This window comes from Gavia stellata, chromosome 7 (genome assembly GCF_030936135.1).
Source record: "Gavia stellata isolate bGavSte3 chromosome 7, bGavSte3.hap2, whole genome shotgun sequence".
Classification (NCBI taxonomy): domain Eukaryota; kingdom Metazoa; phylum Chordata; class Aves; order Gaviiformes; family Gaviidae; genus Gavia; species Gavia stellata.
The window spans coordinates 42,686,764-42,798,586 of NC_082600.1; the positions used below are offsets into that span (position 1 = coordinate 42,686,764).

The window sequence follows — 111,823 nt, forward strand, 5'->3', positions numbered from 1 at the left end:
TTCTGGTTACTCATAAGAATGCCATTCCCACATTCAGATGTTTGTATTTTGATCCTTAATGTATATGGAATACGACACTGACAAAAAATGATGGATTCCTGTATCAAATGTCTAGTTGGTGGGAACCAGAGACAAGAGTGAATCACCATCACTAGGAGTTCGCTGCTTGAGAATAATCCTATTTCTTTCCAGGGAATTAACTCAAATTCACAAGTTTTAAGTGAACTGGATATTCAATAAGACACATTTATTTTGTTAGGACTGGGGTACTCTATGAGGAAACACTCCTCTGTGCAAACCAGCTGCCACACGCACATGGGAAATGACCTCAAAGCTCAAGAGGCAAGCAATTTATACTCCATGATAAATGTTCTTGACACCTAGGAAACATGAGACATCTACTTCCACCCTTTAAACCTGGCACTTTAAAACTTCACGTAAAAGTTAAATTGGAGGAAAAAAACCCCAAAACTACTCAGCACAGGTTTTGAGATCTGTGAAGTTACAAGATCTGGTTTTCAGTTTTGCTTTGAGAAGGAAACACTCCCCCACAAACACACCTACAATCACCCACCCATCCAGGACTACTTAATAGAGTCTAAAACACAAAATGCATTAGCTGTTCAAAGTCAGCTTCATATTTTCTATTTTAAGAATGCTGCCCTGCTTTTTGAGTAGAGCACATCTTAAGTCCCAGCAACACAAAAAGCTATCCCCAAAAGAAGCTTTTTCACGTTCATCTATAAAAACACAATCGAAATATAGAGCTCTATTAACAATCAGATACATGGAGTGGGGAAAAAGAAATCACATCCTAAGTTGTATGTGATTTTCCACCAGCTTACCCTCTATATACACACAGCATGTTTATATGTATATTGAACATGCAACCATAAAGTGAGTTCACATTAATGCTGTGCAATATACATCAAAATTGTATCAGCTCATGAGGAAATATACTATTGAAATGATTCCAAGTCTGGTTTAAGATACGCAGAAAGCCTGTAACTTTAAATTTACTTGAGGTAGAACTTACACACCCCAGAAATAAAATTCAAAAAAGCTCAACCACCATGCATTCTGCAAAAATTCTACGCATACAAAGAGCGACTGAGTCACAGTTTCTGTTTTCCAACATTTAAAGTTCTTACATGGCACTGTTGTAGTTGCTTCTACCATAAGCAGGGGTCACAGTATCAAGTCAAAGATGTGCGTGGTTACAATGTGATTACGTACAATTACAGTAGCCAAAAGCTACATTATTTCAGCACTAACCGGTCTATTACAAGAACAATTTCACACATTTCATTATACTTGGCCATACAAAGGAGTCTATTTTATTGTAACATGGAGTTTCTAATCCAGTATTTCAAGGAAAATGTGCATATTTGTGGAAGTTGAAGTTCTAGTCAGCTTCAGATACTTCTCTACCCATATACAGACCTTATGTTTGAGAAGCAACACGTAACTGGACAGCAGCTGCCAAAAATACTCGAAGCTGACAGAGATGTGCTAAAAGCAGGAAGGCAATCGGATGCAAAAAAACCCGTTTCCCAGAAAACCCAACTCCAAACCCAGAACACCCCAACCTGCACACAAGACCCCGACGTACGCACGCCACGCTCACAGGCAGAGAGCTCTGCACGGCTGTCTCGTGCCGAAGGGCGAGCACCGTTCGGCACAGCGAGCCCGTGACGACATCTCGCTGTCCGCCTGAGAAAAGCCATCACGCAGCGGAGGGGCGCTGCGCGGCGCGAGACCCGCGGCACAGCGCGCGCCAACCGCCGCCGCGTTGCCGACGGGAGCCCGGCGCTGGGTCCAATGGCAGCGAGCGCCGAACGCGCGGCGCTGCCGTTCAACACCGCGGCGGCGGTGCCGCCCGCGCACCCGCGGGGCGGCCCCGGCCCGGCCCGGCCCGGCAGGCTACGCCCGAAGCGGCGGGAGGCGAGCGCCCCGCCCGGGGCAGGTGGCGTCACGGCCACAGGCCGAGCGGCGCGCTCGTCGCTTTCAATGCCGCCCCCCCCCTCCCCCGCCGGAAGCCTCGGGATGGGGGCAGGCAGCCGCCGCCGTCGGGAGCCGCCCGGGCCTTTCCGGGAGCGGCGGGGGCCGGAACGGCCGCCTGCGGTGGCCGGAGCAGGCGGAGCGCAGCGGGACCGGCGCACGTGGGAAAGCCGCGCCGCTCTTCGCCGAGACCCGGCCCGGCCCTGCCCGGCAACAGGGGCGCGGCGCGGCGCCGCCGGCGCTCCCGAGGCGGCTCCAGAGCGGCGCCTCGCGTCGCCGCCGGGGAGCGGCCCGCGGGCCCGGGCCCCGTCGCCTCGTGGCTGCGCCTGGTGTTAATTTTCGCAGCTGGGGCGGCAGGCGGGAGGCGCGGGGGGAGGCGCGCGGAGCTTGCGCGCGGCGCGGCCGGCGCCCCCGGCGCGCCCCCGCTCCCTGGTAGTTACCGTGCGGCGAGGCGAGGGGCCTCCCACTTCCTTTCTCCTCACGCGGACCGTGTGTCCGCCAGCTGGGGACAACGTGCGTGCGCACCGCGGTGACGTCACGGCGCCGCAGCGCGCGCAGGCGCGCCGCCAGCTCGCGCCCCCCTCCCTCCCGCCTGCCCGTCACGTGCCCGCGCCGAGCGCAGGGCCCGGCGCCCGGCCCGGCCCCGCGCCGCGCAGCGCCGCGCCGCGCGCGGGGAAGCTTCTCGAAGGGGCGCGGACGCGGCGCGCCGCCGCCGCCTTCGAAGCCCCGCGGGGCTCCGAGCGGCGGCGGCCCCGCCCCCGGCCGCTGCCGCCCGACGAGCGCGGGCGAGGCGCCCGGCCGCACCGCTCCCCCCGCCCCCGGCGGAGAGGCCCGGCCCCGCCTCAGGTCACGGGTCTGGCCCGGGGCCCGCCGGCGGCGGGGACGCCTCCCGCGCTGGCACGCGACGGCCGGGGGGCGGCGCTGGCGGGATGCGCGCCCGGCGGCCTCCCGGGCTGGGCAGAGCCGGCGAGCGCCCGCGCCCCGGGGCCGCTAAGGGAGCCCCCCGCGCGGGCAGGCCGGAGCGGGACCGCGCCGCCAGCCCCAGGGCAGCGGCTGCCTCCTCCCTCGCCGCCTTCGCGGGCAAGTGCCGCCCTTCTCCTCCGCAAAGGCCACGCGCGCCGCGCCCCCGAGTCACGGGGGAGAGCTGGCGCCGGGGCCCCCACGCGGGTACCCCCACCGGGGGAAAAGGCCGGCGGCGGAGGCAGCGCTAAAGCCGGGATGGGCGTCAGCCTCCTCCCTCTGCGCCAGCACTCACTGACCTGCCAAAGCTCGCGTCAGCACCTGACCCCACAACAGCAAAGCTGCAGAAGCGCCCCGTGACTTCCCGACGGCCAACGTCACGTTGCCAAACCGTGCCCCAGGTTACCCGAGTACCCAGGCCTGGCTCCTGGGTGATGCCAGGCACCCTAGTTAAAACCTGGCCTAGCACAGTCCAGCAAGAGTCTTCCCGCCCTCAGCACCTAACCAAGCAGCCTGCCGCACCACCCCTAGACTGGCAGTCCTTCACACACGGCAAGCAAATTGCATTTTGTAAACCAGGCACTTCCGAGAATAACCCCGCTAAAAAAGAACTCTGAACGTTAGGGGAATTCACAGCAAAATGCAGCATGGCTGCAGGTAGACAGCTCCGTGAGCCCCCCCCCCGTTTTCTGTTAAGGATATTTATTTTACAATACTGCATCCATTACGAAAGGACAGCAGTGCCAAAAAGTCAAGGCATCAGTCAGCAGGCTGACAGCAAGATCCAGAGTCGCCAAGAGACCAGAATGTTGTACTGACTGCTGCCTACTACAGGCTGTGACTTCACGAGGGCTGTGCCTCAGTGTGACTAACACAGTCGTGCCTTCGCTGTTAGGGTGGGGAAACAGGCAAAAGAAGAGCAACATTACACAGGCCAGCAACCTTCTTGAAGGTTTCTCGGCAATACAAGTTTATGCTGTTGGAGATCGTCTCAGAAGCACATAACTAAAGAAAATGCATTTTTAAGACACTTGAAAAACGCACATCCAAACAGTGACATAGGCAGGTCTGTAGGAGAAGACCATGGAGTATTTTTTCCCCTTTAACTAGAAGAATGAACTTAGGCTGAAAAAAATGAGGATTAAATACATTTGATGTACAGAGAAACTGCTTAAACACAAAATTCTGTAAATATGAAAGAACATAAGATTGTGATTTTGATACTTCCAGCATTTTCTAAAGGAGAGGTATGGACAGGCAAAAGGGAAGCTTCAAGCCCTGTTGTGCTCATTTTGGCTGGGGTAGAGTTAATTTTCTTCGTAGTAGCTGGTATGGGGCTGTGTTTTGGATTTGTGCTGGAAACAGTGTTGATAACACAGGGATGTTCTCGTTACTGCTGAGCAGTGCTTACACAGAGTCAAGGCCTTTTCTGCTTCTCACCCCACCCCACCAGCGAGCAGGCTGGGGGTGCACAAGAAGCTGGGAGGGGACACAGCCGGGACAGCTGACCCCAACTGACCAAAGGGATATCCCGTACCATACGATGTCATGCTCAGCATATAAAGCTGGGGGAAGAAGGAAAGGGGGTGATATTCAGAGTGATGGTGTTTGTCTTCCCAAGTACCCGTTAGGTGTGATGGAGCCCTGCTTTCCTGGAGATGGCTGCACACCTGCCTGCCGATGGGAAGTAGTGTATGAATTCCTTGCTTCGCTTGCGTGCGCAGCTTTTGCTTTACCTATTAAACTGTCTTTATCGCAACCCATGAGTTTTCTCACTTTTACCCTTCCGATTCTCTCCCCCATCCCACCGGGGGGGAGCAAGCAAGTGGCTGTGTGGGGCTTAGTTGCCAGCTGGGGTTAAACCATGACATCCATATACTAGGTAAGGTCACCACGGTGGAAGGGAAACACCCCAAATGGTGACAACAGCAGATTTGGAGAGAAAAAAAGGTTCAGAGGAATTAGAAGGAAAGATATACAAAAGCATCACAAAGAGATGGTATTGTTTTTGTTAAGTGTCACGTTCAGCCATTCTCTAAAACAGCTTCACATTACAGTTCTCTCTCCGAAGTTTCTAAAATATCTTTGCACAAGAAAAAGCTGAGAGTTTCACATGCTTTCACGTCTCATATAGCAAATGGGAAGTAAAGGTAAGAAAGGAATCAAGAAAGCATTCCAGTTTAGCTATAAACACCGGGAGGGGAGTGGGGTGGGGGGTGGTGCGTGTGCACGTGCAGCTTGACAAAGGACCCAGGGGACCAGGAGAGTGCCACCAGCTCTGTGCTTGTATCTGTGTCTCTTTAAAGGGCAAGGTCATACAGGGCAGAGGGTTATTGGACATCAGGGGTCCGGGGTAGTCCCAGCCAGCCGGGAGAGAGACAGCGTGTACCAGCACCTGGAGCAGGGTTGTGGCCTCGGGGGCTTAAGTCTCCAGAAGCCAGGAACTGGGGAGACTGGGATCCAGGAACCAGCTGCTGGGCAGACTTGAGTGTCTAAGCCCAGCTGCTGGAGCGAATCTACCTTGTACATAGATATACACGTATGTATGCGTATGTATAAAAATATATACACACACAGGCTCACTAGCAGACCTCCATCCTGCTCAGATAGGGAGGGGAGCCGGATAAGGCTGTCACTGCTGTCTGTGTTCCTGTGAGTAGCTCTGTGTCTGCCTGATCTCTGTGGCCAGACATGTATACATGTCTATGTCATGTATACGTGTGGTCTGTGCGCTTGTGCCTACTGGGAACACATTTTCAGCCTTACTACTGGTTATACCTGGGGGCACGGAGCTGCAGCAGCCTCAAGCTGTCAGATCCAGCACAGTATTCTTCCCTTAACAAATTAAATCAGAAATAATTACACCAATTAAAAAACTAAGTTGTTCAAGACTGATCAGGAACAGTCATTTTATACATTATATTAGGTACAGCGGTCATCAAGTTTTAGGGTCACAGGATACATTAACACTCTATTTTGTATTAAGCATTATGTTTCTGAGCAGTGACAATACAGAAGCCAGTCTTTTTTCCAGCAAGAGGGCCGTTTGTACGACGAAGAGCAGCCACACAGAACTGAATAGCAGACAGTGCCACATGCTCCAGTGACGATAAGAGAAGCAACACCAGAGACTGTTGACATTGCCAGGCATTTTGCTACCGTTTTACCTAGCGCAGGTAGAAATTTTTGCCTGCAGCAAAAGCAGAACCTCTAGTTTATCAAGAGAACAGATTCACCAGTAGAAGTCACAACAGTACCACAGATTCCCACCAGCTTAAGTAACCCGGTTCTGAGCAGCTTATAGCTGACAAGAAAAGGCGTACTGCAATAAAGAATTACATCCCATTTAGATCAGTACAAACACCAGTTTTAAGGCCTTGTTTGCGCTAAACACCAGCTGGCAGCATAAAAATGAACTGGTTTGCACCAACTGAATACTGCCCTCCATCATCAGAGGGAGTTACCTTGTACTAATCAGTAATGTGATGGTCGCATTTGAAATGCTGAAGTTCACTACCAAGAAGTACCCTCTTCCCCAAAATGCTTCTTTCAGACATATTCCCTGCTTTGCAGCACCTTGAAAGTATGAACTACAGTCCTTTCACATTGTACTTCAGTATCCAGTAAATCACAATCATTCTTTCAGTAACGCCTACAAGCATAAAGCCCCAGTTCAAGCTTACACACCACAAGTAACACAGAACCTGTAACCTTCACCACCCAGCAGTCCACAGAGATTGCTACTTGGAGCTGTAGCAAAAACCTGTGTTCTTCAGCTGTGTTTACTTATAACCTGTCTCCAAAAAACCGATTCAGTAAAGATCCACTAACAGATCACAAGCTGGAGGGTCACAAGGCCCAGGCTTTGCTAAAGATCTGTACTTGAGAGAGTAACATCTGTTGCAGACATAGTTAAGCAGAACATAACAGTTGCCAACCTGCGGAAAACATAAAAGAGGTGCCCATTACATTTTTTTGTTAGCAATCGCCTTTTCAGTTCAAATACAAAGATCTCTACTACAGAAGCAGATACATGACAGGACATTTCTGTCATACAGTATACTTTGATAAGCACTACTACTGGAGCATAAAGGAGGCTTTCAGCTCTCAAATTCACCAGCTAAAAACAAGCACTAGCTGAAACTAGACTCACTAGCTGAAAACAACAGTGCCAATGTAATACACCCACAGCAGCAGTCAGTCAGCAGAGCCTAGTCCGCTAGTTTATTACTAACTACGACCAGGCAGCCCTGACAATCAAAGAAAGTCCCAAGTTTTGGCCATTAAAAAAAAAATAAGAAAAAAAAAAGATTTCAAAGACCTGAAAAATCCAGTGATGTTACAGTTAGAAGTGTTGTGCGATGTGCGCACTAGAAGGGTTAAAACACAAAACCATACTTTCTTTAGCCAATGCTTTGCCACTTTGGAGAATGATTAACACAGTAGCAACCCGCAAGAAAGTCTGTTAATTCTGAAACTCTGGGTTGGATAAAACTGCCTATAGAAAGGTATCAAGTGCCATTTTCTATACCATAACTGGTCCCACTGCCCTCCAACTGCTTCTCCAGAAGGGTACTGGCCTCCCAGAGTTGAATGTTTGCTCTACACAGATGTCTCTAATAACTTGCAGCATCTATGACAGCTCCAGACCCCTGTCTTTAGACAACAGAATCCCAGCCCAAATCTACTTTAAAAAAAAAGTTTACATCAATTTATGTATGATAGAAGTAGCTTAAGTTCTTTCTTTAGCTATAGTGAGGAAGTATAATCCAGTGTCAAGATTAAAGGTGTAGGTGGTGGCAGAATCTAGCTAAAAGTGTGAAATTAAAAAAACCTATTGCAAGAAATGGACTGTTGCAGGGAAAAAAAAAAGGCAAGAAATCTGCTTTTCCAGATTTAGGTGTTCTTGCGGATGCAAACATGCTAAAACACATGCTCCAGCCGCACACAGAATGCACTATCACCACAGCAAGTATGACACAGCTTGGGTGCCATCAGATTTCAGCCCAGAGCATTACTTCATACTAAACCCAAATTCCCTGAATTACTTTATACTGAAAACAAATTCACTTAACACTCAGAGCCCTGACTATTGCAGGATGAATAGGTGGTAGTTCAGGAAGTGCTTCATCAACTGTCAGCTACACCCCCGCAAAAGCAGCAGCGTCTGTTGGAGGAACAGGGCCAACACTTGGGGGGCGAGGAGGAGGAGGGAAATACCTGCTTTACCTCTCCAATACGAATACTTTACCACAAGAGTCCAAACTTTCAGTCCCCCATAAAGTCGGTGCTTTGTTTAACAGCGTTAATCCTGCTAGATACAGTGCACAATATTCTCCAGCTCCCGAGAGTTACCTGAACTTTTGGGAAATACAGAAATCTTCCTAAACACTGAAGATGGCAAAATCGAAACACACAATCCATTTATAAAAGTATGAACCACCGGTGAGAGAGCAGGGAGAAAAGCCAGTGCTCACTACAAATAATTGCTGTTTTTTATCTGTATACAATGTTATTATTTCAACATTTAAAATAATACATTTTACATTACTTCTCACATTTTATCAGAGAGTTGTTGATATGCCCATTACTCATACAGTCAATGATTGCTGTCTGTTTTTAATATACTATTATTTCAACGACTGAAAATTACAAAATAAAAGAACAAAGCAATGTTTCATGCTTTTTGCCATGCAACACTGGCAAAAGCAAGCCATTATCAGCAGGAATAACACCATTTTGATGAATTTCAGTCTCTTTATGGCCATCATGAGGATTATTTATCACATACACAAATCTTCACCTGGGGATCTTGTCCATGTGTTGTCCACATCATAGGAAAAAACTGAGAGCTAATAATAAGAAAATTCAGCAAAACAAGTCAGGCAAGTAAAAAAAGCCCTCATGTGAGCTCAGGACTATCCTACTCATTCAGCTGTTGTCTTAGAGCAATACTGATTGCTACAGAGTCACCAATGGCTCATCAAGTTAGAACTGCCAGGGAACCTCTATGCCCCTTTTAAGTTATGGTAAAAAGGAGGGTAACACCAACTAAAGTACCAGACTGTTGGTGATGGGTTCCACATTTATATCCATCTTCATTATTGACTTACTGACTTCGCCTGTGGTCAGGCAGACCACACCATATTAGCAGAAAGCACTGTACTGCAAGAGTTAGCAGAACAGCACAATTCCATCATCACAAGTATTTAACAGTAATTAGGCCACGATCTTGTCATTTTCCAAATTGGCTTTTCCTGATGATAGTGACTGTAGCAATGAATGCAAACATTTTTATTGTAAATAAAAATCATTCATCTTCTGTCTTTTATGCTGTTCACAGCCCTTACTGCCTTTCTGTTTGGAGCTTGATTTAATGAAAAAAAAAACAACGACAAAAAATTTTCTTCTAGTTGCTTTCTTCTCATGACAAGCCTCCATCATTCTTCTCACCCATATCGTTCTTGCTGCATTCTTCCTTATCCAGTTCAGAAAGAGAGATATCAAGGATTTATCATAGGTACTAAAACCAGCCAGAATCCAACAGTGAAAGCACATTACAACTTTCTGTGGAGAGAGAAGAGCAACTCCCTCACCATCATTCGATTTTTTGTTCTAAAGTCACCCGGTATTAAAAAAACCCAACACACACGCGGCCGCCACTCCCCCCCCCCCCCCCCCCAAAAAAAAAAACCCCAAACGCAAAACACACACCACACCACATCCTTACTTATGGAAGAACAAGACATCAAGTAAGCTTTGCTGGTGTCGCAGCTAATGGCACTGTTTCCTCTGTGCATACCATGGCTGAATTTTTTAGTAGATCCTCTGCTGTCTATGAAACAGCATATGGACAACAGCCTTTTCTTAAAAGAGAGCTCCTTCTCACTTCTCTAGGCAGAGATCTATTTCACTGTGTTTGTAAAAAGAATGTCTTGGACTTCCCATTTCTTAGGAAATTAGGCTTTAAAAAGCCAAGATACACAACCACATACTTTAGAAGTGATCTAGTTGATTTGAGTGTAAATGAAGAAGTGGCATAAGCTCAAAGAGAAAGAATTTCAATTATTTTTTTTTCTGGTGGGTGACCAAACAAGTTCGTTCGCAAGTGGGACTAACATTGGTTTCCTCCAGTTGCACGTTTCCCTCCCATGGCAGGCAGAACAGCATCCGCCCCAACACTGAGCAAACAGCAGGTGAGGTTAATAGTCAGCTGCTGCCAGATGGAATACGTAAGTGAGTGGATGCTGCCCATCTCTGCCAGACCTAGGAACTATGCTTTTTTCCCCCCACATAAACACACGCACGCACAAAAACGTTCACCCACAGCAACATTTTTCAGGCAGAATCAATTCCCCATTCCGGTTCTCAATACAGACTCTCAAGGAGCTGTGCCTGAGGGCACTGAAAGGGTGCCTCAGCCGCAGAGCCCGCGGCTGCATCGGGCGAAACACCTTAAAGTGGCAAGACCAATTCATCAGCCTGCCCGCTCCCTGACACGACCTTCGGTTTTCAAAAGTCTGTAGCAACTTCAAGTCTTCAGCGCTTTAGCCCACTCCATCAAGTGCGATTAAAGGTGACCCGTGAGTTCGGACACTACACGTTAGGAGTAAGGCAGTGTGACTGTGTAAGCTTTGACTCTTAAGGAGCTAGGCAAGGAACTCAAACCACATTATTGGAAACCAGTCATCTAACCAGGCTGATGAAATAACTGCCCACCCTCATGCCTACTAACTACAAACTGAGCTCACCTTACCACTTTTTAACAGCCTTTTAAACTGCCTACCAACTAGCGTGGTACCTAAGGCCACCAACAACCACTGAACCCAACACCGGCACTGCACCGCTCTTCCAGGAAAGCGCCGCTGTTTATTTATTCGGCTCCCCTCGGCGGGACCGGCAACGACAACCCCGGCCGGCTGAGCGCGCAATGCCGCCACACGAAGCCGCCTCCTGCGCCACGCTGGCGCGTCCTCGGCTCGGCGCCGCTCGGCCTCAGCCGGGGGAAAGCGGGAAGATACCAGAACGACGGCGGGCGCGCTGCGCCGGGCGGCCGAGCCGCCGGTAAAGGAGCGCTGGCAGGGCCGGGCCGGGCCGGGCCGGGCGGCGGGAGCGGGGGGTGAGGGCGGGCGCTGCCCCCGCCCGGCACCAACGGCCGCCTCACGCGACGTGCCGAGGCGCACGCGCGCCTCCGCGGGCCAGCGGCTGCCCTCGGGCCGCTCCGCCGAGCCGTTACGCTCCGCCTCCGGCGCGCCCGGCTGAGGGCCCCCGCAGCCACCCCCCCCCCAACCCACTCCAGCCCCTAAGCCACCCCTCCGTGGCACCGAGCGGGCAGAGGGGCGGGCGCGTCCCCCGGCACCGGGGCAGGTCCCCGGGAGCGGCTCTCCCGCCGGGGCGGGGCGAGGCGAGGGCAGCCCAGCCTCGTCTCACGGGTGGCGCCGGCCACGCCCCTGCCGGGGGACGGTCCCCGGGAGCGCGATGGCTCTGGGAGGCGGCAGCTGCTCGGGGCCGGGCCTCACCCGACCCTTCCCGGCCGCAGAGCCCGGATGCGGAGCCGCTCGGTCCCTTTAAACCACCCCCCACCCCCCGCGTCAGGTGACCGCCAGCCGCTGCCCAGCCCCCCCCCATCCGCCCGCGACCCCGGAGGAAGCGGCGCGGGGGCGGGCGAGGAGCGAGGGCAGCCCGCCCGGCCGCCGCTCCCCGCCACGGCCGCCCCGCGGGCCCGCGGCCCCCTCGCCTCAAACGCGGTCCTCCCGGCCGAAGGGGAGGGAGCGCGCACGTGTGATTGGGCCGCCGCGCTCACGTGACGCGCACACCTCACGCCACCTCCTCGAATAAAACTTCAAAAGCGGGGTGGGGGGGGAGGACGGGGGAGGGGGACGGCGGGCAGCGCCCCGGGGGCGGCCGGCTCCTACCTGCCTCCCGCCGCCGGCTCCACGCGGCGTGGGGCGCCGAGCAACGCCCCGGCCCACGCGCCCCGCTCGCGGCTCCTGCGGCCTTCGCCTGCCACGCGCAACCTCCTGCCGTCTTCATTGGCTGCAGCAGCCCATCACGTGGGCCGCTCCCGTTTTTCCTGCCCCCCCCCTCCTCTCGCTTCCCCCCGCGGCGGGGCCGCCCCCGCAAGGCGGGTACCGGCGCGGCCGTCCGGGAGGCGGGTGGCGCTCGGGGGGGCGCAGCCGGCGGCGGCCGCGGTAAAGCTGCCTCGCGACGCCCGCCAGCGGCGCGCTGCCGATTGGCCGGGGCCGCCCGCCGACGTAGTTCCGCTCCCCTCCGCCGGGCCACGCCCTTCCTGCCCCTCCCCCGCCCTTGCGCGAGGGAAACACGCCGCTCGCGCGTGGGCCGCACGGGCGCGCGTTCGCCGCCGTCGGCGGGCGGGCGGCCGCCCTCCCCGGGCCGGCGGCGAGGGGCAACCGCCCACCCGGGCCGGCCCCGCTGCCGCGGGGGGCCCGGCCGCGCGCGGGTGGCGGCGGCGGCGCGGTCCCCGCCGGCGCCTCCCGTGGGCGCTCTCCTCCCGCGGCTGCGGCGCCGCCGGCGGCCCCGTCGCGGCGCAGGGGGGCCGCTGCCCGCCCCTCGGCCTGCCGCCGGCTTCCCGGGGCCTCCCGCGCGGGGGGCGGGCGGCGCCGGGCGCACCCCCTTCCGCCGCCCGCGGCGCCTTCAGGCGAGCCGCGGGTGGGGCCCGGCGCCCCGGCGGTGCCGGTGCCGCTGCCGCAGCCGAGGAGTGCCCGGGGGCGGGTGCCGGTGCCTCCGCGGCCTCGTCCGCCCTCCTTCTTCCGCCCAGCCGCGTCTGCAGGCGGCGGAAAAGGGGGTTCATCTGCACCGGGGCGCCGCGTTGGGGGGGTAATTGGAGCTGCCGTCAAACGCCCGCGGTGCAGTACCGCCAGACGCGGTTCATAAACGCTCCCGGACCTGTCCAACGTTGCTCGCACGAAACCTCCAGCGGGGCTCCCGGGGGCGGGCGTGTTCGCCGGGCACCCGCGGAACTGCAGGCGTACCCGTTACTCGGTTGGCGGGGGCTGCCTGTGGTTATCTGTAAGCTGAAAGAGTTTAACAAGTAAAGGCTGCGCGGCCCTTCAGCGTGGGGACGTGTTCAGTCCTGTATCTAAATACAACACCCCTGCCTGGCTCAGACAAAAGGTGATTCTGGAAATTACCGTCCAGAAAGTCTCTGCTGGGTCCAGAGTAAAATATCGGAACAAATGCTGGAGGAAAAAAACCCCATGTAAACAAACACCCCTGAGCCATAGGCAGCGCGGGCAGGTACGGATCGGTGAGGCGGGGTGAACGCGGTGACGACTGTAACCCAACGGCATATGGTAACTGCGCCAGCGAAAACGGCGAGGCGTCTCGCGTGGTCTTGGAAAATAATTTCAGGTTGCCTTGGGTATAGGCAGATCGCATGTAGTGGCACCTAATTAAAAATGTTAACAAAAGGTGGTGGTAAACAGCACTGTAAAGCAGCCCTGGGCTAAAACTTCTGTGACGGAGGTCTTGGCCTCGAAAGGAGCTCGGTCACGGCAGCGCTCGGTGCTCCTCAGGCACAGTAACGTTGCTGAGAATTTGTGACAACACGGTTAGGAGTCCGCGAGGGATGTGAAAAGGGAGGTGTTTAATTAGGCGTAGATTTATACTTTTATTAAATTTAACTTGCTTTTGAATAGACACTGAATTCCAGTGGAATGGAGTGGTTGGCTCCCAGATCACGTGAGAAGCTCAAAAATGTCTTCTCTCACCTATTGGATAAATATTTTTGAGGAATCCATACACAAAGGTTCCAAACATACTAACCGGTGCAGAAGCTAAACCTCCGGAGGGCTTTTGCAATCTTGCAGCCAACGTTCAGAAGCGATTGGGTGTCAGCGGAGTACGCGCTGGTGGGTTTAGGTCCCCTCTTTTTGGAGTTCACGAGCGGATTGAGGGATGGCCAAGTTTCCACCGCTTCTTTGAAATTCCTGCTGCTCTGAGGGACGTGGTGCCCAATTCCCAGCTGCGAGATGTGTTTTAGTTACCAGGCCAAGCGGAGGAAACATCACGCAAATGAAATTTACCATTTGACGTTAAACGTCATGATGTTGCAAACCCAGGAAAGACGTACAGAAGCAATGCAAAGGCAATCAAAGATGCTGGGGCTCTGGACAAATGAAAGATAACACGTGCAGGGGAAGTAGGTCATTTCTCGGGGGGAAAAAAGGCGTTTTGACTGGAGCAGTTCTGAAGGAAACCTGATGGTGTTTGTGAATATCAGAGAAATGAGCCAACAGTGTGATAGGGCTAAAAAAAAAGAAGTGTTGTTTTGGTCTCTTCAGTGCAAAAACCATCCTTTATCAGAGAGAGGCAGATCTCAGGACGGCTCTGCTGGCGAAGTTCCTATGCAAGTCAGATTTGGAAATCTTAATTTTGGAAATGTGCATGTCATTTGAAGCCAAGATGCCCAAATAAGGTGGTGACGTTTTGCAGGAAAATTCTTTGCTGCTCATTCCCTCTGCTTTTTTTTTTTCACCTACAAATAACCTTGTTTGTTGGCTAATGAGGTTTTCTTTGAAAGCTGAGTATTGGGAAGCTAGAGTTCACTGGAGGTTCAAGGAGCTTAAATAAGCGAGAAAAAGAATATTCCTCCTCGCCCACTCCTTTCCTTTCTGAATAAAACCCTTAAAAGGGGAAACTGGAGGAAGAGCAGTACCTGTTCTTCCAGCAGCATGTTTGCTCAGGGACCGTGCTGCTCTTCCACATCATCAGCTCGCCCAGAGGCGCCCGCTCACTATCCCACTTCTCTCTGCTCTCCTGTTCGCAGGTCATTCACCGTGGGCCTCCTCCCCTTCACTCTAAATCAAACCCCAACTTCTTCAGCTCTTCCATTCCCACCCATCCCAGTAAGAGCGATAAAGTGGGCTTGTAAATCCATTAGGAGAGTTCCCCCTGAGGAACGTGTTTAGGAAATAAAGGCATACGCTTTAGAAAACTGAGGAGAAACAGGCACATCCTTTTATAGGGAGAAATTACACAGGTTTTGAGTGGGCTGAGCTCGCGGGAGGAAGGAAGTGTGATACAAAGAGAAAGGGCGGTGCTAAATCTGGTCTGTGCCTAAGGCTGGCATTTTATTGCCAAACTCATTACCTGGTGTGTTTATTCCTGATGACTGCAGAATTCAAACCCCGATAAACAAATTTTGTTCTTCCATTAATAATATCCATTTATAATTAGTCATAATGGAAAAATAATTACATTTAAACAACAATAATTACATTTAACAACAACCACCACCCTTATGTTTGCAATACGTCATGTAAACGCTTTAATCAATCATTCAAAGTCTGCAAAATGTCAGAACTAAGGGTGCAACTTCCCAGGCACTGAATGAGTCAGGATCATATGAAGAAAATAATGTGTGAATTTTTCATGAAATCAGCATTACGCACGTGGGAGCCAGATAAAGATTGCTGAGATAATTGTGAAGCTGGCATTTAATAGCTTTCTAGTGTCGATTTTGCATCCCAAATAAGGACTTTCTTATCTGAATACATGGAAAGGGTTCATTGATGGTGGTGGCTTTCTAAGAGTTCCCTAATGTTGTTCTTATTGGGCAAAGTTTTAAAAAGGACAAGTTGTCTTGGTTACACTTGGAGCCACTGCTGTTGTGCATCATCGTCATGATTTAAGCCTGAACCTTCCCTTTATACCCATCCCCAGAGCTGCAAAGGTAATGGTGTAATTGCACAGCAAGAAAGGCTCATTTTTCCAAAGCCTGAGGCCAGGGATCGGCCGCTGGGACCGGAGGGGTAAGGGTAGGAGGAAGGCCTGTCCGGATTTTCTTAAATAATTCTGCAAGGGACAACGGCAGGCAACGTAGAAGGCCTGCCCCTAGCTTTATTGTTCTTTTTCTTTCACAGATGTAATAAAACCCACCAAGAGCTCACTTGAGGTCTCCAGACTGCTTCCCCTAGTAGCCTGCCTTTTTAACGTCTTCCTGACCGGTCGCTGGTGAGGAAGACGCCTCTCTGCCTCTGGACACAGGCGAGAGCCTGCGCCGCTGAGTCTGGGCTGCTGCTTTCTCTTTTACAGAAGACTGCAGTATGGCCAAGTCCTCTTCTCCACAGGGGTCTGCCCATCCCAGCTTTCCTCCACAGGGACCAGGGACAGTTGTGGCCTCTGAATTCCCAAACTGTTGCCCTCCCCAGCCCAGAGAAGGCAGGGCAGAAACAGGACTGTGCTCCAGCCCCTCACCCTCTGTCTTTCTGCAGAGAGGAGACGTGCCGCAGCACCCAAACGAGGCGAGCTGCTGGCTGCGGCGCGTCTCTCTGCAGTTCGCTCCTGGCACGGTGTTTATTTAAGGCAGAAACCTCGTGGGAGCGCATCTGTGGTGAGACGCTTGGACTTGGCTTCTTGCTGTGGGCCGGTTCCTAACGGGCACAAGCTACCCTTGGGATCTGGCTCAAGATCATCGCTCCCTGAGGGAAGAGCAAACAACCTTCCCAGCGCTGCTCTTCCAGCCTTACCCTTTCTCCCGGCTGCTGTATTCACGCACCGGAGGTTTGGCTCTTCTGCTGTGACAAGCCTCGCAGAGCCCTGTTTTTGCTGCAGCAGCTCCCTGAGGGCAGATCGTTATCGCAACAGCATAAATCTGAGACCTTTTATTAAATGGGGGGGACGACACAAACCTTTCCTGAAATATACTGTGGAGGACGTTGCGCCGCCGGAGAGGAGCTCGAGGCTGGCTCCCCAGCCCCGGTTTCGTGAGGGCCCCACGGGAAGGCGGCAGGCGTTGTGCGCCGCTGCTGTGGCTCCAGCGTGTCCTGGGGTTTCTCCGTGCTCCGTACACACCGAGCCCCTTGCGAGGGGACACCACGGGGACCCGAACGCTGATTGCTCTTGATCCAAATGAGTAGGGAGCTGCCCTGGAGACCCAGCAGGAAGCACCAGCTGCAAAACACCTTACACACATCTGTAAGCACCAGTAGAAAAGCAGCTGTGGTGCTGAGGCACCTGATTTCAGTGCTCCTGGCTGACCTTCCTGTAAGTGCCAAAGCCGCTGGCCGGCTCCTAGAGTTATTTCAGGTTGGAAGTGCTGATGATTTCTCAGGTATGTGAAGCCAGTAGTTCTCATGCTGCAATATCCTCATTTAAAGCAGCTTTGAGAGCCCCAAACGATATTAAAGACCTAAATAGCACCAAAGACAGACTATAGCCTTGCCCTGCCTCCCCATCCTGCCTTACACCGCTGCAAGGAGAGGTGAAGCAGGCGCAGCTCGTCCCTCCTGCAAGGGCCGGAGCTCTGCCCTTGCAGCCTGGGCTACCACCTGCCCTCACGCTGGGGCCAAGGCTTTGCCCTTCTCCAAAGCGGGAGACCTCCCCCGGCGTAACGGCGGAAGGAAAAGGGGGAGAGCGGAGAAGGGGAAAGGGAAGGGGCAGGCGCCAGGGCTGGGGCACCGCTCAGAGGGGAAGCAGTGGGGGCACCAAGTTTGCTGGATGGGTTGGAAACCATCTTCAGACCATTGCAGGCTATCTAGAGGCTGCTGCACATTTGCAAAATTTTTGCCCTCCCCAAGAGTGTGCGAGTGGCCAACAGCAGGCGGGGGGACCCCAAGGCATCATCCGTCCCACTTGTGCCTGGGGCACCCTCTCCCCTCCCCTGTCTCCCAGCCTCAGCAGCGCTGCCCTGGCAGAGCTAAGCAGCGGGACGGGCCATTTTGCCACCCAAAGCAACACCTGCCTGCTTGGCTGCCACCCGTGTTCCACCTCAGAGGCTGATGCAAAGGAAAAATAAAACTCCTGAGGTAGGCACGTAACCCAGAGACCAGCTCAGACACCCGGCAGCAGAGTACCAGCCCTCACTCTCTTGCTTGACGAGCAAGGAAACTTGCTCAAAAGTTTCCATCAGTGACTAGTGCAGCCAGAGTGTATTCACGGGCCAAAACAGTTGGTGCTAGCAACCCGCCGTTGGTGCCGTACCCATTTGGGGCAGTAATGGTTGCTTCAGTCCAGCTCCTCTCTGAGCCTGGGAACCAGTGGCCCTTCGGCAGCCTGTGAGCGGTCGGCGCACTCCCGCAGCCCAACTCCCAGTGGGGGTTCCACCAATAATCCCCGACGCGTGGTGAGGAGGGACCGTCAGGACACTCGCTATGAAAGCAGCATCTTTATCCAAAGCCTAGGTGTCCACTTAAAGCCAGAGTTCACACGTTACGTATTTCACTGAAATGCATCCAGAGAAATTACAAAATGGCACAGACCAGGCGACCATCAAATACACAAAACACTTTCTCCATAGATGCTACCGATAAACAACATAACCACGTCACAAAACCACATAGGCATTCTAGGGAGCAAACGTGCAACAAACCCTGCATGGACTGAGAGCTGGCACTCGTCAAAGGCGTTGCTGCATCTCTCCCAAGCCTGTTTCACTGTTGGCTTCACAGGGGAACCCACCAACTGGACATCCAGGAATCTCATCAGATTTTACACACCAAATGTCAATGCAAAGCAAAGTTACTGGTTTGGGGCCGAATTCTCATTTCAGTTGCTGCCCATAGTTTTGCAGGAGTCAATAGGTGTAACTGGCAGAAGTAAAAGTCTGCCCAAGAAAATATCCCAACTCTCAGACTGCGTGGAGCCAGAGACCAGAATTTTCTCTCACTCAGCAATCTGCTACTCCCTCTCCACAGCTGAATCATGTTAAATTATATATTTAGAGACATAAGCAGGATTACTCTTCACCATTCACCAGCAAGACTGCCAAGCAGAGTAGAGCGCCAAGGCTGGCTGGGGGAGCGTGTCTGCTGCCCCGGACCCTCCGGAGAGTTCAGTGGCATGGTGGCGAAGGTCTTCAATCGGTCAGCAAGAAGGATCCAGCCGGGCATGCACGGCATCCTCGCGGGTGGAAACACTGCTGGGGCTCAGGGTCTGCCATCAGTGCTGGGGCTGCCCCAAGCTGGGCAGGATGGTGGCTCTCCACCCGGCTTGGGGCAGGGACATAAAGGATAATGCGGCCGAGGGGAGGTATTTAAATTGTTTGCATCTGTGGAATGCAAAATCGGATTTCATGGCTGGGCAGGCAGGAGGGCAGGCTGGAAGGAGAGCGGTGGGGGAAACAGGACCTCCTGTGGAATGGAGAAGGGTTTCCCCTGTAGAGCTGCAGGTCGTTAAATGAATGTCTTCAGCTTTCCAAAGGGCCTGCGTTCAACCACCTTTATGGGTGCATTTCTGAGGAATGTAAACAATGAAATGTGAGGGATTTTAAAAAACAGGGCAAAGTCTGCTGTCGGCGGAGTCCCTAGAGCCACTCCGGTGCCTGCTGTAGGAGCGGAGGCCAGCGTTTCTGAGAGACACAAACATCGTGCTGCGGAGGACAAAATGTCCCCGACAGGCACGTTATCCCACCGCTGCCCTCTCTGAGCTTTCCCGGCTCTCCAGTGAAGCAGCTGATGCCAGCTCCCGGGCCGGCCCTCTGCAGCTGGCGCTGGGGGGCCAAAACCGAACTGGATCCCCAACATCCTCAGGGTAAAACCCTGCCCACTTCAGGCTGCCCCGGGGCTTTTCTGTGCACCTCGGGAGGGATCCCACCACCAGCGCCTGCACGGCCAGCACAGCTCCTGTTTCCAGCCCCCTCCCCGCAAGCAAAAGCTCAAGTGGGAAGAAACCGGACAGTTGGCGTTGTCTGCACGTTCGTCTGCACCGAGAGAAAGGTGTGTTGTGCCCTTCCAGCATAACTGGTGAAAACAAGGCAGCGCCTTTCTTCCACCTGCAATAGCAGGTCCGGGGAAAGACAGCTGTGGGGGAGACAGAGATACACCTCACCCCGCTAATGCATGGGAAGACCACGGAAAACCTTGTCTTCTTTAAGATTTTAACCCCATTCGCACTAATGTTGAGCTAAGAACATCTTTTTCTTTATTTGTCAAGCTCACTGTCAGTGATGCTCTGTGGCCCAGACCATTTGTAAGAAGTTTACTGAGAAACTAAATCCATTATTTTTTTCTCATGAGAGTTTAGAGGCTTCCTGGAACGAAGGCAAGTGCAAATTTTCTACATTCACGGATTTCTGATGCCTATAGAAATTAGTCTAGAAACAGGCAAGCTGTAAAGCACGATGTTGAACTCTTGCCAGCCTTGTGACGGCATCATCCCATGGACTTCCGTGCACTGCTGCGCATTGCCCCCGCTGTGCGATCAGCATCAGGGCTCAGCGACGCTAAGTAACGCTTCAGCGGCTGAATGGGCACGAGGAGGAAAACCGACATCATCCCAGCAAATCAGCTTCACCCAGGAGAGGTCAGGGCATGGTATAAAGGCGGGCTGGGCGCACTTCCAGATTACAGACTACGTCCTTCTCTCAGTTGTGTTATTTTCATGCCAGGGAACCAACGTCCGATGATCTCGGTGCCTTTCCCACTGATTTACACCAGTATCAGCAACGGGCGATTCAGGCCCGCGGTGCAGGAGGCCTCTGGGGTAAGGTCTGCTCCACTGAGACAATGATGGTCGAATGCGAGAGCGTAAATCCCCAAATAAAGTCTCCGTGGGGCAACTGTTGTCTTCCATTACAGCACTGCAGCCCTCTACCTACAGCTTGACAGAGCTCAGCAGGCTGGCAATATTTCCTGGAGTATATTAAGAGAGAGAAAGGCGAAATATCGAGCTATGTTATTTTCTGCTATAAATAGGTTCAGCTCTTCTCATTTGGATCCTTGCCTGATGATGCCTGCAGAAGAAGTTGGCCCGCTGGCAGGGCAGCAGCCCTGAGCAATTTCAGGGGTGACCCAGAGAGATTTCATCAATAGGTGGAAAAGATGGGAAATTCTTCACGTAGCGAGCCCAGTCGTTGCCTCAGGTACAGCCCAGCGTATCAGCTTCAATGAAAGCGCATTGGCCTAATTGGGAGTGTTGGCAGACGAGCTGGAGTGATTCAGGCTCGGGGGGAGGGAGTGTGAGAAGTCACCGGCTGTTTGCTCTGCCGGAGATTTCCACCCCCACAGCAGTGCTGGAAGAAACATGTGCCCGTGCTTCATCCTTTTCCGTGCATCGTCTGCTGTCTTCGCTACCTTCACCAGCACCGGCACTGTCGGCCCCGGCTGCCGGGACCTCCAATTCCAGCAGAGTGGAAGCAAACAAATGCTGGGGAGATGGATCTTAAGTGGCCCCAGCTGTCTGCTGAGTAAATGCCAAGCCTTGAAGTTGGGATTTGAGACAGGTTTTTTTAGTACCAGGGGTTCTGGTAACAGCTAAGTGCCTGCTTCATTCCGGAGCGCAGTCTGGGTCCGCTGCGTAACCCTCAAGTCTGCATCTTCCTTTGCCCTTACGCCCTGCAGCTGGGGTACAAGGTTCATGGGCACCAAAAGGCTGTTAAAGCTCAGTCCCTCCTCGTACGCCCAGCCACAAGCCTGCAAAATATTTCTGCTCCTGTTTCTCTTTGTGTATCTTTGTGCGAGAGGAGGAATAATGTAGGCAAATAATACTGGGAAACGTATTAATTAGGCCTGAACCTTACCTGATGCTAGTGGAGGCACACCGCTTTACATCCTCTAGCAATACGAACCTTGTTTTTTTTAGCTTCTTTTAAGGTAATTTCATAAGAAGAAACAAGGAGAGGCAGCAGCAAGTGACCAAAGGGCTCTCTGCCCCAGCTAACACCTGCGTCGCACAAGCAATGCCGGCTGTTGCAGAGGCATTCATTGGTGGAGCAGAAGTAAAGAGGCAGCAGCAGTCTCCCACGCAGCTTGGGTAATGACAGGGTAGCAGCCAGGATCGTTGTCTTATATATCAACTAAGAAAGCAGCGACCTTCTGAATTTGCTGCACTAATTGCCGTGTGGCAGTGTACAGAGCGTGCTTCGCTCCAATGCCCCACTGTTTCTCCCAGCTCCCCCTTTGCGTCACCTTTCCTGGCAATATGTTTATCAGCGTGTAGTACAATATCTTATATTCCCAATTAGATCATTTATGCATGCAAAGCCTCTTTCCTCTTCATGAATTTCCTCTTCATGAATACCTCCCCTGGAGGTATTCAAGGAGCGTGTGGATGTGGCATTGTGGGATGTGGCTTGATGGGCATGGTGCTGTGTGGTGTTGGGTGGGTTGGTTTTTGGTTTTGTTTTTGTTTTTTTTTAGATTGGACTTGATGATCTTACAGGTCTTTTCCAACCTTAGTGATTCTGTGAATTCCTGCTCCCTCACACCGCAGGCTGGCAAGAGCCAGCTTTTATAAAGACCCTTCTAGAAACCAGTCCAGTCCCGTTAAATCCCTACTGAACTCAACAAAGCTTAAATCAACAAGTGCCATCCATTTCCTGAGGTCAAACGTTTCTTTCAGTTCTATTTTAAGCCAGTGAAAAGAAACGGGAGGAAACAAAAGCTGTTTAGATGCTTTCCAAGCTGCGGCTGGTGGCTCATCGGAGCTCCCGCCTGAAAACTGGGCTCGGTGGGAGCCAGCAACCATGCCGCTGAAATAGCCGGCTCCTAATTTCGGTGCTATTGTCAGCATGACCAAAAGATGTTCCATTTCCGCAGCCAACCCACATTTAGGAATGAATCGGCTTGGCGTGCCTCGAGCTGGAGGATCCACGGAGTAATTAGTACGTGAGGAGTTGATCATCTTTGTTTTGTCACTAGACCTCAGTGCAGTGACTGAGGTCTGATTCATACTGACGCCGAGTTCCTTTTATATGACAGCAAATGCAATCAAAAACCATGTCCGTCACTCTTTTCTGTTCTGGGACTAAGTAATTGATTTTTAGCTCGGTTTCCCATGGTAACAGGCTTTCTGATCACCAGCTGCACGTGTTGGCCCTAAGAGCTTTTGAATCCACTGCTTCATTTCAGCCAAATGTGATGGCAAGACTGAGGTCTGAAGGATAATTAAGTTCCTACAAGTTTTCTGAAAACATGCTGTGTGTGGCAGACCCTATTAGTGCCACATCAGTACCTTCACCGCAGATGGAAATTCAGTGACTTCGTGTTGGAGAACGGAGAGTCCACCAAAGGAAAAGCTCTTCTAAGTACCCAACTAGGGACAAGTTTCATCCAGGGCTTGCAATCACCCGTGGGAGGCAAATCCACAGGAGACCAGGCTTCCTTCACTCCGAGTGTTCGTAGAACAACTTGCTATTTTAAGGCAGCATAATGGGTGTTAAATAACAAATCAGTATAAAATTAGGACTGTGTATGAGGGTCCCTCACAGAAATCTCTGGTAAAAAAAATAAATGAGAATTTGCAAAAGCTGGTGGCTGGTGAGCATCAAGGGAGAATGAATACTGCCAGCAAAATAGAATGTAAATCAGGAAAATATCTATGTGCAAATACTGTTCCTTTCTCTGGTCAGCCAGACTCAAACTTTTACTCCAAATTAATTGCCTTTGACTTCAGGGAGTGTTTTTACTGAGTCAAGACTGCAAGACTTCCCTCCAAACACAGGTCAAGAGGAAAAGTGGCAGGTCCGAGGACAGCTGTGCATTACCTCCGGGGTATATCCATGCACTGCAGGCACCTCCTGAGCACGCTATTCCCCGCCCTGCGCAGGCATCGGATCAGGCTGGAACATCCCTGTATCTGCAGGCTGAGCTGCCAGTGCAGCCCGCGGTCTAGGGCCCATCAGCCAGCCCTGGCACGGGAGCTGACGGGGCGGCATGTCTGCTCCTGCATTAACTACCCCTACGCAACACGGACGTGCGTTGAGCTTCTGCCGTGCCCTTGTGAGGCACCGTGGGGTCATGCTACCTCGCAACCGAGCTGGTCACTGTCCTGAGTGGCTTGAGCCTGTGTTAGAAAGGAGAACAGCCTGTCCTGTTCCCAGGGAGATGTGGACGGAGGAGGAGTGTGGTCAGACTTACCGGTGTGGGACAGAAACGTGCAGAAATACGCAGAAACATGCAGAAAGATACAGCGTCCCTCGGCTGCCCCACTGCAGGGGATGGGGCAAGGGCTGCTGCCTGGGAGGGTGGGAAGGACTGCACTGATGTGCTGGGGCGGTGGAAGAAAAGGCTGGTTGTGGGGGAAACATCTGGTTTAGTTAGGAAACCAGTGTACCAGACTGGTGCCTAAATCAGAACTGTTTGGCTAAAGCTTCCCTGGGGTCAGGCCAGCTGCGTACAGCCTCTTCACGATTTAAGAGCAACACACTGCAGGGCACCTGGGCTGGACCACAGCATCTCATCCTTTACCAAAACACAAAGCCTAACCTTAGACCACTGCCTGGTCCCAGCTGCGGCAATGCCTTCTCTGTTCTGGGATTTCATATATGTAATTCCCCATGTCTGCTTTCCAACTCCCTTGTTTGCCGTCTTCACAGCTCATACCATCTGTCCCCATTTTAAAATCTCCTTTCCTCCCTCTTTTCTCACTAGCTCTTCTTCTGGTGTCGCTTCTCCCACCCACAACCCAGCCTCATTTGTACCTGGTTTCACTAGGCTTGCGCGCGAAAGGATTAAATCATCATTTGAACCAGATCCAAGGGACATTACTGGGCAACGGAACCTTAAAATATTAACTAATCAGCCGCTTCGTGCTTCGGAAGTCATTTTTCCTGCATTGCAGATGGGGGGTGAGCGCTCGTACCATTTACCATCACTCTTCCTCTCTGTGTGAGCTGGCAGGCAGAGGGCGTGCAACGTGCTGTTTACTGATGAAGAATAAAAGCGGGAGGTACACCTACCTTTTCTTCGCCGCGAGCTGGAAATCCAGGGGCTCTTTTATGTTGCGCTTGGAACATTTGACTCAGCAGCTGAATTCTACCCACCGCCTCCAAACCTCTCTTCCACAGAGAGCGCTGCCAGTAGTTGAATGGGTGCAGGCGACAGTTTTCAGGGAGGAACTGATACAGAGGTTTTGCATTCCCAGGTAGGATGTGACACGTCCCAGTAAGGGCTTCTCTCCGGCACTGCGATGGCCGCAGAGCCTCTTTTTTTGGAACCACCGGCCCATGCCCATCAGATTTCAGCCTTCAGTCTCAAGGTTGGAGCAATGCAGAGTAACTGCCGTCTGGCGAGGCCAAACGTTCTCTGCCTCCAACAAGTAGCTTAATCATGCTTGGTGAAGGGAGAAAGATGGCTCTTAGCTGGGGGGGACAGATTCGCTATGACCCCACCCAGTAAGTGAGCATTATCACAAACGCTGCCACAGGTAAGAGGCTGGGACTCAGACACAGTACATGTTTTATTATTAAAAAATGCATAAAAACTAAAGACATGCTTCCCAAAGTTAGAGTCTATATGTCCATCTGCGCTTCCCAGGCAGCTGCAGGGAGCATAGCCTTCTGCCCTCCCTGCAAACCTGCACCACGCAGGTTTTTGTTACCCTTTGTTAGGTGTTATCTTCTCACCTGCATTTACAGCATTCCAGCTAAATGAAGAGAAAACCCTGTACCGCCTGGGGTATAAGATGGTGCCATTTCTATCTGTGACTGAGAAACTGTACTGAACTTTCAGAGACATCTGTACGACATCGCTGTTCAGTAGGAAACTTCACAGAACGGACCCATGCCCAAGCCCCAGGCTGAAATTCCCCTTCCCTAGGAAGTGTTCTCACTAAGGGCTGAAAACTGGACCTGAATTTTGTAGTTAGCCCCAAACCTTACAATAAGCAAATACTGGGCATCGAAGGGTGGAGTGTTCTGATATCCAGTCTGCAATCTCATTTGACTTATTGGTCGCACCCTTGCCAACTCAGCAAATGATGACATTTGTGGCATTCGTTTCTGAGACAGAGCAATGTGGAATCCTAAGTCTTGTGATACTGCCGAGTTTTCAGCACAATGGAAATAAAAGAAATTAAGATCTAGCAAATATTTAGGATAAGTAGAGCAAGATGTAACTGCACTTCCTTGCTGGGAACCACTGCACAAAACAAATGCTGATTTACAGTAAAATATTAAATTATTAAAAACCACACAAGCGCTTGCAGTTATAGTGAGTCAGACATGCTGATTGGAAAACAAAACAAAACCCGAAGAGCAAAACCATTAATTTTGCCCGGTCTGAAAGGCTGCAGTGATACTAGTCTATGTTCTGATGTGGCTTTTACAGCGTGCCAGAAGACCTCCTAAATAGGAAGGCCAGTGGTTCTCAAGCTTTTTCATCATGAGGACTCTCTCTTCAGAAAGAGACCTCCCAGTTGGTCCCTTCCCCCCAACACACACACCCCTTCCCAAAACCAATTTCACACCTTCACTACAGCAGCCACAGCACTTGGTTATTTGAAAAAGCCATAGGACTGTTAAAGATTAAAGAAATTCTATTTTAAAGCAAATGCTGAATCCTGCTCCCACTGGAACTGAAGCTAGTCTGCCATCCTGTATCTAAGCTGTCTCCTTCCTCTCCTGGAGGGCAACACTTAGCATTAATTAGCACTGTTTCCCCATACTGCTGTTAAGTCCTCTCCACACTGTTTCCTTTCCATCCCTTTGAAGTTGGATTCTGTCCTCACGCATACCAGCTGCCGTCCCTCCCTTCACATTTTAATGCCAGCTGCAAGTCTGGTCAGGCCTGAACTAGCATCAAACAGAAGAAAGACATAAAAGAGGTACGTGGGGTGAAGAGGGAAGCTGGATTTTCATTTTTTCTAATTTCATTGCTCACCGAAACGTCTGAAACTCTTAAAAGAGCCCCAGACTGAGGAAGCAGCAAGTGTCACTGCATGAAATAAGCCAGATGTTCAAATTCAGCGCTGGGTAGAAGCAGATCCGCAGATCAGTTTGAGAACCACTGAGGTAGGCAACAAGTCTAGGCGGTACTGCTGAGTGAACACAAGGGGAATTTTCCCCTCTTGTCCTGAATGACAGTGTAAATACCCACTAGTGTTTTCAGAGGTACCAGTCCCGAAGTCATGCAGCCAGGATCGAAGACAACATCTACACAAGAGCGAGCACTGACTGAACAGAAGGTGTATTCAGCTCTGCTCCAGCAGTCAGTGAGAAGGAGCAGAGCATAGACTCTGACTGCCCACCTTAGCTTTGAACTCCTTTCAGCGGGATGCGATCAACCTGTAACCCTACTGCCCCCCTCCCCCAAATCCAAGGGGTTGTTGGGGTTGCGGTCCTTCCAAGCCATCCGCCACTGCAGCCCACACAGGTGGTGAAAGCTACAAAAGCTGCCCCAGAGCTCTGGCCAGTGCTGTTCAAAGCCGTTCCAGATCTGGCATCAGAGCCCCAGGTGACATGGCACCGTGGCTGCACACATCCCGTCCCAGGGAAGCCGAGTGTCACTGCTATGTACAGGCTAACAACTTTTCTCTCCTTCTGTCTCCAGCTCATACAGAAGGCTTTTGTCCTCCCCGTCCTGCCCATCTGGATGCCTTTCACCCTCGGCATCATCTCCAAGGCACAAGGGGCTCATGATGTAGCGATAGTCACTTGTGACAGCAGCAGCTGCCCCAGCAACAGTCTCTTCACCGTCCGTGTTTCCAAAGGAGGCGTGCAGGGCAGGGTCACTCGCAGACACCTCTTTGTCCTTCCCAATGTTGACATAGAGAGGATCTTGACTGGAAGAGAGCGTAGACATCCTCCCACGAATCATTTCCAGCTGGGACCGGAGCACTCCAAAGCTGGGGCGTAGCTTGGGCTCAGGATGCCAACATCTGCACATGAGATCGTAGCTGCAAAATAGAGGGAGACAAGAGCACTGAGAAGCAGAGCAGCCACCCCCTGCACCTCTGAACAGGGGCTCTGCACAGTGCAGCTTAAAAAGCATAGACACTTTCCCCAAAACCTATCGGCGTTGGCCTTGCACACGTGACAGCACGTGGGCAGCCATTATGGATCCAATTCCTTGTTCCTTCTCATTTTCAAAGGCATTCTCATTTTGGCCAAAATAATTATTTAGACTGTACCAAAAAACCCAAAAGCCCTGTCAAAGGATGCTGAACTTCTTGGTAAAAACCTTGTTCCACTGTCTCTGGAGAGCTAGAATAGGACCGTGAGTATCACACCACTTAGTAATAGTTTTTGAATTTATTCACAAAAAGCATCCCGACAACCTCTGCAGCCATCCCTCCAAATTCTAGTTCAAGAGCGGACAAAACACAGGAAGAAAGAAAACGGAGATCCAACTGTATGTAGGAGGTGCAAGTTGTTTCCAGAATATTCTTTTTTCACACCATGTTAACTCAGCACTCCCGGTGTAATGGAGGTGTGCCGCTGTTGCTGCCTGACAGGTTGCCAGCGGGACTGGAAAAAGGCTCAGTGGGTTTATTCAGAGGGCTGTGGAGGAATGGACAACAGCTTCGCTGCTGGAAGAGGGATGCTGAAATGGCCTTTCTACTACAAAGGCACCACCCCTATGCAGAAGATGTGTTCAGTGCCATTACCAGCCTCAGGCCCCATCCTGCAGCGTTTCTCCTGCGGTCAAATGCCAGCTACCTCAGCTCTGGTTGCCCGAGGGCCAGCGTGAGGAGAGGAGGTGTCGCTGGCTCCGATGGCCTGTGCTCGGGGCAAGGAGCTCTGCTCTCCTGCGGCCGCCTTCGCGGCTCAGCGCCTGCCCTGGCTGGCCTCCCGCCGGAGCCGACTGGGCTGGAGCGTGGCCAGGGCCATTGTCCTGCTCCTCTTTGTGCATCACCCACAAGACTGGCAGCTGCATTCCTATGGCGTTATTGTTGCCAGTTCTGCAGGGAACAGGAACAAAGCACAGTACTGGCACTGAAAAAATACCGCAGACAAACGAACCTCAGTTACATTTGTAAATGGAAAAAATCTGATATGGCCTTTACTGGGAAATAAAGCATTTCATGATGGCTTTTATTTTACTTTTTGTGTCCCTTGCTTGCTATCAGCTTTACAAGACTGTTTTTCATCTCACGCTACTTTTACAGAAAGCTTCTGCGGTTCAGTTGTCTTAATCCTGATTTACGTACCTCACAAATGGTAGAAATAACCTTACATGCTCCAGATAAAATAGAAACTTCCTATTCTGTGGCACGAAATTAAATACTTTCTTTTACCCTCGCTGGGAAAGAGCAGAAATTCATTTGAAAGAAAGGTAGAAAACTACTGGCTGTACTGAATCAGCCCAAAAGGCCATTTGCCCCAGCACCCTGCCTCTGACAGTGGCCAGTAGCAGACTCTTGGGGAAAGCACACAATCTGAGGGTGAGCATGTAGTGAGATCTTTCTGGTATATGCGCTCAGGTCTCAATAAACTGTAGCTCAAGGGCCTCTGGAAATGGAGGTTGTACTTTTTAGTAGTTTTTGATGGATTTTTCTTCAATGCCTTGCAGCTTTTTGAATCTCTCCTCTACTTTCGGCATCTGTAACATCCTACGGCCATAAGCTCCACAACTTGGAACCAAAACTACCCACAGAAGTCAAGATGCAGATATATAATGAATTTAAGCAGTGATATAGCGATATTTTAATTTAAACTCAGGAACAGTTAAAATTAACTGCTGAGAAGATAAAAGTGTACAGCTTTAATAATAAGAGTACAGATTATTCCCTACGTGGAAAAAAGGCTGGAAAAAGGCAACCACATGAAATAATCCACCACCAAAGCAGGAGGGAAGAGGGAGGAAAGAGGACTTCATGCTGTCCATTTTACACACAGGGAATGGCTTGAAAAGGCCACTAAAGTCAGTGCTCATAGTTCTGTCTTGCACTCAGTGACATGCTTTCACCTTGTCCGGACTAGGCAAGCTTTTGCCCTGGGAGAAGTTATGGTGACACTCAGCCCCGTGCGTGGACTCTAGGAAACTTATTGCAGACACCACCCATGGAGCAACAGTTCCTGAGCACACATTTCATGTAATGGGCTGTCCAAGAATGGTCCCTCAGCCGCAGGACTAAGGCAGGAGCACAGGCTGCAGCACGTGGCTGCCTGCTCCTTCGTGCGCTACCCGAGTCCTTCCCGCAAGCCTGAAAATGTCTGAAACCAGTATGTGCAAGACTGTCCTGGTTTTGTTTCCAACTGTAATTTAAGGTGGGACACTGATCTATAGAACCTTAGATCCTCCTATCTCCCCTCATCTTTCACCCTGCTATTTCTGTGAGAGTAGTAGATCCAATTTGGAAAACTGGGCTCAGCTTTGAAAGACACATGCAGGCCACTGCCTCTGCAATCCAATTTTCTCATAGTCTTGTTATAGCTTGCTTTTCTATTCGGCCTTCAAGGTGTGCCATGAAACTCATCTCTTTTCTCACATGCTGGCCTGAGAAGGTAGGGAACAGTGAGTTTCCGGAAACACAGTTACAGTTTCCACAAAGCCAAGAGCTTCTAACGTTGACACTGTTCAAACCCTCGAGCCAAGTTAGCTGCTTGTGTAGCTACCACAGGTTCCAGGGAGCTGTGCCAGCAAAGAGTATCTGGTAGCTAACCCACAGACTTTCTAGTGAATGCCTCCGTGTACTGGAAAGTGGATAGATTCAGACCAGTGCTCCAGCCAGCTGCCCCTGTTTCCTTCCAGTGAGCCAAACTTCTCAAGGAATCACATGTCAGCAGGGCAAGGAAGTACTCACACATCTTCCAGGCACTCCGGCGGCTGCTTCAGCCTGTTCCCGCTGATGAGGTAGTTGTAGATTTCTGCATTCTCAATGCCAGCATAAGGGGTTTGCCCTCGGGTCACAATCTCCCACATGGTCACCCCAAATGCCCACTGAAAGGGAAGAGCACACAGAACAAGTGAACAGACAGTTCCCTGCTCGCTGGCGTGGGGTTTCAGCAAGCTCAGACTGTGGCAACCCTCCCAGCCTGGGGTAATGTCACGTGAGTAGCAGAGCTGCAAGGACTATCCAAACTCTAGCTAGAAAACAAAGAAATGACCCAGCTGATGCTGACGCATCATCTTGGAAAACAGCTGAAGGCCCTGCTCAGCCCCATCCTGCAGTGGAACAGGGGAAGATTTGGGAGCTATGCTGTCTTCCACCTGCAGACCTCTCCCAAGCACGTCCTACTCGTGGTTCTTTAAGGCATGCAGTATCAAATTTCATGGTTCCCAGCTACATGAAGATTGTGGTTTGAGGCTCACAAATCAGCTGTTTAACTCACTGAGCCAGATTCTGGGTTACTGCAAATGTACAGACACAATCAAAACCAGAGTTTAGCCAATAAAGCAGGGCAAGGAGCTAACCACTTACGGCTCACGTTCATTTGTGCTCCGCACTGCAACAGTCACACTTGTACATTTAAATTGAAACTGCAAGGTTTGTTAGGTGCAAAGAATTCTGATTTTCATAAGCAAAACCCTGTCCAGTGTCTATTGTAAACTGGCTGAACTAGCGATCATCAATCACTAAACACTGTCTACAGTGGTTACAGCAATCACCGGGCAACACAGCAGCGAGTTAGAAGGCGCTCTTGGTGATCTCTTTAGAGATACTGTGACGTGGATAACTGGGAAGGCAAGTCCATAGGTCTGAAGGACAAAGCTAGTGTGAAACTAGATCAGAAAGCAGCAAGGAAGAGGGGAGAAGGTATCAGAAGAAAAAAACACAAAGGGAAAGGAAGCAAAAATTTCAGATGACTGGGTTTAGCCTCACTCTCCAAGGGTGAAGTTATGGGGAGGAGTGTCTAAGCACTATTCAGAGTCTACGAAGTTCCACCAATGCCTTCTGTAGGACAGAGCACCATTGCTACACTTGTACATGAATGTGTGGCTGATGTGCATTTCAACTGTCACCTTCAAATTGTCATGCAGAAGAGGAAGGAAAAAGAATAAGACTAAGAAAGAAGAGACTGCATAAAGAGAGAGGAAAACGAGGAGAACGGGAAAGGTGAAGGAGGGGATGGGGCTAAGCACTGAAGAATGAAGAACCAAAGGACAAGAGGAAAAGGGTTTATGTCTTCTGCCATAAACTACTCGTACGTATCTTCAGTCTTGAGTTCTGAAAGCACCCAAGGCAGAGGTGGCACTGTCCCTCAAACACAAGGCAAACTCCCTTTCCCATCACCAGGGCCTTTTCGCACCCCCAGTGAATACAGAAGGATTCTTCCACTTCAGCATGAATACAGGTGGTCCCCAAAAGCACCAGAGCAAAACTCACCACATCACTGTGTGTTGTGTACAGATTATCTGCCAGACTTTCCAGAGCAAGCCACTTCACTGGCAGCTTGGAAGCACAGCCCTGACGGTAGTAGTCTCCACTGTAGATTTTCTTAGAGAGCCCAAAGTCTGCAACACTCACGTTCATGTTCTCATCCAACCTAAGGGAAAGTTTTAATGACTGAGAAAAGCATTTATTGGCTACCTCAGGCAAAAAAGAGATATGTCCCTGCCTGGCCAGGGAACTGAGGTATGTAGTTCACCAAGTGTTGCCCAGAAGGATAATGACTTCACCTACTTGATGACCAATGCGAAATAGTTTAGTGGTTTCAAGTCAGTTCCTTGAGACTAACAGTGAGATAATTAGGACTAAGGAAGTAAGGAAATGGCCATGCTCAGATGGTCTCCTCTGTCCGCCAAAGTGAACTCAGATACCTTCTGTAGTTTCCAAGATTAACAGAGGACATCTGTAGCGTTCATTGCTACCACTAAGGCCTACACCCTGTACAGACAATCAAAAAACATAGGTGGTTGCCTAGACTGCCTATTACAACTGCTCAAACTAGATCTGCAAGATGTTCTCTCCCGGCCTGGTTAATGGTCTGAATTGCTCTGTCACCCACTTAAACCTAGACATGTTGGTAGATAGTGCAAGTAAAGCCCACAAAGACTTCATGCTCTCAGGTCTCATAAAGGACTCCCTGCTTTTCCCAGAAGATATGATGAAATAGGCATTCAGCTTCCTCTGAAGGAAGTCTGTATTTTTTTAAATGTTTAAAAATAGGAAATCAGTATGCGTTTCTCATAAATGTCAAAGCAGGCTAACCCATCAGTTTTCACTATGAGTATCAGGCTCCTGTCAGTACATTTGGACATTCAAATGCCTTTGGAAATCTGTGTCTCACTGAAGATTTCACCGGTTGTCGTGGGTTTGTTCAGAGGCAAAGTTCTGTCTGCTAGAATGGGTTGTTCTTTACTCCGTTCTCAAGCAAGAAGCAGAGGGGAAAGGATAAAAAAGGACTTTTCTTCCCTTCAAAGCAGGCAAAGCACTTTGGGGACAACAGCACTGTGGGATCACACAGGGTGTTTACCATGCAATTATTTCTAAAGGCATTCTCCACATAAGCCATTGTTCACAAGCTTTCAGGGAAATTCTACATTTCTTATATTGTGATAACCAAGTCCTCAAAATAGATACAAGAAATACAGATTTCAGGCTACAATGAAAGTTCCTTTCTCCTAACACAGCCAAACCCATTCTCTCCTGTTGGTTATATTACATTGCAGAACAAATAGCCCATGCTGACACACAGCCATTAGAGTGACTAATTACAAACACATATTGTAATCAACCCTATGAAAATATATGTGCAGACCAATAACAGAAAAGTTCCTTATAAATAGGGTCGATTTGGAAGCTCAGTGGGACATTAGGAGTTGCTCCCTGCCCCCAGCACCACCACTACCACCACACCCGCCCCCCATCCATGGCCGTGGCTCCCCTATGCCTATTGTCACTTAAATGCAAGGACCAGCATCCTCATACAGGATCCCTCCCCACTTCTGTCATGCGAAAAGCTTCTCATCCCCCTCTCACCCACTCTGGTCCTTCTTTTTTCTAAAAATTCCTGGGTCACTTACATGCAGTTCCGAGCTGCAAGGTCCCTGTGTATGAAATTTTTTGAGCTCAAGTACTCCATCCCACTGGCAATGTCAATCATGAACTTGAGGAGTGTCTGAACGGGCAAGTTCTGAAAGAAATAACAGTTTAAGTTCTGTTCCTGGAAGCTTTCAAGTGTGTATGGCACAACTGCAAGATTTGCTGCTAGATTACTGAGCAGGTATGGGGGATGTAAGGAGGGGATGGAATGGAGGAGTTGGTCCTCAACATGCGTGGAATGAAATACCTCAACAGTTCAACATCATAACCCACACCTTCCTCTGGTATCAAAATCTGGTCATCCGCCAATGCCTTTGGGAGACCAACCCTGAACTGTTCTAAGAACATTCTCTGAAAATCCATACCCTCCCAGAAGGAATTCTACAGTAAGACAGACTTACAAAAGGGTTTTCCCCAATCCGTGACATCAGCAGAAAAGCATGAAGGTCTCCATGCTTCATGAAGGGTAGGATCACCATGGGAATTGGGAGACGGCCCTTGGGACGGCTCCGTAGACTGACTCCTAATGAGGACACACACAGCAAAGGGGTTTTAGCAAACAGATTAGTCCCAAGCGGAATCTTACAGGCTGCTGTGCCTTTCTCTTACAAATTTGGAGGAAAGTGTGCAGTTTTGGTGGGTCAGTTCCAAGCTCGTTTGCATGGCTTCATGCCAGGAGGTGTTAAGATACGTCTAATCCTGTTTACTTCAGAGGCAGTACTAAGTGCCCAGTGGCTCTCAGCTCTCCTTGCTGGTCTGGCTATAAATGTTTCTAGGATCACTCCAGACCAGACAGCCCCAAACCCCAGGGTCTGCAGAGCAATCTCCACATTCTGGAAATTGCCCATGTTCCATAGTGCCCACCCATGAATGTCTTGGTTCTTATCCAGCGTTTCGGAAAGGCACAATCTCCCCCTCCCTCTATTTGTCCACATTTTACAGCAGTTCAGACATTTCTCAGCCAGCCAAAATCTCTCTGTAGTATTTGCAAGAACCAAGGAAATGGCTTAAATAAGAGATGCTTACTGCCAGTGTATGAGGGCAAGTGTGTTACACACACTCCAGCTCCCTCTAGGCCTGGGAAGGAGCCATGCTGATATACGCAGGACTCCAGGCAGCACAGACGTGGCTGCACTGACAGTGCAGGGGGTGAGTATGTGAGGCTCTGTGGCATCACAAGCAGCAGTGCTGGCTTACCAATCAGTTTAGTGACATGTGGGTGGTCAAACTCCTTCATACATGCAGCTTCTCGCAAGAACTCCTCAATGTCAGTCGAGGTGAAGATGTCGGCTGGAAAAAAGTGACTGTAAGCTTTCCCCCTTTGCGGGTGGCTCCAGGGGCCTTTACAGATGATGATTATCAGAAGCTTGTTCTTTGTGGCACAGCACATCCTCTCAGACCTACAGCTAGATGAGCCAGTTTACAACAAAGCCGAGCCTGACACCTTCTCCTGGGATGGGTGGCAGTAAGCACACATCAGGGACATCTGGTAAATCGATTCTTGGTAGAGTAAAGACCTGCTGATTAGCAGCCCCCTTCTCAGTAACAACTCTCCTTGGAAGCCATGGAAATCATGCGTGTGTTAAAGATGTAAGAATTAATCAGCTAAAAGGACCTAAACTACAATGTCGTGGAGAGGAGACATCACACAAAATTAAAAGAAAATGTTGAAACTGAGGAGGTGGCCTGGAGCTGCTGGCTGGCATGGCAGATCCCAATTCATCTCTCATGAGGATGGCATGAAAGATCAACACTTTTACGCCTCTTAGCATGATTGACTCTTCTAAGGTGCTAGAGCTAAGATTTCTTAAATAACCACACTACTGGAGAGCTTGGACCAAATTCAGCAATGACATACATCAGCATAAATTTGGAGTAAATTATGTCTCATTGCTATTACTCCAGATTTATGGAAGTATATTAATATAACCAAGAATTAGCCCAGTGGACTACTTCCCCCACTGCTGCTGCTGAATTTAGTGGGAGTCCTCCAGTCCTGCTGCAAGATCAGACTCAGACCTGTAGGGAAGCATCCACATTATCTGCTGTAGGCGAGTAATTTAAATATGATTCAGAAGACAAAAGTAAATTCCCTTTTTACAGACAATGGAGAAAGGAAGGTGCCTCTGGAGGGTGACAGAGTTCCCAATTTAGATGCCTGAAGGTAGACAGTCTGACTACACAAAAGCTTGCAAACTGGTTAGAATTATTGTTGAAACTGGAGAAAACGATGCAACTTAACAGTAATGTGGTATTAGTATGTTTAGTACAAACTGGTATTCTGTGGCAGCCAAACTCGGCTGCAGATAAGTGAGCGTGACCCTGCTTTAAGTCAGTCACAGTTAATTTTTGCCTTACAGGCAACAGGGGTGAAATAACATAGGTTAACATATATATACACATACATATATGCACATACTTGCTTTGACAATCTATTAATTGCTTTTCTTCTTACAGACTTCCACCTGATGATTGCGTTAGTTGCCCTTGTTGTGGACACTCTCAGGCTGACAAATCAGAAGGGAGTTGGACTACTTAGTCAAGTATGATTGACTGAGATGAGTTAGCTTGCCGCTGCATTCAGCCCAAACGCTCTTCTGTTTATTCTAGGATATATGCTTGGAGGAATACCGTCTTTCACTGCTAAATTACTAGGGCAAAGCAGACCTGTCTGAGCTGTCTATGCTACGTGATGTAGTGCTGTGTTGAATCAAGCAACTGAATGAGATCCTCTATACACAGAAGAAGCTGTAGCTGTCACTTGGTTTTGGTTGCACTCACCACGTGCTAGGTGCTATACAAGCAGCTAAGGTGGTATAGGTCCTTCCCTGAAGAGCTTCCACTACAAAAAGATTGACATGAAAGAGATGGGAGACAACATGGGTAGAGTGGCTGAGTGGGAAGCTCAGAGAGGAGTAAAGAGCATCAGGGGATGTTTGCTGGAGAACCAGACAGATAGCAATTAATCTTTCCAAGCTCCCTTCTCCTAAGTACTTCAGGTAGCCCTGCTCCCACTTACCTTTCAGCATCTTCACTGCCACTTTCTGGAAGGAGCCATCATCTAGCTTCAGTAGTGCCTCTCGAACTGACCCAAACTCCCCTGTGAAACAACCAGAGCAGGCAGTGAGGGAACAGCTTCTTGAGAAGAAAGTATGATTCACAGCAGGTTCACTCCAGGGGTCACTGGCAAAGAAGCTGAATAACCATAAGGAATGCAGCTACCAGCTTCATTTTTCACTCTGCAGTTCCAGCCAGCAGCTTTCAGTATACGTGTGCCTAGAAGAGGTAGCACTACCAGCAGACAGAGGCCACTATGCTGGCAGTCCAGAAGGCAAAGGAAAACAGGAAGGAAAGAAAGCAATCCCCTAGCAGATGGACAGAGTCAGAGTATAAGCTGGGATCCCAGGCAGGCATTGCTGGGGAAGCCGTATCATGAGGGATGAGTCTGAATGAGGCTCTGGTCAGAGAAGGGGCTATTAGCTGGAGCAGCGAGCGGATGGGTTGGCTGAGGAAGCTCAGTGCTGACAGCTGTCCGAGCTGAGTAATGGTGCCAGGACTCAACTATTTGCCTTATCTCTCCAAACTCAGGGAATGACTTCTATGAATCACAGACAACCAGACAAAACATAGAACACCTACTTGTGTGTGCATGATATGCTAATTCACAGCAGAAAGTGTTCACCCTGGTGTGTTCCCTGAGGGAGATAAGAGGAAATGCAACTGGCCAATCCCTCTTCAAATTATTTTAGCCTGAAGTGGCTTTATACCACAGCATAACAGCCTCTTCGCGTTACATCTGGCTCTAGATTTGCTCTCCCTAGTTTTGTAACTGTTTACCCCACCCAAAATGCACTACTATGAGGAACTCTGGTACTGAAAAGAAGGAAGCAAAATATGGCACTCAGGACACCTACCCCAAAAGCATTATCTTTCCACTAGCTTTTTACCAGTGTCCTTCACTACTGTGTGGCACATGCTTATTTCACAATAACCACAAGCAGTGGATCTGACCACAAAAGAGGAAAACGGGAAGGAGCAAAGGCATTTTGTACTGCTTCTGTATTATGGAGCTGTTGCTCAGCTGCAGAGTCAGCAGACCCCAAGAGAATGCAGTCGTGCCATCTTACAACCTGTATGCTGAGTGTGGGGTTGGAGGAATGGGGCTGACAACACAGACCAGATCCTGCCAGCTAGCATCCTCCCACCAAGGCCACCCCCACGGGCCCCACTGCAGCCCATTTCCAGTTTTTTCACCTGTCATGGGCACAGCCCAGAAGGGTTGAAGCAGGATCCCAGAAACTAGGCGAGAACTGTCACTCACAAACAGATGACACAGATGTTTAATTACTTAACATTGTTAAGTCCTCTGAGACCACTTCTGCAGGAAGGTCATCTTCCTGCTCTGAAAGAAATGCATTTGTTCTGGGAGGTATGGAGCGGAAGAATGCTCCCAGTGGGAAAGGGTCAAAGAAAACTGCAATAAAACTAGTCTTATAAAGAAAAAGGAAGCCAAACACTTCAGCTTCCTTTTGCTTATGACCCCTAACTTATGCTCCTCTCTTAGTTATGGCTTTATCATTACACGTTTTCACTTATTTCTAGAGATTGCCTTCAGCCTGAGAAGTAGGGAAGGATGATTCAACCGTTAGTACACTGGCCTGCCATTTGGGAAATCTAAATTCAAAACCATCTTTTCATGCAGAGATTCTGGGCCAATCTTTTAGCTAAAGTTAAGTGAGAAGCATCCCACCTTTACTCTGCCCATTCCTCCTGACCTGAAAACCTCAGAGAAATGTTAGGAGCACCTGGGTGGGAGATCCAGATAGAGATCCACAGTCAGAAGAGCTCCTAAGGACCTGAACTAATGAGGACAAACGTCAGCAAAATTTAATACCTGTTCCAAACGTGCCTCTATAAGAGCCCAAACTAAAATCTGAAGTCAAACCATCCCAGACGTTGAGAATACCTGAAACTGAATTAACATTTTTTTTGAGGGGTTGGAGTGTGTGAGGTAGATCATCTCTGTCTATGTATTGTCTCAGCCCATTTAATACTTGATGCATGCTTATGTAAATGGAAGGAATTCTATAGCACCACTTTGTTAGTAGAAAGAGCAGAAGTTTAATTGAATATCCCTCTGTTTAAATCTCTGAAAGAAATTCACACACCAGTGAATCGACAGTATTTTGGAAAGCTGAGCATAGACTGCAGTTCATGACTCTGTAGAGCCATATTATAGGAATGGCTTAGCCAATATCCTCTTAGTTATGCTAAACCTTTGAAATGTTTTATCCCAGCGGAAGGGAAAGTTCCATTTAAATTGCCCTACAAGCAGAAGGAGAGAAAACAGGCTGCTTATAATTGCTTCTCCCTACTCAACAGCAAAGGTAACACAAATGGGACTTTCAATGTAAAGCCTTGTTCACGTTTTGGTTCGTACCTTTGCCCAACATTCTTCCCAAGGTGAATTGCTGTTCCTGGATTAGGACATCTTTGAGTTTCGTCTTCAGCTCATCACTGATCCCTACACTCTCCACTGGAAAAAACAACAAGGAAGAGTCAAATAAGGGATACTTAAATATTCTGTCACAACATCAAGAGTCACCTGTTCTAATCTCCATCTCCAACCCGACTCCCATACTGTAAGCAGGAAAACCTGGAAAAGACAGAGTTCCCTTCCATGTCCTCTAGCCTCACCACAGATAAGAGGCAAATAACTTTCAACCACAAGAAAATGTACTGAGAGTACTGAAAGGGAGAGGGTGTGATAACACCACCCTTAATCACACCGAGAGCAACAGGATACAGAACTATTGTAAATAACGCTGAGAAGACAAAATCCAATCAGAAGGGACACCGATAGACACTGGTTCATACAGCTTCATTTCAGTTGATGGAGCTGCACGAGTTTTCAATGACTGGCTCTCAGACTATTTTAAGTACAGTACAAGTCTCACAGTACCTGGCTAAGAGGGTAACATAATGTCCAACAGTTTATGGTCACTAGATTTAATGGAGACACCTCTAAACCCAGGTGAGCAAAGTTGGTGACAGCTGGAGCATCATCCTAACCCAGCCATGCAGTGCTGCTACAGAGAGCCATGCCCTTGCCAAACCAGGAGACAGAAATGGATCATCTTAACTCTGGCCATTCCTGGGAATCAATCTCCTGTTTGAGAAATTACTAATTCCTGCCCTTCCAAGACTGATCACTTGGTTCATACTTGTAGCACAGCTCAGCACACTGAGTTTCAAGCATACTGTTAAGCCATATTTATCTCACTGTTGCATAATATTACAGTCGAAGGAGTCCCTGTAGTGCGAAACTGGGGCAGGGGAGTGGCAAATTTATGCCTTGCACTAATATATGCAATGACTGTAGCTGTAATTAGCAAGTGCTATGTAATTGGTATGGCAACTGCAATTCTGGCCCTTCACCTCTGCCCTCCACAGTGTCTAAGCCTCCTTGTAAATTAATCCCATGGTCTTGATCCAAAACCATCAGTTTCAGGGAAAACAAAGACAGAACATAGTACATGCATGAACACAGCCTCTCAAGCAGAATCACTCAGGTCATTTTACTTACACGTTGCTTCAATGAGCTCTGGGCCCTCCCTGTTGAAAGACCTGGCAGCTCTGAAATGGACTGCTGGATCCCCTCTGCCAACCACACTGCCAAAGGCATGGCTAGAAGGCAGAAAAGACACACAGGGCCATGATTACATGGGCCATTTACCCCTAAAAGGGTGTGTTCAACAGTATGGATGATTTCTCATCCCTTGCCGTATAAATACTACAGAGCATTTTGTTAAAGAGGGTGTAGCTGGAGAGGAGGACCAATGGGTTTATGCTGCCTTGCTGATGCACCTAGAGAGGGTGGGAGCCTTCTGAAAGAGGGGAATCACTCATTCTGAGTGCCTGGGAGAAGCTGCAGGTTGGGGCAGGTTGCAAGAGTCACATAAACAGAGATGCTGCTGTGAGAAGGAGGTCTGGGAGACTCTGAAAAGAATGGGAACCCTGCTTGCAGCAGGGAGCAACCCACAGCCAAGTGTCAGAGGTGATGGAAAGGAGACTTTCCTGGGGTTCCAGAGGGTTCTAGGCAGTCAGGAAGTTACAAGCAGCTGCTAGACTGAAAAGCAGCATGGGATAAAGGGCCCAGCCCATAAGAACACAGAAGATGATTCATCCGTGGGTCTTTTCTCTTTGCATCTCTTAAGCAGCAGTGCTAAGGACTTACAGAACTACCTTGATCTAGTTTATATTTCCATATTCTAGTAAAGCCCAGCCATTGACATAACATTTCTTCTACTGCATTTTTGGTGTTCTCATTTTGAAGAAAAGGTAGGGCACTTTCCTGCTAGTATCTAATCCAGGGTCACACCCAAAATTGTGAAAAAACAGTTGTCCAAAAAAATCACCGAAAGTACTCAATCCACAATGCTTTTCGAAAAATAATTGAGTCAGAAACCACACTGGAGGAGAATGCAAAGATCTCTCCAACCAGCACAAGGAGAATCTCCCTTACCCAAACCGAGTTTCCTTTCTTCTTTTTCGAAGGAGAATAAGAGCCAGGGCAACAGCCGTGACCAGAGCCGTGAGAATGCCCAATGCCACCGGAACCCAGGATGTCCCATAAGGTGGTTGTCTCTGGCCACCTAGATGATGGAGAAAATACCAGTCAGGAAATAGAAGACTGTCAATGGTAAACAGACCATACTGGGATATTTTTGCTTTTAAATGGAAAAGCCATGCTGCTGGATCTGGTGTACACAGTAGATCATTGTGCACTGGAATTTGGCATAAACAGCTACTCAGTCAATCATCAGAAAAACTAGCTCTTTCACACAGCAAAGGCAGAGCAGATGCATCCAGTTATCAGAACCTATTCTTAGTTTTGAGCCTCAAGAAAGTAAAAGGTGCTGCTCCAGATTATACGACTTTACATGAGCTCATGATCTGGGGTGCTTTAAACTGGGGTCTCAGGACAAAAAGATTGCTTAATACGAGCATTTTCTGTGCAGGTTTCACCTTGTCCTGTCTTAGGCAGCCAGCAGAACCTTGACCAGGCTACACAGCACTGTCTGAATGCTAACCAGATAACATTTTGAAAGACAATAGAGAAAAACAATTGCCTCATGGCAATCTGGTTGAAAATATTTACATTTCCCCTCTCACGCCTCCCACAAAGAGAAGCACCCTGTGGGACTTGGTTTTGGCTGAAACTTCCCAACGTTGTTGGTTGGTTGTAACTTCTCAATGTCTCTCTACCAAGGAAAAAGTGAATTTTAAGAAGTGCCCTGAGAGTCAAGAAATAAGCCAGCATGCAGGTTCCAATTCTGGTCTAATAATTGCTCCCAGAATACGTATACTTTTGACTACAAACTGTCTACAGAAGAAATTGGAGATGCTGCCAATCTGAGTAAGCTGCCAGGGAAGGAAGATAAGCAATATGGTTATGAATAAAAGAATATTATCTATGCTTGGCAAACAACAGATAAATTAATCCAATTCCCTGAGAGATTTCTTCTCCAAATACAATTACTAAAGATGAAATGTGAATTTGAATGGATTTATTAAAATCTAGGATAGCCCTCATATCTCCAAATTGTTTAAGAGCAAACAAGAATAGGTAACAAGTCCCTAAGCACCTCATTCATCTTCACACTCCCTTCCTCATCTTTGACAATGTAAATAATCCTATTATGCTGTATGTCATGAAGGTGTAAGTAAACCTGTCCTTAAAAGAGACGTTAGGTTAATGGGCTGAGATTTGGATGAACCTCTGCACAGATCTCTGTGAAAAGGAGTCAGACATCCTTACTGGCAGAGTCCTGGCGGGCAAAAGGCTTCTAAGGCTTGATTGCTAGTTACATTGTCTAGCCTTATCATCCAAGTTTTTAAAGAAGCCATGTTAGTCTAACAAACACAGAGAGCTTAAGGAAACAGAATTCTGGACCACTGAGGAAGCAGACTAGTACTTCTCCACTTGAAACAAATTATCAGAGCTTTAGCACCTATTTTCCAGCATCTTATCTCCTTCAGTGACTCACGTATTCTTTTCCCACCCAGAAGGCTTTATAGACTCTTGGTTTTATGATACTCCCCCTTGCTGCACCTTTTGACCCAGACTTCAAGGCTGCTTATGAGGAAAGAGAGGGATCAGAAACAGAAGTAGAATGAAAATACAATGAAAGGTAACTCCAACCCTCTCCACAATTCCCAAGCCAATCACTTGGGCTGTTTCTGCCAAACAATCACAGTAGAAACAATTAACAACACTGATGTAAAAGGTCTTTTCTGATAGTTAATGATAAGGTTTCCTTCCCCCTATGGTGAGACAAACCTCTCTTGGCCTGTTTCTCTAGTCTCTGTCTGCTAGCTGGCCTGGTGAGAGAGCAGGGATTCAGGTCACCTTCCAGGGGGTCCCTCCAAAAGGAAGATGGATGAAAACAAAACAAAACAAAATTATTCTTCTGGTTTCTAAACTGCTAGGAATCAGGAGCCCATCCCACAGTTTATAGCAAATGTGTCAGAAATAGAAATGAATGTTGAAATTCACTGCTTCTCCTCCTCTGCCCCACAGATCATTGCTTCCCACTCGTGCCACTGAACTAGAGGGGATGGCTGCAGCCCAAGTAAAAAACGAGTTGCCTCTCCTCCCTCAACTCTGTCTCTCTCCTATCTCCTGCACCCCCCTGTTCCAACAGCATATGCCTTAAGACTGCACAAGGGAGAGAGAAGACGGTATTATTAGATGAGTTTAAATGAGTATTTAGGAGCCCTTTGATGATGACAGAATCTCTTTTATTTCTGTAGCAGGTTTTATATCACAAAGGTGTGCAAAGAACATAATCCAAGAGTCTTCTGCATACAATCATGAAGATTACAGATAAGGAAAAAGCTATTAGACCATTCTGGTCCCCTCTCCGCAAGGAAAAAGAAAGGTTTCTACTGAGAATGTTTCTGAAAATATTAAAACAATCTTTGTTAATAGCACACAAGATCTCTGCATAAGCAGGGTGGAACTCCAACCAGCTTTGCTGTGATGACAAATACAACTTAAAGTTTATACAAGCTTAGTCATCCTTACTGCTGCACTGGGAGCTGGTCAGAAACCACCCCTGGCATTTCTCACATAAAGCAACCCGTGCCAGTTTGCTATTTTAGGAAAGGAAGCAACTTATATTTTCTATCAGGCCTGAAACAAAACTGCAGTCTTTCCGCAGCTCTGCTCCTTAAGGCCTGTCAGTGTTTCCACAGTGATCCTTTCTTTCCAGCCTGTTATGCTTGTGAAGAAATATATGTGCTTTCAGACAGCGTTTGGCCAGAACAAGCACCACTCCTGATGCTACTTCTTTTTGAAGTGGTTTGTAAATAAAAGCAAGCAAACGTATTGTGCTTTCAGGATCATTCCATTCCAGCTCCCTGTAAAATGCAAACCCTATACATTCCCTGGGGCTTCTTGCCAGTGCTGGCCATTTTCCAAAGGGATCTTCCAGTCCTTTGAGGTACTTTTCTGTGTTTGGGTGCCACAGAAAATACCTGAGCAAAAAGCAGGAGAAAAAAAATTGATGGAGCTGATGCCCAGCTTCTAGAAGAGTCAGCTCTGGACCTCTACACACCTTCATTCTGCTTTAAAAAATTGGAGGGCTTTGATCCCACAGTGACCGTGTGCTAACACATAACCGTCAGTACTGACTTCATCACAGGAACCGGGTTGCCAAAAGGCCTTTCTGAGTAACATGCACACTAAAACCAGCATTAGATGAACTACTACAAGTAAGGCTACAGTTCTCTCCTGGTTACTCTGCCCCTATCTCCCACCACCTGCTTGCCTGTGAGCCCCACTCTAGGTTGCCCCTGCCATCTCTAAGCGTGGAGGGATCAGGAGGAATCAACGTCCATGCAATTTCTCAACAGGCACATGGAGAGGGAAGCAAGCAGCGGCAGGTGGGTCAGCATCAGAGATTAGAGATTGCTGTCTTGTCCTGCCACAGGCGCTGGGAACAAAACCTCAGGAGACTGCGGGATTTTTGCATGATTGCACCTCGCTGACTTCTTATTACCAATACATACTTCTATTTGGAACGTCTTCCTCTTAGTTGTTTTACAGTTTGCTTCACAAGCAGCATTCTTCTCTCCCTTCTACCCATCTCCCCGTATAACATCCTGCCCTTCTCCATAGCCTCACTCCCATTTCACGTTCACTGTGAAATACAAGCAGCAAGCAAACCAGCACAGAAGAACCTAAGTGCCCTTTTATCACTAGGAATGCACTGCACACATGCATGGTCTTTGCTCCCAACAAATGTTTCCGCGTGGTCCAGATTGCATGGTACAGCTTCTATACCATCATCTCCCTCTTCTACCAGTAGCTCAGCTTTTCCATGGAGAGAGCTAAACTGGTTTAATACAAACACATTCAGTAAAACCATTACAAAACTCCATGTGGCCATGGTTTAAATCAGTCTCAACTGAAACTAGTCAGGAATGGCTTCAAATTAAATCAAAGAAGAGAACCTATGCTAGAGGACTTTTCTGTCACATTTATTCTTGTAAATGTGTGTGGCTTAAGCCTAAATGAAGGATTTCAAACCTTCATTTGTACCTTTTCTATTGTGTCTCCCCTTGCCCTGCTCTGCACTAAGCACAGCAAAAGCCCGTTAAAGATGACACAGTAGTGTCCAGAAGCTCTTTTGTTTATATCAGCTCTTTAAATATTATTTAATTTCTACTCTGTTTGATGAAGTGTCCTGTTTTATAAAGCCATGTGGCTCAGTCAGCTGTAAGCACTGCAAGGAGAAGGGTCAGAGAAAACCAGCAGTTGCAGCGCTTCTGACTTTTTTCCCCGAAGTGAAGGGAAGGCAGTGGACACTCACCCATGACCTCTTGGGCTTCAAGCAGGAAGAGGTCACTCCAGGGCCCGCATCCTGCAGAGTTCAGCACACACACCCTGATGATCAGGTCTTTGAGAGGATTCCATGTTGTGAGATTAGCTTTTGTATCCTGTACGATCATCTCCCCCTGAGAGCAAATAGCAACAAACCGTAAGCTATCTTAAAAGGAATCTAGTCTAAAACTTCACCTTTAAAAATAAACCAAAACGTTACTGTGTACTTCATTGGTGCTATAACAAGGGTTGGGAGTTCTGACTCCTGGGTCCTAGTCTCAGTTTTGCCACTAACTTGGGCTGTCATCTTGGGTTTCTCTTCTCAAAAATTGCTAACAGTTTCCCAGGGCATAGAGAAGCTATGAGGTTTAATGATTTCTTCCTTTGAGGTCCTTCCATGAAAGTTGCTATAGAAATGGTTTTTTTTCTGCTATTAAAAGATACACCTCCTTCTTGTGGTTTAAACACAAAGATGCACTAACATACTGCAAAGCATCTGACAGTTGTAATCCAAGGGAGGAGTCTGTCTGTTCTAACTTGTTGACCAAATCCCAAATGGCTTCTGAATTTCATGGCCAATTTTCACTTAGGATGGCAAGGCCAACGTATTTTCAGTAATTTTGTGGACCTTCTTCATACACATCATTTGCAGTAAACCCATGAAGATTTGGCTGCCACCACTGACACAATGTAAATTCAATGGGAACTCAAAATATTGTCATTCAAAGTCAATGACGCTGACCTAGTATGAAATGGGTCATGCAAAAAAGGAAATAAGTCTCTTTTCCGTCTAGCTGTCTATTATTACAGGCTTGTTCATCATTAATAAGCACTGCCTAAATACATACTAAGAAGCGAGAAACCATAAGAAATGCTGTGAACTTCAAAGGCAGATAGGTACCTAGGAAAGGTCAATGCTGAAGAACAAATGAAAGGCCTTCTACCCTGACAAGGTCCTTTCAACTCCCTACATATTGTAAATGAAATAAAAGAATCCGCAACCTTCTTTCTGTGCTTTACAGTATAACTCATTCACTTGTTAAATACACTTTACTGCTAGGATTTGGAAAGCCAAGTCTCAGTCACAGCAGACCGAAAGCCCAGATCCTGCACTGTCTGAGCTGCCTTTGGGACGACACTAGAAAGAGACACAAACTGAATTCTCTCTATGTTGTCCTTGTTGTACAAGGAACAGCAGAGAACTGGTCTGTCTGCAGATGAACATTCAAGTGAAGGAATTCTGAAGATGCCAGGAAGGGAGAAATGGGCCTAAATCTTGAGGCCAAATACTGAGGATTTGTTGCAAATCAGAATAGATCCATTTACACAAAAGCAATGCCAGCAATCTAGTCCCCTGGTATGGATAAGAGATGAGGGACCCTAATGCCTAGAAAATTTAATATGAACATTCTCCAACTCTGTGTCCAATGGCCCAGCTCCCCTCTCGATCTGTTACCTGAGTTACATTATCCTGAATCCACTCCAGCCTGTATCCCAGGACATTTTCTTTCAGCACATCTGGAGCCACATCTTCCCACTCCAAAATCAGACCAGGATCTCTTTGGATAACGTGGATATTTTGTGGGGTGCTGCTTGGAGCTGAAAGCAGAGGACAGAACACAGTAACTCTGCAGGAAAATAAGGCACTATCCACACTGAAAATGGCTGAACAGACAGTTTCACCATCTTCCCTGGGATCAGCCAGAAAAGAGAGTGTGAGGGGAGAGAACAACTTCTGTAAGCCACCAGCACTACGTTTGCCTCAAGTGGAGAAGATAAGGTTGGTCAGCGTCTCTCGTTTCTTTCCAAGACCCCAAGAATCTCGGAGAAAGTGGGACATATGCCCAGCATGCAGAAGCCCCGTGGCTCAATCAGCTTGTGTATCATGCATCATTGCTGTTAACCACATGTGACTGCATATTACTGTTTTATGTTAGGTGTTAGGAGACCCTTAGAGTGGACAAGCAATCTGACAGTATAACGTCTCCTGCATTTCAGAATTAGCAAGGAGCAGTTCAATGAAGTTTATCATCGTCTCTTTTTCAGATTCAGAACTGCTTTCCTGTTCTTGTCTGCTATGCGCTTACCAAGCTCCAGGGTCTGGAAATAAACTCTGTCGGTGAAAGGGGAGCTGCCCATCTCATTGCTGCACTGCACACGAACACTGTAGTTGGTGGAATGCTTCAGGCCTTGCACGCCATAGGCGAAGGGTGGCACTGGGGTGACTTCAGTGGAGACCTCCTGGCCGTCTGGTGACTCAGCTACCTGTGCCAAGAGTGAAACGGAGAAGACTGTTACCAAAAGCCATATGAGTAACAGGTCCATACGGATAAGAATCCATTTCATGGTTACTTTAGGAATGTGTAAGAATAGATACGGTACCAGTGGTGTTTAAAATACTGAACAGGGGGTTGTCAAACTAAGAATCGTGAGCCATGCCTTTATTTGGTTTAAGTGACATCACTCTCCTAACTCTGGCAGTACAACAATTTTCCACCAGCTGAAAATTTAGTTCCATATTTTAAAACATTTCCTTACCTATGTTACAAATTCTACAGTTGATTATTATTTCCTTTAAAGAAAACAAAATGTGCTTGTTGCTTTGAGTGCTAGCTGCTGGCTTCTGATGCTTGCCTAAATTCGGGCAACGAAAATTGGTATTGGTAGATCAACTTCCCTGTTGCCTAGGGTCACCTTTTCCTCAACTCCTTTGTCAGAAGTTTGTATATTTTCAGTTTTGTAGTGGATTAAAGACATGGTAGACACTGGTGGCTTGGTTCAACTAAACAGTTTCAAATTAAACTGAAAAGAAACTTTTTAACACTCCTGCAACCCTTCTTTTTTTCTTTTTTTTTTTTTTTAACCTGAGCTTTTAAGCAACATGAATGTTAATTTAAATCTGGTATCACTGTGTGCTTTTAATGCACAGACAGGTTCAATGTTCCTGCTTTCGTACTGGCAATACCAGAAATCACTGCATAGCTCCCAGGCTCAGCCTAAAGCTACGAGTAAAAGCAAGGTGTACTGACAAAAGTGAAACACTCACGTGGACTTTATAGTCTTTATATAGCAGTCTTTATCCCTTTCTCCCTGCCCTTCTGCTCATTCTCATGCACACTTTCGGCCCAGTGATTTATTTGGCTAATAAAAAGGAAGAATCTCAAGTTTCTTTAATAAAAAAACATATTGTTGTCATTATCAGTGTCATCCAAAGCAGGGAAAAAACAAGCAGACTTTTGTGTAAAACCCCATCAGTTTGATGATGTGTTTCTGTTCAACAGTCTGAAGAGTCAGTGCTCTTACATCTGCTCCCTTTACACCCTGGAACATGGCTTGTGTTAACAGTCAGTAAACACGGCCATTCCCTACCCTGTCCCCAGATGCAATCTGCCTGTCTGAACACGGTGCTCTTGGGGCACCCGCTGCAATTCCCGAGTGCCAGAAAACCACAGCCAAGTTTCAACCCCCCTTCTCTTTCTGGGAGGCTCCGAGCAGAAGTGCAATCGTGGGGAGCCAGGAGCACGTGCATTTTCACAGGGAAATGTGGGTCAGTGTTTCTCACAAAATCTCTCAGTGTGGGAGACAGCGGAAGCATGGCTTTCTGTCAGTGGAGGGTTATTGCCAAGTTACCCTGCTCCCAGATCCAAACGCAGGAACTTCGTCCTCCCCAAACAGAACATAAAAGGCTTAAAAAAGGGGTGAGAGACTGCTGAGTGGACAGAAACGGAGCTGCTCTGATTCAGCCTCTTTTCCACATGTCCCCCCACCCCCCCACCTCTGCCCCTGCCAAAAGTGAGAGGGGGAACTCAAAACCCAGGGTGATTAGCATTGCAGCATGCAAGCCAGACAGAATAGGCTGTTCCAACTGGAGATAACTCGCATTGTAAAACAGAGGAAGAAAACCATTTTCAACTGCGAACAAGAACAGAAGCAGCAACAAAACCCAGAGACTGGAGCCAGCTATATTCAGGCATTCCTTCTGCCAGTGAGTTAAAACAAGATGATGGTTTCTTTTACTTATGAATGGGAATAAATATCAGAGCGTGAAATCTCTGGTTTCCTCCCCAAATAAAAAGAGGACTGCAAGTAAATTAGCTAGGCTGCTTCCAGCACACCTTGTGTTTATAATCCTCCTCTACATAGGTGGCAACAGGCCATAGAAATTCCACTCCAGCTCACATTGCTGCTGTAATCAGGTAGGGAAAGCATAGGGGCCCAGTATTCACACCTGGCAGATAAATCCATGGGGAATGTGCCTAGCTGTGTTTGCACAGCCTGCTTCAGAAATCACCATTTCTTTTTGACACTCGCTTACCAGCTGGTTGATCTGATTTTACAGTTAAGTGTGTAACGCTAGAAACTAACTCTGCCTGAAGTTGGACACCTACCATTGTTCCCAGGAACCTAAAGAAGCAGTCCAATTTTTCAGAGATGTTGAGCACTCAGCACCCAGTAGAATTAAAGGATATTATCACCCTTGATTTTCTGGGCAGAATTGGTCTTTGACAATGGAAAACCAAACAAGATTTAGAGGCAGGGCTTAAGATTACTCTGAAACATGCAAATAGGCCCGACTTTGTATCAAAAAGCCCAATCTGTCTCCTGCCTCTATCATTCCCACCTTTTCTGTACCACATCCTATACTTTGCAAGCTCCTCATCCCTTGGGCTCATCGGTATGTCCAGATCCTAGCATGTCCTCTGGCACCGCAAAGCACAGGGCTGAGCTGGCATGGGAGTCACAGGCCACTGACTGCACTGCAACAAGTTACCGCGGGGCAGCTGCTCCGTGCTAGCAGGACGCGCGAGCGCCCTGCCGCTACTCAAGGGCACTTCCCATAGAGTGGTATGTGCTTCATACGTGCTGCAGTGTAATACTCTGCATGGAGTAGCTGCCATGGAGCAACTGATGCGATAACCTGCCGGGAGGGAGAATGGGGCCGGTCTCAAATTCTCAGCTGGACACTTCATGCTCAAAACTTCATCCCCTGCTCTTTAGCACCTATATATACACCCTGAGATGCATCCTGTTAAGTTTCCATGTTTTAAAACTGTGGAATAAGAATTCAAACACTGCTACAAAGCAGTTAGAACAAAAGACGGCCCAAGCAATGCCACAGCCCAGGGGAGTCCCATTCTTCATGCAGGGCAGGGGACAATCCAGAGGGGCCATACCTGAAGAGTGCAAGAATGGAGGGGTGCGCGGCCATCAAATCCTGGCACCCAGACCACACTGGCATTGCTGCTGGTGACTTGGCTTACAGTTACATTGAGAGGCGGGAGAGGCATGGCTATAAAGGAAACAAAGAGACCTTTCAGCGTACACAGAACTGAGCAGGTATTCACATGAAAATGGCAGAGGCTTGAGGCTAGAAATTATGCAATGAAATCGCTAACAGACATGGTACAATATTGCATCTTTAGAGAGTGTCCCTGACTGTTGTGAATTTAACTATTACTTTAACATTGAACAAACTATTGGCATCCATTCTTTAATAGTCCAGCATACTTGCTTGATGCATACAGGCAGCAGTTGATCTCTTTGATAGCAATGCCAGCATGTGATGTTTACACCTTCGCTACTCAGCCCTCTTCCCTGCCCCCTCCATTGCAATGCATGACCCAGCCCTGCGCACACAATTGCCTGTGGGCCTACATTGTGAACCAAATCAGGGCATTAAAATCCCTGCTTCTCAGTCCAGCCCCCGAAACCAGCTCTGCCAGCACCAGTCCAAGGGTGGTTTGCTGCAGTGACCCCAATACCCTGCAGCTGGATTTGCAGCAGACCGCTTCGTAGTATGAAAGCGCTGCCTTCAGGTGCCCATTACAAACTCTTCTTGAAACACCCTGGGACGGAGCCTGGACTGAAAACTGTGCCTCCTTTAGGCTTGGGATGAATAAACTCAGAAAGCCCTCTGTTTTATAGAGGGGCAATTCGAGGCAAAGGGAGTGCCTGTTACATAGCTGATACCACACTAGAAATTAAGGGCAGGGCCAGGAAGAAAACCAGGATCCCCAGACTGGCCATTTAAGCAGATATTTGTGCTTCCTACCACTGCACAGCACCAGGGCGCTGCCCGTCTGCTCTCGCTCTGACCAGACACCTCCATCACTGCAGGAGCCTCTAGTATGTTGTTGCATTAACCTGAGCTCTTTGGCTTCTTCTGAGGATCCTCAATGCTTCCCTTTGCCTTCTCTTTTCTTCCCACTGTAATTCCACATGGTTACTTTCTATTCTTCCCAATATATCCCTCACCATCTCTTTTTCACTCCTGAGTCTTTGTTTTCATTAAGGCACCTCACTCCTGAAAAAATTACCAGCTTCATGAATACTAGCCTCTCCCCTGACCTTTTGCTCATTTTAAAAAATCTTACGCTACTGCCACAAGTAATACTTTTCCTGCAGCACCTCAACAAATTGTACCCTCAGGAGTCCTCTTTCACAAAGCAAATGGTCCTCAGGATAGGGCTCTGTCTGCAGACTCAATTTTCTACCTCTGCTGAGCTGTATCCAGTGGAAAAGTAATTGCAAACCAGGATTGCTCCAGCTGCATCTTCTACTCTGCCAGAGAGCACCTTTGTCTCTCGCTGCGCTGAGGACAACCACAATACTGCCTTCAGCATATCCACAGGGCCATCTTGCAGGAGAAAGGAATAGACCAAAGCCCCCTCTCCCAGGTCTCTAGAGGGCCTAGAGGAGAGGATGGGGCAGGGAACAGACGGTGCCATAGATTAACCCTATAAAGCCTTTGTTGTCTGGTTAACTAGTTACTAGGACCCGGGGCAGGGGCTGCCACCTAGATAAGAACAGTGTGCGCGGGTGGGAGGTGAGGCAGCAGAGCACGGGGCTGGGATGGAAGGTGGGCAATGAGTTCTTTGCCTTTCAGTGAAAGGTCTTTGTGAGTTAACTTACTTTTCTGTGTCTTGGTTTCTTTCCCTTTTGACGTCAGGTATTCAGGTTTGTAAGCTCTTTGAGGGAAAAAAGCTTCCTTTCACTGCTGACTTGGATATCATTGAAACATTGCCCTTACCTCAAGCTGTTTGTAAACACATGTAACTTTTGGGTTTAGCAACATGTCATTTTCAACACTGGGTGGCAGGCCCAAAGGAGGTACGGGCTACACCACCAGTGAGACTAATCAACTGCTAACACATCCACTCCGTAACGGAGACAGCCACTGAAGAGGGTCAGCTTGCTAGCACCTTCCTCTAACTGCAATTTGTAGAAGGGACAGCTACATTTCCCCATCATCCGTTGGGAAAAAAAACTCTGGGTGGCTGTTTCCTCTTGTGCTCTGAAACACGGGATACGACCCTAAAAGTCTTAGCCGCACAAATGAAGGAGAGCAAAGCCAGTCTGAAAACAGGACCTTGAGTGTTAACATAATGAGAGTTAACTTCCTCTGTGCTTGTAGAGTGGCTGGAACAATGGGGCTTTGTACACGGCTGGGGACTGTGGGCTACAATAACAGTAATTTTCTGCTTGGAGTATGCCCAGCACATTGTGGGCACTACAGAGAATAGGTAATGAACAACAACAGCAGCAAATAGGAAGAAACGTTAAACAGTTTGTAAATCTACTAGCAAAAATATTTGCCTCTGGAAACAAAGAAACAAATTGTTTAATAAATTGTAGAAAGACTTGAGAGTCCTCGTTAGCAGATGGATCTCTGTAACAGAAAGCGGACCTGATCATGCATATACGGACAGCTACTCCCAAGAGTTATTTCATTGATGTCTACGTGTTCATAGGCTCAAGGACTAAATAAACATTATCTAGGCCTGCTCCTGTGCCTGCTGATGTCCTTGTTAGGAGCTTTGCTTTAATTTTAACAGGGGCTATAGTAGGTCTTCAAAACTTCTGCTCTTTAGAAGAACCTCATCACTTCCCTAAGCTTATAACTACTCTTTTAGACATATCTTTGAGGTATTACAGTTAGAACTTTTACAACTACAGCACTGGACTTGCTATTTAAAACCTGGTTTTTATCTCTAGGATGTGCCACATACTGGTGCAACACTTGCCGAATCACTTAAGCTTGCTCTTCCTCAGCTCTAAAAAGTGTGTGTGTGCACGCACAAGTGTGTGATGGTGATACATCCCTCCCAAATAGGTTCTGTGGATTCATTAGCTGATGATTGACCTCTACGGAGCACTTTTGGCTAAATGTAATTGCTGGGAAATGCGAGAATTCTGAGGTCTTTACCCCTTCATCTTATTAATGGTTAAAAATCATAAAAAAAAAAATCTGTGTTAACATTAAAAAACGAAAAGAGCTTGTTTATGCTAAATGTTATTTCAAATTACAGCTTGATGAGATTTTTTTAAAGCATAATAGCTTTGCGAACTAAATTCTATCCCAGGATAAAAATATCCATAGAAGATATATTCCACAATAACTAATTCCCCTGTGTAGACAAGCCTTTAAGGCAACAACTCCAAACATTTTTAAATTAAGTTATAAATCTTACTAGTCCAGCATACTGCATTCTTGGCATAGCAGTAACCACAATGTCCTGAAGAAAAATACACTGTAAGAGTGGTAGATCTACAGCTGCATTTTAAGCTATCGTTAAATGAATATTAGCTTATACAACTGTGAGTTCCAATACAGACATAAATGCCTGCTCTTACTCACACGGAGCAATAAGCTACCACTTGGAACAAATGATTTTTGTGACATGCCTCTCCTGGAACTGATAATCGTATCATTTAATATGCATTAAAGCATGACTGAAAATTCAAATGCAGAAGCATCTCAACGTGAAGAGGAGGGGAAGAGCTGATTGCTCTGATTATCCCCATTTCAGTCACGTGGAGGAACAGAGGAAACGTGACATCAACTTAGGGACTTCCAAATGGCAACTGGTCATGCAAAGGCTAGAAACTACTCATGTTGAATGAGTTTTTAAAGAGCAAAGAATTAAAAAAATAAAATCCATAAAAACAGTGTGGATGAGCAGACTTTACTGGCCACTGGTGAGCGCTTTCCTTGTCTTTTTTCTGCATCTAATGTGATGCCAATAGAAGCAAGCAGAAGTAATGGCCTCTTTAGCTCTAACAAGACACATCTATCTCCAGGAAGGAAAGATTTCCCCAGCTACAGATTTATATCCAGCTTCATCTCTCACAAACAATTTGATGGCTCTGGCTCTCTCCTTTTCAAAGAAAAACTGTTATTTGACATCACATTTCCACTCCTGAATCAGATGTGGTTCATTTTCAACAGCCTGGGATACAGCCCTGCATAGCAAGCGGGAACTGCTGTTAGAGCATAAAGCATTATTTTGACTGCTGAGAGCTCCAACTGGTGCTGGTTGCCAGCAGCTTTGAGACAACCCCTTGCGTTAAGGAGCCCTACTTTCCCTCCCCGGAGAGCAAACCCAAGTCCCTTGCCCATTCTCTTGCGCTCTCTCACCTTTAATTTGAACAGTGGCTGTCCGAGATGAAGACAATCCCTTTACGTTGTGAGCTTCGCAGGAGAAAACTGTGCTTTGATTAATACCTGGAGATCAGCCAAGAAAAGGAAAGGAAACACAAACAGCTATATAATCCAGCTTCAACCTTCAGCAGAATTTCAATTATGTGTGACATCCAGCTCAAGCTGCACAGGCAATTGGAAGGCTGAACTGGGTGCCAATCAAAGGCACGTGGATTTCAATGTAATTAACGTGCTAAACACATTTTTAATGGAGAGAGTGTGGCAATGTAGAAAAGCTTCAATGGGAGCTTCAGAAAGCACTGAAAAAGAAGGATGAGTCTGGCAGAACAACAGGTCACAGTGCTCAGTTAGTAGATGTCCACTTCTCACATTCTGGTGAGCATCTCTGGAGCAAGGATCATGCTGAACCATGTGCTTATACAACGGCCAATGCTCTGGACCTCAGCTTGCTACCTAAGCAACAACCATCTTCTAACTGGGCTATAAGCCCAGGCAAACTTCCAACCAGATGCTGCAGATTTCAAGCTAATTCCCACCTGTCCCTCACCTTGCATCAGACTTTTGAAGACACACAAAGGAAGTGGAAGTAAAATGCTACTGCATCAGCGCTGAGGCACTTTCCAGGGGTGATAGAATATAAGTGAGGATTACACTCCCTCTCTTCTGTGAGCATCCATCCCACAGGGCCTGAACATGGCATCATAATGATGTCTGGCTGCTCCAAGATGCATATAGGTATTGCTAATTAATCAGAATTGAGACAGATTTGCAAAGCTGCTTGGAGAAGTGTGTCCAGCATATGTTTTCACTTGACTTGGCCCTCAGTTGCTTTACAGGGCTCTGTCTGAGAAAAGTTAAAGATTGGCACACTGTGGGCATACAGTTTAGGAGGGAAAAAGATTTCAGAGCTGCACAGGACAGCTGGCACAGTGTCCGTCTTTGCCCTTTGATTCAACTCCCAAGCCTGAGATTAACGGCATTGTGAAGAAGTGGAAGAGAGGAGGGACTGCTATAAAACGAAAGAGCGAAGTATTTTAGCTTCTGTCCGCTCACCCCAGTGAAGCAGAGGAAAATGCTGCCAGCAGGCTGAAGGCCAGGCAGCGGAGCAGAACAGGACCTGATGTGGTAGGCATGTCCCAAAGACAGAACCAAACACAGCCCTGCCCTGAGGAAAACATGAAACACACCACAAACCAAGATCTCCTTCCTCTCTAGCATCGCTGCCAGCACTGCTTTCCAAATACAGCAGTCCTTTTACCAAACCAACGGCTTGCTGTACCTTCTAAATGTTTGCTTTCTAGCCAGTACTTCACTATTATTTTCTTCAGAATTTGTTACTTTCTTTAGCTAGCAATGCTTGTTTTCTTACCAACCATCTTTTTTTGACATGCTTGGGCAATTTGACCATGCAGCTTACGTCCTGTTCCATTTTTTCCATTGCAAAGACAAGATCTGCTCAAGGGACATCCCAAAGAATGCTGAAAGGGGCAAAGAAAGGTGCCGGTGATTAATATATATAAGAACAATTCATCTGGAGAATCGCTAGGTGCAGATGCCCTTCTTCACACCTCCATGCCACTGCCCCACAATGACAGAAGTTTTGTGAGGCACTGTGAGATGAGTTCAGTGGAGGAAGGGAGACTTATTTTTTTATTGCCTTTCCCCTCTCAACTATCAATCTTTTCAGTCTCCATTTCAACAGGCAGATTATATCATAAGGGAGCAGTTTTCATTTCCAACTTGGAACAGCATCGAGTGGCTACGTAAGAGAGGGAGCAGATGATAAAACCATTGCAAATCACAAACCGGGTTTTGATTTGCATACAAATTAGGTTCTAAGGGAAGGCTTAACAGGATTGGATAGCTCAAAAGATGGCCAAAGATGTAGAGAAAGAAACTCCCCCTGGGTGTAACTGTATTAACACTGATGAAGAGGCCCCAGAGATGACTCTTAGTCATAAAACCTTTTCTTTCTAAATAGCAAGTTCAGCTTTGGCTCAGGGCTGCTGAGAGTAATAAAACAGCAGCAAAAAGAAGCAGCAACACAAAGCTGTTGGACAACTAACTAGAATAAAGTTACCTTTAGGAGGTAGCTACATGAATAGCTGCGGTCAGGTCCTGGTAGAGATACATCACCCTTCCCTGAAAGTGGGCTGAAGAGAGGCCTGAACATCTACTGGCTCCTGAGTTCTTCAGCTGATGCTGCTGGGGAAGGCAGTCCTACCACCATGCACCTAGTGCCCACTCTGGGGCAAACCTTGGTCTGCGAGGATATCAAGCAGCCCGCTTCAGCACCAATACAACCCCTTTAAAAGTGTCAAACAATTACATGAGGCGGTCAGGTTTTAATGATAAGAGTATCCAGCAAGCCCGCAAGAAGAGAGAGGAGGGGAAAGAGAGGGGAAAGCAGTACATGACATGGCCGTGCACAGAAGGAGGAGGTGGCATCCATTACACGTGAATGCTTGGAGACTTCCAAGCCAAATGTCACCAACAGAGTCACTTAATATAACCACGAACAGCCTCCACGAGGTGGAACAAAAGAGGCACCCAATGCACCATCTGTCCAGCAGCATCTTTACCACAGTGCCAGCCCCACCCAAGCTCCGTAAGAGCCTGTGCACCTCAAGCCAGCAGAAAATACACAGAGCAATGATCACCCCTCAAGATGATCTGGCTTTGTATATGATCATGATCTCTCAATGCTCAATGTACAGTCAAAGACCATTCTCACACTATGCGGCTACCCAGTGGCACTAGGCATGATCAGAAGCGAGCTCTTCTCTTCTGATGCTCAAAGTGACCCCCTGCATTGGCAGCAGCCTTACCTGACACATTTAAGATGGAGGGGGAGATGTCTGGAAGCCCCACTCTAGAGTCTCCCATCCACCAGACAATTGTCACTGGTTCAGGGGGACCAACAGCAGCACAGGCCATATGAAATGGGACATTAGGGGACACGGACACATCCTCAGGTTCCACAGTAAAGTAGGGCACACCTAGAAAAGCAACAGACAAGTGATAATAACTGGAGAGACTCCTCCTGCCTCTTGTTTATTTCCACTAATACCAGTGCCCAACACTGGACACCCATCTGCCCTGCCTCTATGCCTAATCCGACTCCCTCCAAGCCCTTCACAAGAACAAGATATGTCGGATCACCTCAGGGCATGAAGTCTACATAGTCCCACTAGAAGAAATCGGAGAGAAAAAAGTGCTTGCTTCCCAAATGCCTCTGAAAAACCTCTTTCACTGAGTCTCCTTCAAGACTCCCCTGTGAGATAGCTTTTAGTGGCAGTATTTGCTCAATTTTTCAGCTGGAGAGATTGGAGCTTAAAGAGGCAACAGTCAATAACTTCAGCAGGGGCAGACACCACTTTAAAAAATACCTAATCCAGCTGCAGATACTTCTTGCCATGCATTAAAAACTGAAGCTTGTGAATGTGTTGAACTAGCAGCTGTTAACAAACCCATAAATGAGGAAAGAATCCCCCAGGTGAGAGACTGGGATCATTTACAATGCTTTCTCCACAGCTTAATTGACTGGAGCCACCTTCCAGCATGCTCCAACACCATGAGAACCAGGCTGCCTTGGAGTTAGGGGTAATTTGTTTCAGAGCTGAAGGCTATCCATGGACACAGCTCTCTTGGTAACTGTCTGTTCCCCACCGTGGAAAGACTCCTGCTTGGTACAACAGGCCCATAGGGAGCAAGACACAGCTGCAATGCTAACTGCCTCGGGTCATCTCTAAGTCGCAATAGCTGAGCGTAACTCAACACATCAAGAGATGTGGTTCCTCTTACGGGCAATGCCAAAACTCTGTTGTTTCAGTGGTCCAAACCAGTAACTCCATCAGCACCAGCGCTGACCCTGCAGGACAGCCAGTGTGTGCTTCTGGCAGCTGGTGGAGGAGCTGAAGGGCCAGAGAAATGCTGAGTTCCCTTTTATACTCAAAGCTTCGGGCGCCGAGCACAGCCACTACCGACTGCGCCTACACCAAAATGAGGTATTCTCATCCGGAAAAAGAGTGTTCTGGAAACTGCTGATCTGACGCCTCACAGAAACAGAGGCACCGACAACACTGTGCATTCACTTGCTTAAATTACACTGTCTGTCCCTGGCCAAAGGTGACAGACCCAAGCAGCTCCAGTTGGTGTGGCAGATGCTGAGCACCTCCGACAGCAGGCAATTAAGGTAGGTGCCTAAATAGTGATGTCGAAGCCTAATGCTTGACATTTCCCCTACACTCCAGCTGAAAGCGGTGTCCTCAATCTTTCACTGACCATCCAGTCACTGTTTGTGTCTTTCAGGTGGCAGCTTCTTTGTACCCTCCTTGCCACTCCCTTTAGAGTGGCAAGTAAATGAACAAACTAAAACAGGTCTAAAAATAGGTCACTTCAGGAATGATGGTGCCTATCTGTGCAAAGGTTAATGCTCAGGACAGGTATATTCATCATCATGATTTACTGATGGTTTTTGCTTACATGTTTTACTGTATTTTTTTATTGCAGTCATACATAAACAATAAAAGTGAATAAACTTTCCAGGTAACAGCTGTGACACCTCCGCCTGCTTTGCCCTCCTTCTCCAGGGAAGATTAGAAGGGAAAATACCATCGTTTCTTCTACCTGTGAGCAGGATCCCTGCCTCCTGTCCCTTTGCCCTGGCACCCAAGGTAACCTTTCCGGAGGATCCTGCCCAGCTCAGCAGGTTTTCTCACTTTGGGAGCAGCTCACCAGATCAGACAAGACCACAATTAAAACTCTCATAGTTCAGGGAGTGCGGCTGACTCATCCAGCTCAGGAACTTGCGCTGCCCCCGTACGTATGTTACCTGGATACCTCACTGTCTGCGACACGTTTAGCCTCCCAGTTCCTGGTACAAGAGGTGAGTGCTGGCACCCCCCTTTCACAAATGCACCATGGAGGCACTGAGAGGCAACAGCCAGGAAATCAGTGGCAAAGCAAGGAAACAAGCCTATCTGTTCCCTGTTCCAAGCTGGCATGCAACCTACAGGGATGATTTTTTTTCCTGCAGCTCAGTTTTTAGCGTTAATTCAGGGGGACGTGTCCATACAGGTGTGGCTAGGGCTCTGACTGTAGCCACAACAGGGGCTAGCAGCCCTGGGAACAGCCGCACAGTCAGAGGTGTAATTTCAGAGGGAAAGTTCTGTAAGAAACATAATCCGTATTTTTAAGATGGTCACACTCCTCAGGGTGCCTCTTAGATCACCTCTCTGGGCATCGAACACTATCATGTTCTCAGTAAGGCCAGAGCCTAGTTTCTAAACCAGAAAACAGTTTCAAAATAATTTTGGTTTCGTAAATTCTGAGGAGCGTTTCATTAGATCAGACATTTTAGCTGTATTACAAAGGCAGTTCAAATACCATCGCTACAAATTCTGCCTGATACAGACTACCTCAGTGGATCTCAAGGCAGGTACTAGACAGCATAGAAATCTGTTCGAGCTCACTTTAAGTTAGATCACCAGTAGTCCACACTTGTTTTGTATGGCACACTGAAGGGTGGCAGCACCTACCAAAGGCTGCAAATGACCAGAGTAAAGATCCTCTCTCAGTCAAAGAGGACAGCGGTTGTTACCAACACAGCAACCGCTTCCAGACAAAGCTGGTACGACCAGGGAAGAAATACATAGAGAGATAATAGTGAAGGTGGGCCTGATGGGATTTTGCATTCCCCGGTGTTTTCTTACGCGAACAGCTGACACATTTTTTAAAAATAACAAGTAGTGATAAGGGGTGGATTTTTTTTTTTTCCATTAACTTCCATTTCACATGATTACATGCTCAGTTCAAGTTTAACTAGCTTCTGCCATATTTGCTTTTCTCATAAAGGCGACTAGTTGCATTTTTTTAGCTTACACTTCCCCTGTAAGCGTTGGCCTTCGTTATCAACCCTCCCCCTTACCTAGCTGTAGCTGGTTTTTGTGACTTTGATATTTTTTGCCTGTGCTATCCAGAAGGGCTCCTTTGTTTTCCAGATGGCTTAGCACACTGAGCTACCCAATCACTCCTAAAGCACTCACCATGCCAATGCAGCCACCTCTGGAGAGGCCATGGTAATTGGAATAGAAATGGAAGCTCTGCACAATAGAGAGCATTTTAAGCTGTAAACAATGGTCTCCAGTTGAAACTGCACCTGAAAATTTAGGTGGACAAAAGCCTGGGATTTATGGAAGGCAGCAGGTAAGCGTTCCTCTTCCTATGATAACTGGTATGAACGTTTCCACGGCTGTGAGTGAGCGAGACCCTTGCTGTAAAACACCCAGACCACACCACCTCCCAGGACACCCTCCCTGCTCCCCCTCTTTAAGACTGTCGATTCAGCTCTGGCCCAAAATGTTACCAATTACATCCAAAAAGCCACTTCTTGCTGCAAACGCACTGTTCCTGTCAACTTCCTCACCAAATATTAAGCCATCCTACAACTACTAGCTTCTGAGGATCTAACACAATCACGGCTCAAGGGAAATGAAACTAGAGACAGTAAGAAGCCACCAATCCACGCTGCGTTGGGTGACTTTCGGGCAACCATGTAGAAGTTATTCTTTATCAGACAAGACTGGGCAAAACAGTGCCACATGGAACAGCCACAGCTATGAAGCGCTGATGTACAGCGCTTCTCCTGAAAGTCAGAATTGGGCTAAAACTGTACCTTGCCCTCAAAGACCTCTTTGGCTGATACACAGAACCAGGCTGTGAGCCTGCTTTGAGAAGTGGGTTGAACCAGATGATCCCCATGGATCCCCTTCCACCTGAACTCTCCCATCATTCTATGAATTATTTGGAGATGAAAGGAACAATGGATTGAGGGGCTGGAAAGAAACATGTGTGCACAAAAGGATCTTGTTTCCTAACGTGCCAAAATAAAACCAGAAGGTAATGAACTGACAGCTCCTCTCCTTGAAGCTACTCTCCTATTTCTTACTCCTGCTCTGTAGCAGTCTCACTGCAATTAGTAGCAACAGTTCAGAGCCAAGAAGCCTGTCACTGGAGCAATCTGCTCTCACCACTTCCACCTAGAGCATACTGGTGGGTCAGCCCTGAAAGGAAACCAACACTACTACTCCTCCTTACCTTCCACTATGAGCCACACTTGCTGTGATTCTTCCTTCTTCCCCCCGTTCTCAACCTGGCACCAGTACTTCCCAGAATCTGTCCGCTCGACGGATTTCAAGCTGAAAAAAGTCAAAAGCCATATCGATATTTTACGTGGATAATGCATGTTTTTGCCCCAAAGGACCCTCCAGTGTTTGGCAAACCAGATGCATGGACAACACCCACTGAGACGCAGCCAGCTCTGGGGAGGAGGGCAACAGCCAGCCAGCACAAAGCCCGCGGCAAAACAGCGGAGACGGGAGGCTCCTCTCTAAAGTGGGTGGAGGGAATCCTCAGCAGAGCAGACAGCTTTCCTCAGAAACATCCTCGCAGAAAACCCACCATTTGTGTCCTCTGAGGATAGGAAGGGGTTGGTCATCTCGATCCTGAATCGTGACTCTAGCTGGCCTTCAAGAGCAACAGCGTGGCTTACAATGTCTGAGCTGGCAGGAAACTCCAAATGACAAACCTCCAACGAGCCTGTTCTGCCTCAGCTAGGTGACAGGACTGGTGACAGCCTCATACAGTAACAGATGGGTCAGAAAAGGGTCCCGCTCGCCTCAACTGCACTCAGTGTTACTCTTGGGATAAGAGTGCCTCACACTGCAAAACTCCTTGGGCATCTTGATTTGTGATTTCAAGGGGTTATGCTGGCCTGCTCCAGCACAGGACCTCACCCTACGAGCTCTTCTGTGTCCTCCCTCGCTCAGCAACAGCTCCCCTTCTGAGAAGATGCATCCAAGCAGGGGAAGGCAGCCACGGGGACTGAGCAGCATTCAAGTGGTAGGCCTGCAGTTCAGGGGAGAAATTCTGCTCATTGCTCCACCGCGGGAAGGCTGTAGCATCCTCGCCGCCATTAGCAACATGAGGCTAGCACGGTGAGTAAGGGCAGAATTTGGTCCCAAAGCAAAAAGGTCTCAGCTACCAAAGGCACCAGTGTGACTCTGAGCGCCTGTCAATGCACAAACGTTGATTGCCCCCCGTGGGATGTGCAGCCATGCGTCTGCTGCCATGCAGGGATCCTCCGCAGACCTGCTGCCTGCCTTTCTAACACTAGCAGTTCGCCTGGGGGAAGGGGAAGAATGTCTCAGGGAGGAAGACAGAAAAGGGAGAGTGTTTGCCGATATGCACAAAACGGACCCGCTACAGCCTGATTTTTCAGAGCTGTACCTTCACATGGCATCAGCTGTCCTGCCCATCTGGACGCATGTTCTGAAACACAGCGATCGCAGCAGAGAGTCGCACAGTGAGTGGTAGAAATGATCACTTTAGGAGAAGAAAGGAGAAAAAGATACAGACACATCTAGATTTAGCACCCTAACTTAGCCTTGGTGCTGCAGAAAGTTCTCAGTGGAGGAAAACAAGAGGTGAGAAAGGAGATCAGACTGAGAGATTGTGAGGGGCGAAGAGAGTTAACTAGTGGAACTGGGGACAAGTAAATGGTATAGTTTCAAGACAAGCTGTTTCCACAACATGTTATGCAACAGTTTTACTAAGCACAGATTTTTTTTCCTATCAAAATGTTTCTTACAGACAAGCTTTAGCACAGAGCCTTTTAGCCGCTGGAATTGGAGACTCCGTGCAGTGTCAATCCAAGAAACCTAACAGGAGATGAAGCCGGAGCTCAGGGAAGAGCGATTCTCAGTCAACAGTTTTGAGCCCTCACAGTGACAGCATGCTTGCTTGTACAAGCTCTCTTTATGCATAAAAAAAGCCAGAACAGAACCTTGGGTCTTGTTTAACTCGGTACTTCCAGAACTAGCTGACATCCCTCTTCTGCTGAAATAAAGGCACAGAAAGCTGCTTTGCAGAAGAGAATTTTTGCGCCTTTGAGTGGGGCAGGACTGATATCACGTAGTGTAAAAGTATTAGGAAAGTCTCTGCAAAATGACTCAGGGATGGTTCAGGTGACAAACACTCCTCCCCAAAGAAAGGAAGGGGATGTCGTCCTGGGAGTCTCATTTCAATTAACAATCCTCACCCTTTAGGCAGGCTGACAGCTCAAGAGAGAGAGTAAGAGAACGGAATGAGTATGAGAGAGAAAACCTATTTATATAAGTCAGACCTTAGTCTTCCTGCTGCACGGCAGAACAAGATGAACAAACAAGGCAAGAACATCCTTTCACCTTGAAGTCACGTCTCAAGCATCACAAGCATTAGCAAAGCACCTGTCACCACAGTAGTCAGGAAACCAATATGGTTCTAGTACATAAAATCTCAGCCCTCAGTGGCTTCAATTCTGCTCTCAGTTATGCCCTTGCCACATGCTGAACTGCAGACCTGAGGACCCTGCCCTGCCAAGGGCACTGCAGTTGCATAGATATAGCTGACAGCAGAAAACTGTGCAATAGTTTCCACGTTATTCTTCCTTCTCTGCATCTGTTGTACCTGAGGAAGCCGATCCAGTGTTCTTCATCTACTGGAATGTACACCTGGTCTACGCTTTGCACCACTGCTCCGTCCTTGATCCACAACATCTCGGGATCTTCCATTCCCTCGAGGCTGCAATTTAGTTTGACGGGTTGACCCTGGGACACCTTTAATTTGATTGGAGATCCTGTAAATTTCATACCTAAAAAAAAAATACTACTCCGCCCCACCCCCAGAAGAAGGGGGGTTGGAGTACAGCAAATTACTCTAGGTTGGTGGTCTGGAATTACATACCCTACCAGCACACACTTACAGAGGGGTCTGTTAGTCTTGGCACTGCTCTACTATGTCTGCTAAGCAATAGTCAAAGGCAAGCACTGAAAGCACAATTGCTGGAGAAAAGTGGCGGCTCAGTCTGTACACGAGGCTTTTTTCAACTCATGTAACAGCAGGGTGAGCTTCTGCAGAGCAGTGCCCCGGCAGAGCCAGCCAGAAACGCTTGGAGCTTCACCGTGTCAGCGATCCAGCAGTGCTAAGCACGTTCACTCAACATGGTACCACACCTCCCTCTTTTCCCCAGGCTTCAGTTTCAGCTACGGTGTTCCGGTGCTGCTATGAAATCATCGTGCTTGCTCCATTGTATGCATTTGTAAGGAGATGGGATATGAGAAAGAATCAATTCTGTCTCGTTATTCAGCGTACACTGTTCCTCCGCATTATAGAAAGCTTCTCTGCAATTTGCGAAACCCGTGAAAGCAAAGCCTATTCCACAGCATACCTCGCCGAGGAGCAGAACTGTTTACAGAACAGATACTTCTGTTGTGCGATGTGGGCGTGTGCTCAAACAAGCCTCCCTGACCCTTCAGTCCAGCGAAAGGACTGTGTTTTATATTCAGAGCTATATAGCTGCAACCCCAAAACAGTGGGGCCAGAGTCGTGGAGCTGCTCAGGTTTACATTGATACAGAAGTGATCAGAATCTGGCCCGGAGCACTGTTACATGTGTGGGTGGGTGGGGAGTGTTTCCCTCAAGCAGAAGCGAATATATGGAATGTGTTACCATGAGAAAACATGGAAGCCAACTACGTAAGTGCATTTAAGAAAGAAAGGCATATAAAGGAGGAACCGGAGGATCAAAGGAGACCGTGGGAAAGCAAGAAGGTGGGAAATAAACGTAAAGCTAGTTTTGTTAGGGAGAGGGGCCATTTCCTATGCAGTGGCACAGGACTGACAGACCAGAACAGGTCTAGCTTAGTTCAATATTATGCCCTGGCAGTGGCCTCCGCATCCTTCAAAAATAAATGACTCCATCACTCCACTGCTCTTGCACAGCCACGTATCACATTACGTTACAACTTCACCCAGTTCACCGGCTGGTCAGCTTCGCACAGGATGCCTCGCTAGCCTACAGAGCCAGACAGAAAAATGCCAGTCCTGAAATCCAGAGCACTGCTAAGTAAGCAGCACTGTTGCTCTCGAACTGTGTTACAGCCTGACCGGTGATCAAATCCAGAGATTTCTCATGTGCCATTTCCCTTCTCACCAACACGTCGGCCTCCCACAGTCACGAGGGCACCACCTCTCAGGACAGAGCAACAGCGGAGGGACTCGCAGCATGGTTGTAACAGCTGGAAGAAGGAGCCAGCACTGTGAGACCAGCTGGTGCTCCGCCACCGGCACCCAGCAGAGCACCGGTGGTCTGGGAGCAGTCCCAGAACACAGGCAGGCAGGCACCAGTGGTCCGGGAACAATCCTAGAACACAGGCAGGACTTACTCCTTTCCTTAACGAGATCCCCCAGCCTGTTAACAGCTAGTTTCCCACACTCAGCCTTTTGCCTTTCTATCTCCTGTTACTAATTTAGCAAATGCACAGAGAGTGTTGGAAAACTGGTAGGATGATCATTTTAGTTTAGTTGCTACAGCTCGTTTGCTGGGCTAAGGATTTAATCACCCTGGGTGAGGATGATCTAACCTTGCATTACTTAACTCATCTATAACACAAATTACATGTCCTAGTGCATGCCAGAAAGCATCCTCCCTTTCACAACTCATAATACTGGAATAAAACATGAAAGCTTCATAGCAGCTCCCTCTGTCTTACAGAAAACTGAGGTAGCCAGGCTGCTGAATGCATGCGTAAATTGACACACACTTTCATTACAGGTCCCTTCACGGAAAAGCAAACCACTCTGCCTTCCTCAGACTGCCCTGCTGAAAGAGTTAGCCACAAATTAAACAAAGTGTTGTTGTTAAGAGACCCTTTATGGTTTTCATTTCCCATACAAACTAATGATGTAGGAAATTAATATACAGTACAAGGGTTCAGCCTGAGTTGTAATTCTCCACATCGCCCAAGTATAATCCCTCTGTCAAGATCAACTGAAATGAAGAAATACAGACCAGGGATTTTTAATAAGTTCACAGTTTTTTGACAAAAATCCAGTTTTAGCTGCAGCATCTCTTCCTGCAGGCATCAGGAAGAAGCACATAGGAGGCCAATATGGATTTTAATTTCCACCTATTCCTCTTTCCACTCTCCCACTCACGATTTCTCATCTGATTATTTCTTGTGCTGGCAAGAATGCTATCTCATCCAAATGGGTTCCTCCAAGCCTACCTGTAAGAGCTGCAGGAGTTGAGATGTATAGCTCGGGAATAAAATTATATTAAATTTATTATCAATGAGTTGTCAGAGAGAATTGACAAATGAACATACTAGTTGTCAAAATACACGATGAATTTGTTTGTTGGGGTTTTTTTTTTTTTTTTTTAAACCTGCCACCTCTGAATATTTTGATTCCTATGAACAGAAGTATGCTTTTTCTGAAGTTATTCTGGGAGTGGAGAGAGAGGAGGATGTCTACCCGCGCACGCCAAGGGAAAGGGTTGTCGCTCCTCAGACTCCCGAGGACCCTGACCTGGCGATGCCGCCCGCCCCGCAGCCTCCCCGCCACGGCACGCACATCGCTCCACGCGCGGCGCGGAGCCCAAACTCCCGGGGAAGCGGGCGGGAGGCTCGCCCGGGCGCCGAGAGGCTCCCACACGCTGCCTTTCCCTGCCGACTCGGGGCTGAAACTTGGGAAAAAATGAGTGCGCGAGGGAAAACCCAACAAAAGCCACTCAGGAATGCGTTAGCGCCCGGCTCTCCTCGGCGCCGATCCGCGCTAGGCAAATACCAGAGCAATGCCTCCGCAAACAACGAGGAGGATTAGTTGGGCTGCGACTTACGACTCCCTACTTGCAGGCAGGCGGGCGAGGCTCGCAGCACCCCGCACAGCCCGGGCTGCCCGCCGGCTCCCGAGCGCCACGTCGCTGGCCCAGCCGACGGACCCACAGAGGCGGCGGAGCCCCCCGCGTCCGGCCGTGAAGGCGCGGGGGGGGGGGGGGGGAACGACCCACAACGGGCCGGCCCCGACCCCCACCTGTGGCTGCCCGGGGCCGCCACACCGGGCGGACCCCGCGCCCCGGCGCCGCGCCAGGCCGCTCCTGCCCGGCGACCAGTCCCCGGGCACCCAGCCGCTGCCGGCGGGGCGGCCCCGCGCTCGGCGGTCGCCCTCAGCGGGCTGCCATACCTGTAGGGCGGGCGCGGCGGGGGCTGCCTGCGGGGGGACCCGGCCGGCGGCGGGGAGCGGGCCCGGCGCCGCCGGCGGGGCAGGCTCCCGCTCACGGCCCCGCTCACGGCGGCGGGGCAGCCCCTCCTGCCGCGCCCAAGCGGGCCGGGGGGGCACTGCCCCGCCGCCCCTCCCTGCTGCCCCCGGCCCTCAGCCGCGGCCGCCCCCCCCGCCCGCCGGCGGGCCGTCCGCCCCTCTCACCTGCCACGGCGGCGATGTCCCGGAGCGCCGCAGCCCACAGTCCCAGCAAGAGGAGCCGCGGGATCGCCATGCTCCGCTTCAGCTCCATCGCTCCCGCACCACCATCCTCCCCCCAGCTCCCGGCGCCGCGGGGGGCTCCCACCGCCCGCGCAGGCGGCGGCGGCGGCGACAACGACAGCGGCTAAGGCAGCCCCGCGTCGCCGCCCGCCACCGGACTCCCCCGGGAGGCTGCCGGGACGCTCAAACTTCTGTCTGCGGCTCCGGCCGGGGCGGGCGGCAGGAGACCCCGCCGGGGGCGACGGCGCAGGTCGGTCGGGTCGGGTCGGGTCGGGTCCGGTCCGGTCCGGGCGCCGCCGCCGGGCGGTCTCCCCCTGCCGGCGCGCGGCCGCCGCGGCGCCGTTCGGCAGCTCCGCCGCGCGGGTCCGTCCGTCCGTCCGCCCGCCCGTCCCTCCTCAGCCACAGCCTCCTCCGCCAGGAAATGGCGCTCTCGGGCGGTCACCGCGCGCTGTGCTCCCCCTCTGACATCACGCTCATGAATATGCATGAGCCGGGCGCCCGCCGCCCCCGAAGCGGCGAATCACCGCGCCCGCCGCCCCCGCTCCGCCGCCCCGGGACGGGACCGCGGGCGCCGCCCGCGCCGCCCCCCGCCCCGCGCCGTGCCCGGGGGTCGGACCCCTCCGGAGGGGGGGCCGGGGCGGGGGGCGGCGAGCGGCGGGCGAGGGGGGGTCGGGAGGCGGCGCCCCCCGGGGGCTGCTCGACGGCGCGGCCTGTTTTCCAGAGCGCCGGCAGCGGGTGACCCACATCCGCGGGAGCTGCCGGGGCACCGGGCGGGGGGGGAACCGGGTCGCTTATTCCCTTACCTACATAGGGAAGCAGCAGGCCAGCCTGGCCCCTCAGGAGCCCCGTGCGCCCTCCAGCCCCCCAGGGGAGGAGGGCTTGGGGCCACTACCGGCGCTCAGCCCCCCCAAACCAAGGCTCTGCCGGGATGAGCAGCACCCCGCCTCATGCACACAGCACCCCCAGCCCCACATTCCCTGGCTGGCCCTCTCCAGTTCCTTGCCTCGGGCACGCTCCCCTCTCCCCTCACTAGCCGGACCCCAGCTCCGGCTCCGGGGGTGCCGGCCGCCCCATCCCGGTGCCTGCTCTGTGGAGGAGCACTGGTCAGGTACGGAGATGAGCCTGTGCCCTTCAAGCAAGATCAGCTCGGCCTTGCCCTCTTTTTTGCTAGTGGAAAAGTAGGGAGAGGTCTGAGGAAGATCTCCGCTGCCACAGAGTTACTAGCACGGTGTGGGAAAAGTCACCGACAAACAACTTTGGAAAAAATCTGGTGCTGCCTTTTCGTAGGAGTTACAGTGAGAATCTGGGTTGAAAGGCACCATAAGGAGCAATATCGTTACAAGACGATGCAGCTTTCAGCTCTGCCACAGCCATCGGTGTGCAACACTCACCCAGCGGCTCCTGTAATACTCTGGAAACCCGACTGAACAGAGGAGCGTGGGGAAACGGCATTGTCCCCATCAGGGGGACGGAGAAACCGAGGCACGACAAGCTCACGTAACTCCCTCCCAAGTTCTGATCTTCCCCCTCCAGCCATTTGTACTTCTGATAGGAATTCCTAGGGGACTGGAGCCACGCCAAGAAGATTTCATGACTGGCATGGAAATGTCACTCCCTCCCCAGTGCCTCCCGCCGCAGTGAGGCGGCCAGGAGAAGACACTGACAAGCCATCCACCCGAGAGCTTGCGGGAAGCCTGGGTGCTCTGGGAACAGGAAATCGTGACGCGCCTCTCGCCGGGATCATGATGGCTTTTGGGCTGAGAGCTTCTGCGCTGGTGTTTGCTAAAAGGTTCACGCGCCCTCGCTGTCGCCGCTCTCTCTCCCCCATGTATCCTTCTATACTCATCTATCCTAGTGCGCAGGATGTTGCTGCACTTACTCATGGCGATAGCGCCTTCCAGAAAGTAGCTACTTTTGCAGATTTTAGTTGTCTCATGAGAAAAAATAGCGGCCGTTAGAATAACGCTGTGTTTCTACGGCGTTTTCCTTCTAAGGATTTCTTCCAGCCTTACAATTACAGAGGCTTACAACTCTACGCAGGCCCTGTGGGCTCAGGGAATGCTGCGGTGTACAAGCAGGAGAGAGGAGGCACAGGCAAGCGCCGTGACTTGGCCAAGCCCATCCGGGGAGGCAGTGGCCAAGAGAGTCTTGAAGTCCCCGCTGCGTGCCCGGAGCGTGCCTCTACCTCGACAGGCTTGCTGTGCTTCGTCCCAACGTCATATGCGATGCTCCCAAAGGCTTTGGGAAGGGGAAGGAGAAGGGGAAAGGAGCTTTCATCTGCAAAGAGGAGTACAGGATAGGAAGTAATTGTAGCACGGAACAGGCCGGACTCTGGGCTGGTGTAAGAGAGCAAAGCTGTGTTGGAAGCAGTAGACCAAAGGGAACTTTCCCCAGCAGAGGATCTGGCTTCAGCTCTTCTGAAGAAGGGCTTTGTGTCAACAGTGATAGGCAGGAAGAGCCATATGAAAATTGGACTGAAATCCTGCACGCATTGCCAGTTGGAGTGCAAACTGCTGTGGGAAAACTTACGGAGGAGTGCAATATTACCATGCAGATATCAAAGGAACTGGTGATTCTGAAATGCTTTTAGGAACTGAAGACAAATAAACTCTCCCGGCCTCTTGTGCCACTGAATTAAGCAATGTGGCTTTGTTCTATAGGCCGTAACACCAGTGGCAGCGCTCACTGCTCACACGCACAGGACACAGCACAGCGGCTTATAAATAAACTAGTGCCTTCCTGGCTTATGTCCTTTCCTTACTTCTGTTGCGATAGTGTGTTGTCACATCTCACCGGACTTGCTGGGTGGCACAGGCATGTTCTAGAAAATGCCTGAAGAGCTGCACAATAATCAAGAGGTGAATTCCCAGTGCTGGGAGACTTCTGAAGACAAAGGAGAAGGAAAAAGGAAGAAAGGAAGAGAGGGAGGGAGAGGAGAGAGAAGGTAGGAGGGAGACAAGTATTTGCTGGACTTCCTCACCTTCCTCTGCTTTTCAGCCTCTTCTAATTATTGAGACCCAACAGGACGAGGATGGGTTATCCCAGCGAGAAAGCACCCCAAAACACCCATTTCCACATGAGAAGCCATAGCCCTAAAAGTTCAGCAAAAGCTGCTGGCGCCTGCCACGACTCTGTTGTCGAAGTAGTCAGTCTGCAACAGGATACAAAATCCCTGTGTCTTGTACACGGCGTTTTCCATAGAGCTGCCTGGTTTGCACTCGGATTCGAGAACCTGTCCGCTCCATCCTCTGACTTGGGATTTGAAGAGCAGCGTTATCCCCTCCATTGCTAGGGGACGGATCCGTCATCCTGCATCAGGAAGCTGTGGCAGTGGCAAGAGTGACGATGAAGTGACATTCAAGGGTGGCAGGAGTAGCTCTGCTCTGTGGTGAAGGAGACCCCGGACGGCTGTTCCTGAGTGGGTGATCTGTTGACACCAGCATATTCAGCCCCAGGGCAGAACAGGAGCTGCTCCCAGCTTTTCAGTCACCACGAGAGGCTACAGCAAGTGAGAGGAGGGAGCCCCATGCGTGTGAGGGCTTTTGCAGCTTAGGGATGGCTTCTCAAATAAATGTCCCAAAGTTGGGCCAGAACACAAGGCGTGAGGAAGCAGAAACCCTCTGGGCTTTACAAACCCTGCCAAGGACACAGCTTGAGAGCTGCTGGATATTACAGTGGCTTTTGAGGACACTGAAAAGGTTAAACTGGACATAAGCTGCCTCCATTCTCTGCCCAACCCATCATAATAATGGGATTGCCAGAGCTTGTTCATGTTGGATAATAATACTGTTTAACGTGGCCAGTTCTGAGAACTCAAATATAACTCTCCATCTTGAAAAACATACGGGACCAAACCGGCCGTGCCAAGACCTTGGACGTGGTATTTAAAGCCACAGGTGGCTGCAACAGCGACACAAGAAGACTGAAACTCATCCTGCCTGTGTCTGCGCTAAGCTTGCAATAACTGAGTTATGCTGCTCATTTGGAAATTATCTTAGCTGCAGCTGAACTCTGTTCTCTTTTAATTTATATTATTCTATCATCTCTTCCTTTCTCCTTTCTTGTCTTCCTCCCTACCACCTCCTTCAGTAAGAAACTGTGTTGAAATATTCCAGCCTCTCTGTTTCGTGAAGTTTCACCCTCCTCCAGCTCTCACATCTTCCATATGTGCTGGGTTTAACTTTCTGTGTGAATGAAGATAAGGGCAGGGAACCGTATTAAAGACTTGCATTTACTTCGTCTTCAGAATACAAGTAAATCAGGGATGAGACTGAGCTTTGAGTTCAGGCCTGATCCTTTCCTAGTTCCCAAACTCCTCCAGCTCTGCCTGGGGGTGGTAGGTGGTGCGGTGAGATGGGGGCTAGGACGGGGTCACTGTAGGGTGGATCTAAGTTTGGATTTTTCTCTAAGTTTCCATCTTATCTAGTTTGGCCCCAGCCCAACCATAATCACTACCCCGAGCCCAAACCTGGTTCCTCCATGTGTCTGGGATGGTTATTCTTTTTTAGAGGTGATAAACTAACACATCATATGTGTTATCTATCTTTTGCGATAAATGCCAAGCTGTCAGAATGAAAATGTCGCATGAATCATACATAAAGTATTTACATTAAGAAAGATCAACTCATATGAATTTAAACAACCTTTCTGGTGGTACCATCATTTGCAGCAGGTTAGCCAGGTATTGCCAATGTTTCTATTTCTGGAGTTGAAATAAACACAGCACATCAAAAGGGAGTCGTCAAACCAAAACAAAATGTATTTAACACGGTGCAACAGTCAATGCCATAAGAAATCACCATATAAGTATGCAGAGTTATATATAATCTACACATACTAATATGACTTTACAAATCTCATATTACATGTAGATACACACAGAATAGACTTGGGAGGAAGTATTTGTTGCCAGCCCCTCTGGGGGCTCCGTTTCTTACCTACTTGCTGTAGGGAGTGAAAACACTTTGTTTTTGAAAGTGACTGTATTGCGATCGTATTGCATTCTCCTGTGAGTCACGGTGGATAATGATCTCCGCCATCCACACGGCAAAATGATACGGAGCTTGCTGAGCATATGACCATCCCTTGCGGGATGGAGATTTGGCAGGTGCGAGGTCCCTGGCGGGTCCTCAGCGTGGCCATAAGCTTCTTGGGTGGGTTCCTGGCTCTCGGGGGGTCTCCGGCTGGGCCGGGAGGGCAGCCCACAGCCCAGAGTGCAGCGGTCCGCTCCACCAGGACCGGACACCTTCTGGGTTTGGCATTGCTGGGACTAATCCGATAGTTTCCGGAAAGTGCTGCACCTGCTCCAGGGGAAGCCTTGCGGGAAGAGCCTGGAGTGCCGGCAGGAGCGGCTGGTGGGGCTGCGGTGGCACCGCATCCCGCCTGGGAAGGTGGGAAGGCGGCAGTGGGCTCCGGGCCAAAAACCCTCCCCAGGGCACACGGAAAGCTGAGGGTAACGTAGAGCAGTTCTGCAACTGCTCTAATAGACGCTGTGGGTGGAAGAGCTTCCTAACAACTCCAGGCTGTCGGTGGGAGGGTTAATACCATATTTACCTTTCCCTCTCCAGCCCCTCTCCCCTTGTCCAGCCCATGCTGCTCTGAGCAAGCGGTAGGAATGAAACAACCACAAACCAGACCCACAGTCCTAAAAATAGTGGCACTAACAGGACACTGATCTACATTACAGCTCACGACGATTGCTAACAGGGGTGGAGTTGGACAAGGTTAACTACAGCTGGAAACGCAGCAGTGTCTTTGCTGCAGACCAGGCAGGGCAAGGGGAGCAGAGGGCTTTTTGCTTTATTGGTGTATGTCGCTGCTCTGGAAAGAAAGACCTCAGCATTTCTCAGGGCATAGTCTGTGGTTGTGTCAGCAGTCAGTGACATTTGTGCCGCGAATACTTCATTTTTGCCCAATGGAAGGCAATTACACCCTGAATGACATCCTCACCGGCAAAACCCCAGAAAAACCGGAAAGCAGAAGTGAGAAAACTGAAAAAAAAAAAAAAAAAAGGAAGATGAGGGTAAAGCGAGAGGAGGAGGACATGAAGAAAGGAGAGAAGAAATGGGAGAAGAAGAGGAAAGAAGTCTGGTGAAAATAAAGTAAATAAAAAAAGCACCTTGGGTTTGCAAGAGGTGACTCAGCGCCTGCAGATCTGAATTCTCCTTCTGACTTGACTCTGGCTGGCCACGTGCCTTTCGCTTTGCTCTATCTGAGTTTCTTATCTTGCAGGGCATCCAAGAGGGCAAATACACTGCAAAGCACAGGCTTTATAAATCCTCCAGCAGCAACAGCGGTCAAATGCTGTGACTGAAACGTAAAAAAAAGACTGAGGGTGGGATGGGAGGAGACGCAGGGAACCGAGGAGCAGAGAAAGGGTGGGGAGTGAAAGAGCGAAAGGAAGGGGGGAACAAAAGACTAGGGAGACCAGCCAAAGGAGGGGGAGAAGCTCTTGGGAATGAGGTTAGCTGTTGGTCATAGTGACTACGTCCTCTTGCAATGGCAGGGGGAAGAGCTGAAGCTCGTCCTGCCGACCCGTGGTGGAGAACGATGCTTGCAGGCTCCCCACTGGTGGCACCTCCGCAAGCCCTGTCCCGGGGCAGAGGAGCCGAGAAACCATGGAGGCCCGTCACAGAGAAGTTTCTAGACAGGAGGAGCGCCTGACGTAGAAATGCCGCCCATCGTGCGCCTCCGGCCTGTGCACAATCAGGACGGGGAAGAAGCGGGCGTCGTGGTAGGTTGGTGGGTTTTCGTTGACAGCCAGCTGGCTGGAGTAGGAGCAGCACTGCTCGTCCTGGCAGCCCCGGTCCGCGATGCTGCTGCTGCGGCTCCTCCAGAGGCCTGTCCTGTGGGAGCCGTGGACGCGGCAGAGGGAGAAGCGGCTGGTGTTGAGGGAGAGGCGGGAGTTGCCGCTGCAGCTGTGGAAAGCGTGCCGCGAGAAGATGGAGGAAGTGCTGGAGGCACGGTTGCAGCGTTCGCAGCCGTGGGCCGTGTCGCCGTACCGGCACACCGCGTAACTGTTGTAGGCTGGGGAGTCAGCCAGGTCCATGAGCATGGCCTCCGAGTAGCTGGGGATCAGCTGCCGGTTGGTGCAGATGTGCCACTCCAGCTCGGTGCTGTCCTGCGTGGCGTCTCGGGGCATGCGGTACCGGTACAAGGGCTCCTCCGCCGCTGCGGGCGCCGTGTACTCCAGGCCCAGCAGCTTCTCCACGTGGTAGTGAACATAAGCAGTTCGATACTCTATGAGTACCCTGAGCGGCCACGAGATCATCAGGATAGCTGCCACCCAGAAAGCATAGTGGGACACATACCATGGGAGGTGATCCGGGTCCCCGTAGGCCATCATAAGCTCTTTAAAGTCCACGTTTTTGAGCTGCATGCCTTCCCTCACCTCCATGTAGTCATCCAGCCCCTCAATCTCCGTGAAGAAGTGAGCCCTCTGAGTCAGGTAAGAGTTCTCAGACTCTATGTTGGCAAAGCTGAAGCACTTGGTGAACCTCAGCTTTGTGGCTGTGTAGCTCTCCAGACCCAGGAGCTCCTTGGAGATGTCCTTGTATCCACAGTGAGAGTAGTCAAACTCAGCTTCAGCCACATGGGTGTTGACCCTCTCGTGGTAGACTTGCGTGGTGGTGTAGGCATCACCATTGCGGTACCGGGTCACCTGCCGGGTTCGCCGCACAAAGTGGTAGCTGATGGCCTTCCACCAGATGCACGGAGTGGCTTGTTGCATGCGGTTGATGCATTCATAGACACTGTCCACGTCCGCCTTGTACTGCAGCTCTCTCTTGACGTGGCAGTGCCAGCACTCCACCAGGTACACCACGTACAGCATAGAGAGGAAGGCCAGCGGGATATAGACATAGCCGTCCGAGCACGGGCTGTCATGGTAGATCATGGACTTGCCCTTGAAGGAGCTATCGAAGCTGAGCTTGGTGACCCGGGCCAGCTGACACCAGGCCACCGCACCCAGGCAGCCGTACATGAGGATGGAGAGGAGGAGGCATTTCCAGTGGGATTCTCGGCACATGCAGGCGCTCAGGGACTGCTTCACAGGGCGTTGCTTCAACCACACCGCCGGAGAGGGGGAGAGAAAGACAAAGAGAGAGCGAGGAACCCATCAGTCATGCCGCTTTGCACAACGCACACAGTGACTGTTGCCTTCAAGACCACATCTGACTTTGCTCTCGACTGCCTGAGGATTGGGCCACCACCCTACTTAATACAAATGTCAATATAAATAGAAACACCGTGCCAGGGACAGAGGTCTCTGGACAAAACTCCCTCCTTGCTTCCTTCTGCCTCTGGGGAGGGAAGTTGTTCGCGTGGCAGTGTATCACTGTGCCTGCAGCACGGTCGGATAGGCCTCTCCGCACGGCGCAAGATAGGTCCTCACCTCCTTCTCCCTGCCTGAAGCCAGCATCATCTACGCACCCCACTATCCTCTGAGGCCGAGAGGGCTTCGCAACATGTGAACAGCCGAAAGCACGGGGCTGTGCGCCTGCCCCTTTGCTTCGTGAGTGCCCAGCACCGGGGTTCCCACACGGTGCTGCTGGGATGCTCGGGAGCAGCGTCCGTCGCAGGGCTGTGGCCCCATGGGTCGTGCCAGCACAGGGGGACCAGCACTTCACGGAGCTGGAGCTGCTGCCTGACTCAGAGCTGACTCATACCCAACCCTGAAACCTACCAAACGATAGACACCGTTTTTCTTGGCGGTGAGCCATCAGGAAAATTACTAGATTCAAGCACATTTAGTTGAAAAAATTGTCAGGATTACAGCACGGTGCAGCATAGCTTCAGGCTGGTTAGACTAGCTCCGACCTAAAATACCTGAAAGCTTAAGCGTTGGAGCTAAGGGTGTATGTGTGAATATTTAAAATGTAGCTCATCCCTCTCTTTCAAGTCCCAAAAGTCGGGCTAGGAGTAGAGCTGGAGTTCGCACTCTCGTACTCCCACTGCGTCCCCTGAGACGGTGCGATTGCAGTCCTTACCCCAGCTATGGTGCAGTGAATCAGCTGCATTGTCATGCTATGTTGGGCTATAATAAAAAACGCCAAATCGAGCCAAGCAGCTAGCGGAAACGGCGTTGTCTCCCTGCAAAGAGCAGCAGCATGAGTTACATTACCGGCTGGCAGCCGCCCGCCTGTAGAAAGTGCATGAAGCGAGACCCCCCGCTGCCCTGATAGGTAATGTCTCTCTTGTTACCGCCATCCTTTGCCTCCCCCCTAACTCTGAGGAAATGACAGTGAGAAAGCAGATACACACTGATATCCATGCATCATCATCATGCCCTCTGCCGAGCCTGATTTCATGCAAAAATAGAAGCACGCTGTTACTCCTTCTCCCAAGGGGCCACCTCCGATGCATCAAACTGCTCCGTAGATGCCAACAGATGCTAGGTTGGGGAAATGTCGTCTTCTTTCTCCAGGGATAAAATTATCCCCTAGTATAGCTTATCTCTAACCCACAGCAGTTAGGATTCAGTAAGTAATCTTGAACCAGCAAGGAATTTAAGGAGCAGCATCTTATGACTCAGGAAATAGTGCGGCACCACCAGGAAGAAGAGTTTGCTGTCTTCTCAAAGAGATAGAAGCACTGGCATCTAATCTTGCAGGGCTGTTAGGTCAGATTTAATACTGCTTTTTTCTTCTGAGACAGAGAACCACTTCTAAGTAACTACAGAGGGTTTTATGGCTTGCTGTGAGCACTGCCAAACTAGACTTCATGGGGTTTGGTTTTGATTTCGTAGCTTCTAATCTGACACTGGTAAGTGCAGAGTAATTTTACCAATTTTAGGGAGCTACACCAGTATTCATCTGCAGGGGCTAAGGGCAGAGTCTGGCCCCCGATTCTTCCTGATGCATCCAGAAGGTATCTGTAAAGAATTTCTATTCTTCTCCCAAACCTTTCGTATATGTGAGTCAGAATAAAGAATAATTATTCTGGGCTGTATTCTCTTTACAGTGGACAAAATGCGTGTAGAGAAGCTACGTAGGTTATAAAGGACACGGTACGTAAATTTTCTGTAGGTAGGGTAGGGAAAAGACGTTAGTATGGTAAAGAATAAGGCTGTTTTCCTTAGCTTTTTGCAGGAAACCTTGAGGAAAGCCACAAAGCAGCTTCAGGCAGTCCCCAGATCCGCTGAAAAATAACTATGGGAGTTTTGGGGGTGATTCGCTGAGTCTACGCACAGTCATGGAGAGCTTAATCTCTTGAAACTCTTGTCAAATACCCACCGCTCTGTCCCAGTGTGGTTACTGCCCCAATGTAGGCTTCTGCCCCAGCCGTACACTCGATGCCAGATCAGAGCCCCAGGCTCTCCCGACCCGTGGGAACTGCACCAGGAATCACTATCTTCTATTCTTTGTCTCTTTCTGACATGCAACTAGAGTTTTAAAAAGTGCTATAGTAATGCAAAAATATGACTGTAATGAAGAATTGCAAACCTCTACCCTTTTTTTCCCCCTGGAGGTTTTCTGAGGTGAAGAAAACTCTAAAAATGAACATCTCTCTACCCCAGCCACTGGGACTGTGCAGAAGAAAACAGCTGGGCAATATTCTAACACAGGAATTTAAGTTCACACTCAGGTTTCCACAGGTACCTCTCATATAAAATCACGTACGGTTAATATTGTGAAGAATGCCAGTGGACCCAGCAAAACATGTCCAGCAGTCAGTTTTAATGTAAGGTGAGTGCTTAAGTACTCCATGCAGCTCCGGGAACCCCAATTTTTTCCCTGACTTGTTCAAAGCGCTGTCAGCCTGGCCCTGGGCACAGCCCTGTGAGAGGGCTGTCCCACATCAGTTAAAGCACTGTTTGCCAAAGGCACTGCAATCCCCACCTTCCCTTTATCTCACTTCCCTTGACTAACAACTTCTCCGCTCTCTCAGCTCTGTGGTCCAACTTACAACCCACAGTTTGGCTTCTGCCCAAGGGGTGATTCAACCAGCCCTGCTGGTTAGGGCTATCAGTGGCCATATCGGAGCGGGCGAATGCCTCCGAATGTGCTTAGCTCCGTGAAATGCCATCTCCCCTTTGGGGGAAGAGATGGCTCTGGTCTCACCAGTCCTGGAGCAGCACTGGGCTGGGCTGGCAGCAGTTCAGAGGCTTGCAGGTCCAAGATGACATTTCTGTATGCGTCCTCTGGAGACACTTCAAAAATGGTCTTCAACCCACTGCACTGAAAGGGCTGGATCAGCCCAAGCCAGATTACCTCCACTATTCTCTTTGCAGCCTGTAAAAAAGGCAGCTTCTCTCCTCCTTGCATGAGTGAAGACATGCTGCCATAGAGCCCACTGCCACATCTCTCCGATTCACACACCTACCAGTCCAGCTCAGCAGGGCCTTCATGTTCAAAACCCTTTGGGAGAAACAGGATTCTTTTCCCCTGGCTCTTCTGACCCACTGTCTCATACCCTCCTTTGTTCCTAAGCAGATCTAATCTCCGCAGGTCCGTGGTTATAAAAGGATCTCTCTTCCAGGGTCTACCCCCACAGCTGTCCCTTCTATTTCAAGTTCTGAATATGTTCATCTGGCCTGCATCTCCTTATTTCTCCTTATTTCTCCTTCCCTTTACTGAAATAATTATCTAACATAATTATACTATTAGAAACACTATTAGAATGTTTGTAAGAAAAGCACAAAATAGAACATAATTACAATAAAAGTATCAGACATTCCAAAATCTAATAAGGAAATCTATCTTTCCATCTCTCTGCATAACAAATTCATTAATATGTTAAACCAGTGGCTCCCAGACTGTATTAATTAACATACCACCTTCTTGCAAGCATGCTGTTTGTGGTAGTATGTGGAATTTTCTCCTTTCTGTGCAGACTGTTTCAGATTGAAACAGGGTGAGCTTGTATTTCTGGATGAGTACAATAAATGCTTAAGGAAACTAATAATTTCCATGATAACTTGGGCCAGCCAGCGAACGGGAGCTGCGTCTTTTGAGGAATGCTGCAGGATCTGTGTTGTTTTGATGTGGAACAAAAGCATAACCCCTGGAAAATGTTAATAGAGAAACATAATTGAAGAAAGCAAAACTAGAGAGCCTGACAGAAAGGCAGAGCCAGAGACTGTCCCAGAATAGATGGAGGCTCAGCCACTAGACACTCTGCCTGCAACCTAGGACTCACAGATTTGGGTCTCTAACCCAAATCAAGAGAGGTGTCCTTCTTCTCCTGCATGTTGGGGGCTTTGCTTCGGGCTTTGCTTCCAGCGTAGACCTGAGAAACCTCCTGACAGAAGATGAAATGAGACATAGGTTGCCCAGAGAAGTTGTGGATGTCCCGTCATTGGATGTGTTCAAGGTCAGGCTGGATGGGGCTTGGAGCAACCCAATCTAGTGCCAGATGTCCCTGCCTATGGCAGGGGGGTTGGACTAGATGATCTTTGAAGGTCCCTTCCGACCCAAACTGTTCTGTGATTCTACAACCACTTCTGTGAAGAGGGATGGCTTTGCCAAATCAAACGTTTCACCCAAAAGGTCCCAACCAGCTCTGATGACAGCACAAATTGTAAAATCTCCTGTTTTGGATGGAATGCTGTGAAGAAGCACAGCCGAGCTGTCAGCATTATTGTTTATGACTTTCAAGTCGTGTTAAAAACACATGCTGTAAATAACATCTTGCTACACTCTGGCATGCTGCTGAACAGCTTTCAGAGGCCTCCCTTCTCATCACACCTGACTGGATTGGAAACTCCTGCTAACTCTTACCCAAACTATCCATAATCACAAGCCAAAACTCACTTTACTTCCATACTTAAAAACAGCAAGAAAAAAATACTTCCCCAATCCTTTAGCAGATCTCAGCACGAATGAGGAAAATGCCACAGGCGAGAGGTGGCACGCGTGGGGAGGGCTGCGGGTGCCTGTGCTGGGGACCTGATGGAGAGGGACAAGGGTTGGGGACAGCCCTGCACTGAGCCATTCTTGGCCCCAGGCAGCCAGCTCGGCAGTGCTGCTCCTCGTTTACGTTGGGGATTTTTTTGCCTGTCATTTCCAGAAAGCTCAGGCAGAGCGAAGGATCTGCGTACCACACAAAACGAAGAGGCAGCTCCACATCCTCCCATGGTCTGTTTTCTGTCTGGTGGCGTGGAGCCTTCCGAGACATTAAATGATAGATGCTATTTAATTTGTTGCCGCAGTTGCTGGAAAATAGTCTGGAAAGCCCTAACTGCCGACGGAGAACTGGAATTTCAGCTGACACCTGTAGCAGACAGGAGTTTCCAGGCTGGCAACATTTCGATTATTTCTCCTTCAAGAAAGTTCTGTGCAAAACTTAGTTTGCAAATGATAAAACATCCAGGCAGTGGCTGAAAGGGCAACTGCCTTCAAAGACACCCTCCGATGGAAGATGCCAAGATCAAAAGCCGGTATGCAAGGACTGGCGTGGAGCCTCCCTCGCACAGGCACACCCACCCAGCGCTCGTCCTGGCTCAGGTTCTGGCTGCAGCAACCGTAATTAAAATCATTGCAACGTGCTCTGTGTTGTAGCAGCGTGCAGATTTGAGCTGCTAATCTCGCGTAGTGTAAAGGGGTGGAGAGAGAGCGGAGGGGGAGTGCGCAGCCCGGTACGTTCCCCGCTTGGCTGCTGGAGCTGAGCGTGCTCTGGTGGCAAGAGCAAGAGGCTGGTTTTGGCTCTCTGACCCATCCCTTGACTCCTTGCGAGTGACCAGCATTAAGACGCAGGCAGGTAAGTTGTAGCTGGTAACCACCCTAAGTCAGCCTACAAGTAATTGTATTGAGGGTGGTCAAGAATGCAAAAAATTACAGACACACCCCCCAGCCCTGATTTCTCCTTAACAGGCACATTTGAAATGTCAGACTGATGCTGAAGAACCAGAACAACGTATTTCTGGGTGACCAAGTTGTGCTTGTGTCTCTAGGTCCCCTCCTCAACGGGTACATGAGAACTAACGAATTTCCTGGGGCGCAGGTTGAGGTGGGCTGGGCGTCCCCATTCTCCCAAGTGAGCCCCCCCATTAGCAGCAGGAGGAGGGGGCACACTCAGAGAAGCCCAGACGGATTCCACCAGCCCAGGTTTTTGGGTGCCTCACCTGAAACTCCGGTGCCTCTGTTTTATCAGTGATAGCTCGCTGCTTTTGCTGACCTCTGGGTACAAGTCTATCTGACAGCAGGACTCACCCACTATAGCCACGTGGCTGTCCCTTGGTGATGGCTGGGATACTTACGATACAATAAACAGCCAGATGGTTCTTTAGCACTTACAGGTAGTCACAGAAATTTCTCCGATCGACTTTGCAAGGCCATTCTGAGTCAGGGAGGTTCAGCTTCTATTACAACTCAAATTACATTTACACCTTAAGATTGGGCGACACTACACCTTCTCCCCGTAGCTCCTGTATCTCACAGGCAATGCAATTTCACTCTACAGTCCTGTGTACAGCCCAGTAATTGGCGGTTGGTAAAAGCTCATCTTCCATAAAGACACTCTGCTTTAACTGACAGAGTAAAAGAAATGAAGAACCTGCAATCCCCTTTGTAATTTGTTCTGGTGATGAAATTTTACTGCCATTGTAATTTTGTCTCACTTCAGCCCCCATTCATGGCAGCGGAGATGCCCATTCTCCGGGTGATGAAAGCCTCCTTTCGTATGACTGTCTCCTCTCTCTGAAGGTACTTCTCCATTCTAATTATGACACCTCTCAGCCTTCTTTTTGACAATTTAAATGGGTCAAGGTTTTGAAGTCCTTCACTGCACAGCCTTTTTTCTAGCTCTTTTTGGTGCTCTGATCTCTCTCGAGCACCTTGAGATCCTTTGCAAACGTGTACCCTGCAAGCAGATACATGACTTAAGCACTTATTTCACTGGCATCATGCCAAAACATAAAATCGCCTCCCATTCCCACTCACTCCCCCTTTTTACTCTCTCCAAGAGTGGCATTAGTAGATTTTTGCCCAGCACCACCCCGGGAGTTCATGTTCAACCACTCACCCACTTTGCCCCCAGGTAATTTTGCGTCACTGTTTCTGAGGACAGCTGAAGGGTTGGCTGCGCTCTCCACCCTGAAATGTGTAACTTCAGATTTGGCTTTGGATTGAATAATGAAATTATCAGATGAAGCAGATCCCTCTGTAGGACTGTGCTCGTCTCATCATTACAGACCAGCCTGCTAATGTTTGTGCCAACCGTAAATGCTACCAGCAGTGATTTTATGCTTAATTCCAGTGGATAGTGTCAAATTTGGTAATTATTCCTGCAGAACTCTGCCAATCTAATGGCTAAATAGCCCATTAACTTATACAAGACAACTGTCTTCATAAAGCCAAGTGTCAATCATAAGAACAAGGCTGTGGGCGTTACGTGGACACCGAGGTGCTCCTCACACTTCCAGTGCTCACTGCCAGGAGTAATCCCACTTGCAGCTCTAGGTACAATACTAAGAGAAACCCTCCCAAAGCTTCAGTGGAGCACATTATCACCTAGCTTGCTGTTGCTGTGTGCTATTCATCAGTAGCTGTGTTTTACTCCAAAAGTAGCTGTATGGCAGTGTGTGCTTGAAGCATCTCTTCTTTTTTGAGCTGCCTCAGTACTGCTTGCGGCATGCAAATGGTTACGGTGACAAATACAAACCTCTTGTTTTGTCCACTTCTGATTTTGACTGGCAAAATAAATTTGACCTGAAAGTTGCCAAACTGACCCCAATACAGGGGGAGAAATAGGCTGTGAAGTCCAAAGGAAATGGACCAAACTATTTTGGAGTCACAGTCTTTAAAAAATTAATATATAATTTTGCCTTATGCTTACTATTTCTCCATAGCTCTCTGTTGACAAAATGGCTTTTTCCTCTTCCGTCAGACTTCATGCTTCAGTCTCCTTGAAAACTCCAGCACGAGCTGCATAAGCAGAAAATATGCTGCCACAGCATGAATTTATTCTAATGTTTGTTTTGTAGACAGTTTGGGGCCCAAGTTTCTCTGTCTGTGTCTGGTTCGCAGCCAGATATCTGGGTTCCCCAATTTCAAAAGCATTAGAATTCTCCTTCGGGGAAATCATGCCAAAAGCGCTTCCTGTCCTTATAAACCCCACGTGTAAATGCGTTTGCCCTTGGTGGCTGACCTCAAGAGCTGTAAATTTGCTGAAGCAAAATGCTATCAATCATGTCTAAAATGAAAGAATGAGAGAAAACAGAGGGCAGCGAAGACGTGGCCTGAATGGAAATAGAGAAATTTGGGGGAAACAAGGTGGGTGGGAAGAGGGGGAGTAAAGAAAAGGATAGCCTGGACATCCTCCGAATGCCAGTGCCACCGAAGCAGGGGAAGGGTGCTGGTGGGCGAGGACGGAGACCAGCCAGCCTGGGCAGGGGCAGGAGGGAATGAGGCCCGGAGAAAGGACCTGGGCAAGGATCAACTGGGGGGAACACTGAACCTGACAGCACCAAAGCATCATATGAGCCAGCAGTCCTCTCAGCCCATCTATGACCTGGAAAGCAGCACTCCTGAACGGCTGCTTTCTCCAAAAAACAGATCTATGCCCCTATCTCCTCCCCACAGCCTGTGGGGTGGGATAAGGTTGTGCTAAATGGGGGCAGAGACTCCCACCGAGGTGACAGTGTGCTGCAGGGCTGACGCTGCAGCTGTGTCTCAGCGAGATGTGTGGCATCACAGCACGCTCCTGCTCTCCGCCAAAACGGGGCTTTGGGGCCACAGGGTGACTTTATCACTGTCTTCAACAACAAAATGACCCCACAGCTCAGGATTACTCATGTGAGCAAAGAGTCAATCTTATCTTTTTCTTTTTTTTTTTTTTCCCTCTTTTATTTAGCAAGAATAATCTTCTTGTCCATGGGGGAAAAAAGAGTGGGGGAAAGACTGACATAGGACTGGAAGAAAAGAAATAAAAGAAGAGAAGCAAGAAGAAAAAAAACATGGCTAAATTAATGCCAGTCATAATTTCATTTGTCTCCGCAGATTTATACAAGTGATGAATATATCCCAGTGAGATACATGACAAGAAAAGAATAATCAATAACCACAAGTCACACACTTTGGCAGGTGGTGACCTGCCTGGATGAAAGCAGATTTTTGTCTCTACCTACAAGACCTCTTCCATCTTGATCAAGAGAGGGAAGTGGAAAATGTTCCACCTCCTGATGGACATGGCAGGACATAACACGGAGTGGACCACCGAGTCCTTGCTAGGCAAGCCCTAGGCTGTGCTGTTTACCGTAACTGAGGTGAGCTCTGACACCAGCACCAAGCTCTGGTGCTGAGAAAGGCTTCACCATTTGTGCAGTGAAGAGGGATGATGCAAGAAGAGCAAGGAGATCTCTCCCCCGGGTCCCCAAGCAGCCACAACAGACGTGGGTGCAGATAGCGTCTTCCAGCTCCTGAGGTGATCCTGGTGAAAGACTGGCTCAGGAATTCTGGGGTGACCAGGGAGAAGACAGCTGCAGAAGAGTCAGAGCACAACCTCTTATTGCCTTCCAGGGCCAAATGAACTCCTAGGTGAGATACTCATTAGTACGGTGAGGCAGGAGCCTGCAGGGCTGTGCTAAACCAGACGTTGGTGTATGATGGGCAGAAGTGCTCCTCCACCATGTGACCCAATCTGGGCACCGCATGGGGCATCGATAATAAGGCCTGGTGAGGGAAAAGGGAGATATTACAACAGTCACCTCACAAATCCCTTCCTGGAGAGCCTGAAACAAAATCCCTCCTGCCATCCATCCTGAACAGCAAGAAGCCCATTACCCCTAGCTCACGCTGAGCCAGTAGCAAGTGCACTCAGCGTGGCTGCCAGCACAGTGGGAAAGGGAAATATAAGGGATAGAAGGCAACAGAAAAAGCCTTTTTGCATCAACGAGAATTTCTCTCCAGTCCTTGAACATGTAGCACATTGGTTGCTGCACATATGTTTTGGATGCACTATTTGCTCTTCTACCATGAAACTCCTGTGAGAATGAAAACTTCCTGCTAGCAGGGGCCGTGACGTCAATGCCAAGCAGAAATGATGTTACTTGGTTTAAAAAGGATAACCTGCATGCACTCCACGTGTTTGTAGCATCACTGACTCAGGCAGTTGCCCTCCTGTGGTGAGCAGGGATTGCTTGGTTTCTCATTTAAGTCCTTGCAGAGATTTAATCTCCTCCTTCCATCGACTGAGCTGTCAGAGGGAACGTCTCAGGGTGGGAAGATGCACAAAATGATAGCATTAAATTCTCTCCCCAGCAGAGCCTATCCCAGGACAAGACAAACCATGAAAAGGCACAAATCTTGCTGATTCACCTGAATTTCAGGTGTTAGGACCCCCCTGAAGTACCACACAAAGACAGCTTGTTATTTCACGCCATTCACCCTCATGAATTGAAGCCTCCGTCTGAAGAAGAGGAAAGCAGAGGTCAGGACAGAAGGAGCCTCCAGTCCTCTAAAATGTCAGATTCAGCAGTAGCTCTTGCAGGATAGTTTTGAGTTTTTCAAGCAGAAATAGAAGAAATCCCAGAAAAGAAAGACATTTGGATCCCAGCCAATATATATGCTGCCCATTGCAGCAGGCTGGGAAAGCCGCTCACTAAAATACAAGGGTACGTATGCGAGTGGTGTGAAGATTTGGCCCCAGCCACATCCGCTGGTGATGCTCCCGCACGCTGCTCCAAGGAAAGCCGTGCAGTTGCATCTTCAGCGCCAAGGAATCCTAGCAACAAAGAGGTCACCATTTGCAAAACAGAAATCAGGGCTATTTTAGTGGCAGCTTCCTACAAGCTCACAAAAATGCTACACTAACAAAATTATCCCTTTTCCCCCCAAATTGCTGATGTTGCTCCCACTGGCTTCTGACTCAGCAGCAACACAAAGAGCATATTCTGGGGGCAGAGGATTTTTCCCAGTAATGTCAATGCTGGGAATGAGTTCATCGGGAAAGAAAGCCTGGGATTTGAGCTGCCTCAGAGCAAGCGAGTAGCTCCAAGAACCGTTCTTTATCCTACACTTTAAGCATACCCATCAGACTTAGCTCATGTTCCCCACTCTGCCGCCTTGAATGTCGGTGGTTCCTAGTAGACACAGGGTAAATTTTACCAGTATAACAATGTGGCTTACCTCAACACTTATCAAACAATAAAAGCATCACATATTCTCAGGAAAGCTTCTGGGATGCAGTTCCCAGCCACTGCCAGATTAGCGAGACCGAGTGATTGGCACGAGCCATAGCTGTGCCGCTGGGTATTTTGCAGCTTGCCTCCTGCCTAGCCGTCCGCTTGCCCCCCATCGCAGCCAGCGGCCAGCCCCGCTGCACAGAGGCTTCTGGGCAGGTGCCCTTGTCCCTGCTCCTGCACTGCAGGGAGCTCCTGGAAGGGCTGACGGCAGCGTGCGTGAGTCCGTCCGTCCTGTGGCTGCAGAGCAGAGTGATCCTCACCTCGGCAGGAGCAGGCTCCGGCGTGCTCCAGCCTGTGTCCAGCCAGACCCAGCTCCCTGCACCCTTGGGCAGGCTGCAGGTGACAACAGAGGTACCACAGTCCCCAGGGATCAGCTAGGTGCAACTTGCTGACGGCATTGGTGTTACCGGCAGCTTCGCTGACACGAAAGGAAAACTGACACCAGCCAAGGAAAAACAGGAGGGCTGGTGGGACCGGCTCCCATTGCTTCAGTCCCGGAGGGATGGGGACAGCAGGGAGGGCAGAAGGGGAGAGTAGCTATGTGCTTGACGAAGTCCCAGTGGGTTCAACAGAAATCCTGTAATACTTATTTTGCACCCACCTTTGCTGACAAGGTGCAGCTCTCCAGGGGTAGGAGAGGAGCGAGCAGCGAGAGCAGGCAGGCGGTGCTCGAGAAGGTGTATTTTCTCCTGTGCTGTGCAAACAAGCAGCCTGCAGTAGTGGACGTTAGAGCCATAGTTCAGTGGTCTACTGAAGCTTGTCCCTTCCCAACCCTGGGTCCCTAGGGTCGCAGGTGCTCCCCCCATCCTTGAAGAGTCCCGTGCTTTAGCATTCTCACCATTGCCACAGGTCCTGTGTGTCCTGCCCGACCTCCCCTCAGCCTCAACATGGGGAAGTGAGGGACTGACCTGGAGCCAGGCTGGACAAGAGCCACAGACCAGTTTCCCTGGGGTGGAACGCAGGGAGCCGGGAGGAGACAGCCTTGTGAGGAGGAAGCCCGAGGAGTCTTAGTTCCTCACCAGCTATTTGCAGCCTGGTCGTTGAATGCCTCCATTTAAGAGATTTTGCAAATGAGAAAAATAGTTCATTATTATTAATAGCATTTAATCTTTGCTTACTCCGAAGAAACACCTTGAGATTTAAATGGGAGATAGAAACACCTCTCAAGTCCGCAGAAGAAATATGATCCAGGACTGACCCAAGCTCCAGTGAAGTCAGGGGAGGTCTTTCCAAGAGAACTGTGAATCAAGCTTTGTCCAGAACCATGAAGTTTTATTTTTATTCTCACTTTTTTGCAAAGCCATCCTTTTACCTAGTAAAACCAGAACAAGGCGGCTCTGTGATTTGACCCCTCAACCTCCACGTGTGACCTCCCAGCCGGAGCCTGCCCGCCACACTTCGACAGCAGACCTGCCAGCCCCGCGGTGCTGGGCTCCCGCAGCTCAGCCTGCGGCCGTGCCGGGTCCCTCACGCTGCTGAGCTGAGCAGCCCTCGCAATAACACCCAGACACTGCTCAGGCTTCAGCTGCTCTGTCAGATTCGGGGAGCGCGTTTCCCTGTCTCTGCACCTTTTTGAACACAGCTGGGACCTCAGTGCTGTCAGGTTTTTTTATAATGGTGCTCCTGTTAAGTACCCCAGCAGCTAATGCTTCCCTGTGAGAAAAGAGGCTTCATCATAAATATCACTTCTCTCTCCCTCTTGCTTCTCTCTTCTCTCTCTGCGACACATTCTGCAATAACATGTGACAGCACAGCAGGTGAAAACTTCACTGGAAATTCATTTAAACACCTAATGGTTAAAAGGGATCCTGGGAGCCAGGACACCCGGATTTTATTTCTTGACTCGATTTTGACGCATGGCTTCAGCACACCTTTTTATACCTCCCGAAGTCACTGAAAAAATAGCGTTTATAAAGTGCTTTCACATAAGCATTGCAGCAGCACTCTCCAGGAAGGCGTCTCATCTGCATGTGAGCTGTTGCATCCTGCCACTCCAAGTACCAGCTGGTGGGAACCAGGGGATTTAGCTCCTGTCCCGGCCCGCTGACGGTCCCCTGCAGAGGACCACGGCACACCTCAGGCATGCAGACAGTCATCCCCACCCTTTCAGCACATGCCCTGACTACCCCCTTCTTCCACCAGGTACTGGCACTTTTGGCTGGCCACATCACCTCCAGGCAGCCACGAGGGGGGTGTTCTTCATCTTTTTGGTCCTCAGAGGGACCCCCATGCTGGCAGGACCCGGCTGGTAGATGCTACCACCCCAGCCTCCGCAGTGCTCCGTGCTCCCTCTGCCTATCCCAGGGTGGGGAAGGTGGCACAGCTTGTGCCTGTGGGCACTCAGGCTCTTCTAGCTCTTGTCCTCCAGGACACACCGTGCTGGTTTGCGAGAGCTACTCAAAGTAGGATGCCAATGCCTCGTACTGAATCACTTCTGTTACCACACTAATCGAACGTTGTACTCCACAATTCCCAGTCCAGCTCCTAAGGGCAATCAATGGCATGGGTATGAAGAAGGCCTCCAGCCATAAACGCATGGTCACATAACACTTCTCTCTTGCAACCAAATACGCTGTAACATGCAGAAGTCTCTGAGTGATCCCATCCACTTCTCCGGTAAGGTCAGGTTATGCAGACTACGCATTTGCAAGTCACCCCAGTTACCTACCGTTAGCTTCCTTGTCAGGAGCGTGGCCCCTCATGACCTGCTGTCTGCCCTTTGCTGTCAGCTCCCACCCTGCAGCTCCCCGCTCTCACCAGCCAGCTGTTTCCAGCCCAATATTACCAGACGTTCCTTAACAAGGCCTCCGCTGGCTGGATGCTGAACTGGGATGTGCAGTACCTCAGCCATATAGAAACGGTGCTACGTGTTGAGTTGGGATTCCCTCTACATTATTCACCTGATGTAAAGTCACGGAAGTTAAAAGCTTGGGCATTTTGTGGGGCATAATCCCCTCCGTCCTCTTTCGGTGGCACGCGTGGCACCGTGAGAGCGGCTGCCAGGTACACCAGACACCACTTCACAACCTTCGCTCCGCTCCGGGAAGGCTGCCAGCCTCCCGGTGCTGCCGAGCTGCCAGAGCCGCACGCAGGCAGGCTCCTCCAGCCTTCCCACTCGCCATCTGTCCCGCCCGTTTCAGGCACTTTTCTTCCCTGCTTTTGCGGCGGCGGGCGAGATGTGCTGTGGGCAGAGCGGTCGGTGCTCCGGGAGGAGCCGGCGTGGGCAGCTCTCGGAGGCAGCCTCTACCCCTGACCTGCACCGTGGGCTCCTGTTGGCAGAGACCCTGCCGGCTCCGCTGCAGGCAGCATCCCTGCTGTAATACCTCATCACCTATTCTGTGTGCTGCTGCTTAAACGAAGTTACCTGGTTATAGTTTTGGGTAGTTAGCAAAGCTGTTATAACAACCGTGACCTCAACAAAGTTTCACGATGTGCTATTTTTAACTTTACAGTTCTTAAGCTCAGAGGAGCCCGATGAATGATTAGAGTCTGAAAGCGAACTCTTGAGTGAACTATATTTTCCATGATTAGAACTTAAAAACTAATTAACTACTTAACCACGCTTTTCCGAAAAGTAGAACTCCTGCTGTAAGTGAAAAATCAAACACAGCCTTATCTATAGTGTCACGACAGTGTCACTGTAACAACTGAAAGGGCCTTATAGCGCTGACCACAGCTCAGCAGCCGCTACTTTTGGTGTTAACTGACTGGCATGAGTTAGGACACACCTAGAAAGAAGCCCCACTCACTGTGGACTACTTGGGGACATTTCACTCTTTTTAATCTCTGTTTCCGCAACGTCCTTGGTCACCGGCAATGCTTCGAGCTATTTTCTTCCAAGGCGTAGAAAGAGATGAGAGGAAGCCTCGTGCTCAGTTCCCAGGGAGAAGATACCGCCTACCTCACTCTTGCAATGGCTTGCACTGATTGAAAGGCATCCTTGGTATCCACTCTCCCCTTCTGGAGGGAGATCATCCCCTGGGGTCTCTGAAGTGAAAAAGGAGAACAAGGAGAGTATTTGGGGCTTCAGAACAGTGTGCAGACCCATTGCTTTTCCAGTGGTATCAGCTGACTGTCTACCTGAGAGAACAGCATTAGAAACCAGGTCTGGAGGGGACCTACCACCAAGTCACCTAGTCTCTCCTTCTCCCAGGAGGCAACACCTTCATACTTAACAGCTGTTTGCCTAAACTGTCCTTACAGCCCTTCAATGGTGGAGCTCCACAAGCTCCCCAGTTGCTCCAGCCCAATGCTCCATTAAGAAAATTGCCTTGCTGGAGGGAATTAGGAAAGTCAGGCAGAAGGAGCAACTCACTTCAGTCTCAACCACGGTGGTGAGGGAGCACTCTCTGTTGGAGAGGACAGAAGACGTTGCCTGTAGAAGCCCACAGAGCTGCAGCCCAGGCTGCCCTTCAGAGCTCAGACACATCCATTTGATGTTTCCTATCTGTTTTTTTGAACTCTTGACAGCTTCTTGTGTGAAGTACAGAGAAGACAGACAACTTCAGGGCACCGAAAACAGACACGTGGTCGGAAGATAAACTGGGACAATGAAAAGAACAAAAGCGGAAAAAAAAGATGTGATGCCTCAGCATGGATTTTCTTATGACAGGATCTGCAATGCAAATATTGCCTGGAACTAAAGGATCATGAAAAAAAGCTTTCCAGTTCCTCCGATGCCACTGCTGCTGGACTTTTTCCTTTGTCTCTATGAGGGAGACCATTTGGATCAAGGAATGAAATGCACTCCTTGGTTTATGTCTGCTGAATAAACCCAGGGCAGGAGGGGTAGGAAGGGGTTTGTCCTGTTTGACCCTCACTCGAGAGGGGGAATATCGTGTACCGCATACAAAATAACTGTTTGGCCAGTCATACCCACTTGGGATGGTGACAGTCTTCCACCGGGCTAACCAGCAGCTATCATTCCCGGTGTTAGTTGAGGAGGTCTTTTGCAAGAGGTTTGGAAGAGCTGAGGGGAAGGAAAAGTAGAGCTTTCCCAGGAGCCACGTGTTTCGTTTCCTACCCTCCTCTGGGCAGAAGCCGTCGGGTCAGTGCCCTGCGCAGCTCTTGGGGGGAGGTTTACAACGGAAATAGCCCCTCTCTGGAGATTGGTACCCAATGGTCCCTCTGCAGCTTCTGCTTAAAAGGTGGCAAGGAAGAACATAAACCACCACGGGCCCTGTGCCCTCGCCATCCCCTGCTCCTGGGTTCGTTTCTCTCGAGCACAGAAGTCTTGGGGATGACAGCAAGCCTCTAGAGGAAGAGGAGGTTGCTAGAAAGGCAGCGGGGAGCAAACGGGCTCCTGTGGATCTCTGAGAGAGGGGGTTTCATCGGACCATGAGGATCTGCTGGTGAGGAAGGTGCACCTACAGCTGGGCTGATAAACCCGAGAGGGTCGCCTGCCTCGCTTCCTCTACCACCGTTCAGCCACATGAGTACGACTAACCCATGGATGGGGACAATTTGCGGCTACCCAGTTTAAGCTATGAAGGGCTTTATGCCGGATGTTTTCAATGCCATAAAATAAGCTTTGACAAATTAAATACGTATGTTTTGACATTCATATCAGGGGAAAGGGATAAAAAAGCTGGAGAACTAAATGGAGTTAATCCCTCAAGTAGAGGATGTCTCTCCAGTGGCATGCTTAAGAGGAAGGACCCAGCTGTCTTTTGACCTGACAGTCTGTAAAGCTGTAGTCTGCAAACAAGCAGTATATATGTATATTTTCTTAACTCGTAACACCCCTTGGTGCTGTTGTGACCACAAATAGCACTTTTGAAACAAGCTCCTGTTGCATTTCACATTGGCAGTAGGAGGCAGATGAGACAGTTTTAAGTGGCCTCTCTCTTCTCTAACATCTCCATCAGTAAGCTGATGACTGTGGGTTTCAGGAACATCGACCCATGAGGTTTTCCCCCTTTAATTTAAATAGCTTAACTGATTACATGATGTCATCCCCAATTAAAAAGTTCTTAAATATGGAAGAGAAGATAAAACAGGGCATGGACAACTGCTGTTTGACTTTGCCGGTACAGACAAGACAAATACATATTTCAAAATGTCAAGTGGCTGCTGCTTTCAGCTTTCTTCAGTGATTACTTGGCTATGGTAGCAAATAAGTGATGTTTGTACTTACCAGCTTCACTTTGCTGAAAAAGAAAAACTATTTCCAACTAACTTTTAAAGATTTAAATTTTTAAGAGTATTTCCTGACTGAGGTGTAAATTGGCAGAAATGCAGAAAAAGTCCCTACCAACTCTTCAGTGTAGGTGTAGGCTGTCACAGTAATAAGCAAGACAAGAAAAACCGCCAGCCCACAGCTTAACTGGGGCAGTACGGAGCAGCAGGTTCTGCTACCTCAGGGAGGAAGGTAGAGGAAAATATGTCCAGAGAATGAATCTACAGCAATAACTGCTGAAATGTTTGGAAAAACATGTCCTTTACATTCCCCCCCCCAAAGATCTTGATTCTTTTTTGCAGGAGTTAATGGGATGGTAAAATCCTACACCACCACCACCAAAAGCACAGCTACTCCAGGTCATCCAGCTCAAGCAACCGATATGTCAACAGAAAAAAACCCAAAAGAGAATACTGGCAGGAAATCTGAGGGCTTGCTCTGACATTCAGCAAAGTCAGCGGTAAACCTAAGCGGCCCTTGGCAGAAGAGGAGGAGGGCCACGGCAGGTAAGGGAACTGCCCCTCTCCTTCCTGCTCCGCAGCTGCACCTTTGCTTGTCCTGCTTTCAAGAGTAGGCTTCAGACACATTCTGTGTTACTAGCTCAAGGTTTTATCTCACATCATTGATTTATTACCCAATAAAGGCAATTTTCAGTCACTGTTCAGGTTTAAGCCCATGCATTTGATCTAACTGCAATCCATAAATGACAAGACTAATAGAGAAGCCCATGAAATGCCCATTTAGTACTGGGCATTTAAATGCAACTGCAGGTCCAAGCGCAAAAAGACTGTTTACATGGAGATGGAGAAAACAGGAGGAAAAAACCAATATTGTAGGACTGCAGTGTTAAGATATCACTGTTACAGGCCTTTGGGATATAGGCTCAAATGTGCAAATGTTTGTGTTGGAACAGAAGAACTGAGAACAGGACGAGCGAAGCAAGATATAATGTGCTTAGCAGAGAGATCAAGTGCGCTCAGGCCTAGAAATGGCTTGGATGTTTTTATGGTGGACTTAATATATTGGAAAGCCTTCTGTAGCTCCTGGTCATAGACCAAATAAATCAAAAAATCCCTTCCAGCATTAACCATCTATTGATCTTCTGCAGGGCTGTAATTACTCTACCGTTGGAACAGCAGCTCTATCCTGGATCCAGCCACAGCTCTTCGTGGTGAACCATGTCACAGGTGTTTAAAAAGCAATTGTACAGGAGAAAACACTAATTTTCAGCCACAGAGGACAGGTTTTTTCAGCCTGAGCTGCAAAGTCAATTTTCTGTTATAGGTACTTTGAAAAGTGCTGTTTGGTTTTAGCCTAAGTATACTGCAGCTTCACATAGGCTTTGTTGAGGCTACTGGATTTTGACTACAAGACCATGAGACTGTTGATGAGCCATGGGACCCGTTAAGAGAAGCTTTAAGCAGACTAACTGCACACAGCAATGTTCCGGGGTTGCTTTCACTTCTGTTTTCAGTTTTCTCTGCTTGCTTTAAGGCTGCTCTCTGCATCCCTGGCAGCACGTACATTTGTTTTTAACTCCGTATTATGAAGAAAGTTCAGTCACTTCCATGATCTGCACATGGATTACAGGATGTAAATGGCAGACCTGTCAAAACAGTTGGGAGCAAAGGCTACATTATGCATAGAAGAAAATCTCAGGCATTCCTAATACAGGACAGCTTGCTGTCCCGAATGTGCAGGACTGTACATGCTTACTGCCATAGAGCCCTGCAGTTCTGTCTTGCCAATGCCTTGTGGCTCAGGATTTTTTGTGTCAACACTCAGACACATCCGTCATTCCCTCCCTATGATGTGCAAGGCCACGGTAAGCGCTTCCCAGCTGATCTGAAGAAACATATATTAAGCCTTATTTTCTACCGTGTTTCCTATTGCAGATTAGGCAACAGGAGTGCCTAGGCCCCAAGGGAAAAGGAGAAGGATGACTCCTCCTTTGGCCCAAAACACCCGAAAGCCCCAGGGCCCCAGGCTGCAAACCCCTTCCCGCGCCCGGTGTGCCCCTCCCGCCAGCGCCTCGCAGAGCTGCGATTCTCTTGACCGCTTCAGAAGTGCCGGGGACGCGGTAGGCTCCCCCAGGCCAACCCCCGAGGGGCTCATTTAGCCCACCTTCCACCGGACAGGCCCCCTTTCCCTCCACCCCATCGTCTCGGTGCAGAGCCGCCGGCCCAGCCGCCGCCCCGAGCCCGGCAGCGGGCGCAGGGCTGGGCGCCGGGGGCCCGTCGGTAAAACCCCGCGGTCAGCGGCCGCCCCGCCGGCCCGGGGGGGCTCCGCGCGGCCGCGGGGGCGGGGGGTCCCGCCGGCGGCCCCGGCACTGCAGGGCGCGGCGGGGCACCGCACCGCGCACCGCACCGCGCACCGCACCGCGGCGGCTGGCGGCCGCCCCCGCGGCGCGGCTGCAGGTAGCCGGGCGGGCTGTGGCTGGCTCCCCGGCTCCTCCCGCTCGGCAAACAGCCCCAGCCAGGGCACCCTCCTCCCGCCGCGGCTCCCCGGTTCCTCCCCACGCCCGCTCCGCCGCCCCGCACCCCGGCCCCGCGGCCGGGCTGCCTTTGCCACCCCGGTCCCCCCCGGCCCGGCCCGGGCGCCCCCGCCGCCGCTCACCTCCTCCCGCACGGCGGCGGCGGCGGTGGCCCCCGGCGCAGGGGTGCTGCCCGGCCCGCTCTCAGCAGCCGCCTCGGCTTCCCTCTCCGAGGACATCCTTGGCCATCACCGCCGGCGGCGGCGGCGGCGGCGGCGGGGGCCGCCCCGCCGGGTGCTCCCGGCTCCCTCCACCATCCCAGGCAGGCGGGCAGGGAGGGAGGGAGGGAGGCGGCGGAGGGGAGGAGAGAAAGACGAGGCGGAGGGGGGTGCCCCTGCCGCTCCCGGCCCCCCCAGGTGGGAAGGCGACCGCCCGGCGGCTGCCGGCGCGCCTCTGCGGGAGGCTGGGAGCTGCGGGGTGCGCCCTCCCCTCCCGGGGGACGCCCTCCCAACAACCCCTACCCTCCTCGGGGCGCCCCTTCCTGCCCCCCTCCCCGGGGCGCCCCCTCCCGTCTCCTTCTCGGGGTGAGTTTCGCCCCCCCTCCCCGGGGTATGGCCCCCCACCCCACCCCGGGGTGCGCCCCCGCCGCCGGCCACCCCCTCTCAGCGCACCCGCAGCTCAGCCCCGGCCACCTCTCCCGCCGCTCCCCAGCGCCCGCACCTCGCCCGGGCCGGCGGCGGCAGCCCTCGGCGGGACGCGGCCCGGCAGCAGCAAGAGGGAGAGGAGGAGGAGGAAGGCTGCCCCGGGGGAGCGCTCCCGCACGGAGCCGCCAGACAAACTTGCCCGGCGGTGCCCCGCTCCCCTCCCCGGGGGCTGGACGCTCGCAGCGGGGGCAGCGGGCGACGCTGGCGGGACCGAGCCCCGGCGCTGTCCCGGCCCCCCCAAGCGCGGCCGGGGAGCAGCAGCAGCAGCCGCCCCCCCCTCGCCCCCATCCCCCGCAGTGGGATTTCTGCTGCCCGGCGGTGCAGAGGAGCGTTGGCGCGGAGCTGCCCCAGCACCCCGGCCCTGCTGCCCACCTTCACCTCCCTTCTCCCGGAGAAGCAGTTTGGCAGAGGAGACGGAGGCACCCTGCTGCTCCTGCCCCGTCCTCCCCTCCCTGCTGCCTGAGCCTCTCCTAAGCTTTCATCTGCCTCCAGCACAGGTCTCCCCCCCACAACTGCAGGCTCCCGCAAACTCCCTGCCCTGTCAATATTTCTTCCTCCCGCCTGCATCCTGCGCTCAGCGCATCCAGTCATTATGTGCTCTCCTGCTGACCAGGGCTGGTGTATTGCACCATCTTATCTCTGCATGTTTGCTTCATGTTTCATTACGCTCTTTGCCTTGTGAGGCTTGTCTCATTTGATCCGTTTCTCTCTCTGTGCCCTAGAGCAGTATATATTTTAAATGCTTCATAAAATCTTGCAAACAGGCAAGTGAGCACACTTGAAGCATCAACCTTCCATTTTAATATTCGCACCTCAACTCCTGCCACAACAGGCTTGTTGCTTTTCAGGCATGCTGCTCTGCAAAACTCCACTCCAGTTTCAAGGCACTCAGGCTGCGTAAGAGGTCAGTTAGAAGGACTGCAGAGCAGGGAACGGTGCTTCATGTGTGAATGTAGAGAGAAAAAAGCCCCAAAGATGGGATTTTCTAGAAGTGTTGAGGTCTGCTAAATCTGAATTTCAGGATATTCATTGCATTGGACAAGTCTTGGCTGATGCCAGATGGAGAAACCCAGCCATTTTTGGAGGTGCAGGGTACCCATGAGAGACAACTGATAAACTCCCTTTGCCTCCCATGGCTCTGGATCTCACTGCAGTGCATCTACTGCCACTGTAGCTACAGCCGCATGTGCCTTGTCCTCCCCTGATGACATCTCCTCCTGGCAGGAATGGCATTTGTTCGGCTGCATCCGATATATAAGTGCAAAGTAGTCTGACTTTCACTCCTCTCAGCCCTGGAGAGGAGCTGCCAGATGCACATAGTGGAAGGCAGTACAACGCAGGTTTATAAACCACATGAAAATGCACATTTAAGATTCCCCATTTCCCTTCCGTAAGTGGCACAATGGGAAATGATCTCTTGGGGATAAGATAGCCAGCGGAGGCAGGGAGCTGCTCACATCTGGGACATGGGAAGGAGCAGTAAAGAACACATAAGGAGTGCCTGTGACTTACCCACCAAGATCTATAGGGGAAAAGAGAAATTAAAAATCCATTCTGCTTGGTCAGCCTGTGCATGTTTGTCTAGATGGTTTCAGTGACCTTACATACGCTGTAAAACCGGTGGCTGTGGCTGTGCTGGGATGTGATGGAGTGCTGTGGTTAGAGGGGAAATGTGCCAAGCCAGAGGATTGCGCACCGAGAAATCTGGGCCAAATGTTGTATTTGTGCCAAATTCTTACTTGTAGAGACTGTTAAAAAGCAACGGTTAAAGGCACCATGAAGGGAGGTAGAAAAAATGGGCTTCGGTGTGCCACGAGGCAGCTGTGAAGGGGCACCCCCATTCAGTAAGGCAGAAGAGGGTGACAGTTTTCTGAAGTCAGGGACTCCATTTGTACAGACAGCAGGGAGAGGCTGTGCACCGGGAAGGTGTCAGTCAGGCAAGCCAAGCAGCCCAGGAGTAAGAGCATCAAATTGAAAAGCTGAGTCAGACAAGGACAGAAAACAAAGACCTGGCAGAGCTCAGCCTGCCAGATTTGTCTGCCATCCCAGTCCGAATAGTCGCCTCTATTTAATAAATACATCTAATATCCACTGGGCTTTGGGGCAGCCCAAACAGCTTCATGAAGGTTTTTAATTTATTTTCATTTCCACAGACGCTCTGCATTTGATATTGAATAACCTGTGATTTATTTCATCTAAACCAATCCTGACTGTTGCTTGGCTTACAACTGCAAGCAGTCCCAAGGACTGCCTAATTGGCCCTTCCACCTTTAAGGGAAGAAGTTGTCTCTGGGCGTATGTAGGCCCCCGTTGAATTCAGGCTTTCAATCTGAAAGACACAGGCATGTACATCTTCCCACCTGCCACGCTGTCAGCGTTCCGCTGGTACCCGAGACCAAGACGTGGGGAAAAGCCTAGAGATGAAGGAGCCCTGGAGAAGGGAAAAATGAAGGTTGCCATCCCTAAGATTTAAGCTTTGGAAATGTCATCTCTCACTTGGTGCCCTTATTTCCACCTCTCTAGCTCCAGATTCAAGGTATCAATCTCTGTTATCAAGGTCGCCTTCACAGCCTGAAGGAACAGGGGGAAAAAAGGAAGCTTGAATTCCGGAGAGTACTGCAAAACCTATGCAAAGCAGCTCATTTTTTAATTTCAGAAATGCAAAGGATCAGTGTCACTGGTTTGAGCTGCCTGAAGGGGCTATTTTTGTTCTTTAGAAGCTTTTCCCTCTATTCTAACACAGATTAATTATGAATATTTATGTATATAGTACCAAAAACGTGATAAGCAGTTTGCTGGCTGGCTTGTAAAATATGTATACCATATTGCAAAAACTAGCTCTCTCTTCTGGGCTTTGTGCCTGGTCACTCACTCTAAATGGTTAGCAAGGAACAGAGACAACAAGCATTTGTAGCGCTGCCACCTCTATTCAGAGCAAGAAGAAACTGGTGCAGTCAGGAACTGCAGTCTGTGTTAGTTTAAAATCAGCCCCCTGTCACTCAGAGAGTGCCTCTGTTAAAACGTTGATGATCCTTTCTCTGAGCTCGGCTGGGCCATTGCACTGATTTAACAGGCAGAATTTTGTTCTGCTCTTTAGTGAGACACAGCATTTGGGCTAAATTTGCAAAGATCTGGTACTGTTTTAAGATATACCTGGGAGCCTGGTGTCTATCTTTCAGATGAGACAGCTATCAAGATCCTGAGCATTTCTGGCCATCAAAACTCGCAGAGCACTTTATTGAAAGAGAAACATTAAGCCTTCTGTCCAGGGGAGGCTCCTACCAGGGAAACTGCAGTACGATGACTTCAAATTAATTCTCTGCTGCTCCAAAAAATAGCATAAATTAATATATGCTGTTAAGGAACTGCCACATGCTGCCCCAAAGCTGACAGTAATGGAAAAAGTATTTCCAATACAGATGGTTTGTTAGTTGACTTATGCAAATAGGCATATTGGAAGAGAGGAGCTATTGCTAAATATAAAGTAAGTCATACTGTCCTATGACTTGTGTGAGCTGCCAAAGAACTATGCAGACTATCCATAAGGAGCAAGTCCAGTGATTTCAACAGGCTTTCAATCAGGCTTTTAATATAAAAAAGAAGTGTAGTCCTAGTTAATAATAAGCTCTGCCTTTTTTAAATTACAAATTCAAATGTCTATTGGAGTCACAAGTGGCATTTCCTTCACTGTATCTGTTTATGAGTCTGTGTAATCCAAAACATGTCTATTATCTTTTGCAAAGCCTGTAAAGAGACAACACTGTATTGCTTCAGTATTAATGCTTAGTGCAATATTTGTGAATTAAATTGTGGATATAGCAAAAGAGAATCTGTCTGGACCATTCACAAAATGAGCTTTGATACTCTTTTAGTAAGTAAAAAGCTGAAGGGAGACATCAATACTTTATTAGTACTTGGATTACATCCTCCAGTGCTTGTAGGTTGCGGCCTTCTTGGAGGAAAAGAGGACAAAGGCAATATTGTCTCCTAAGTTGTAAAGTCTTTGCATACTCTGATATGTTGGTGCTGACAAAGAATGCCTCATTTTGAGAGACATTTTGACTCAGCATGACGGTCATAGCTCCAGGGACTGCAGTGGGGTGAACCACTAGCCTGTTGTCGTGTGATGCCTTTCCAAATAACAGCACAAAATGAGCTGGGTGGTATTGGTACCACCTTGGCACATGGGCACCTCTGGTGTAAACAGCAGGCTTGGTGCCCTGAGAGGCATGGGCTTTGTCAGCCAACGTACAAAACCTCTGGGGAGCCAACGTGGCCGGAAAGCATGGGTGACACCCACACAGACGTGAGGCCTAAGACCAGGGCCATCTCTAGAGGGGTGAAGTGCTCCTCGTTCCTTGGCATCTCCTGCCATCGTCATCTCCTGGCACTGCTCATGGTCTTCTCTTTATTTCTCAACCCATCTCTACACTCTAGGCTTTTTGCTTCCATACTGTCTCCCATTCTCTTAGATGTCCCTGCCCTGCCTCCTACCATTTCTTTCCTGGTGGCAGTGATGCCTATTCTCAAGCTCTAGGCTTAGTAATGTTATTGCCACATTGTGCAGATATACCAGAATTTGCACTGACATTTGCTCTTTCCTTTCGGAATGAAATGTTCTTCCTTCTCATCTATTCCTCTGGCTTGTGCCTTTCAAATTTGGCACCTGTCTCCTATTTCTGGTTTCTCAGGCTACTGGTGAGGGAGGACATTTCCAACCTCCACTGACAGAGACAGAACAGATACTGTCCTCTCAGCCCCAGGTAGGACATGAAGGGCTATGGGCAGCATGAGGGACATAGAGCTGCCTCTGCCCTTCTCTGTGCACAGGGTTTTGTTTTCTGCAGGTGCTGACATCTCCTATTCCATGAATGCTGAACATACCTGCATGAAACTGGGCAGATGCTCTGAGAGACAGGCAGCAGCAAAAGGCCATGCCTACAACAGTTCACCAGCATCCTTTGAGGCCAATACTGATGCTCGTGTTGTGCCAAGCCTGAGCTGATGCACCTTGCTTTTCAGTGGGACTTGGTAGCTCAGCTTAATGCTACCCAGGTCCGGTCCACAAAGTGCTTTGCAGCAAATGAGGACAAAAGTCTTTTTACAAATATTGTAAAGGCATCCCAATTTTAATGGGGTGCTATGGGCAATGACAAGGAATTTGAGCCCCCAGATTCTCTCTCCTCGGCACTGAGGGGCTTTGTACATCAAAGGGAGAAGCAACGGAAGAATCTGTTCACAATATTTTGTTATTTTAAATAGGAAAGAGAGGTCCTTAGACACAGTGGCTGACCAGAGGAGCAATCCTTGGCTAGTCAAATCACTGGTGGCTCCAAGCACCAAAATATGGCCTGTATGGCTGGAAGAAGAGCAAATACCTCTGGTCCTTAGCAGGAAATACCTATCTATCACAGGGCTTGACCAATTTCTTTCCCAAGTTAAACTCGGAAGCCCAAATCTATCCATTGACCTCCACGGCTCATGACTGCTGATGTAGAACAGCCATCTGGGCAGTGCCATTCCAGAGCCAAGGCGGTAATTTGGAGACTTCCCAACGTTTTTCCATGGGAAGAAAGCTGAGCAGTTGCTGCTGCTGTATGTCTCTAGAAGGCAGCATGCCAGCGCTCAGGGCTGCTGTTCAGTGCCAAACGGACTTTTAAAATGCACGTCCCTCAGTGACAAACCAAAATGAAAAGGTGCACACATGCATCTGAGCAATCAATGCTCCCACACAGTGACATTGAGCAAGCACTGGAGTGATCTCTGCTGTTCCCCTGTAACTGTGCTACTGAAGAAATGGGCTTTTAAAAGTTGGTGTTGCTAGCGGTACCACTTGCCACTAACAGGATGGGGGCTCTCTGCCTGTGAGCTTTCCACTGGCCACCATCAACTTCTTTGCTCCTGACATAGGCAACTGTCATGAGAGATCATAATGGCTATAAATACCTCTGAAAATAACTAAAGAAAACCCCAACACTGAAGAGAACTTGTTGTCAGGCAAATAATGAGTGTAAAAGAGTACTCTAGAAAGATGCTTTCATGTCAGCCTGGTAGAGAAGTGAGTACAGCTGAAGCTTTCTGATGACTTCATTTCCATCACCAAGCACCACCAGTGAGGCAACAGTCCTGTCCTGGTGCCAGGCATACACCAAACTTCACAAGCACTGAGCCTCTGGAAAAAAAGGGTGCAAGTTCCTTGCCTGCGGAAGACTGGCAAAAGCACTTCTTCAGTGTATGACGTGGCAACAGAGTTCAAAAGTGACTCGGCACTATGTACCAGTGCCACATCCAGGTATGAGATATCCCATGTGATAACAATACAGTTCTGGTAGTTTCCTCAGAATACTCCTCTTCCAGGTGTCTCTTCCACCTTGCTGGGTTGTCCTTTTAGACAGTTGTTGCTCATTAGGCTGCTTGTCTCTCTCTTCCCAGAAAGCTAGGTGAATGCAGTGTGTGTTGCTACCTGAGAAGCAGAAATAGACACCACCAGCACGCTCCTCTGGGAACCCACAGCTTTTCATGTCACTCCCAAGGAGATGGGAAACCAGCTTTGGCCTCGCAAGACTCCATGGGCAAGTACTCACGAAGAAGAGGCACAGCTATCCACCACAGCCCTTTACGTTTTCAAAGACGAAGGCAAAAACCCAACTCCATGTGAATGCAGTTAGTTCTGCCAGACCACTTAAACCATCAGGACATCATGATCATCACTGTTAAAAACTCTTGGTGGATCTTGCAGCATTAGCACAGCTATTTAGAGGTCAGTACTTCAGGCTTGGGTCCACTGGCAGTACGAGCTAGCGGCTCTGCATGCACCTACACTGAATATTGAGCTGCCTAAAGCAAGTGCATTGGAGAGGCCATGCTTTCCATTCCCGGGGTGCGAGAGTTGGAGCCTGGGAGAGGTGAGCTTCCCATGGCGCTCCTTTCAGTATATATTCTGGCTAGTACAGATGGTATTTGGATAAAGCACGTATGCATCACTCTCATCCTGCTCAGGTGCAGAAGTATAAGGTTCTCCTCATGATACAACAGGAAATAATCTGAAGAGAAGAAAGGAACAAATCCCGAATTGCCAACAGAACAGCCAGTTATTCAGGAGATTTGCCATGGAAGATAACCTTCTGAGCATATCCAGAGCTTTAAACTGTCTTAAATTGCGTGAAATATCAGGCTTAGGCACTTTGACAGGCTTCCTTTAAAATCTATGACAGTAGGCTTGAATGCATCCACTACGTTGCTCAAATTTTGGCAGACAGATCCCGCAGCAGCAGCCCTGAGAGACACTGTCCTCAGCCCAGAGGAGCTGAATTTCAGAAATGTTGCTTTCCTCAGTGATAGCAGGGGCAGAGGGCATTATCAGGCAGGGTCAGCTCAGAGACCATTTTCATTTAAGCCTTCTGTGAAGCAGTGACCGTCAATGACAATGCATTCACCATCTGTGCAAACACTCATTTTCACCTGCAACACTCTTCAGAGGCGGTGTTTGAATGACTTGACTTGAGAAACACATTTGCTTGACTGCCCCTTCTAATTTCCACAGCGGTCTGTTCTCTGGAGTGTCAGCTGTACGGCAGCTCGCTTTCAGCTGGGTTTTACTTTGGTGTTGTAACGAGGGGAGGAAAACCCAGTGTGATATGGCTACGTTATATAGACTAAGCGAGAAATATCTTTATTTGCTGAAGATGTGTGTTATTTCAGGATATTTTAGTTTAGTCTGATAAAAATGGCATTTCTATAGAAACAATTGATAAAAAAAACAGCAAAGAGGAAATCCTACGCTAAAGCCAATATAATGTTGGCAGATGCATTGCTAGAGATGAGTAAATACTCTGTTGGTTTGGGTTTTTAAAATACACATCCCTTCCCCCTCACTTACATGGTTAAGTCAATTCACATTGGGCATGGATACATGCTTTTTATTGGTGAGCAAGTAGAGGTTTGATTTAAAATATCCCTGCTTCACCTAGTCCCAGCAATGCCCAGCAGCCTTTGCTCACCGAGGTGTTACCTCTGCGGAGTCCCAGGGTCCCATTCCAAAAGTAGACCAGAGCTGCAGAAAAAGCCACCCAAAGCTCTGTGGGTGGATCTCTGAGGATATTCAGACACACACCCCATCTCTGCTCGCCTATCATGTTTTCCCACCGGCAAGAAAGCAGCCATTGATTGCTCACAATCCAGTTTTGCTCTCATGCATGCGCATTTCTTTAAGAACATGTGTAGTTTTTTGAGTACCACAGAGAGTCCCGAGATGCTGTGCATCACGCTGTCATATGTACATCCCTGCTCCGCTGCCACAGGGCTCTCACTCTTCCAGCCAGATTCCTGCAGACGTTGGTGTTGATGTGCAGTGCAACCACTCCTTTGAGGGATGATATATTACCATTCCTTCTGAGTTCAATGCTTAGTCCCTTGCAGAGTTGAACCTTTAGCACAGGTGACAACTTACTCCTGAACATTTTGTCCTACCAGACTCCACTCTTTTTTACAAGGGAACACAAGTAAGGACTTGTATCTTGGGCCTATCCCATATTATCATCTCTTCTCCATTCCCAAGCAGACCTGCGTGCTGCCCACTACCCTGCTCTCCAGCAGTTTCTGTCTTCTGGTAACAAACCACTAGGATTATCTGTCTCCTTGGTCACACCTGCTTCTTAGACAACTCATTGTAATATTGATCATCTCTGAAACACACATAATACTATTGCGTTTACAGATTTACCCTTTCTGATTCCACCAAGGCTGCTGCCATATTGTCTTTGTTGTTCTGATCCCTTCCCTTTTATAATCCAGTGAGAAAGCATTTGGCTGTGGGCTGTCATGCTTCTCTCTGCTTTGGAAGACGAAAACCATCCTCCAGAAAGTCACGTGAAAATATCTGCTTGTGGCGAGCTAAAAGAAAGGGATGAGGGACATTGTTGGAGCTTGTGACAAGACTGACGATCTTTTAAAATCTCGTAAAATAGCTCTCCTTATGTGAAGAATGTTTGAGTTCACCTCCAATGACTCTTAGAGATGGTCTGGTGGGAATTTCTTTGCTAGAATAGCTTAGCAGATCCACGCAAGAGTGTTGGCACTTATAATTTATAGGATAAATATGAAGACGCATAAGCATGATTTATTGATAGAGCGTAAGCTATATATAGTGCCCTTAACTGTATTATTAAAACTGAAGGTAAATAATTCATGGAATGAAGAAAAGATAACATAAAACTCTGGCAGTTTTGATGGGAAGCATTCCTGTCTTGAAGTAATTAAAATTGAATATATTCTGAGTATATTTTTATATCTTTCTGACAAAAAAGATTATTTGCCCACTTCACATGCATGCTGAGAGACACTGCATGTGTCCGCAGAACCTGTGCAGCCAGTGTGAGAGAAATCAGGGAGGAAAAATGCTCATGGCTGACAGGCTTGAATGCCACCCCACACTCAGGACAGCATTACTGTCTATGGGTATTGACCAGTTCTGCCTGGTTGACCCTCAGATTAGTTTCAGATTAGCTATAACTCAAATAACACGTGTTAGTTTTGCTAAGTTAAATGTTGACCATTCACATGAGAAGTATTTCAGAAAGGTACAGGCTTATTTCAGTAGAAAGCAAGAGGCAAAGTTAACGTTTTTTATGATTGGAATCAGAGGACTACTCAAGCAAAGCAAAATTCAGCTAGCACTTGGTTATGTCTCCATAGGCACCTCTCCTGGGTTTAAGAGCAAAATTTGACAGGTGGACCACCCCGAAGAACCATAACTCAAACAGGCCCTTTCATGACTCAGGCCATCTAGTTTACTGAATGGATTCAATTAAAGACACATAGGGTCAAATATCCTGTAACACTTCTAAGGTATCTTTTTTCATTGGATGAATAGTCATTCATTTACATCATTTCCATATTAACAACCTTAGTAAGGTCAAAGGGACATTACAACTAGTTATTAAATTCCCTGGCGTCAGAACAGCTCAACCTCATAAGCAGTTGTCAGACAGTCTAAGCAGTCCCAACACTTAACCTAGACACATTTCAACGCGACCAATGCCAAGGCCTCCCTGCCTTATTGTCCAGGTAAAAGAACCCAAACGTCTTCATTGGGGTCCAGGCAAAATCATTCCTAAGTTCAGCACCAGCAAAGCCTGGGAGTGCGAGAGGTCTTCTACTCGCACCAGTGCATCTGCCAAACCCTTCTGTAACATCAATGGTGCTCTCTTGTCCAGTCTGAAGATGAACAGTGCGATAAACTAAAATCCTAGTTCCACCTTTTGCTTCAAGCAGAGGCATAATCCACTGTTTTCAACAGATTTTGGACCAGTCCTACATGATCAACTGGGTCCCAGAGCCACCAGCAATGTCAGGCGGTTCCACAGAGAAATGAGTAGAAACTGCTGCTCTTGAGGTTTAACTGCAAGAAGCTTGAATAATTATTTCAAAGTGTTTCTTGCATGCCAAACCAGCAGAAACTGGGAATGACAAAAGTAAGTGGCAGATGGTGGTGGTTGGGTAACAGTTGATTTCAGTGAAATGGAGAACTGGACATCATATTTCTCAGCAGTCACTGCTGTTCCTGAACCAGGTTTGACTTTAATTTGATTCCAGTTCCTTCAGGGAGTGCAAAGCACAGCTCCACTAGCTGATGAACTACAGTCTGGCAGGGCAGCACCAGAGAAGCACTCCAAACACTCTCGAGGCTCTCTTCTGAGAATCTCCAAATGTAATTAAGAGTTCTATTTATTCCTCCTGCTAGGGGCACCTATAAGCACCAGATGTAACAGTAGTAGCTGCTCAAACACCTGTGCCACAATCAGGTGGTAGAAAAACGTCCGCTCATAAAAGTTAGAATTGGGGTCACTCTTGGCTCCTTAGCCAGTTGGTCTAATGGGGCATCTTCAAGTCATTTTGGGGGTTCCTACTTCAAGAAGTGCTCAGTGACCTAAAATAGTGCAGTCATCAACTTCATGGTCTCGGTAACATGGCTGCTTATCGGAAGACACACAGCTGAGGGAGACATTTTCTGCCCAGCATTTTCACTGAGAATTTCTATTTTGTATGAGTTCATCACAGGCCTGGTTCCCTGACACTGTGGTTAAGACTGGCTGGCAGTTGACAGGATGAGGTTTATATTAATTTCTATAGATTTGAGTGCTTTCAATGCTCCTAACAAATAAAACTTGTTTCACAGCATTAGGACGTCTGTGATGAGTCCCTCCCAAACAGTGAGCCCACCTGGTCCAGTCTGAGCTCTTTTGCCTGTCTGTGCTAATGCCCACAGAATTCATCTCCCAGGTAAAAAGGCTGAAAGGTAACTAAGCACTAAGACTAATGACCAATATTAAAAGCAATGCTTCTGCAAGTTATGACAACTTTCCAGCACCTTTTAATGAAGCTTGGTATGCATATTAATAATCAGACATGAATAATAAATTACAGCTATGTTTATACAGCTTTATGTGTCTGCTCTCCTGAAATAACTCGTGTCTCAGGCACATCAACTCCCCCTAATAACGAAAAGGCACACATCATACATTTACATAAATATTTCTGTATGTGCAGGCACACGCTATCGGAGGCAGGTGCCTTATATTTAGATCCAACGAAGACGCTTGGGAGAACCTGCACTTGGCCTCCACAAGCCAAAGGCGAACTTGGGGAGGCAGTTCAGCGGCACGATTTTCTTTCACGAGCACCAAGCCGCCACTAGCAACGGGCAGCTTCCCCACACGTTCTCCCCGGCGAGCGGGGGAGCTCGCATGGACCCCACCTCAGAGTCACCGCGGGACCGTGCCTCCTGTGCCGCTCCACGCACCGTCCCCCCGCCCCGCCCCGCCCCGGGGAAACCGCCGGGGAACCGCGAGTGAAACCCCTGAGGGGAAGGAAAATGGCGCCGCCCCGCCTCCGCCGGCGGAGAGGTCGTGGCGAGCGCGGGCGGAAGTGACGCCTTGCCGGGCGGAAGTAGCTGCCGCAGGGCAGAGCGGAAGTGCTGGCAGTGAGTGCTGTGGGGCGAATGTGGGTGAGTGGCGGCCCGAGCTGTGGGGACAACGGCGCCTTCCCCCCGCCGTAGCGTGCGGGGGCCGGCGGGGAGGCGGCAGGCCTGGCCTCGCTTGGGGCAGCCAGCGGGGCCCAGGGGCTTCGCCGTTACTACAGCATAAGAGGAGCGCGGCTACGGGCGCCGTGCGGCCTCCGGGGCAGCGACCGTGCCCCCCGGACGGTCTGTGCTGTGGGGCCCTGTTTCGCTGGGTCCCTCCCCCGAGCAGTTCCCCGTCAGGCAGAGGCCTCTCCGGGCCTAGCCTACGTCTGCCTCTTTAAGACTTCCCTTCAGACTTGTTTAGGGAAAGCCCGTGAGGGCTGTGAACGCGGTGGGAGCGTCGGGACGCATCAGCTCCTCAGTTTGTTAATAGCAGCTTGTTGCTTTTAATTTTATTTTGTGCCATGTTGGTGCTTCTTTATTGCAGAGACTCTTCAGGCAAGCTGGGGACAGCAGCGTTTCTGGAGGCAAGGTGCTGTATGCGTGCATTCGGTGTGTGCCTGACAGGCAAAGTAACAGTCACTGAGTCTTATGTGAGCAGTGTGAGATGTGCAGCCTCTTTGAGGAGACGTTCTTGCAGCCTTTGACTGGGGTTTTCCTTCTGGGAGGAGGGTCTTTACAGGTATCTGCCTTTTCTATAGCAGATAAAAGTTGCTGCCTGTCTTGTCAAGCCTACATGTTTTAGACTGTCACTCATTACAGTATTGTGTGCAGAAGGCATTTTTGTGACAGAGCAGAGCGTGCACATCACCATTTTGCAAAGTAGCCAAAGTGAGCCTTTTTGCAAAGCCTGAGTGAGGCTTTCATTGACTGCTAATCTAGAGTGGAGAAATTGTACCTTTCCATTGACTGCTGGGCTGCCTTGGAGAGGCTGGGATGTGACTCTGCTTCTCCTTTTAATTCCTTACCTCAACCAACAAGGTCTGAAGAAATATATTAATTTGAGGCACTGATTATGACAGCAGGACCTTGTATTCTTCTTTGACCCAAATCTGGTAACTTTAGCAAAAGAATGCAAAGTTGTAGACTTGAGGATGGGGAGAAAAAATGTCAGGGTTCAGAAATCAGTAGGAGTCAAAGAAGATTCTTTGCTTTTACATGTACTTGCTACCTTTTCTCTTTTAACTGTGTCTAATTTATGGCGGCTGTTGTGATATAAGTGTCTCCCTTGGGCTGTAGGGCTCTGCTGCTGCAGAAGAAAAATGTATTGTAAATGCAGATGAGCTAGAATAAAATAAAAATCATAATGTTATTGGATTATATCAAGTAAGTACATTTTTTTTTTTTGGTAGCCTGATGGCACCTGTAAAAACCTTGGACAAGGAGTGGAGTGGTATTTTGCTCAAACAAATGCTGTGCCTGATTCTTATGTTGATTTATGTCTGCTGAGAGTAGTGGCAGAGGTTGGTAATGTATGCCTCAAAAGCTTAAATGCTGCTTCTGGAAAGCTTTGGAAGAGTATTATAGACTTCAGTTTCTCTGTAAAGTAAATGCCATTCTCTGTGATACACTGGTGCTGCATTAACTGGTGATTAGGGTCCCTTACTGTCCTAACTGGTCTTCCTTCTCAGGCTTACACTTGAGCTGAAGTTGGTTAATCCAAAAGTGTATCTTGGCACTTGAAGCGGTCTGTGGCTTTATTGCCTTCTGTGCTTTTGCATCTTCTTTTAGTCTGACTTAGACCACTGGTCCCAGCTGCATTTGTAAAACTTCCTGCAGCACTTATACAGGCTTTTCAAACAGTATCTATGGGAAGTCCAGAGCATGACAGAAAGCTATTTATTGAGACTTCTCGTGCAGACAGGGCTTACAACAGCAAATGATAGTGTATTCACATAATAATCAGTATGTCTTGGTGTGTATAGGTGCTCGTGGTCCTTTGATAGTGTTTCTGATCCCTTACATGTATTCCTAGGACAATATCCTCAGCAGGTTCTATATGTTGGCTAGATGGTAGTCCCTCTAGGCAAACAGTGTATATGTGGTTAGCTTTTAAGCAGCCAGTTGCAAGATTGGAGATAACCAGACCATAGGATGCTGGGGTTAGTGCTGATTGTCAGTAGTATGTTATTGCATCTTTTCTCGGAGATCTGGTGGATAAAAATTACTCCTTATGATGGCCCAGGTGAGTGTTGCTAATGGGCTTAGATGTCTTCCAGGGGGCATGAAAAAAGGTACCATTAGAAAGCAAACTATTTTCACTACATTCTGTCTGTCTGCAAGTCCCATATGTATTTAAGCAATTTCTAGCTCCTTGGACTGCAGAAGGACCAAGTCAGAGGCCTTGGTGTATTAAATTTCTAGACCTAGTTAGAACATGGAAAGAACACGTTTAAAGCTTTTATCTATTTTTGCACCAAACTAATGCCCACCTCTGTATTACCATCTTGTAACTCTCTACATTTGGGTGGCCTCTATATCCATATGAAGGAAGGAGTGACTTTGACAAAACTTCGTTCCTGGAACAACATCTGACTTCTTTAGACAATGACTGCATAGTTGACTTCTTGTGCCTGACGATTCCCCAGACCAATGAAGGCAGTTTCAAGGCCCGCTCTATTTTTTGATTAATTTTTTTAATACACAGAGACTTGGACAAGTGTATGTGCATCCCTGTGTGGAAGAGGCTTATTGCAGAAAGATTAGCAGAACACTTTGCTTATAACTGGGTGTTTTGTATCTGTTAATCCTAGCATCATACTCATTTGGGCTTTGAAGCCTGTGATGGTAGGGCATGAAACACTTGGCTTCTGATGCGTGTGGTGCTACTTATGCATATCAAAGAGGGACCTATCAACTGAAGCATGACTACTGGAGCCCCTGTTGTGGCAGACAGCTCCATAAATAAACAGCAAGTAGGTGTGTGCTTATACTAGCAGTGCACAAAAAAAGGAGCTGTCTGCAGAAGTTGCAATTTTTGCTGTGCAGTCGCAAGGGAACTGGGCTGAAAGGGGGTGTTTCTGCATTCTCGGCATCAGTCAAAACTGCAATGACATCGCAGGTGTTTTTGTGTTAACTCCTTCTCTGACAGTAGCAAGGCACTGTAGCAGGGTGCTCGCTTCCCTTCCTGCC

At 49.2% G+C, this 111,823-nt stretch overlaps 2 protein-coding genes across 2 annotated transcripts; both read right to left on the bottom strand.

Annotated features, from left to right (window-relative positions):
* Positions 1 to 26,200: 26,200 nt before the first annotated feature.
* On the bottom strand, positions 26,201 to 68,288 carry TYRO3 (TYRO3 protein tyrosine kinase). The gene is made up of 19 exons (XM_059819421.1): positions 68,201 to 68,288; positions 64,407 to 64,590; positions 61,998 to 62,098; positions 57,728 to 57,898; positions 54,876 to 54,962; positions 50,632 to 50,747; positions 47,545 to 47,722; positions 46,914 to 47,056; positions 45,447 to 45,591; positions 41,093 to 41,222; positions 40,154 to 40,254; positions 39,008 to 39,103; positions 36,587 to 36,667; positions 34,765 to 34,857; positions 33,969 to 34,090; positions 33,549 to 33,658; positions 31,909 to 32,068; positions 30,385 to 30,521; positions 26,201 to 27,534 (listed from the first exon to the last, which is right to left on the bottom strand). Exons 1-19 carry the CDS (start codon positions 68,286 to 68,288, stop codon positions 27,159 to 27,161), a joined length of 2,619 nt encoding a protein of 872 aa, XP_059675404.1. The 3' UTR covers positions 26,201 to 27,158.
* Positions 68,289 to 74,885: 6,597 nt separating this feature from the next.
* Positions 74,886 to 76,552, bottom strand: LOC104260622 (transmembrane protein 151B-like). The gene is made up of 2 exons (XM_059819940.1): positions 76,535 to 76,552; positions 74,886 to 76,316 (listed from the first exon to the last, which is right to left on the bottom strand). Exon 2 carries the CDS (start codon positions 76,281 to 76,283, stop codon positions 74,886 to 74,888), a length of 1,398 nt encoding a protein of 465 aa, XP_059675923.1. The 5' UTR covers positions 76,284 to 76,316; positions 76,535 to 76,552.
* Positions 76,553 to 111,823: the final 35,271 nt, after the last annotated feature.

Bases quoted from the DNA above. Each gene is read 5' to 3' on its own strand.
- LOC104260622 (XM_059819940.1), bottom strand. From the start codon at position 76,283: ATGTGCCGAGAATCCCACTGGAAATGCCTCCTCCTCTCCATCCTCATG.
- TYRO3 (XM_059819421.1), bottom strand. From the start codon at position 68,288: ATGGAGCTGAAGCGGAGCATGGCGATCCCGCGGCTCCTCTTGCTGGGA. The intron at 50,748-54,875 runs GTGAGAGAGCGC...TTTCCTTTATAG, and splicing joins AGCCACTGTTCAAATTAAAG to CCATGCCTCTCCCGCCTCTC. The intron at 33,659-33,968 runs GTAAGTCTGTCT...TATTTCTTTCAG, and splicing joins GGATTGGGGAAAACCCTTTT to AACTTGCCCGTTCAGACACT.